Below are 144179 nucleotides of genomic sequence, written 5' to 3'. Positions count from 1 at the left end.
CCTTTGTGGCTACATCTCTTCTTCCCATCTGTTCAACTGGCTGTTCTTTTTCTATGAAGGATCCTCTGCAGTATTATTGTGCATAATTACATAAAGCAAATGAAAGACATTACGAAAATGGCAAAGAGGTGAACATTCTCTTGCCTAAAACAGAATTTTAGCATTTTCTAAATTCTTGTTTATTCTCTCTCTCTTTTTTTTTTTTTCTGCAGTAAAAATCATGGCACAGTAGTAGTGGTAATCTACATTTCTCCTCTTCTTTTAAATTTGAATTCACTTGATAATAAAGAATGGAAAGATTTTGTTATAAGTATAATATGTGCTACACCACGAGTTATGAATTATTTGGCTAACATAAAAAACTTAAAAGAAAAAGCTTTTATTACATTATTTAGATACTTGTTTCTGAAAGTGCAACAAAGAAAGTACTCTCTTAATATTGAGGGATTATAAGTAGTTCCAAAGAAATACTCTGTGGGCAACAAAAAGTTTTGTCATCATACATGTAAAATATGTACCTCATTAAGGTATGTGTTACTGTAGAGTAGTGTAAAGAATTATATGTGTCTATTTTAGAAAATGTGACAGTTATCATCCTACTATATATAACTGCCATTCTGGTCAAAATTAGGAATGTGAAAAAAAATGAAAACATTTCATGCTTCTAGTTATAAGGTAGAAAGTTATTGGTAGGACGTGCAACCACAATAGAATAGTCTACCACTATATTCTAAGAAATGTTAGGACTATGATATATACATTCTTTCAGATCTCTGACTATATTAGTAAGCTTTGCATGCATTCTTGACTGCTTTTACCACTTGAATACTACCTTATTCACCATTCTATTGAAAGTAAATTAATACTTCAGAACACACAAGTTTTTCTCCTCATTTTTAATAGGAATGCCTTGTTTGCTGCTTCTCACTCTGTATCTCGGAAGATTTTGACTCAGTATTTTTATATTCTACTCTTAGCTAGCTGAAAACAGTAAGTCTTGCTATCCTGTAGTCCTTTTCTCTTGAAACTAAAGAAGTCCATTTGTTTCTGTCAATTGTACATTGTGTGTTCTGGCTCCTTCTTTAGGTGGCATCTGCATTACGCTCTGATTACTTTGGTGGCCTTTGCCTGGTCTCGCTCTAGTATGTATCTTTTTTGTACTCGGCAGCCTAAAAACATACAGTGTTTGTGGTCACAACTGTAATCCCAAAAGTGCTGTATAGGCTGGAATAATCTATATCCTAGTTTGATACAACTCTTGTCACTCAGCAACAAAATCCAGAGAGAGGAAAGCAAAAATACTGTTCCATTGAAGATGCCATAAATTAGAAAAGTTTTATGTAACTATCATACTATGGCCTGAATAGGAGGTTACGCAAACATTAGAATATATGAAACTAAAAATTCATGGAGGGATGAAAAATAGGTTGGACTTATTATGCTAATGTACTATTTACTACACTCTTACCTCATATTTTTAGACCTTGTGATCCTTAAACACATGAATTCTGTTCAAGAGTTTTGCACATACAACTTAGATGCATAAATTAACTTAATATGCAATATTTAAAGTTTCATGCACCCATCTGAAACCGGTTGGATTTAGACAATGACTGCAATGCTATCTCAGATGTTTGGCATAACAACCCCTTTCAAAAAATAAATCTGAATCTACTTGAAGGTGAATTTCTTTGTTGGTTAGTGTTTACTGGCATGTAAAGGAAATCTGAAGCAGTATTGAATGACTCACCTTGTGAATTACTGAGTTGGCTGAGTTGTCCCACTGAGTAGTGGAAATCAAACAAGAATAGGAAATGTAAAAAAAAAGACTCAGGGAAGGGAGAGACAAGGCAATACTCAGCTTGACTTCCATTTTCATTTCAGATGAATTATGAAAGAGACAAGTAGCTGCAGCAGGTAAACGTCCTAAAAGCAGATCACAATTTGAAGACTTTTGAATAGGAATATGGAATGAAAAATAGCATTTGGAACTGCTAAGTTAGCGTCTGGGTATAATGAATAAGCTTTGCCATGAAGAATTATTCACAAACTTTAAAAACGTATCACGTGACTTTTATTGTGGCACTACAGAATCAGCTTGAAACAGCGCTTTAAACAATTACTGTGAAATTCCAACACAATATTTGGGCACAGAAGGAATACCTCTTTCCTAGCAGAAGACCCTTTGGTACCTTAGACTCTGACCATCTTCAACAAATATAAAGTTATTAGTGAAGTAGCACTACTGTTGCATGGGCTGTATTTTCACCATCTATACAACTGTATGAGTTATCACAACGATTCAGATATCATAGCTACATGCAGAATGAAAATCAATGGAATAGAAGTATAATCGCCAAAAGATAGGTGGCCTTTTATTTTTTGTACTTTCTATTTCATAGCTCAATCTGACCACTTTACTGCCTAATACAGCCAGAATAAAAACGATTTGATATCCAGAGTTTGTCTGTGACTAAGACTCTTCCTTTCACATAGGCTATGGAAAGTTGAATTATTTCACATTTGCCATAGACTAGAATGAGTTATCATAGAGAAGCTGACTTATGAGGATAAACTTAAACCGCAGTAGCCTGGTGGGTTTTATGAGACTTTGGAATATTCTAATATGGTCATCCAAGATTTATGGAGATGATTTGATGTCAGTGATGCCAGACTTTGTGTGAATTCACAGGTCTCCAAGGCAAAAAGAAGGAAGACTAGAAATTAATGCAAAGAAACCTTCTGTGCAATAAAGAGGCCAAATAATAAATCTTCAATTTATGGGCGGGGCAGCGTCAACTGCAGAGTAGTATGTGACCTTTCCACAGTTCTGCCTGCTTTTTCCTTTATAGATAAGTTCATAGTGAATCAGGGAATTCACTAAGTTCAGGGGCACACAAATTTCCTCCTGTGAGGTAAATTATGCTGTAGTCTACAAAAAAAAAGCAACTGTTTGCATTTAATACCTTGCAATTTCCCAGCACATTTTTGGGGCAGTAACTATGATGTATTACATACTTAGCAGTTTTTCACTATGTGTTATAACTAGCTGTCCAGACAAAGGTTAAAAATATATTTCATACAAATGTATTTTAATATTATATGATGCTATGTCTATTCCTTATAGGCCTCATTTTTTTTTTCCCGAGGAAGCTAATATGACCAAATAAATATATATGCGCACTATTGCACAGAATGAAGTAGAAAGAATATCAAGTTGTAATTAACTGATATGTTTGAAATATTAGCTGAAATGGCAGAACGTCAGTGTCAGGGCACAGCAGTATACTCCAGCTAATGAGTTATACACTTTAATTTTCTGTGGTAATATATTATTAATTAGCAATTTATAATGAATGTATATTATCAATTTTATATCAGCTAGCCATATAAATGTGTTTTCAAAGTATGCGTTTTTATGAGTTTGAGTTTTGTGGTTGTCTCTGTGTACTTGTCTGAATTGAATGAGGTAGTTTGATGCACAATACCTCGTGTGAGTTGTACTCCCCTGGTGGTAAGCTAGCTATTGTTTGCTTATCACAACATGGCACTCTGTTGGACTCTTTCCAGTATGTTCAGGTCTCCTACGGGGGAGCCCAGAAATGAACACAGCACTCCAGCTGTGGTCTCACCAGTGCTGAGTAGAAGGGAGGGATCCGCCTCTCTTGACCTGCTGGTAATTCCTTGCCTAATGCAGCCAAGAATACCATTAAACTTCTTGATGGCAAGGACATGTTATTGATTAATTTCAACTTGTTGTCCACTAGGGCCCTGAGGTCCTTTTCTGCTTCTCTCTTTTCAACTATGTGGTCCCCAGCATGTATTGATGCTTGGAGTTATTCCTCTCTAGGATTCTGTGGTTTTGCTTTTGAACTTCATGAGATTTTTGTCAGCTCATCTCTCCAGCCTGTCAAGGTCCTTCTGGGTGGCTCTGGTTTGCAAGCTACTGTTCCCAGTTTTGAGTCATCCATGAATTTACAAAGGGTGCACTCTATCCCATCATCCAGGTCATTAATGAAGATGTTAAACAACACTGGAGCCAGTACTGACTCCTGGGGTACTTCCTTCGTAACTGGTCTCCACTAGACTTTGCATGACTGACTATTAGCCTCTGGGTCCATCCATTTAGACAGTTTTTTATCTACCTCACTGTTTGCTCATCCAGTTCATACTCAACAGCTTCTCTATGAGAGTCTCACAGGGGACAGTGTCAAAAGCCTCACTGGAGTCCAGAATGTCATAGTTTGATCATTAAGAATAGAAATGTGAATTAGGTAAGTCTTCATACAGATTCACTTAATCAGTATACCAGGGTCCCAGAGATGATGTTAACTGACAGCACTTTCTGTCTTGCATCCACTGTAAATGCTGATTTCTGGTACAGGTCATATTCGGTACTTTAAGCTTTGGTTCCTCAATAAATGAGTGTGCCTCCCTTCCAAAAGAGGATCATCTAAATTTATGATCCATTGCTGTTAGCCCTGTTTCAATACTGGAATTTCCAGCCTAGATGAAACTGAAAAAGACAGGAGGGGAATTTGACTAGCTTTAGAGTCAGAGAGGAATTTGTAAGGTTAATTAAAAATACATATCACTTCTTCATAATACTAAGCCTAGTTCCAAAACACTGCGTGGACTGCGTGGACTCAAATCATTCCATCTACAAATTTGCTTTTGAAGCATGAGAGAACCATAGCACTTTTGCTGGTTATTCAATGTCTTATAGGTATGAAACTAGGAAATGATATGTGCATGGAATTCTTAGACAAGCAGATTTTCCATAAATTTTCTATTAAAGCGTTGTTAACATGAAAACTTAAAACATAGGCACAAGATATAAGAAAGTACATTCAACTAACTTTTTTCATTAAATCTGGAGTAATAACGAAGTACTGCAGAGTCTTCACTTGTAATTTTGCAGATGGAATCAGGGAAGACAAAATCATAATCAGGAACTTCTTCTGAAAACAAGTAAGTCATGTCTTGGCTAGGTGGTTCATTTATGTGTTGCAAGTATTTTTACTGAGAAAAATACTGATAGTGTGATTGTTATTGTGTATGCATGCATTCAAATGAGCGCTGGTGCTAACACTCTACCAAACTTCTAAAATAAAACATGTCAAGCATTGCTGTTTTCATTTAGATTTGAACTTTTGACACTGATATGCCCCTGGTGATGCTAAGATCTATCAGGCTTTTAAATTTTCAATGGAAAAATGACGTCACGATTTTGGAAAATTGTTTGCAATTATAGTCTCTTTCCATTTTCTTGCCAGCTTTCTTGAACTTACCATATGTGCTTTAAAAATATCTTTAAAGAATCATGGAAACCAAGACAAGAGGAAGAAAACTGATCTTTAGGAAGCTATAGGAGGCAGACAGGTGGAATATGAGAAGTTTGGGGGACGTTAGGGAGGCTTTGCTAATCAGAGAGTTTGGCAGTTTAATCAAGGTCAAGGAGAGACATGTATCTGTATCACAGGCTAAGATATTCTACAATGATGCACTAATGGCACATTTTTCCCCACTGCATTGTTGTTTTTGCATCTTTGTGCTCCCTCTTGGTGTTACAAGATCTTTTGATACATTTGGAGCAGTGTTATGTGACTTTTCCTGGTACACAGTGAATTAACTTTCTTGCTGGTTATATTTCACACAGTCCAAAGTGACTGAGCTATTTCAGAACAATGATACTAAAAGAAAAATAAAGGAGAGGAGAGGAGGGAAAAAAATAACTATAGGAGAACCCTGTATCTGCTATTGAAACAAGAGAATGAAGAACATTAAACTTAAGATCAGGTTGTCTACGAATTGCAAAGCATGTTTGCTCAGCCAGTAACTGTCTAACATCCCTCATTTCATTTTCCTTCCTTTATTTTGTGTGACATTTCCCATTTGTATGGAAATTATATCATAAATCCATGAAAAGGTTTACTAAACCTGTTCTTCACTGACTTGTACACAGACAAAGAATTTGTAAGAAGGTGTACAGGATCAGATTTTTTATAGAGCTCATCAGTTATTGACATATGCATGTAAGTGGAGAAAGTCATGCTGCATTTACTCCATACTTATCTCCCAGAGAACTGGGTTGGTTGGATCTTTCATCTGAGACATATGGCCATTCTTGAGCACTATATTCCCTATGTTTTCACAACAACTGTTTTTTTGTTTTTTTTTTTTTTTGGAATAATAAACTATGTTTTTTAAGGATTTTAAAGCCAAACATATCCATGGCAGCATTGAAAGAAGCATGGCCAGCAGGTTGAGTGAAGTGATCCTGCCCCTCTACTCTGTGCTGGTGAGATCTCATTGGAGTCTGCAGCATGGGAGAGACATAGACCTCTTGGAGCCTGTCCAGAGGAGGGCCACAGAGATGATCAAAGGGATGGAACTCCTATGCTGGGAAACAGCTGAATGGCTGAAAGGGCTGTAGCTGTTCAGCCTGGAGAAGAGAAAGCTCCAAGGTCACTTGATAGTGGCCTTTCAATATCGAAAGAGGAGCTACAGGAAAGAAGGGGGATATGGTGATAAAAAAAGGGGAAATGGTTTCAGGCTTACATAGGGTGTACATAGGGTTAGATATAAGGAAAAGTCTTTTTCACTGGAACAGATTGTCCAGAGATGTGGTGTATGCACCTTCCCTGAAGACTTTCAAGGTGAGACTCTACCAGGCTCTGGGCAACCTGATCTAGCTGTAGGTGTCCTTGTTTACTGTAGGGGAGTTGGACTAGATGACCTCAAAAGGATCCCTTCCAATTCTAAGAATTCCATGATCTATGATTCTGATGTGTCATTTGTGAGAGGAAGTACTGTAAAATACAAAGATATTATCTAAAATGATATAAACTGTATTCAGATATTCAGATCCAGAATCTGTCCTTTTGATCCATGTGAAGGGAGTTCAGTTTACTGTGGTAAACTCTTATATGGTTAAAAAATTAAAAAAAAAAAATAGCAATGCCTCTTTTCATTGATCTAAATGAAGGTTTTTTGCCATCCTCTGATTTGGTGTAAGGGAATACAAAAGAGCACATCTCTCTGCGAACTAGGCGTGGACTCATGTTACCTTTGGCAAAAAGCTGCATGTTTTCCACAGCTTATGTTTGATGAGGATTTTGTTACAGGATGTTTTTACTGTATAATCTGTTAAACTATATAATCAGGACTTCATTACATCTGGCATATTAAAGTGTTAGACCAAAAGCATGGCAAAACCACACAGCTGTTGTACAGGCAAGTCCTTAAAGGTAACAAGGTCTATTTTTGTATTTTTGTCCATTGTATAAGCTGGAGAACAAGCCATCACTATGAAGTGAAGCATAAGGATGCACCTCAAAAAAACATCTTCCTGCTTCCTCTGTGGCAAAGGCCACATAAAATACTGACTCTGAGTTTCTAATCTGCCTTTAGTCAAGCAAAATCCCACTGACTTCAATTGGAATTTTGCCAGACTAGAGACTGGTTAGTGGACCAAGTCCTATTCAATTATTACATAGCCTCATTCTCTCATTTGAAAACATGCCACTTTGAACCTGAAATAGACATTCAGAATAAAGAACTACAAAGAAAGGAATAAATTACAAGAGAAAAAGAGAGTGTCGGGAATAATCTATGCCTTTCCCACTAAATGAAAAGGCATACTATCAGCACTCTCTTTATTAAGACTTGTGTGTTTTCTGCTGGCGAAAGATAAGACATGGTGGAAGAGAGAGTAGAATTTTAAATTAGAATTGATATCAGATGCAACGATTAAATATTGATGGTTTTTCAGACTTTGGAATGGTTCCCATTTGCAACTGCAAGGCACTACAGCAGCTTTTGTATTTACGAGCACTCAGTGAGTACTCTGACAGGTTTATTATTTGTTGGCTTTCTCCAGCAATGCACAGTAAAAATTGTTTTCTAAGAGTATTCAAAAATGTAGCTGGCTGCCACTGTATCAAACCCAATCAATCCACCAATGTATTTCATGTTCTTGATTGATAACTGGCTCAGCAGTTTGACATTGCAGAGAAGAAGTAGAAGGAGAGCAGGTCTCAATGGTCATTAATCCTTTTTCCCTGAGCCTCCCTTGGGCAACTGCTTGTGCCATTATCCACATTTCTTACTGCTGATTTCCACAGTCCCATGACTGCTCAAAGCACCACAAATTCACCACTGTCCCTTTCACTTACCACAGACCTTTCATCATAGTGGACTCAGCAACCCTCCTGGGTTGATGGTAGTCGAGGGAACGTCTCTCTCTCCTTTGGTTAAAAAGTTGGACCATTAATATGGCTCACTGCTTCATTCTCCTTTCTTCCCTTCAAATTTACTTTGCTGCTTACTGAACAGGAACGTGAAAGTATGACTGTTCTTTAAAATTTGTTTGTATGAGTTGGGGTGAGAAATGTCTTATGGTAAATAAAGTAGAGATTCTATTTAGTCTTCATGTACTGATTGAACTGGATATTAGTGATGTTTTGTCTGATGTGATCTGTGTTACCATGAAGCTGAATAAACTATATTAGCTGTTGGAGGGATAGACTATTTCTTGACTAACTTACTTCTTGATTAGTTTAATTAAATGCTGCAAAATTGTGAGCAAGCCACAGTATGCTGACTGAAATGTCAGAAATAATTAAGCCAAACTGACAAAATAGTAATAAAAATTAAATTAAAAAAAAATCTGCTGTTATGAGTAGCTTATGTCCATAATTAATTGGGAGTTGGAACATTCAGGGAGAAAAGCAAAAGAGAAAGAGGCAAAAAACCTCACATTTTCACATTTTTCCTGTGATGGTTCACTTGCACCAGGGGTACTGAATGCTCCAGGTTGGTTTAAAAAATACAGATTTAAGCTCCCCACTGAGGATTCAGTTTAAACTCTATCGGTCATTTGCCAGCAATCTGATGCTAGGTGTATCTGTGCTGCTGGGAGCAATACATTTTGTGCATTTACTTTTATACTACCTACAAATGTCTCCTCTACCTGTCCTCTAAAGTGTAAAGTATCTTGTACAAATCTGTTCCCTATAATCTTTTTTTAAACTACCCTAACTTTGGGATCTGTGCTAGGAAGGAGTGAAATATCCACATGAAGGGAATTAAATGTGTGAGGAAAGGGAATTCAAGTGTTGAAGGCAGTGTAAAAACTTTACAGAAAAGGAAACAGAAACAAAGAGACAAAGAACGTTAGTGGGAAATTATGAAAGTGAATCAAATATTATAAGAGTTTAACATGTATAGGAATCCCCCAGTGTCTCTATACATTGCAAATCAAAACCCACCTCTGGAAACTTGTCCCCTGAAAGCTTTACTATGTCAAAGGCTCCGCTAAGCCTGCTAGAAAAATCCTCGCTTAATCAAATGTGAGTAATAGTTTACAGGTCTAAGACCAAGTACCTCAGGAGATCATTATTTTAGCTGACAAAAATGTTGCGCTTTATGAAGTGAAATTAATGAAGAGCAAGTGGATGAGCCATTACTGCTAATGCATATAGACAAAAAACATTTGAGATGGAATCTGGGAGCTTCATCAGCTTGCACAAGAAATTAAAGATGATTTACTATTATATAAGAGTGTCACTCTTAGTGAAATAACTTCTATTTTTGGTAAGAAAGAGCTCAATTTTCCATGATATCAAAACACCAGACTGCTTGATAAAGTGAGCAGGATTTACATGATCCTATTCTGGAACTGGAGTCCTGTCCCCAAAGTTGATTTTTGGTAAGAGATTACTGGGTTAGCAAGGGTCTGTGGTTTCTGAAGCAGTCTCTGCAACCAGTATTGCTGCAAAATTTGGGACAGCTTGAAAGAAAATGACAAGTTTATGGATTTGCTAAGTACACCAATTACTTTGTAAGCACTGAAAAGTTTGAATCTTGATTTGCTATGAATTTGTATCCAGATGGATCTACTGCATATATCATTTTGCATCTGAAAGGGATTAAGTAATTCTGTAGCCTGCCTGTCAGTGAAGACACTTCAAATTTTTTTGTCTCTATTCTATGCTACTACATTTCACCAAATTTATATAAATTTTAATGTATTTGAGATCCATGTCTCTCAAATGAAGTTAAGTTGGCAAAGAGGTACACAAATTGTTGGTGAAAAAAGAGCAAGGAAACTTGCAAAACTGGACTAAATGTGTAAATAATAATACTCAAACAGAATCTTATTGAGAAGATTACTGTTGTATTGGCTGATCTTTATCTTATGTCTCTCAGAGCCAGTTGCGCAGAATGAGATCTTTTTTACTTTTCTCCCCCTAGGGAAAAAATAACGCAAAATGAAACTTCATTTTTTATATTACCTTCCTGAACAGCCTTTCAGAATTCTGGCCAAGCTACTCAGATTCCCTTGTTAGAGAATTCTTATCATCTAGAATATTCCTTCTATCTGAATTCTTGCTTGCCATTAAGTTCTGGCCATAGGGAGTGATATTGAAGCCATTGCTATGGGATGGAATGGCTTATGAAAAAGAAAACAGTGCGCCATAACACTTGAACACACTGTAGGACTCCGAAAAAGGCTGGATTTAAATTAATCTGTGAACTGGAATAATGAGTTACATGAAAAATAGTCTTCTCATCACACATATGCATTATACTCCAAATCTTGTCGTCTGGGAATCAGGCTATTGCCTGGGCTGTGTGGTAGCAAATTTACTGAGGGAATTAAACATTTGCCTTGCCTGAGAGTATGCAATGGAAAGTCTTGTAGCTTCTGTGCATTTATTGCTAAAGCTTGAGCCTTTAGCAATGACTTCTGATTACCAGGATATGTCAGAATATTCATGGCTGATAAGTGGTAAGAATACTGACAGGTTCATCAAACTCATCTTAGAGCTAGGACAATTTATTAAATCTTTTTAACCCGAAGGAGTTTATATAATTGATATATTTGAGTTGCATTACAGATACAAAATAACCTTGAGAGAATTGGTTCTCACTGATGGAGTTGAATTTGATAAAGTTGAAGTGCCATTCACCTGAGGCTTCAACAAAACTGATAGCTCTAGGTTCTCTATGATCAATTTAAATTATTTGATTAAAATTACATTTTCTCTCTTAAATATAGGACATGCTGATTATGTTTGAGGGAAATGGGGTAGATAATGCAGCTTAAATAAAACGTCCTAAATCATCAAAGTCCCTTTCTTTAGGACTTTCTTCCCCTTCTTCTTGTATTTTTTTTTTTTTTTTTGAATGTTAAATGGTGGTGTTTCTATCACACAAATAGGATAACCTGGTGTCATAAAAGAAACTTAACATTTCTCCTATAGAGAGCACTTTATTCTCTGTAATGTCATACATTCAGGGAAGCTTCTAAGAGAGCTGTGTGCTAAAATACCATGAAGGTGCTGCACATTTTCTTTTAGGATTAAATAATGGTTTCCAAAGGGCAGAAGAGAAACAGAGATTGAATGACTTGACTAAGGTCAAGCAATAAGTCAGTGGCAGAGCTGTGACTAGGCTGTAGTTTGTGATGTCTTTGGCATGTGGTGTTGGGCTGTTTACTAAACCCTCTTCTTGGCAGGTATGAGTGTTTCTTCAGACCTTATTGTGCCTTTTTACACTTGGGCATGTGGTAGAGAGCAAATTCAGGAAGCAAACAATTAAAAAGAATAAAAATTTGAAAGCAAAACATAAGATTGTGGAAGTAAAATTTTCAGTTTTAGTGTTCAAGAGGAGTAAATAGATCACAGTGCTAAATCTGACATAAAAGCAGATTTCAGAACAATGTTAGAGTTTTTTTCTGGATTCTTTTAAATAAAGGCATCATTTCAAATTGGTTCAGGGAGTGGAGGTAGAGAGCAGTACAAGAGTGAGATTTGGGAGTTGATAAGGAGGTTGGAAGGCAAATTTGAGTGTCTTTTGCTTCTGAGGGGAAATTTAGGCAGCCAAAATATCATGATAAAAAAGAGGCCCCAAGGTAAATAAGAATTGAGACAGACTGTATGAAAGGCAGTTCTCTCAGTGAAATTAAAGGTTGGCTGGAAAAAGTTGCTGTTAAACAACTCTTTGTTTCACTAAATCATTAATGAAATATTTCCACATCCCTTTGTTGCTGCTCTTCACTCAGAATAAAACACTCATAGCACTCTTAACACAGAAGCTATCCGCAGTGAGTGGTATTTTCTTTCAACTCAGTTCCAGATACATAGGAGCCTTTTCTGCCTTTCCTGGTCCTTGTAATCTAAGTTATATTGAAAACAATTTGGAAACATCATGAACAGTACGAGAAGAACTGAATATTCTGAGTTATTCTTGCCCTTCCATAAAATACAGATTAAATTTTGAAAAGCTGATCCTTTCATAATGTTGTAGAAAAGATCTGAACGACCAGTGCAGCAGTCTGAAAATATGTATCTTATTCCATTTCTAACAATGAGGAGACAGATTTTCTAAATCAGGAAGTTTCTGTCCTTTTCTAAAGTATGTATCCTTTTATAAAGAATGTGTCCTGCATCCTTTAATTCAAAATGAAGAAACGCAACTGAAGGTTTGTGATATTAAAAGATAGAACTGCTCTTTGGGAATACCCCCTACTCTAAGAAACCTTAAACAGACAGTAGTCTAAATATGCACTCACCAGAGCTCCAAGAACATGAGCTGGAAAGTCAGTTCACTGTGAAATAATGTTCAAATTCAATTATTTCCAAAACTTCAGCACAGGAAAGAAGCTTCAAGGGCCTGTAGTGCCCTTGAGTATACATCTTAATGGATACTCATGCCCCATGCCCTGAGTATCCATCTTAATTAGGTGGGTGGCAGAATAGGCTCCTTTCAATATGTAACCCATCTTCTCTATGGTTGAAACAGTGGAAATATTTGACAAAAAATAAGATAGATGATTAGATCTGTTGAGTGATGTTACCCACTGGGACATGCTCTGTACATGTCTGAAATGAAGAGTAACAGGTGTGATACATGAACTATTTATTTGATGAACTCTGTATTCATGATACCCTACTGGTAAGTGCAAATGCAAACATTTTTACTTTTGGATGTATACTGCTTGGTGTTCAGTTCTATATAATTTTGCCTGGTGTTACTGCTAGCTGAAAGCCTTGTATGCAAAAAAATGGTGTGCCTTCTTGATCTGATCCTTATTATTGTAGAGGTACATTTTTTGATGGAGTGTAATAATACCCTGCTTTTCAACAACATATGTCCCCATACATATGTATATATATATATATATATATATTTTTTTTTTTTTTTTTTTTGGCAACACTTACAAGTCTATGTTACTATTCTAAGTACAGGTCTACTAAACTTGAGACACATACATAATACACTTATGTTTACATATATGTCTGTATACATGTGTGTCATTATTCAACTTAAATGATCATTTCTTTTCAAAACAACCTGATTACTTTTTTTTTTTCAAATTGTATTTTTCACTCTTTGAGAATTGTATCTCTAGTATCTAGTTAACTTTCACAGTCCTCATGTCTATCAAATTTATTCCATTGCTGTCACTATCTTAAGCATAAAGTAAATCCTTAGTGTCTGAGACAATAGTACAAATTATGGGCAGTCAACTGCACTGAGTGACAAGAAACAAGAAATGAGGATGCTTTTCTAGCACCTTCCAATTAGACACATGCTATTAGAATGCTTTGCATCTTACATTGCTTTCCTAAAAGAGCCACCTGCACTACCACTCTTGAAAATCTTGCTACTCTTGATGAAAATCTTTATGGCTAACCTGGCACTGGAGTGCTAGTTTTGCATTCTTGATTTGATAAAGTTGCAAAACACTTTCCTTCTTCTGTGGTCTTCATTTCACAGGAAAAAGTCTGCTCTGTTGTGTGACCTGCCTTTCAGAAGTCACGCGGATAACATAAAGAGAAGCATTTTTCATTCAAATCAGATTTTTGTGAAAACACAATTCAGCACAGGTTGTGTGAAACAGAGATTCTCTAATATACAAAGTGAAAACGTCTCAGACTGTTTCTGTTTTTATGACATTTTTCTTACTGTTACCTTTCACAGCTGTAGTAGACTTATCGGGATTTTTTTTTTTTAATCTTTGTTAATTATATCATCACAAAGAGCTTTCAGATTTTTATGAATAAACCTAGGTTTGAATTTAATATCATTGTAATTGCTGTAGTTTCTATTGCTATATTTTGTTACTGTTCTCTTCCTTTGCTTTGGAAAAATCTGTCTGGAATTTTCAAAATGAAAAGACAGATTAGACAGTTTGTAAAGTTCTGGTGAGGCTGTAATTCCCATATGGATAAATAGCTGAGTGCAGCATACCAGATCAGTTTTGCAAGATGTGTGATGAAATGATAAGCTTGATGTCCAAGCCAGGTTATATATGAGAGCTAAGTTTTACCCGTCAGTGTTCTCCTGTGGCTTCAATTCAGTATGCTATTTTCTGACAGTTAAGAGCAAGTCCAATAGCTTTTGACCTTTCCATGTCAATTGGATTTTTTTCTGTTGACGTATATGGTTCCTGAATCATGATATTTTTAAGAGTACCATTGCTTAATATTCTTAAGTGACACTGCTGTGAAACAGTAATTTTTTGTTGCTTAGCTTCCTCTCATTTCTGAATGTAGGAATACAAATATACAGAATAGACTCTTATTCACTTAAGTGGGCCTTGGATCTGGCCTATAAATGCAAACCTTTATCATACTTCTAAATGCATAGAATATGATGTCACAGAATCATAGAACGGCTTGGGTTGGAAGGGACCTTAAGGATCATCAGGTTCCAACCCTGCTGCCACAGGTATGCTTGCCAACAGCTAGATCAAGCACTATGAATGGATTCTGTGTCCAGAGCTACAGGAAATGAACTGAAGTTCTATTTTATACATTTAAAAGGTTAGTTGCATCCATATTTCCTTATCCTCTGCTATTTTCACTTGTGGATGAAGTTTGAGAGCAATGTAAATTACTTAATCATCATCTTGTGACTTACCATCCATGTTGTAGGTAGCATTTTTATTTCCTGGCTTCGGAATGAAATTATTTCTGGTTCCATCTATTACAACTTAGCCATGTGATCGTAGAAGAGGTCAAACCACATTTTAGCATTTTTCCTCCTTCAGCTCTTTTATTCAAATCTGTGGTACTGATATGTTCATTGTTTTCAGATAATGTATAGTCCTGTCAACAGAACAATGCACAGTGAATATGTTGTCTGATGCATCATTGAGCTTTTAGTTCTCTGAGTACAGAATTAAATATTCTGCTTTTTAGAAGTACTACTACTATGTTCCAAAGCCTGTATTTTAGTGGAATAATATGGCAGTTAATAATAGTATAATATAGTTAATATTATAATAATATAAAAATATCAGTAACAGTAGTTACTGTTATACTGCTGAGGAATTTTGTTTAACCACTGGGAAGAAAAAAATATTATTCTGAAAACCTGTGTGATAATATTGCCTGTGTACAACTGTACACAGAATCTGGAACAATATATTGACTTTTCTAGTTTTGTACTTCTGAGACTTCGTTAAGAATTTTGGCAAGTAAGCATTTACATGATGTGTACATATTAGGTTAAAGTTGCTGTTAAGACAGTGAAGTATGTGGTATTGAAGGTACTCTAACAGTTATAACATGGCTTATAAATGGGAATGCATATGTACCATGTGCCTTGCACTACATAAAGGAAGTGTGTTCATTTTAAAAGTAGAAGTAAACAAAGTTGGTGAACAAAGTACAGTTTAAGCTAACAAAGCATTAATACTTAGGTATATGTAGTGCAGTCTCATTAATGCTGTATCCTTATCTGATCAGTGAAAAAAATCTGTGGGCCCAGGTTGCCTGTTGCATTTGCATTGCAGCAACAGTGGTTCCAGGCCAGCTGAGTTGGAAATGGACCATTAATTTCCTCCTATCTTTTCTGAATACCTGAAGGAATTTCTGTTTACTCTACAGATTTTCGAAATATTCCTATGTGATACAGAACAAAGAAACAATATTTGCCAGTGTTAAGAAGTTATTCTTACTCTCTTTGGAGATATATTTTGTTAATCACTAGTATGTATCTATAGTAAAAGTTGCGCTGTGGTCTGTCATATGGCTTTAATTTTTACCTACACACTGTGGTTTTTTGTTAGCTACGTATTTGTCTCTTAGTTTCTTATCTTTCAAAAACAGTGGGAAAAAAATCTGAATCAGAAGATGCCAGAATATAGTGAAAAGGAAAACAAAGAAACCATGCTGATCATGTTACACTAAGATGGTTACCTTTCCTATATGCTCTTCAGTTATGTCAGTTCATTCATAGCATATATAGTAAATGAGAGCATAATACGTGTGCTGGCTTCTAGCTTGAGAAAGCTATTGACTGAATAGGCTGGGAAAAGGAAAAAAGGTAGCACAGAAGTATGTGCAAAGACTTTTTAGCATATTCTAACCATTGGAGAAGCAGTGGTCTGAAAAATAGTGCTCTGTCATGAATCTCAAAATGTCTGCTAGACTGTCTGGAGAAAAGAGAATGAACAAAGTGTGCTGTTGAGTGCTGAATAAAGAGGTATGTATGTAGAAGAGGGAAAGCAGATTTAACAAAGATCTCTCTTAACAGCCGATTTACAGTAGAACATATCTTTTCCTGAATTACTGGAAGACACAATTACTGAGCAGTGCGCTTCAGCTGATGTACTTTAAATCCGATTAAAAAAACACACACTACCTTTTGAGAAACAATTTGAGCAATGAACAGTAAATTTGACTTGACCTCTGCTGATTTAATGCAGAGAAAGATGAAAAAGATCATCTATACCAACTCTGCAGGAGCAGCTTTCAAGAGAAACATCCACAAAAGCAGCTGTGAAATCAGGAGTGCAGGCAGCCTTGATGTTTTAACAGAGCTGCTTGCCTCAATTCTTCCTGTTAATGAACTTGGTAGTCTATCTCTGTGGTAATATTGGACAGTTCAGCTTGACAGCTAGAAAAGTGCAGTAGAAAATAATATGGGAGCCTGAATCCATATGAAAAATGCAGGACATTTAAGGCATTGATTTGATCTCTAATTACTGCAGTCCATAAACAACAATTTTCTACAACTAAGATATTTCAGATAACTTCATACTTCATTCTTCCGATCCATCTCATCTTTTTCATTTAAATTCACATTGAAGACTACATGTTACCAATGAGATATCAAGTGGAAATCACTGGGGTAGGTCAGTTTAAAGTGATGAGTGCAGATAGGCTTCAGAAAATGGTTCTAGCAGAGTAGAGATGGTAGGGCAGCCAAGAAATCTGGAATGAATCTTAATCAGTCTTAGAAAATAATTACGGTCAGAATGTTAACATATGAAGTCTGGTGCTAATGTGGGCAGAATATTTTAGACAGTGTGATCTTGTCATACAGTGGAAGTGGCTAACATGAATATGCAGGCTAGTATGTGTATAATATTAGTCAGGCTAGTAATGATGGACAAGGAGAAGGCTAAGGTATTCAACAACTTTTTTGCCTCATTCTTCATTAGTGACTACACACAGCCCTGGAGCAGATGGTTCTGAAGGTGGGAACTCGGAGATCATTGCTCCTCCCACAATAAGTGAAGATCAGGTTCGTGACTGCCTGAGAAACCTGAACCACAAGACTATGGGTGCTGATGAGATGCACCCCAGTTAACTGACTGACATAATCACCAAACCACTCTCGATGATATTTGAAAAGTCCCTGGAAAATAGTCAGTGCCACACTCATTTTTAAGGAGGATAGAAAGGATAACCCAGGGAACTACTGTCAGCTTCTGTCTTTGCCGGAGAAGATTATGGAGCAGATCCTCATGGAAGCTATGCTAAGGCATATGGACAAGAGGGAGGTAATATGAGATAATGAGCATGGCTTCACTAAAAACAGGTCCTGCCTGACCAACCTTGCAACTTTTTGTGATGTTGTTAACTGTGTCAGTGGACAAGGAAAGAGCAAATGATGTCATCTATCTGAGTTTCGTTAGGGCCTTTGAAATGGTCCCCTATAACATCTTTCTCTCCAAATTGAAAGGATATGGATTTGATGGTGGACTGTTTGATGGATGAGGAACTGGTTGTGAGATCATGCCTAGAGAGGGGTGGTCAATGGTTCAATGTCCAGATGAATATCAGTGACAAGTGGTGTCCCTCAGGGATCTGTACTGGGAGCATGCTCTTTAACATCTTCATTGATGACATTGACAGTGGGATCGAGAACAGGATTGCATACACAGTAAAAAGCTGAAAGAAGGGAATATTCTGAGGATATATGAGATGTTGTTCACAGGACCTGTTTTCTGATTTATTGAAAGAGAACAAAGAACTGATCATTTCCAGTATGTGAATCCTAATGAGTATTTCAGGATGATACTTCCAAAATAACACTGTAATAGATACAACAGATGCAGGTGTCTACTTTTGGATGCATTTCAAGTTCCTGACTAATGTTGAACTAAAGGCAAAGCTATCAATTACATAATCTTTGTGCGAATATTTATAACATTTGATCTTGCTTAGTACTACTTTTCCCCCTGGGTTAGCACAAATCAGTTCTTCATAGTAGTGGTGGAATAGAATTGAGCATAACTTGGCATGATTCCCATACTTGGACTTTCAGAAAGTATTTTTAGTTGTTTCTCTGGTGTGTTCACTGGAGCTGTACAATTTTCAGAAAAGAAAGTAATTGCAAAGGGAAATAAGTTGCTTTAGGATGCATTTTTATTCATAATATAAGCATATGCAGAAACTTTCAATAGTACAGTGTGCTTTATGAGTGGTGTCTAAGTGTCTGAAGGAGTAATGAAATGATCTGTTATTCCAGTTATAAAAAGACTAAAGTTCTGTTCGTACGCCTGACATAGAGTAGGCGTAAATAAAATAGGTTTTCAGCATTGTTCTCTAAAATTAAGGAGGTTGCATAGATAAATTCATCTCTGTGCTCTGTCAGGAAGTTCATGCTTACTCTTTCATGCCTGCTGCGTGCAAGGATTGCAACACAGGCTGACAAAGGCCTAAGTCTTTGCAACTGTAAAAACGGTATTGTTCAACTCTTTTTTTTTCTTTTGGTGAGAAAATAGAGAAATATACCTTACAGAATTAGGCAGTTTGATCAATGACTTTAAAAGTGAACATAGTTCACATTCTGGGTCTCATACCTGCCAGTCATTCTTCTGAGACTTCACTGGGGCTTAAGCTGGCTGACTCTGGTTTTACACCAGTGTTAATCAGCTGGGAAGATGAGCCATGATGTCAAAATGCAGCAACAAATCATACCGCTTTCAGACCAGTGCTGGAACTGAAGCTGCTCCGGCTTATGATGTACAGGTGCTCCCTGAGCACCCTCTGCTCATTTGTCTGAATGGAGATGTTTACAGGCCAGACTAGGACCTCTTCTGCTCCTGTGTGTGGGGAATGGGAGTGCAGTCACTTTCTCAGGGAGCAATTATAGATGCCTGATGATTGCTGTATGTGGAGTTTGGGGATTGCAGCCCAGTGAAGAAAAAATCTATTTTATATCATGAACCAGCACAGTCTGTGGAGTGAACTCTCCTAAAAGACACCTTTCAGAGCTGTGGTAAAAGTAAGCCTTTATCACCTTGGCATCTTTGTGGAAACTGTAAGAACATTAAGCAGAACATTATGGATGAGGTATGCTATAGAGAAATTTATGTAGTCAAAACTGACAGATCTTAGCAGAATGGAGAATAAGAAAATACATTAACATAGCAAAACAGTCTGCAATTTTTTTATTTGGAAGGGTAGGATTACAAAAGCAGACTGAGTATGTATCAATAGTTTAGAAAGTCTTGTTAGAAAATTGGAATCACAAGCTGTGAACAAGCCTTTGTATGAAGACACAACAAATAACAATCTAGTCAACAAATGGGTAATTATTGAAATTACTGAGATGAACTGATACAAACATTTGGCTCCTAAAATGATGGATGATTTATTCATCATTGTTTGGAAAAGCATTAGAAAGAGATTGACAGCATTGCCTACTCTGAAATATTCTTTCACTGCACAGTATAGTAGTTCCCAAATCTTGTCAGATGATGCCAACAAAATGTAAATCTAAACGATAAATAAGATTTCCAGATGATAATACAGAGATACACGTAGCTTCTATATGGAGATACTCTATAGGAAATAAAAAAAGTGAAAGAAGTATTTTGTCCTGTTTGATAGAGTTTTGAATGGTTTATCAAGGATGTGTGGGACAAACTTAGCTGGCCTTTTGGCTTTTAGGCAGTTCATATTGTAGATGAATTATTACAGATTATAGTACTACTGTACTGGTGTATATCTCTGTATGTACAACTTTGAACACTTATGCCAGTGATTTTATAGAGCAGAAGACAAGTTTTTATTATTATTATTATTTTTAATGTGGAAAAAACAAGTATTGGGTTTGAGTTTGCTTAGTAACTTATGTGAAACATAAAATGTAAAAAAACAGATCACTTTCTCAGAGGAAACCTTCAAACCTTCAAGTATTTCTAGATGTTTTGTTAAAAATTGTCTCTGTGAAGCTGCAGGATCTGACAGTGCTATTCAGTTAAAAAGCATCAAGAAAAAAATCATTTCTGGTTCTTAGAAAGCCTGATGTCTGCAATGTGAAAAAAAAAGAAAATGAATTACAACAAATAGTGTTAATTGCATTTTATTAAAACATGTTAATTTGATTAGTGTACAGTTTTATTACATGAGATATGGGAGTACCACATATGAACCAACTTGTTCTTTTGGCAGTAATGCAGATTGTCAGTGATTTTGCATATTATTAATAACTATGTAATTGAAACAATACAGTACCAATCAGGAAATTATTACTAAGTAAAGTACAAGTCATTAAAAGGATTATGCCAATTAGCCCTTTTTGTTCCAGATTCTGAAGTGAGATTGTACCACACATTACAGAAAGCTTAAGTAACTGGAAATCTTTATTGATATGTTGCTTTTAATATTTGAAATATCTTCAGATTTGCCAGTGTTGAGGTTACCAATCTCATATCAAATCACTTCTTTGCAGTGCAGTGGATGAGAATGCCTGTCAGCAGCCTGAATTCCCACTATGCATCCTCTACATTTTCCTCTCTCTGTTTCCCTGTTCATCTCCATTGCTGCCTTTATACACCCCTTGTCATTTAAAGAATTTCCCATTTGCCTTTTTTTAGTTCCTTTACTCTTTTGTTTAAAAGCTTGATTGTCTATACTGTCATTTATTATAGATTAGTCACAACAAACGATTGGCACCACAGACAAGTTTGAGTGGACAGAGATTTTTAAACTTGCATAATGCCAATCAGCTGCACTGCCATTTAAAATAAACCTGGTGACACCGGAAGAGCTTCTTGTCGTTGTGCTGGGTAGGTTGTTTGAATTTCTTTTATAGAGCAAATTCATTGGAAGACATAAATTTTTAATGCAGGCTTGTAACTTCTGGCCCTGAGAAGCTACAGGGTTAATTATTTCTTAGTTTTGATGAAGTACTGAGGAGGAGTAAATGAAAATGAAAATGTTTAAAAATCAGGGCAAGTTGCAGTTGGCACCTCATGAGGTGGATACACTCTTTCCAAGATATATGACACAAATTATCTTATTGCTCTACCAAGCAGACATTTCTTAAGTACTTGCATGCACTTGTGGGACTCTTTTTCTGGATGATTGTAAGAGTATTAGGCTAATGCTCCTCATAACCTGCAGGCCAGAGTGAACAGCACTCAACACTCAGCAAGCAGTGAATGGATCTGTGCCAGGGTAAGCTGGTAGCATTACCAGTCCTACCAACTTGGTATGAAAGTGAACGCTGTTGTAGGATCAATTGCTCCATCAAATCCAGGCCAAACTAGGATTGTGACAAAGAAAGTGTTCAGATCGAATTTAAATGTTTATACAAAAGATGCTAAAATCTGCTAAACTTCTGGGGAATTCAGTTCTAAACTGGCACCTTATTTGGTCATGGATCCATCCCTTGGACCAGCAGTTTTGCCAGCTATTTCACATTTGAGATTTTTTTAAAATTTCACTGAGCAAAGATGCTCATCTGTATTATTTCGGTTAATCAGTCTTGATACGAATGTTAAACTACAAAGTCATCTTTTCCATTACTTGTGTTGCAAGATAGATGCTATTCTTATCACTAGGATTTTTAGTGGCTAATGCCAGGATGCAAGGAGTGGAGATAATGCCTGTTCCATCAAACCAACACAGGAGCAGGGCAGTCAGATCAGTGAAAAATTTAGGGCATAATCAGCCTCTTGACAAGACAAGGCTCTGGTGAGGAAGCTGGACCCAGGGCAGGTGCAGGACTTGCTGTGGCACAGCAGGATCTTTAAGTGAAAATAAGTAAATGAGTAAATAAATAAATCATATGAGAATGTTGTAACATGCTATCTAGTTTTTATTTAAACAGTTTTATTTTGGATTATGTGGATTATAAATGTGGATTATAAATTTGCCAATAGGAGAAATTTTGTCATTCCTGTATGTATTTCCACTTTAAAAACAAAACAAAACAAAGCAAAAGAAAACAAAACAAAACAAAACAATATTTTCACAAGTCTTGAGTACAAAGAGAGTAGTTATTACGTGAAAAAAACAAACAAACAAACAACAAAAACAAACCCTAGAAAGAAGATACCTGCTATTTTGGGAATCTCTGCTTTGCATAATGCATAGCCATGTAGACATGAAAGTAATGTCTTCTATTTTGTTATCCTGGCCCTTGATATCAGAGGCAGAAGTTGGTGGTATAGCAGAAGATTGAAACTCCCTGTCAGTATTCCATTACGTTTTCTTGCTGTGTGACAGATGGCAGCAGAGGAGCAGTCTGACAAAATGGCATCTGACTTAGAAGTGTGTATGAAGGAAAGGTGAGGAATTATTCCATGCATAAAAAAATCGCACCTGCTGACATTTATTGACACTTGCTGAATGTTTATGGAGAACAAACAGTGGCTTTGAGCACAGAGGTAGTGAATGGTGTGTTTCAGCATTGATGACAGAGACTGTGGGTCACTTCCACTGGTGCAGATTTTCATGAGTGCAACATGCAGCCTTTTGTTCGTTACTATCAAAAGTGCATAGCTACTAGTGTTGACTACATTGAAAACAAGTATTGTGTAGTCGAGAATTTGCTCTCTCAACTATTGTTATTGAACTCTTTTTATCTGTTGTAGTTGCCATGGAAATAAATAGGAGGCATTTCTTTCAGAGCATGTCTTTTATGAGCAACTCAATCCTGCCCCTGCAACAGATCCATAGCGCTGCCTCATTGGAATTAGAGCTGTCAGGCTTGTTTTCATTCATTTCATCATTTACAGATACCAGGGTGTTTACCAGCCACATTAAGGTCTGTACATTATGGAAAAATTAGCTGAAGAGCTAAATCCAACAGAAAACTGGAAATTACTGTTCCTTGAGGAGAACTGATATTCCAAAGTGAAACATTTAAATTTGATTGATAGGTATTTTAGCTGACATGACAGATTGTATTTCAATTTTACCCATTTCCTTTATCTCATTTAAAATATCATCTTGGGCTTTATTGAAAAATGCTTGCTTTTATATTTTAACTAGTTGTAACAAATCTAATGCTTACTTTTAAACAACGGACCTTCCCACATTTTAATATGATTAAAAGAGACGATAAATTTAGAAAAAAAAACCCTAAATATTTTAAATAAAATATAGTGAAAAAGCAGAATACTGCAAAAAGAATACCCATGCACATAAAGGCTATTTTTTAGTGCTATTTTAACAAGAACCCCTAAGCATGAAAACCTCTCCACTTAGCCAGACACAAACAGTGTATATCAATTAGGAGTCGTAGTCACAGGCATTTCTGAAAAAAGAGAGGCAATGCAGGCAATAGCAAACAAACCTACCTCTCTAGAAGGATGATAAGGAAGCCTGCAGGAATGCAGGAGTTTATTAGTTCATCTTTTAACTGAGATACCATTACAGCAACATAGATACTGCACATACATCAAAATAAAACCAGTTGCTTATTGCAGGGACTATGTTTAGACATAGGGTAGCTGTAGGACATTCTTCCCCTTATCATTTTCAGAAAAAGAAGTCTAATCTGTCCTATATATTGGAAAAATCCTGTGAAACAGTAGTTATTCCTGTCCTTTAGTGTTGGGAAAGCTAATCGTTTTTAGGTTCTGATTTGTTTTCATGCAATTTCCCTTTGAGAACATCACACTTCTGAGTGAGCTGACATCTATCACAACAAATCCTGTTGTCAATGTCATACCAGTTAAAATTTCAAATAGGTGATATTCTACTCCCTAATAGAATAGTTATCACATGATTGAGCAGATGCTGATATGGAGAGCACCTGACACTTTGTAAATGAATGCCATTCAAGCAAAGCATCAGCAGGGATAGATATTTTTATTAGTTAAACATCTACAGAAGTGATTTTCTTGCAAATCATTCAGAATAAAAACTTGTTAGTTGTCAGAGATCCTTGGCCTACACCTGATGACTCTGGGTCTAGACGTACTTGTAATTGTATGCTAGCTTCAGAGATGTGCTCTCAGAATTCCCTGAAGTTTAGCATAACACAACAGATCTAGTTGGAGCTCCAGCATCAAAACACACGTTAAGGAAATTTCAGCCTAGATATCTCTAATTACCCTGAGAATAGAGTGAAGTTTCCATGTTTATGCTAAGGTGCTCTTGTTAAGGTGAGGGGAAAGTGGTAATGCCTTCTCTATGTAGGACTGCTACAAGTCTTCCCAATGAATATAAATGTTTTTATGAAGCACATTTTATCTTATGGAAATGCTTAATCTGAATGTTGTATATGTGGGTTAGGATTCCTAGTTAAATTTTTCTACATCTCTCTCCAGCCCAACACAATAATTGCTAAGACATTATAGACATCTGGGGAACTTTCCCAACTCTTTCCCTGAGTGAGCTGCAGCAGTCCCCACATAATACAAGGGCTACTCTGAAGGTAATGCCTCCTATTTTGTTATGTTGGCCCACAACATCAGAAGCAGATGCTGGTGGCATGGGAGTAGAGGTTGAACCTTCCCGCCAATATTCTGTCAAATTTTGCTGCTGTGCAACAGATGGCAGCAAAGGGGCAAATGGCATTTGATGTGGAAGTGCATATGAAGGAAAGGTGTGGAATTTAATTTCTCCATGCGGAAAACTGGCACCCATTGACATTCTTTGACCCTGAATATTTATGAAGATCAAGCGGTGTATGTGAGCACAGTGAAGAGGTGAGTGGCACATTTCAGCAGTGGTGACAGTGACAGTGGATCACCTCTGCTGGTGCAGACTTTTATGTGCATAGTGTGCAGGCTTTTGCTCATTGCTGACAAAAATGCGTGGCTAATAGTGGTGAATATGTTAAAAAACAGTGTTTTGTAGCTTAGAATTTGTTCTGTTATATAGTGTCACTGTACTCTTTGTATATGTTACAGTTTCCATGGAAATAAATGGGAGGCATTACTTTTGGAGTGACATACATATATTCTTGCTCAGTGTAGGGAAAATAATGGCTACAGGCAGAAACCAGATCTGAAGCTTTCAGACAAGTGCTCTGGCACTGAGGTAAAACAGAAGGCATTGCAGATTTCTGTTTCTAATAACTACTGAATAAAAGTTGAAGAGAAACCAAATGCGAACTGGAATAATTGACCTGGGAAATTCTCACTGGGAAAATCATACACTGACTAATCTGCGAGCAAGCTTTATAAATGAAAGGCTCTAAAACTGCCTGAGGTTGACTATAAAGAGTGAGGCATTACTTTTTCACAGGAAACCAATTTACTGAGGGCTGCTTTGTGCAGTTGAATGGGTACTTCCTTTAGTAGCATCACAGATTAGAGTTGCCACTGGAGAAATAGAAGGTGTATTGATAGTAAGCAGGTGGCTTTTGTTCCAAGGAGATTTGTTTGGTACCATATTATGATTGAGCTGATGCTGTGACATGTTAAGTGGAGCTTGTCATTTTCCCATCTGGTCTACACAACTGCTGGAGGCAGAACCTATTTGGGAAGTTGCACATTTCTTGCAGCTGTTCTGAATGTTTCATAAATAACTAACAGAAACCACTGATTCATTTGGTTTTATTAAACCTTTCTAGGGGAATCATGTCATTGTTCATGGAGAAAATTGTATGCATTGCATGGCATTTAAGGAACTTGTTATCAAATTACAGTACTGTAAAGCCTTACTTGGGGCTAATGGGAAAATTGTAAAGTACGGATCAGGACTTATTTTGGCCTGATTATAATTTATCTGAATGACTGCACATGATAAAGAGTCCTTCATGCTAAGTAAAACGCTTTTCGCCTGTGGAACCCAGTGGTGGCTTATTTTTGTTCCCCTGTGGATACAGTTTATCCTTGGGTCTTATCTGGAAGAAGCAGTTGTGGCAGAATTCTGTGTTCACTTCATACATCATTTAAACTGGTTTTGTTATTGATGAACTGCTTTTGTAATTCAAAGATGAAAGTGAACATTATAAACAAGACATGCCCGTATTAGTTTTTCAATGCTTTGCCCAATGGGCAATTTAATGCGACATCAAACAAGATAGTAGCTGAATGACAAAAAGAACCTTTCCCATGATTGTTGGCTTCTAATAGCTTGATTTCATTTTTAATAGGCTGTTAATCTTCAGTTATTGTTTTGCTCTGAATCAAATGTTTCACTGCAGCAAGCTCAGTTGCCTGTCTACCTTGGGTTTGTGTTGCGTGCATTTAACACTCCCTTTGGAAGACATTAGGTGCACATAAGTTGCCTAAAGTTGACTTTGTGGTAGAAGATTTTGACTCCCCTCCACAAAACCTTTCTATCTGTCATGATGTGACAGGCTAATAAAACTATTCATGTGCTAAGTTATAATGATATCTAATATGTTGACAATAAAAGACTACTAGCTGTTGAATTCATAGCAAGTTGCACAGTACATAGAAAAAGGCGCTGTTGGGTATAAATGAGCTCTTAAAATGTGCTGTAGTGAAAAATAATAATTACAGTGAGTTGTTTCACTCGAAGGGAACAGACTTATTTCAGATAGAATTACTGTCCTAAAAGTCTATTGAGTCCACAGTGTATAAAGACAGTCTCAAAGCCTTTGTGAAACTTCCAAACAGAGCTTTGTGATGTTTATTCAGATTTTTTTTTTAGATGAACTGGGGAACCATGTCACTGACAGGCTTGTAGTATGTTAAAAGGCAGAAAGAAAATAGAGTTTGAATAAAATTCTATTCTGTGATGTCTCAGTATTTTCTTGATTGAAAAAGGACTGTTAAATCATATAAGGGGACAGAAATGTTTTCCAGAGATTTCTGTGCAACTCTGAGAGTGATCAGAGCATCTGGGAATCTTATCTGGTGAAAAACTGTTCAGGTGCCTATGGATAAGGTTCTTGAACAGCTGATGCTTTTCATAACTCCAAGGACTGCTTCAAGCTTTGGAAAGGTTTCTACATAGTACAGTGAAACAGCCTCACCTGAGTTTAGTCCCATGGAACAGTGTAACGGATAATCATAAGCTAAGCAGATCCTCATTGAAAATTGCATAGTTTGGGCAAAAAGTCAGCTACTACCAGGAATCTGCTCTAGAACATATTTTTGTCCCCACCTTCTCTGCTGGCCAATTTCTAGCAGCCTTCTTGGCTGCTGCTTACTCGAGTCCAGGAGATGGTTAATGTACCTCCTTGGTCATTCATTGTGAAATGTGTACAGGGATCCCCAGCCTGACAGTCAGCTGAACTGGGAAGTTCACCTGAGACTCAGGTTTGTCTTTATCTTTAGAGCTCAGATCTGGGATCAGTACCAGGTGAACTCATTTTACTGCTTTGAAACTGTTGGAAATATCCAAATAATTTTTGTCAGGACAGTCTCTCTGATAAAAGCAGATTTTATTTGTGATTGCAATGGTGGGCATCCTGCAAGCAGGAGCACCTATGGACACAACATGACAGTTTTTATACGCTGTTTCCTCCCCTTTTTGCTCCCCCCTCTCCTGTTTCCCCACTGGCTAGGTACTCCAGGTTCACAATCTTATTTTGTTAATTATTTGTTAATTTGTTTGTTATCTGGTGTCAGTCCTGTCCTCTTCAAGATATCTCAACACTCTTCTTGTTCATACTGATATGGTGATCTTCTTCAGAGTCTTTGTTAAACAAAGAGTACGGAGGGGAGGTGCCCGATCTTCCTCAATACCTTCTTCAGGCATGTAACAAATTGTCCTTTTAATTAGCGCAGGATACTCTTGCACTGTGTGTGGTGTATATTTTCAGTGCTGGCTATACATAAGTTGTTACTAGCTTATATATGTATGCTTTTAATTCTTTAACTTCTCATTTAATTCTGTATTACTCAGCTCCTGTCTATCCAGCACCAAAAGCTAGTAGTTTTCCAACATCAAGGGGTTTCTGATTTGTAAAGATATTTATTACATCTCGCTTGCCTTTAACTGAAGGCCCAGAAGTTTTCCAGATGGTCGGACAAGCAGGAGTTTCAGTCTTTGTGCTTATAATTTACTCCATTTACCTAATCTCTATGGATATATATATATATATATATATAACTTTACTTATATATCAAGTATGTGTTGTTGGGGAAGGTTTATCTAGGGGATTAGCAATGAAAATTTATCAGAAAATCCCAATAAAGTAGAAAGGCTCTCTGAAAAGAACTATTAGTTCCTATTAGTTCTAATAAAGGACTCAAATGGTAGCAGAAGCCATGAAATTAACAAAATTCTTATCTTGTTCTGATGCAGAAACAACATTCAATTCTCACAAAACCAGGCTGAAAGCATGCACTTAGGATATGGAAGTTTCTCCAACATATATCTGTATGAGTAACGTCTCTTGTAACAACACAGTTCCTAGCAGAATTTCTCTCTCTAATACCATTACAAAAAAATCTAATGCTAGAGGATCATAGAAAACTTCAAGTCCAGCTGTGGTGCAATCTTTCTTACTGTTCATTTTGAAGTTATTATAAGCTAAATCAATTCAGCTTGATGCATATTAGCTCCATCATTCCTTTTCAAGGGAAAATGAAACATTCAGAAGAAGGACCATAACTCTCTGATGCTTCATTCCTTACAGACATGCATGGCAGTGATAATTGCAATCCCATGGTATTTTTTTTTTTTTTTGTCTTTGTGTGTTTAGCTTTCTGTTATGCACCAGTAACATTTCCATTTTGTTTTTATTCTCCTTGCATAGCATAGAAAAATTTGTTTCTTTTTCTCAAACTTGTGACAAATTTCTCACCCAGATTAGATATAATACTTGATTCTGTTCTATTGCTTACTGGTAGCATAGTTTTCATTCCTTGCTGTTTACCTGCAATATATCTCTTTTTCATTCAAAATCTCTATATAAACCAGGTTACTCTCCTACTATATTTAAAACAGAAGAACGTGGATTACTTCCACCTTTTCTTTCCTTGGACTAAGAAAGTCTTATCTCACTATATTCCCATCTCAGCATGTCTCAACATGCAAGAAAAAAATAATTTCTTCAATTCTCATGAATTAGTATTCTCTTCTGAATGAATTTATACAGATGATATTTGATTGTCTTTCTGTTGTCTTCTAGGACTACTGATGTAAAAATCCTACTTTCCTGGATGCAAAGACTATTTTTACATATTCACACTGCAAAGATGCTACTAATTTTCTTGATTATGCCCCAAGGAACATTAAAACCTTTTCTTCTTATAAGTTAAGTAAAAAATAAAAAACAATTTATTGAAAAAGTGAAGCAGATACATACAAAAAATTAGTTTGAACAGGTTATCATAGGTGTCAGAAATAGAATCTATTTTTTCCTACTTCTTAGTTGGTATAATTCGATAGGCTCCAAAGTTTTGTGATGAACAGATAAAATGATAAAAGTGCAGGTATTTAGTTCACTTGGCATTGATTTAATTCCAGAATGCACGTCAGATTTCAAGATCTCACCTTACTTGAGACCATTTTAGAATTCATTTTAAATCATATATGGCATTTCAGTGGGTCATAAAGAGTAATCATTTTTCTTATCAAAGCATATTTCAAACAAATCTGAAAAAGATAGCAGGCTTTGAAACAGAAAAATTCAAATCTGATTTACAGATGCTTGAAAACACACTTATCAAAGGCAAAATGAAATCTGCAGTGCAAATAAATATCACTGATAATTTCTGCTTTATCATTTCAAGAGATTTCTTTAAGAATGTACAGATTAGATGTACGGATTCATTTGTTTCTTACGTGTGCCCTGACCAAGCATTTAATGGAAAGTACAGAGTTTTTTGAACTTGATCTGTGCAAGGGGCCACAGTTAAGAAAACAGGTTTCCCTAACAGCTTTCAGAAAAGCAGTCACATCTGGGGATGTATCCTTGCAAGTCATCTCATTTACAAAATTCTGTTTTTCTCCAGCAGCATTTCATGTTTCATTGTCTGTTTTGATATTTACTACATTTGGTCTTCAATCTACCATTCAATTATTGCACTATGTTCTTCTCTTACACTTCACTTGCTCCTTTTTTTTCTTTTTTTCCCCGATTGTTTTAATGGACAATAATTGTAAAAATGAGATTTTAATTCTGTTATCGATTTTGGATGCAAAACACATGGATAAATAATCCCATCTGGTGTATAAATACAGATTTTTCAAAAATTCCCATTTGATTGACATACAATTATATTTTTCTTATGGTTTTCTTAACTGCATTTGTCTTTCTCCTTCTTTCCACTATTTTACAATATACCAGCATACACAATATGCTTGAAGAATTCAATATGTGAAAAAAGAAGTGCAAAAAAGAAACATGTCCTTTCATGTTCCTTCCAAAAAAACACATCCTATCTAAATATCATCTAAATTGCTATATAAAGAGCTTGTGTTTTTTTATAAGGAAAACCATGCCATTTTATAGAATCAGCTGCTTCCTCCCAAAATACGCTAGAAACAGTTAAGACTTTCAAGTTAGACTGTGTTAAGTGAGGTAAGCAACTTCTGTTTGCAGTGCTAATTTTACAGCTGCAACAAATTTCAAGAACTATGATTCTTTCTGTTAGAACATTTTTACTTTGCCTGGGTTTCCAAAGGATGAAAAAAATTTAGTCTATTAGTAGAAGCAAGACAACCCAACTATAAGAGAATTAAATATAAACAAAACTGATGAATTTTCAAAAATTTTCTTTACTTTTCTTTTGAGAGTTGGAGATTGTCTGAGTGATGCTTTAAATATATTTCTGTAAGCACAGCAAATAGGAACATTTTATTAATAAAGATGGTTATTGCATTATCATGTTATCCACATGGTAAACCTCCAGAAACAATTGCCCAAAACTTAATCCTTAAAAAAAAACAAACAAACATAAATTTCATTTTAAAGGACATGTCTTCAGTAAGTACAAAAATAAGAGGGAAAGTAAACAGGTCAAAATGGACTTTGATGATCTTCTTCATAAATCAGCTATGCTGGTGCCAGGTAAATTTGTGTCAAAAGATTTCCCTTCCCAGAAAGCTGATACAATATATTTTGTGTTCAAAAAACATTATCTGTGCAAGTTTGATCCATTGCTGTTGTGGAAAGACCACATTGTCGGTGTGGAAAGAATTGCAAGTAAATGCTTTTTAATAAGCAGACTAATTTCTTCTGACTTAACATGAAATTTGTATAGACAAACTTTCATCTGAATACACTTTTTTTGTTTTGACTATTCAGTTAAGTTCTTCATCATCTCTCTGATGGATGAAAGCATTGCTAAAAAGAAGTGTTCTGGAAAGTACTGCAGTAGCCCAAAATGGAAATCACTCCTATGAGAAAATGATGGTTATTTGCTCCATTTGCTCCTGTCTTCTGTTTACTGTCTTTGACTATTCCTATATTTGTCAATACCTCACTGGTGCTGGCACACCTGCTTTTGCAGTATCACTTGTTGTGTAGCTATGGCTAATAATAGAAGTATATATGTGTTACTTTTGATCCCTACTAGATAAAGAGGCTAAGCATCAAAACTGGTGTAATTTCAGCAGAGTTGTCACATCTCTGCCTAGGACCAGGCCTCAAAGTGTAAGTAACTCTGGGTTGAAATGCACAGAATCACTGAGATTTCAAGTGTTGTGCAGAAAAAAAAGACATCCTACATACCTGAGAAAGGTGATGCTCTCACAGTGCTCTTTATCATTTCTCCAAGATCTGTACATTGAAAACAAAACCTGTTGAACTGTTGTAAATTTGTCATAGAAGATGCCATACTCAGTACTTCAGCATTGCTGAAAGCAAGTTGGATAGATGAAATCTCTGAGTATGTGCATCTTCAGCTCAGAGAGCTGGAGCAGAACAAATTGGCTATATATTTATACCTGATTGGAAATGTAGAGTTGTGAGTCAACCCCATTCGGAGTGAGGGATTCAATCTCCACCTCTACCCCTTCATATCAGACTGTGGCCATTGCTGTTTTACTGTCTTTGCAAGAAAAGACATTGAGGCTATTTTTATATCTCTGGTCCACTCACAGGAGTTTTGGATTTGTACAGATAGCTGGGCAGTAAATGTGAATTAGGATTTTCAAGATCCCCTGCTAACTTCAGTAGAATTGTTTCTGGTTTACACAGATGAGAGCACCATCAGCTTCAGGCTTTAGGCTTCTATGAATCCTTATGAAAAATAATTTTTTAGTTGCTAATGTGGTCAAGGCTTTCCTAAATATACAAAGTATACTAACCACAGAAGAAGTAATAAAATCTCCTGCACTGTGTTATTTAGAAGTCTTATGTGTATTGAACTTGGGAAAAACCATATCAAATCCAAAGTTAATTATCCAAGTCACTAATTCTTTCCTTCTTAATAATACTAGAAAGAGATTTTATGGAGGAGTTCAGAAAAGAAATGTAGACAGTAGTTTCAGACAGTAATTTTAGCTTTTTTCTACTCTTTGTACATCGCTGTCTGTGCAGGGTTAAGTGTCAAGGTAGAAAGCACAGTTTCATTTTTGTGATGAAGCCTGTAATATCAGAAAAAAAAATCAAATCAGTTTCCTTACTGTGTAATCCTAAAGGAAAAGCTCTCTTAAGTTATAAGACAGTTTCAGCTAAAGCAGAATTTCTTATCAGTGGCTCAGCTATGGACAAAATGCCCAATCTTGAATTAAAGACATTTCAAAAACTGAATTGAAGTAGTTCAGCTTGTTTTCCTCGAGCTACACGGATGAATACTTTGTGCTAGATTCTGATCTCAGTTGTGCCAGTGTAACTCTGAGCACTTTGTCAGTTTTTTAGGAGAGCTGTCTTGACATAGTTGCAATCAGATGCTGGCATCCTGGGATAAATCTCCAGCTGCTCTATTTCAGAAGACTTTTTGTTCAAGTAGGCTGCACTAGTATACGCTGATGGATATCTGTTGGTCTTAGTTTTGTTCCAAAGCAACTTTCTATGCTATTTTATATCCTATCTGATTACACTTCTTTCTGCACGAAACCACCTGCTTGTGTAATGTGCCTCAGGCTAACAACACTGGATTGTAGCTCCGAGTCAGCATGATCTACATCTCACAAAAACCTTTCACCTGCCCAAGGGTTGAGTGAGTACCTGTTGTTGTGCTGTGATGTTTTCAGCAGAGGAAGAGATGTTTTCTACTATTCACCATTCCTTCTTTCAAGATGCAGTTGTACTCCGGGTCTAGAATTTACAGTTGTTGCTAGAATACATGAAATAGAAACATTATGCTGTCTGCATAATATCCTGTCTTGGAATTGTTTTGGAAGTGTGAACTCTGATTCCTAAATCTCAGCACATTTAATTTTCACAATGGATTTATTGCTGTCGAAGTGGCGACATTATGACCTCCAAGTAAGTGTTAATGTGAAATCTTGCGTCTCTCTCCACACTGCATCAGTTTAGATCATTAAAGCCTGAAGTTTTCAATTTGCAACCCAAATTTAAAAGATCCCCGATTACAGAGTCTGAACCAAACTTTTGCCATCATGCTTGAATATATCAGTAGGTTACTAATGATCACTGAAATTGCTTGAGTATTTAAATTTCACAGAATGCATTGTCAGTCATTATAGGTTAGTGAAGGAACCATATTGTACATAGATCATTGGCCTGTGGCTTCTGCTGTCTTTTCTAGAGACTTTTATAGCTGTCATATTTCAAAGGAAAGTTTTATGGCACTTTTTTTTTATGAGATCTCATATGATTTAAGCAGTGCTAGCTGTGATGTTCTTGGTTTCCTTTCAGGCACAGCCAGGACTGTTTCTTCACAGGTGCTATATCCCAGATGGCTTTTTCTTTCTTGATTACATACCTCAATGTCTTCTCCCATGTGCTGCAAATGTCATTAATCACATCAAGCAATAGAATTACATTCACGTAAATGAATTAATTTCTAATAACTTGCAGTCTGGCTACAGATGATTCAAGCTATGAAAGGACATTTTTACAGTTCTAACTTCTGGCTTTTCCTTCTGGTGCTTGCCTCTTGCATGAGCTACTGTGTTAACCCCCATGTGGGAAATACTGGCTCTTCTAATACTTTGACCCATTCCTGGCACTGAGATATAGCTAGTCACTGTGCACAGCTGACTGCTTGAATATCTGTTCTGAATCTCACCTCTTGCGGGGACCAGATTTGCTTAGCCTTTCTTCAAAGCCTGACCTGTGCTGTATTTTCCAGACAAGTTTAAATATGGGAAATAGTAAACCTGATGCTTTTTATGTATGGTCTAGCAGCACTCAGTAGAGTCCAGTTGTTCAGTAATTAAGGTCCAAATCTATTCATCTGCAGTATGCTGGGGAGTTCATCTTCTAATTAATTATCAGTGTCTTTCATTCTTTTTCAGTTAATTACTTTATCCTTATGTTAAGCATGTTCTCAAATTCTTGTCATTAGCATGACCGTATGTTCACTTCCTTCAGCTTTAGTTTGTGTTTGGACGTTTCTGGGTGAATGTATCTTCATTGTGCAATGCTGCAACTGTTTTCTGTTGAATTTTGTTAATCCTTTTATGAACTACAGACTGCTCATTAGTCTGGTACTTGCACTTGACCATTCACACACTAGCAAGTTACCCATTACTTCAGCTGCATAGCTACAACTGTTTGTTTTTTGTTTTTCCTTTCTTCTTTTTCTTTTTTTTTTAGGCCTCAGTGTCAAGGTTCAAACAGTAGGAAGTCTGGAATGGAGTACTGTTTAGCAATTGAAGTTCATGAAAGTGAAGTGACTTGAAAGGACTGTAGTAGTCAGGCGCCTTTTTCTCACATTCGCTGTATGTTCCTTAGTTTGTGTCTGCTTAGATTTAGGATCTGTGTATTCCCCTCTCTTACCCAACTTTCTTTTACTTTTGTAGCTGCCTTTAGCTGTTTGGATCTTCAAGATCTCATCCTAGTAAATTATTTCTTTGTTCTGCTCTCACAAGCAGTTATTTTGTCATATTCTAACTCTGTGTGAAGGTAAAATAACGAAAGAAAAAGAAGACTGTTTTACAGGGCAAAGTCAGTCCAGATGCAATTTTGTTTTAGCAAATAGCTAACTTCCACCTACAGATAGCCATATTAATGTTTCCTCATAGTTTAACAAATACAATAAAGTATGACCGAGGACGTAATAAGAGAATAAGGCAAAGAAATAGGCTTTTGTAAAATTCCCAAGAATAAAAGACATTCTCCAAATCTTCCCAGAATTGCTTTGGGAATACATTTTCCAGTGATTCAAGGTTTCAAATTAATAACAGAATGCAATACATATTCTACTTTATGAATGAAAATATCATTACATTCTACGATATCTGAAATTGCAGCTTCATGAATCTGTCTCAGCTTTGTGATTTTCTACTTTTTTTCTACGTTGCTTGATGAGCTGTCCCTAAAACCAATTTCAAGTGGGTACTTGTTTGAACAAGGCTTAGGATCATTAATCACCATGTAGCAGGTGGAGAAAGATTATTTTCGCTCATCCTTAGGAACATTTGTTAGTCTACTTGCTCCAGTGTTTGCTAGAATGCAAGAGATGGACTACAGTGGTAAGAGAGATGCAGAGAAGTTGTGTATGAAGAGACGCAGATCCTCGTGTACAGCAGTGTCTTCAGTGCTCATCTGCAAAACCTTTATTCAAAACCTTAATTCAAAACTTTTAATCAGAATGAAAAGGGTCATCAGATGCCATCCTATCATGAGCATGTGACAAAAGTACTGCAGCTCTGAGCTGCTCAGAAGTTGTAAGCGTGAATTCTGACCTAAGTACACTATTTATTTCACTTTAAAAGTCTCATTTTGAATAAATTTTGTCCTTTGGAATTTTATGTTGAAAAATGTCCTATTGCATTTTTATTTGAAGACTGTATACAATAATGAGGCAATAGTTATGCCTTGTAATCATCTTTATACTTTATTTCATACTACAAATACTTGCAACAGCAGAAATAGCAGTGGAGTTTGGGGACTGTTCGACATATTCTCATAGGGAGTTATGAAGCATTTTCTACTTATTCTCATGGGAATTTAGGCTAGCTGATATGAATTTCAGAGAACAAAAATTTCATATGTGTGCAGTATGCATGAATACAGTAAATTCTTACTAATATGGGGTTAGTTTATGTATTCAATAGAAGGTTCTGATGTATATACAACAAAATACACATCTGAAATTTTTTCTAGATCTGCTTCTAAGAAATATTAAAAAAAAAAAAAAAAAAAAAGGAAAGAAGAAATCCATGCAAGAGAGGAATCTGATGTGTTCTTGAAGGTTCTTTTCTAATTCTAGATAGAACCTAATCACGTAGTGCACTGACTGGCTCAACCTAAACAGAGTTATTGAATTCTCATGTACTGTTTATGCAAATATGGTGTTTCTTAAAATATGCTAATGATACATTCATTTAGAGAACATCAATTCTATGCCAGGGAATAAACTAAAGGGAATTTCATGATAAAATATCTGACAGAAAGCTTTCCATTGCTGAATTTGACATGATTATGCAGTTCTGTGGTTACATACTCATGTTTCTAGTAAATGAGAAATGTATATATTTTTCATATATATGAAAATCTTAACTAGGGAATTGATTGCAGGTTCAATTATATTTCTTACTGCATTTCAAAAGGCCATGGGTTTAAGTACATTATTCTGCCATGGACTTGATTTAAGCTAGTGCAATACCTTATTCAATTTTCATCATGCTCTTTGCCATGAAAAAAAGATTTGTCAGGAGAACAGATTCACATCACGTCAGCTTTTGTCCCTCCTACCAATTGTAATAGGAATGAATGACCAAATTGTAACCACCCAGTAGATTATATGCAGTGTGCCAACTTGGTAAGCCATTTTAGTTTCTATCGTAGCTCATCATTGACAAGATATTTTATTGTCGTATACCTATTAATTACAGCTTGAGTGAAGATTAATGGAGGGGTTACTAAATCAGAAAGAAGCACACTGGAAAGGTTGTGCCATAAACCACAAAGTTTTATTAAATTGAATAGGAATATATTATCTTTTAGACATGGAGGGGATCAGGAAATGAGCAATCTCTTTCTAAAAAATAAGCGTGTTCAAAAATGATGCTGAGTGACAATTCATAGGAGGGATGAGTAGAAGATGACAGACTTCCCTCAAAATTAGGTACTCCCACTTAATTACCTGTGAATAACTGGAATGAAGAAATTATTATACTGTTAACATTCAGAATTAATATGTTATAGTCAAGCAGTTAGACACAGTGAGAAAGAATGTCTTAGCAAAATACAGAAGCGACTAGTAAGATGAGATAAACGGCCAGAGGTATAGGCAACGTGAGAAAGGTGGGCATTAGACCATGTAGGTGGGGTCCAGAGTAGAAGAGGGTGACCCTTATCTGTTGGCTTGCAGGGGTCAAAAATGAGGTTTTACCTGTTTTTCTGGAATATACATCCATTTTCTGTGTGACTTTCTTCACTGTCCAGATAAGTATCTAACCCTAGGCTGCCGTCTCTCCATTTGACAAATGACTCCTGTTACAAGTTGCAAAATGGTTCAGGTTTAACTGAGACAATGAAACATATTGTCCTTCAGGATATGTCAGAATATAGTAGCTACAACAGTCTCCTGGTTTATGCATGATGTAGCTTCATGAGTTGAGATATGAAGAGAATCTTCAATGGAAAAAATAGATATAAATTTACATGGAATTACTGTGCTAACTTACATTCAACTGATCTTAAACTTTGATGAGAAAATTTATTTGGAGGGCAGTGGCCTAATAGCTTGGGCAGTCAGAGAAAATGACATTAAGGTATTAGATGCTATTTAATGCAGTTGTGATGACTTTAAAGTTTTAGGCAGATTAAAAAGGGAGAAACAATTTTATTTCCTAGACCAATTACTGGTGACAAGTTAGGTGTTCTCCACCTTATTGATTCATGTTAGTCATTTGTTTTTACCTCAAGTATTTTTTATATCATAAATGTCTATAGGAGTGATTTAAGAGTCAAATTATTAATAAATAATTGTTATTCTAATATAGCATAAATTAAATTGATTTCTACTATACATCTATTTTAAGGTCTTCACTGACATAAATATATTTGAAAGAATTGGTTTTTTCTTCCACATTCCTAGTAGTTGTTCTATACGTAAAAGTTTTGTCAGTGTAAGTCTGAATTAGCCATATTACTAGCAGGTACCTTACTTGCTGACATGCTATTATAATCTCCTTTTTGGTTTCATGGTATGTAATTGTATTGAAAAATGAGTGAATACAACATGTACGTATATGTAGGATATATACGTATATATAGTGTATATACACACCTTGCTTTCTTGCTCTCATTGTCTCTACTGAATATTCTTGGAGTCCACGTTCAGAATCAAAGTAGGAACAAATGGCTATGCTTTATTTTCAGTGCCCTGTTTATTTGAAAAATATAAACTTCTTACTCAGTCGCATCTCCTAGCTAGTTACTATTCTCCAAAGGATTACACTCCCGTATATATTTTTTCTGCCTCTTTTCCATCACACTTGAAACTGATAGGATGTGCTGCCAGCCTCCCTTATTCCAAATTACCTGAGATCCATAGTCAGGGTTTTGGCAACTGAGATTTGACAGAAGAGCTCTTCAGTCTTGCATAGAATCATGGAGTGTGTTACAGGATGTAATTTCTGTCACATTATACGTTGCTCCTGAAATTGATCCTTTCTGTCTGGCACACTTCTTTCTCCCAAAGCCTCCCCCGGAAAAAATGTCTGTGATATGGCATAAATAAATGGATAACTAGGAGCCCACTTGCAGGTCTTGACATAAAACCATCTGCTTCTCAAATGCACTCAGTGTTTTTTAGTTTTTAGGTATGTATACCCAACTACTACCAAGTCAAATAGAGAAGTTAGTGAGACAGTTGTGACAGTTTTATTATTTCTTAGATATTTTGTGAAAGTCTGACTTTTAGGTTCAAATGAAATAAAATAAATATATGAATGCCTAACAAATAGTAGTTGCAGGAGTTAGGGGGAGTACTATAATCTAAATGGAAATATTGCATACGGCTATTAGTAATTACAATTTGTGAGGCAAAAAATAAACAAACAAAAAAAACCAAACAAATGCAATTACTTGACCTGCAAATCTTATTTTAGATCATCCTTTATCCTTATTATCCAATATCATTGAGACATCATGAAACCATGCAATTAAGCCAAAAAATCCTGATATGTTAGGGCATATCACGCAGAGAAGTAACTGAAAATGAGATGTAGCTTAACTCTGAGAAAAGGTAAATGTAGCTAATTAGAAAATTATATCATTTCCACCACTTATCAACTGGAATGGAGATGTAATAGGAAATATTGCTGCAAAAATGAAAATTGAATATTTAATAATTAGATTAAATACAAAATGTAGAAGACTAGTAAATTTACATTCAATTGGATATTTGCTCAGTGGATGAATAAACTCAGTTCCTGACCACTAAAGATGCATATTAGCTTGTTAAATGCCTTGCTAGGTAAGACATTTCAAAAAGCAACTGCTTTTCTGTAGATTTGAATGACTGATTTGTAATATCTGAACTCAGTAATTTACCTTAACATGCAAGAAACAGAAAAAAAAAAAAAAGGAAAAAAAAAAGATGTGATAACATTTAAATTGCATTCCTCCTTTGAGTGCAAGAGACTCAGTGCTATTCAGCCTCCTTGGTGAGAGCAGGAAGTTTTACAATAGTCTGGAGAATGTGCTTTCAACGTAACTCCCATTGGTGGTGTAAGTACTGTGTGCTCTGAATACATTCTCAGGTAATATTTTCACGGCTAGTATTCAGCTTTTCATTGTGTCCAAAAAAATATGTCATGTTTTATCTTCTAGACTTTGTGATCCCTGTCCTAAGAATTCAGTCCTGCTTTTCCTAACCGAATTGGTGAATATTTTGCAAAGCGAAAGGGCTTTACCAGAGGTAACACCACATCAGTATTAATTGTTTACAGAATTTAGGTATTACTTATTATTAAAAGGTTTATTAAATGGGCTGCTAATATTTACATCACAGTCTTTGGGAAGACTATATATTGTGTGGAAGTAAGTAGTTTTGAGGAATACTGTGTAACCAACAGAGTTAGCAACTGCAGTATCTTGGAAGGGAAGCAGTGGGGATTTATAAATCAGATTCAAGATCAGTCTCCATTGGCATATATACCCGTGAGACATGTGAAATAATCCTTTTAGTACGTACCTATCACATTCCAATTTATACATACTGAGAAAAAAAGAACAAGCCTAATTTAATTGGTTTTAGGTATGAACATAGAATATTTTAAAACTAAACAGCAGAGTAAAGTATATGCAGATAATCTTCCTGTTCACAGCTAAATGCATCCATGGTGGATCAGCACCTAACTCTATGGGCTAAAAAAATGGAATTACAACAGGAATTAATTTTGCAATATGCTTTTTGCTCTGTGCGCACCATTCTGGTCTATTCTATCAAAATGTGTAATTTCTAATATGCAGATGAATTCACTGTTAAAATTCCACAGAGCACAAAGGCCAAAAAGTAGGTGCAGACAGTTAGATGACTGATCCCAAAGAAGTTGAGCTGACAGTCGGGGCAACTGGCCTGGATTGTATTCACCTGTGGTCCTCTCAGCCAGTCTTTCACTGGTCATGGGTGCTGTACGTTCTCCTTTCTTGTTCCCCAAGCACAGGACTTCAAAAGAGCATGATGTAGAACATTAATGCAATTATCTCGTACGTCCTAACAAATCTCTGAAGCTGTACAGTGTATTCAATTGTGCAGTTTACCCCCACAACTTATGTGTAGTTCATCATAAAAAACTGCTTGCTTCTGTCTTTGATATTTTTTCAAAAATTACATAGCTATAGGAAAACATAGCCATAGATCAAGACTCACTTTAGAGAAATACTAGCTGTTGAAAACTGTAACATTCTTTTTGATATTAGAGTAGAAGATCAAGAGCAACTGTTTTGTCTGTGATAAACCTAGTGTGCTTGAAGTAGGAGGAGGCTACCTTTTGGGTCTTTGCTAACAACCACCTTTCAGAGCCTGAGACAGGAACTTTGTGAACAGCCGTGCTGGAGTCTTCAGTGTGCCAAAGTTGAGGACAATGTATCCCAGTGTACTGTAGACCTTATCTAGGAATTCCTGACCTGAGGAAATCAGAGAACAGAAATAACTCAAAATTTATACAGAAGCTGCTTGTCAGTTCTTGGGATATTTTCACTTATCCCTTGTTATCTTCACTTAATTGGCATCATCTTGTTTTGAATGTGCATAGATAGTTATATTTTTGCTCATTGTATATCCTTCCAATTTTCATTAAGTTTACACGTAGTTAAATATGCATAGTGAAGAAGATAACAGGAATCTGGAAGCAACTAAAGATAAGCAAGCTGTTATCAGCCCATTCAGCACTAAACATGTCTCCACATAAATGAACTGTCTGCAGGGAGAGTTCTCATTTTGTCATTCAAGTGAATCACATTGTCAAGGAATTAAATCACAGCATAACACATTAAAACACTTTTGCAATGATAAGAAAATTGCTATCAGTTCGTCTAGCAGCTTTTGTAGAACAAAAATAATGAGTAAAAGAATATTTCAATCAATCTCATTTTCCCTTAGTAATCAAGTCCAGAGTGTTCAAACAGAAAGATTGATATACTTGTGCAGTAAAGATGAGGGGTTTTTTTTTGTTTGTTTTTTGTTTTTACTATTGACAAAAGAGCAAATATTATGAATGTTTCAAGATTTGAAAGAAAGTCTCTCTGAAGGTGTACTCAATTTGAGTGAATGTCACTGACTCACAGTGTTATATTGTAAGGATAATGACCACATAATGTGATTTTCAGTGTGCAAAGTTCAAAGAAAAAAAGAAAGATGAAGTGGAAACTTAGCTAGAAATGGAATTTAAATCATTTTTACTTTTGAAGTGATTCTTGCTGGTATAAATTCTTTTGTTAGTCATAAAACATTTTGATTAAATATTTGTCATAAAGGAATTCTAAAAATTAATAACAATTGTGAGAATCATATTGTGCACAGCATCAGTGAACTATCCCTTCTGTATTTCTTTGAGGAGGGACAACTATATCAGGGAGGCAGATAATGGCTTTTTGACTTTGTTGCCTTATCCTTAATTTCTGGTAATGAGAGTACCGTGAAATGCCAGGTGGTACAGAGACTCAAGAACTGGTACTGTGAGGTATCACAGTTTGTTTCCCACTCTTGTGCTTTTAATTCTACCAACATCAGCCTTTTGTGGAGAGAGAGACTTTTGATGCAGAAAGTGCAGGAAAATGTGCTGAACTACAGATGGAGAAAGAAGGAGTTGACTGAGGAATTGAAAGTAACGTTGTATAAACACTGCATTTATATTGTATGATTTCATGAATACTGAAAAATTACTGAAAACTGTACTAAATACAGTTGTACTGAAACACTTTTCAAAAGTATAAGGATATTCTTCAATATTTGATAATGATGATCTTAAAATACTGGTATTTAATTATATCTGTGTCAGGTCATTCAAAAAGCAGTACATTATCTCAACAAATTACTAAAAGATGCCAATTCCCATTGCTAACGCTGCACTCTATTCCCTCTTCAAACATATCTACAAATACTGCATTATGCATAAAACGTAATGTGAAACAAACCTGAGCCAGGGTTAAGCTGCTGGCTCTAAATAGCATAAATACATAAAAATGTCAAAGTCATGGAAAATTTGATTTTTATTTTCCACCTCAGGCGAATATCAGCTAGACATATAGTTTACAAATTTTTCTCTTTCTCTGCAGGGAATATTATTTTAGTTGCTAAGGAACTACTAACTGAGAATATATGGCTCTGAAGAAGATTTAGCCATTTCTTATTACCTCATAAAAGCAATCATATTATTTTGATCATTTTGCTGCAGTGGTGATCTTGAAAAGTACTTTATTTTATTTAAGCAATTACATTGCCAGTTCCAGGAAATATATATGTATTTCTGCAAGCTGAAGGTAGAAGAGTAGAAGATAAGGACCCCAAGTTGATACATTTATGAAGCTTTGAAGCTGGTGAAAACCTAGAAAAGTGTTATGATACAGTTAAAAAAAAAAACAAAAACAAAAAACCAAACACTTGATTTTTAATATTCTACTCATTCAGTAAAGTTCTTACTTCAATAAATAAGTCTGGAGGACTTTTGGAAAGGGTTAGAAAAATACTAGCACTAGCACTGACCTGGCTAGAATTTGTGCATTAGGGCAAGAAGCTGTGCTGATCAATCAGAATGTAGCCTGCAAAATATGAAAAGCTGATGAGGGAAATTATTGAAATATAACAGAAAAACCCATTCAAATTTGTGTTATCATGCACAGGAAAAAAAAAATCAAAATAAGAGTAGCTAAGTTTTTAATACACTTTTATTTTTTTGTAAATGGAAACTTATACGAGATGATTTATTATTTTTTTCAAGGTTCACAAGCTAAAACTATGATTAGGTGAGTCCTGAAGATATAAATATAAGCTTGTGGAACCTTTTCCCCAGCTTTTCTTCAGTCAATGGAGGCATATGTTCAAACCCAGCAAGGGATGCAGCTACATCTCACCCTTCTGTAACTGCTTGCCAATTTTCCTTGAGTATAAAAGGGGACAAAAGTAATGATGTTGTGATCTTTAGCATGCAGTTATATCTAAGGTGAGGATGTAAATGGGACATGAGGTGTGTTGCAGGTTGGTCTGCAGTTTTTCTGCAGTTGTGTGTGTTTTGGGTGTTGTGGAGTTGTGTGTATTTTGGGTACACTAGATGTCTTGAAAGGGATAGTTGCCTTCCAAATCTATGGATATTACTATTTATGTTATATAATAAGCATTTTATTTCTAATACATAAGCTGTATAGACATCTGATGAAGTGGAAGGTATAACTTAGGGCAGTTAATTGCACCCAGTGAAATGCTATATTCCCAGCAGAATAACAATATACAGAGAGTCTGCCTGCCAAGTACAAGGAAAGAGTCAGCTGGGAAAATTGAGAACAGGCAGGTAGAGCTTAGTATAGAAATTAATGATTTGAATTTTCAGTGAAATATTGATGGAAAAGAAATTTATTTTGTCATCCAATTCCAGTCTTCTGCACATAACATAACAGAGAAAATGTTCAGGAATTAAGCACAGTTCTGTGTAGTATTTCAGAAAGATTTGTCATTTGGCATTGGGATCCTCAAAAGCCCTGTCCCACCTCTCCTCTGATTAAGTTAGAAACTGTCCTCAAGCTCTGCACTGTTCTGTGGCTCCTCTGTGCCCTGCGGGGCTCCCTCAGGCCAGCGAGGCAGCATGGAGGTGAGTGGCATGGGCTGTACTAATGGATTCATCTCACTTTGCTCAGGGAGTTTTACTAAGCCAGACCAGATGATTCAAAAAGCATATCATGGGAAAAAAGACAGTTCACCAGTTATGTTTTTATTGTAGATTCAGATCTCTTAAGCTACAGTCGGGACCATTAAATTAAATTTTTGTATTCAAGAGAAAGACTAAATCAGCAGGCATTTTGGAGTACAATGTGAGTAATATATTCCATAATGAAAATAATGATTCACAGTGATTTGCATGTTTATCCTGTAGCAGCGGCTAATGTGCAGTAAAATCAAATTTCAACAAAAATGAGTTAATTAAGTCCTATTTTAATGCTAAGAAATAGAAATAAGCTTCATGCATGGCTGTTATAAATATTAATTCCCTTCAAGATGACATGTAAAAGCATAATACTCTGTTATGATAATGAAGCAAAACCAAAAATAACAGACTACTGTTCACCACTTCATATGGCATTGTGTATACAGTGTGAGCATGTGGGAGAAATCTGCAGATCTTGTAAATAGGGTCTTATTAACTGGAAAAAAATCTTCTCTACTTCACAGTTCCAAAATACATCACAGCACTGAAAATGGCTTTTGTAATCCACTTTGTGTATTTGTGTGAAGTGAAGGAAAACAGTTTTTCAGTGTCTGTGGTTCAGTATACTGAACCACATACTTCTGGTCAGGTTTTTTTCTTTTTTTCCCCTTCTCTTTTTCTTTTTGATTATGGACTTCAAGAAAAATAAGAGAGTCCTGTAGAAAATACAGACATTAAATAGTTATTTGTTCCTTTCTATCAGACAAATCTTCCTGTGACATAGCCTCAAATGAGGTATACTATGCATTCATCCACTACTTGCTCTGTTATTAATTTTTGCTTTTATTCCGAACGCGTTTTGGCTATTTTTGATACTAATGGAAGCTGAAAGCATTGCAAACTCAGCTGCAGAGGTTCATTTCTTGTCTTTATCTGACACAAGTTGATATTGGTCTTTTGAAAATCATAGCATATCTTTGGACTTGGAGTGGTGCAGTGGTCTGCTCGTGTGCATGTTATCATAGGACAGTGGGCTAAACATAACCACATACAATCACAGAATCATAGAATCCTGGAATGGTTTGCATTGGAAGAGACCTCAAAGATCATCAAGTTCCAACCTCCCTGCCACAGGCAGGATTGCCAACTGCTTGATCAAGCACATGCTGATTCTCTGTAAGATATCAGAAAGGCTTTTTCTTGCATTGATCTATACACTCAGGAGAATATCTGGATCTGCTCCTCAGCTGATTCAAATTGAAATAGTCCTGTTGAAGTCAGCTTAATTAGTGGGACTGTGCCACCTCATACCTGCACAGTATGATATTCCTAAAATATTTACCAAATTATTACACTAGTTTTGATAGGAAAGCCATTCATCAAATATGGTACAGCAAATTCCTCTCAAAGTGTTTCTTCTCTTAAGGGTTTCAGCTTGAAGAGTGAAGCATGAATAAAATAATCGTGATTCAGCTCTTTAAGCACGGAGATAAATAAAAAAAAGTGCACAAATGCAAAGAAAAATCATATACATTTTTGACAGTTGTGATTCCTTGACTGATTTACATCTGCTGAATACCTATATGAATACCTGGATTCCTATATGCAAGTGAAAGTAGCATGTAGGTGATGAAACAGACTTTTACTGTTACTGTTACTAGACAAAAATAAGAATGCTGAATCCACATTCCTTACAGGGTGACTGATTCTATTTAAACCATTAGCTGTGTGTTTTACAGAATTCATTCTTCTGAAAGCATCACAATTACCCTGGCACCCTCTATGTAGTTTAATTTTAGCCACCTCTCTGCCCAGTGAATACAAATTATAGAATCTTAAACTGATCATAAAACCAGACTTACTGCTAAGGTTTACCTATGTATTTTTTCTTTAAAAAGTTTATCTGACCATCATCAATCCTGTAAAACAATATCACTATTTATAAACTCAGATAGAAGGAGAAAAAGTCCATTAGATTCTTTTGAAATAGAAATTGGATTCTAGTATTCAAGTGCACTCAGATCTTTCCTAGCAGGTAGCAATAGCATGCTAAGTACATACATGTTATCAGCCTCGTTCTTTTAAGTACTCTCTGGCTTCTTGTTCGTAAAATCATTCTACCTATTAGATTTATTGTTGGGCCTGGACTCCAGGCAGAAGTTGCTTTGGCTTTTTGATGATCCAGAGATAGCTCTGCTGCTTTAGAGTTCTTTGCCAGGAATGCTGATTTTATGGATACTTTGTGAGATTGTGACTTTTGCACATATTTAGGTGTATGTGAGACTCTTGTTGGCAGAGCAAGACATACACATGCAAAGTCTGCAATATGGACTAGAGTGATTAAACATATTGACTAAATACAAGTATGTATTTAGTCCAATATAGTTGGCATTAATGCAAGTATGTATTTAGTCCAATATAGTTGGCATTAAACGTCTGAATGAGAAACAAGTATATGGTGACAGTGATAGAAGTATAAAATGGGAGGTGGGTGAGAAAAATCTGGAAGTAAAGAGTTAAGTTTAAATTCACCAGTCTGTCAGAGTCTGCATTTTTTGTTCTCTTCTTAAATTCTAAGTACAGGCAGCCATATGACAAAGATAAAGAAACAGAAAGGCACATACATCCAATACCAAAATTTGTTAAGATAAGGAAAGAAGTATTATCTCTAAAGCCACCCTGTTTCTATTCTCAATTTGTTGTATAGCTTTTACTTAGCACCTTTTCCAACCAAGCCTGGTTTCTGGAGGCAGATGGAAAGCAGCAGCATACACATGCTAGCAAATTTAGCAGGCATGCCAAAATTTTGTTGAAAATAGCTAAGCTTTGAAGTTGAAGGCACTGGTGTTGGTGTGATTTTGCAGCTCTGACTCACAGCTAGTCTTCACTTTTTTGTACTTTTGAAGGCTACTAATGAGACAGAGAAGGTTTTTAGGAAAAGTAAATATAGTGCAGATACACTGTCTACTTGACCTATGGTCATGGATTTTTTTGAAAATAAATCTGTGATTTTCTTTCTTCCTTTCAGTTCATTTATTTTCTGATGGCAGCAAAAGAAAAAAATGCTGATGTGCAAATATTTTTTTGTGTGTGTGTATTCTTAGATTGGGTAAAAAGGCATTATCTGATACCAACCAGAGATTGCTTATATTCTGTTTCAAAGCTGAAGTGAGCATATAATCCTCTGACTAAAAATAAGCAAGGGAGTATCTTGGGACTAAAGGGGTCCTGGAGAATGGCAACCTCAGTTACTTCAGTTAGCAAGTATTAAAAATTCAGAATGAGGTACAGGAACAAGTTAAACTGTTCTCCCTTGCCTGTGATCAGTTGCAGTCTGTTGTACTTCCAGAGTTCCCTTTCTGAATGCTGATAAACTGCAGTGTGCTGTTGTCCACTGCATTGTCAGAGATGTACACCAACATACATATCTACATACATATCTAAGATATTCTTAAAGCAAGTGTACAGCTTCTTGATTTTTGGCTTTGCTACTCCAAGAAGCCAGGAAGAAGAAAGAAAACAAGGGAGGCTTGTCTGAATCAAAGTCCTTTGCTTTTAAAGTGGAAAAAAAAAACAAACCACAACAAAACTGTTTCAGATAGAAGAGAGTTTAACTTAGCGTGCTGTGAAGCATTTAATCTTCTGCATTTGTATAGAGAGCCAAATTAATGGTCAGAGTGTTCTTTCAGCGCTTCTCTCTTCACGCAGGAGACATTGGGAATGAGTGATCTGAGTCCTGGCACAGTGCCTGTACTGCAGCCTGAGAGCTGGATGATGGCAGAATCCTCCCTTACCCTCTCTTCTCTAGTTTGAGAATCTGACCACAGAGAAAAAAAGTCAGAGCCAAGATTTCCAATGAAGTTAGCAGAAAGTCATTATTTTTATTACTTAAGTCAGCTGAACGTACATTTTTGGGTACATTGGCATTCATCAAAAATGTTGCATCTGGCTCAAACTTTAGTGCAGCTGTCACAACTATTAGGAATGTTTTCCTGTAGAGGCATAGGATCCCTCACTTGTCCATTTCTGTGATTCCCACTTACAATGATAGTAGCAAATGGCAAGAACAGATCAAGACTTTAGGCATTATTAACATGTTCCCATTGCTGCTTCAGTGGAACAAAGGCAGATAAAAACAACAATATTCCAACACATCTTGAGAGGATAGTCATCTCCATTGGCTCAGTACTGTGTTTATTCCTGTCTCTGTGCTAGTGACCAGTTTCTGCTAAGACAGAAAAGAACTTCAAAGGTGGGCCCTTCTGCTCAGCCTCTCTCCAGTCTGATCAAATGAGGGTGGAGCAATCTCAATTTTCTCTTTCCCTGCAAATCTGCACCTGTATAATGGCATACCATAGTTTTAAGGGGCATATTACTTGGCCTGGTGGAAAACAAAGTAGAATTTACTTGACTTCAGGCTGTTAAGGTTGAATTTTGTGTAATGCTTTTCTGTGGTTATAAGTGCAGCTGGGATTTTCTACATGGAAAACTCTCTTTAAGAAATGTAGTGTTCAGATATGCTAATCTAATTCAGAATTTAATGCTCAACAACTGATAAGTTGATAATTATAGCTCTCATTGGTATGGATGTCCTTACTGATATGTGAGAGTCAGAGCACTCCCACAATTTAATTTCTAGCAGAAGAAGCTACACCTATGAATTCATACCATGAACACTCCAATGGTACTGAATATATATATATTTATGAGTTTAGTAGCAATCCAGACAACAGGTATTCATAGGCTTAGTCAGAAAATCAAGACAAATCAGAGAACTGTCAGTTCACCACATTTCCATTAGAATGGTGGTTTCTGCCTTTTTGGACTGACTATGCAGCAAAAGCCCCAGTTCTGCAGCCAGCTCAGGGGGGATGGTTGTGCTCATCCTCTGACTAATATGCTCAGCACATCATGAGTTTACTGATAAATGAATACTTTGATGCTGGAAAGTTGTTTTCAGACTTTTGACATATTTTTTTATATAAAAGGTTTTTAAATGTTCTTATCAAAAATTGCAGGTAAACACCTTCAAATTGTGTTCCTCTTTGCACATATCTGGGAGTGCCACATCTAGATAGACATGTACTAGAAATCTCAGTAACTGTCTCTTTATATCTTTAGTTGTGTACCTCGTTTTGTATATCTGGCCCCAAAATTGGGGGAGGGGGAGCATCAAACAAGCTAGGGAGCAATTATTTTTATCAGAACTCTCTTGAAAGAGTTTCCATTCTTAGCAGTGCCATGCCAGTGCAGTACTGTATGACTTTGCACTGCACTGCCCTCTTAGGAATGTCTGCCACATACAGTGGCTGACGTCTAGCTCAGGAATGATTGGACATGCCAATCCTCTGTGGCACAGATAGAATATTCTTGAGGCTGAGGAAACTGAAATGTAGTTTCTACAAGAGCCAACCTCTGCAGTCATACTTGTCTTGCTTTTTGCCATGGGCTGGGATACAGGCTATGCCCTTAGTCACGTACTACTACATCTATTTCTGCTGTATATTACTCCTGGGAACTGTGCCTGGTCTGTCTTGTTCTGACTGTTTCTTCAAGACACATTTTCCTTCCAGACTACATTATATGTTTCCAGGACTCAAAGAAGACATTGCAATATCCATTCCTTTTTCTCCTATTGTTTTATGAGTGCTTTTCACTCCTATTGGCATTATTTCCCTTCTAAGTGAAAAGGGAATTTTTACTTAATTTCCTTTCGCTTTTGGATGTTAATCAGATTTTTATGATTCACCCTATATAAATATGAGGGCTAACATTTAAATGGTAGTATTCCTTTATGCTAAAAGAGAAATGTTATGATGAGAACATTTGTTATTTAGTCAGCTGATAATGAGGTTTCTTTGTTAAATTAATTGCAGAATTTTATAAAAATAGTATAAACTGATTTATCACAACAGAGCAAAGTGGGATGGTTAATGGTAGTGAATGACATTATTCTTGGCTGAAGGCAAAACTCCTGCCTTCCTTAGAAGACCAGAGAACCTTCAACTGTCTGAAAACAGGAGCAGAAATGGAAGATTTTGCCAATTCCCATAAAATACCAATCAGGTGGCAAAGGACTTCAGCTGTTCCCTGGGTGATTGAGTTTAAAGCCAGCATACATTTAAAAGCTCATTTAGCTCTCAGCTTTCTCTGAAACTTTGAATTTTTGTCTTGTTCCTAAATATTTCTTAGCACATTTTCAAATTAGTGAAGAACCTTCACACAACACTAGATTGTTTCTCTGACCTATTCAGCATAATAAGATAAATTGTTGAGATAAATTTTGATCTTCTCTCATTCTTTCTATCCTCCACTGAATTTCACACTTCATAAATAAATGCATTCTAGTTCCTGGGTTTTAAAGACGCACTATACCTGCCAAATCAGGCCTCAGGGGAAGCAAAAATTAAGGTATATGATACAAAGACTCAGAAAAAAATAAGAGTGAAAAGAAAGTAAGTGGAATAAATCACACATATGTATACACACACATATATGTATACATATGTATACACATATGTATATGTATATGTAAGGATTAGATTCCATACCACAGTAATAGAATGGAAGAGCACTACAAGTGACACAAACGTAGGAACAAATTATCAGTGCCCCATGAAAAAGAAGTATTTTCTACAAACTAAAAGGGAAACAATGCAGCTTCAGAATAAAGGAAATTGTACCAGATTTCCTGAAACATGTTATTTTGCCTCTAATGCAGGAAAATACAGAGTACTTTTTCACCTTAAAGTCTGCCTCTGAAGTGACCATATGACACTGTTGGCATAAGGGCCCCTCTTCATTCACCTTTAATAACTTTCTTATCAAATTTTTGCAGTTCACAAGCCAGAGAATGGTTTTTGTTGTTGCATGCACTCACAACTATTCTTGGGATCTCGTAATTAAGCTGCTTTTTGTGTCTTTTTATATTGCCATCAGTAATAAGGAGCTGCAATTCCATATGAACAGCAGATACTCATTTCACTTCTTGGGAACTCTCTGCAGTACTTAGTAAAGGAAAATCTTGTGGTTATTTTTTTTCTTTAATCAGATAGAATTCAGGCTCAGAGGATACTGATACACAAGAAGGTGATACTTAAAAACTTGTTTTATAATTTTCCTTCTGTTTATAATTTCCTGTTGGCTTAAAAGTCTGTCTTCCTTGGAAAGGAAAAAATGATATAATCTTCGTCAATAAGCCTGCAGCTTCTGGATTCAGGAGGCTTTATAGTATCTGTCTTTACTGTCTACTGGCTCTTTTCACTAAATGCTTCTCTACTATTTAAAATCTGTTGCATTTTCATGCATGATCCCATGTCCTGGATTCAGGATGTGTATTTGTGTTTCAGTTTCTGAGAGGCAACTTGTGAAAAATTGTCATTTGAAATAAAGATTCTGTAAACATGCGTACAAATTAATTTATTTAAATATACACTTATTGGTTGCCCTTGGGAGAAAAATCACTGAACTGAATATGGAAACTACTTCCAATATAAGCCCCTGATTTTTCCTTGCCTGAGCATATGTTCAATTGCTAAGGATTTGAAATCAATATAGGAAATACATGGCTGGGAGTGCACACCACAGTTTGGCTGCGGGGGGTAAGGCACCTATGGACATCCCTTACAGATCTCACTAGGCACATAGATTTTAAGAAGTGTTCAGGGTGACTGATTCTCTCTGTCTTCTGATGGAATGGAAGGATGAAAGATTTCCACTCCAAGAGTGTAGCAGAATTTCCACAGTAAATATTATGACTGCAGTATTTTGGGGCAATTTTGCTGTATAAAATAATTTGTTTTGTCAGTCAGGATCTTCACAGGCTTTCTATGAGTTCTCATATAAAATAGCTCACCAAAATAGCTCACCAAAATCAGCAGCCCATAATTCCATGCTCCAGCACTGTGCATAGCACCTATTGCTGCTGTATACTTTAAGCAATGATAAAGTTTATCTCTGCTTCTGTTCCCAATCACATGAGGCCTGAAATGAAGTGTCATCAGAATGCCTGCAGAGAGACTTGACTTAAAAGCAAATAAATATATTTTGCAAACCAGGCTAATGAATTCAGCAGTTGAGAATGAAATGTTTCCTAACTTTCCTGTAACTTGTTTGATAAACAGAAGTAGGTAAAATGTCTCTCTGATTATCCAAGTCTTCCAGATAAATATACTAACATCATCATCATGTGCCACATGATGATGCAACAGTTTTGTGTGATTTTTTGGATAATATTTTCATGTCAGCATCTAGAAATCAATAACAAGGAGTAAATATTCTTTGTTTTTTAAATTTATTTCCTTCCTTATAAATTTCAGATAGATAAGTTTTTTATTTTCTGTGTTGTATACTTTTTCTGAAGTCTAAATGTAATGAAAAACACTTATCCACTTATTGATTTTGTTCAGTGACCTTCCTTATATTTTTATTTTTTTCATTTGATTTATTTTCCTTTTTGATTTGGTGTGTGCATTAGGACAAACATTACAGAACTTCATATAAAATTTCTGTTCCCTTCCAATATTAGAACTTTTCTCTGTCACTCCTTTGGAAAAAACAAAACAAAACCAAACCAAAAATTTGAACTTAACTTTGACAGAGATTATTTGTATTTAAACAGTTATATCTCAGAAATATCATTCAGTTTTTAAAAGTGTAGTAAGAAATTCTTTAAAACTTTCTTCATCAGTTATAACTGTAATTCCTAGTAGATTTCTTGATTCAGTTTTCATTCATGTTTTCTGCCAATAAACACTTCTATCATACACTCATGTAACTATTCTGCTGGTAAAGTTTGTTTTTCCTATTGAGAGGTTATGGCTTAAAAATGTGTTTCCTGTGTCAGAATCCATCACCAGAGAGAACATCAGTGTGTGAACCACAGGTATCTCATTCTGTTGAGTACTTGAGGAGTTGGAGAAAACAATGTCTCAGATATACATAACTCCTGTTATTTTGAGGGATGTAAATGTTCTTTAAAACCTGCAGTGTAGATTGAGAGTTTGCTTTATTCTCTGCTGAAGATTAGGAGTTGGAAGATAGTAAATATTTAACAATGCATGGCATTGGTACACAATATTCTAGGAACTAATGAATGCCTCTCCCTGCCACTCCAGTACAACAATCACTGCACAGCACATGGGTGTCCTGCTGGCTTAAAGCAATTTGAACAAGGCCACCTTTCAAAGAGCTATCTCTGTCTGGTTGTGCCTCCCACTGTTCCAGTTTTAATTTTGCAACGGTCTTGGAAGAACTGAGGATTAAGAAAACAAGACTAAGTTCTGAAATCTGATCTGTTCTGGTCCTGTCTGAGCAGTGCAAAGTATTGGAATATTCTGTCTCATTTTCACAGTTGTGCATTTGTCAGGAAAGCTCAAAGGGAGGTGGCTGCAAAGCATCCCCTAAGCTGCACACATGCCCAGTTGGATGACACAGTGGAGACGTGAGGCTGTTCATCTGTGCTGATCATCCCCTTGTCATTATTACACAAATGATCACAAGCTTTTGTGTTATGAGTTCTTATACATCTGTTGGAGCTTTGCTAAGCCACCCACCTAAACTGTGACCTTGAGTATACAAGGCTTTGTAACTCCTCTTAGACACTGCTGTTTACTTGTTATGTTTATGATAACCGGGTAGAAAATTGCTCCATTCTACTGCTGAAGTAAGAGCTGATCAGTTTCAAATTACTTTGAAAGGCAGCCAACAGAACAGCTAACACCATGAGGCCACATTTTTTAATGGCCTTCAGTCTGGCTTTCAAGTTTGTGTTCCCAGATCTGCACTCTCAATCAATTGTAGAAAAAGAAATAATTTCAGGCCCAATTAGTTGTGAACCTCCAGCTTCCAGGTTCAGAGAAAACTGAATAAATTTAATATTAAGAGGACAGCAGGAAGATGAGGCAGCACTTGAACTTTCCCTAGTGCAATAGATTTGTTTGTTCTTTTGTTTCACTCAGATTGTATATACTTTTATTTTTAGACTTCAGTAGTGTTATGGGATGTCTTTGACAGCACTCTTTTCTGCTTGTTTATGGGTGGGGATCATCAGTGCAGTATACTATAATGGAGTCAACTCTGACAGGGGTGAGCATAGTTCCCTTTAAACTCTCATGTACCAGAGACAAGATTTCAACTCCAAACACTGTAGAATGGGGGATGATGTAAGGCATGCCACACAGAATTTAGTATCAATTGTGATGACAATTGCTAGGTGACTCCAGGAGTAGGACCAGAGAACATGAATGTTCTGAGAGGGATGACTAGGTCCAGATTGTGACAAGTTTAGTTTCTCTGCAAATTTTACAGAATTTCATGATACTCTGAGAACAGAAAGATTAAATTTCTTGTCATTTTCTATGCATTTCAGGATCTTGAAGTGTGTCCAAGTAGAAGATGAAATGACTTAGTACATAAGAAATTGAGAGTGGCACGCTTTTCAGTACAGGTTGTCACCTAAAATTATTTCCCCTTGGAGATCAACAGAGTCCTGGTTACAGTCAGCATAAAGACATCTTGGTGAATCTCCTTTTGCAAAGACAGCTTTCCTCATGAGTTTTTCCATAGCTCTATTTTGTCATGGGAATCAATGCTATGTTTCTTACCTTCAAGGAAGAAAATTTCTTTAAACCTCACGCTTTCTGATAAAATGACTGTATGGATAAAACTATACTATTGTATGGTATACTATACGAATGAGCAAGCTGGACCTCTGATGTGGCAAAAAGTCCATTGGAAATATTTCATATGCACCTTTCCTATTTTCTTTCACTGGAAGATCATTGCTTAGAGTGAATAAAGGAGACAAGAAAGAAGTATTTTCTCAGCAACAGAAAAAGAGCAGTTAGAGTCTAAAATTTTACTCTCCACAGAAGCCCACATAAAAGTCATCCAAAAAAAGAATTAATTGCATTGTTAAAGAGCATTAAATTCTCTTTGAAACAGTTGAATTCAAGGCGTGCTGTCTTGATGGTTACTGTAAGGACGTGTCCCTGAAATCTTCCAGGTAGAAATCAAATGTCTGGCATTGTGTTTCTACCCTTCCTATGGAGAAAGGAGAAAGCACAACATTTTAAAATGAGTTGATCCTAGTAGCGAATGTCATCTACACCCCATCCTCCCCTTGAGGCTGCAGCCAGACGCTATTCTCAGGGAGGCTATTTTCTTAAAATCAGCTTAATTCTTTAATAATTGAACCCACTTTTGTTTTACATAAACAGTTTTAATTTGTAAGTAATGTTCTTACGTTTTGTTTTTCTTTTTGTCTTCCTTTGTAACTGACATTTTATTAGCTTTTATGATAGGCCAACAAGCACACAAAAACACAAAAGTTACAGATTTTTTCATTGCAGGAAGTGTAGCACTGGTTTATTGTAAAACAAGGCAAAAATATACAGGGAGGGAAGTTTACCATTGACAACAGTCTTTATTCTGATGTCCCATAAGTTTGTAAGCTCCATTTAATGCTTCCTTGAAGTACATAATGAGACATGTTTCTGCCTGTGATGTTTCTTCTGATGTTTCTGATGTTTATTCTGTGAGGAAGGCCTGTCAGTCTCTCACAGCTATGATCCTGTAAAGCACAAATCAATCTTCTTCATGAAGGCGTGAAGTTTTTTTACAGCACAATTATTGCCCTCACATTCCCAATGCAAAGCCTTAATTACCACCTCAGGGTACGCTACCAAATAGTCTATAAACACATGGTTCTGCAGCTAGAGCTTGGCAGGAGCTTTTCCAGCAGAGTCTGCCAGCAGCTTCACACTGGTCATCTCCTTCCCCAGCTGCTATCTGACAGATGTGCTGGAGGGAACAGCATCAGGCTGTTAGTGCAATTGAACCTCCCGATCTCCTTGGTAGGCTTTCAGCTACCAGATGTGTGATGGAACTCACAATCTCTTTAAATCAGGAGAGCCTAATAAATAAAGATGAAGCCCCTTCATTCTGTGATTAGTTTACTATACATAGGGAAGTAGAAAGCATGCACATTTTGTAGTGACATAGAAGGTGTGATAGAGCAGGCTGAAGTAAATACTAAGTAGGTAGAATGTTTGAGATTCTTGGAACTCTCACTGGGAAGAAAAGAAATAGCAGTTACGGATAATGCTATTTTAGCTTGCTTTCTGTTGGTCCTGCAGCCATAAAGGATTCTAATTCCCCATTTCCAAGATGGAGTTACCTCATGGCTTAGGAGCCTTCCAGCAACTAGGGCTGAGCCATGCCAGCACACATTATGGGTTAATGAGTTAACTCTAATTACCCGGACAAGTTTTGAACAGTGCTATAATTACATCTAGGGACAGGCAGGTTGGTCTTGAGTTCCCTGAATCAATTACAGTTGTAACTCTGACAAAGCTTAGCTCTCGAAGCAGGTTATAAAGCTAAAGGGACAGATTCACATTATGTGCTGAGCGTGAAAGTTTCTTTGAAGTGCATCCACTGTGCTCTAACTCAAAGTTCAATGGACATTGCATCAGTCTCTGCTGAATCCCATGTGAACTTCACATTGCTTAGTTTATTAGTGACATTCAAAATGCTTGATGTATTTTTCATTATTCAGTAAGTCTCATGATGCAATGTAAATCACACAGTCCCTTTCCTTAGAAGTGAGGCTTCTTTTCCCAACTTTGAGAACACCACAAGCTGCAAAATACTTCTGCCAGTGAAAACTAGACTTGCTTTTATAACAAATGAGTTCTGTTTTCCTGTTTACTTCTATACCTAGTAGTGATGAGTATTTAAATGAGGAATTAGTTTGCTTGACTTAAAGCCAAATCTTTTTAAGCTATGCCTGTTGAAGGGAGAGTATCTAAGACTAAAAGGTGGACTTGATCTGCCAGTGGAAAAAAATTCTCAGTTGCTCTTATCATAACAAAACAGTTGGCATCTGCTTTAGGGACATTTCTGTAAGTAGGCACATTTATGCTCAGTATTTTGCATTTGAGGGGAGCAGGTGCTGAATTTTCAACTTGTTAGGTTCTAATCTTCCCTAAAGGCCTTTTGTTTCCTTTTACCTTCATCATATGAGAAATCAGACTTTCCCTAGAACGGCCTCAGTTTTCTTTAGGTAAAATTTGGGCTGTATTGGAGTTAATGAGAGTTTTGCCATTTTCTTCAGATAGCATTTCACAGCTGTTACTCAGTAGCCTGATTATAATGCCCCATATTTTCTTGAAAAGCTTTATGGGGATTTTAAGCTCACTGGAATGATGAGCTTTTGATTGTACAGACTGGTCAATTTGTTAAAAATGTTAAATTTTTAAATAATAAATACTTGTGTAATTATTATACACAGTGGGAAGAAACAAAAAACGGGGGGACTGGAGACTATAAGGTACCCAGGTACTTGCCAATAAAAATCTTCTTACGTATGCTAAAAGCCTCATTGCAAAATGCTTCATTCTGGGTACTTTCTTTGATCCCACACTTTGATCACAGAATCACAGAATTGTAGGGGTTGGAAGGGACCTCCAGAGATCATCGAGTCCAACCCCCCTGCCAAAGCAGGTTCCCTACAGCAGGTTGCACAGGTAGGCAGCCTAGTCTAGCCTAGCCTGATAGTGAACCATGAGGCAAAATAGGCCACAGAAAAAAAGCAAACATGGTAAGAGCACATTGATGCATGTTTGGAATGAAAACTTTAGATGTACTGCATTCATGAATATGTCTGTAGCTTATCTAACTTATGCAATGTATTCACAATGATATAGCCAGCTTATGTATCAATTACAATGAAAATACAAACATTACGGATCTTCCAAAAACTCTAGATATGTGACCACTCATCTGCTTGTACAGGAACTGCAGAGTCATGGCCTGAAACTCTGACTGACCACCTGAGGCGAGCAATGAGTCAGCCCTGGGAGCACAGGTGAAGACAATTCACCTGCGCTACAGAAGGGGTTGAGCCTTGCTCTACCTCTCCTAGACCCCATTTAAGATCTGGCTACTATGGGGGAAGGGTCTCTTTTGGTGATTGCTTCTCTTGGAGTTTTCTCAGCAGGCTTGGGATAAGGGTGAGCTTTCCATCTGTTTTTCTTTAGTGTGATAACCTGTTTAGCCTTTCTTGTATATTTCTGTATTATAACATCCATATATTTGTTGATTTTACACCACTGTTGGAGCCATTGCACTCAGTTGATATCAAGTTAAGTTAGTTAAAGATAAATAGCACTTATGTGTACACTGCTTTATAGAGATAGCTAAACTAGCTTAGGCTAGTTAGCATGGGTACTGTAAACAGCCCTGGAAAGACATGTAGAGCTTAGGGTTGGCTAACATGAGGGGTAAGGGGGGAAAAAAAACAAAACACATCAGTTCAGAAAGTAGAAAGCAGTGGGGGAGAAAAGTTTAACTAGCACGACTTAAGTATTACAGAAAGAATTATGAAGGAAAATAAAAAGCCAAGAAGGCAGAAGGTAGGAATAGGAAGAATTGTGTATATGAAAAGCATTACTAGAAGCAATAAACTTTGAAGCTGTCTGAAGGGAACTAAAGGATTCTTACTAAAACATTGGACAGGGAAGAAAAATCAGAAAATGAGAAATATACAAAGCCTATATAGAATAAAAAAGGTAACCAGAAGAATCCCAGAACTTTGTGAAATTCACAGGAAAATACCTTAATTTTGTAACTCATTTTCAGCCTCTGTTGCTAGAGGAGCCAAAAATTAAAGGTGGGGAAAAAAGGGAAGCATTTCATTGAAATCACATCTAAATCTGGATGTGAACTTGCACATAGCCAACTGAACTTTGCTGATTTCAGTGCCATTGCCTCCACTTTATAGTGCTGCCTGTGGAACATGTGCTTTGACTGTTACAAGCACCTGAACTACTTAACGTACCTGCACAATAAAACATGAAGTAATCTTAAAATCACTCATTGACAGCCAGCTGAGAAGGCAGAATGAGGGACTGATGCTAAACAGAGGCCCTGCCTGATTTTTAGGGTAAGGGAAGAGAGCAGTTCTGTTAGGTACTGGTTTTTAAGCCAAGCTAACTTTAAAAGGTGGTTGTTTGAATCAGAAGAAATTCTGTCCTGGAAATAGGAATTAAAAAAATCATATACATATGCATACACATGTATATAATGTATAAAATATAAATCTAAATATTAATGTTTTCACAGAAATACCAGTTTTCTTCCGTATGTGCTTTATATGTATATGTATATAGTTAAGGGCACTTACATGAGTTTTTGTTGCTATGAATATATTGGGCATGGGTAAGCAAGAAGAAGATCGATTCTGCTTATAAAGAAAACACAAGAGGTGAAAAGAAGAAAATATTATCCTAATTTTACAGTGGAAAGAAATCTACACAATGTAGAAAAAGAGCCCAACTGCTGTGGGAATCTATCAATCCTTTTATGTTGACCTGTCATCTAGGTATCGTTCTACCTGCAGGGTATTTGCAGAACATCTACAAATCATCACCCTCCCCTCACCCTCTACCGTTTTCCCACTTCTACATATAGATGCACTCCTCCATCATAGCTGTCAAAATTCTCTCATGCAAGAATTGCCCCATCACCCCCATTTTTGAAGAAATATTGCAGGGTCCAGTGATAACTACAGAAATAAAAGAACAGGGGCTACCAGCAGTGAGACATTTTCCTGACCAACTGAACACATTGCAATGTGGATGTGGCCATTCATTCAGAACTTGAGACAATAACTGTGCAGCCTGGGAACCTACTTCGCTATTCTTTGTTATTTCAGAACTGATGGGAGGAAATGGGTAGACCAGATATCTGTAATCAGCCTCGATAGTAAATTCCACCCCCTCTGATGACTAATGAGAATGACCAGTCATAAATATGTCCACACCACTAGGAAGATGTTAGAATGAAAAACAAGTTCAAAGTCAAGACAACACTTATATACTAGTGACGTAACTTAAGCCTTCCCATGATTTTCATTCCTGTCACGCATTCTTGATCTTGCACTGTGCAGCTGATTGGTGCCACGGTCTAGACTCAAAATGATGTTCAGGACCAGTGGAAGCTAGCTCAGAGACACCAGATAAGTGATGCATCAGGAGAGAAGACTGGAGGATGGTCAGCTCTGTTACTTGTGCAAGAAATTAAGTACTGCAAGTACTAGCCCAACTGGTTGGGTACTCTTGGTATGTCTCACTAGATTTTTTTGTTCCCTTCATCTCTTAGAAGAATGGAGTGGCCATATAGTGAGAAGGATCATCTCCCTTATGAGGAAACACGGGGGGGATCTGGGTCTCTTCAGTTTAGAGAGGAGGAGACTAAGGGATAACCTCATTACTGTTTGTAAATATGTAAAGGGTAAGTGTCAGGAAGATTAAGCCAGGCTCTTTTCAGTGACATCCAATGATAGGACAAGGGGCAGTGGGTGCAAGCTGGAAGAGAGGGAGGTTCCACATAATTGTCAGAGAAAACTTCATGGTGAGGATAACAGAACACGGGAACAGGCTGCATAGAGAGGTTGTGGGGTCTCCTTCTCTGGAGATATTCAGAACCTGCCTGGATGCATTTCTGTGTGGCCTAATCTAGGTTCTCCTGCTCCAGGAGTGAGATTGGACTAGATGATCCTTCAAGGTCCCTTCCAATCCCTGACATACTGCGACTGGCAAGGAGGAGAGACCAGATATCATCTGTGTAGTCCAGACCAATTTGTTGGTTGGATGGAGGCCAAGAGAATATCTAGAGGATTTTTACCATAACTTGAGGCATACAGAGCTTTTTCATATTTAGTAAGGAATACATTCCAGAAAAAAAGTCTGTATGTTTGTGAAGATAAGCAAGCTGGAGTTGGTATGTTTTATCATGCAGCATCAGCTAGACTTATTTTCACATTATTTCCCATGGCTTGTTAGATGGCAAATGTCAATGTATACTGGTTTGCCTCATGAACCTGTCTCTCACTACTCCTGTGGGTAGAAATCCACAGTATTGTTATAGTCCCTCTTCTAGTTCTGCCCTCACTGAGCTGAGGAATTCCTGTTGTGTCCTAACTACTAAAACTATCCATAGTCTACCTGTCAGGTATAGCCTAATGTTTCACGTGCAGTTTCTGCTGATCATCCTTAACAGATATATCCCCTAACAGTGCACCCCTAACAGCCACTCCATGCTGATCTCTTCTGGAAAACATCCGGCATTTGTTAGTCGTGTCTTTCACTGTTTACTGATCTACAAGCCAAGACTGGCCCTTAAGGAATCAGTGTTTTCATCTGGAGTTCAAGCTTCTTTCTGCTTCAGGAATGTCAGATCTAATCTGCTAAAATGGAGTAATTATAATTCAGGTATGGAATTCATAGGCTACAACAGAGAAATGTAATGTCTTGGAAGTAGGTGAAATGTCATGATAGGCTTCAGACGCAAATCTGAGATGTCAAAGTTGACAGAAACTGTGCGCAGAGCATGTGTGAAGGGATACCTGAGAAATGTAAGAAGCTTTTGGCATCTAAACATAGATGTCAGTGTAATACAAATGCCAAATGACTGACAGGAATGTTTGAGTATGCAGGAAAGGAGAAAAGAAGAGGCAAACAACACTTACTTATCAGCACAGCTTTATGCTTAACAGGGCAGATGAATCTCAGCTTGAATTACGAAGTTATTTCTCCAAGTTAGCTGAAAAACCTGTAAAGCAGCCAAGAACTCACTCTGTCACCCGAATTCCAATTTCTCATCTTCTATAGATGCAGTCTAAGCCTACTTCAAAGTTATCCTGTAGAACATACAGCCTCTTAAGCAAGCTACTATGGCTGGCAACTTCAAACAAAACTAGTTTAAGGCTATTTACTTTTAAAACTGCTGCTTATATTATTTTTCCAGTGTTGTCTTTGGAAAAAGAAATTACTTCAATAGCAGAACATGTCTATACAGCAAGGTGTAGGCTGTTCAAATCTCTGACTCAAACAAGAATAACTTTAACTTGGAACTAGTTGTCTTGGCTGGCACTGTGCGTGAGTCTGTGGTGCTTTAAGGAGGTGGGATGAAGCAGCTCAAGTCTACAGCTGTAGAGCTGCAGAGCCTGAATTGGCTTGTCTGGTGAAGGGTAGGCAGCAGGTGTGTGTGGTTGACTGCACCTGGATAAATACTCAAGTGGCATTGATAAAAAGAAGCTGTAAGAGTTAAAAGGATAAGCCCTGTAGTTAGGCTTTACTCCTAATTTGAACATTAATCTAATTTCCTTAGTGGCTAAAATGAGTTCTTTGTCCAAAATACTCCAAATTGACAAAGTTGATTATAGTGGCTTCAGTTTATACCCCTTGCTCTAGGGATGCTTTGATGTAAAATCCAATAGAAAAACTTGAGGGCTTTTCCTTCTTAAACTCTGGTATCTATTATTCCTTCTAGTTACTGTAAGAAAGAGAAAAAAATGATAATAAGGGGGGGGGGGTGTAGTATCTTGAAAATGCTTTTTAGGTTTGCTAGAATAGAGAAAATCAATGCTTGATTACATCTTACAGGCACTGTGTACAGCAGGTTGTTCACTATTTCAGCTATATTGTGATTTTTCTGGCAATCAAAGAATTTAACAAGAAATACTGCCTGATTATACACTTTCCTGTTGAGATTGCTCATTGTACATAATGGCTGATCCAATGTCAGCAGTTTACTGACATCACTAGGAACTGTAGTATGGATCAAATTTTGGAACAACTAACAATGCTATAGCAGAAGAAAGAAAATGCACAAATCTCAGTAATGTTTGTGTGTACTTACACACCCAGGTAGGACAGACAGGCATAACACAGCTTTAAAAGGCAGCAAAGTGCAGTGTGGCTCATCTCAGAGGAGTGTGATTTGATGCAGGAATAGGCAGTTTAACTGTGATGTTTGCTTTAATTTTGAGCAAAATGAAGGTCATCCTGTCAGTTACAAGTGGGTAGGTGTAGAGCTCTTGTGAAGTATCAGTAGCTTTAAAGAAGTCTTGTAGAAAGATATATGTGAGAACTTAAATGCTTTGTTTGCATAAATGGCTTAGATCCGTGTGTACTGGGGCTAAACAAAGCTGTGTTTTCTTTGGGAAGGCTTACCCAAGCTAGCTCTGCAGAGGAGTCTTGTTGAGCTGTTACACCTTGTGAGAAAACAGAAGGACCAGATGTGTGTCTCCAGATTAAATCTACCCTGCTTAATATTTAGATTTGATGATTAGAATGTTCTGGTCTTACCTTCCTTTGTTAGGTAATGTACCCTGAGTGAGTTGAGGGAAATCTGAATAGAGTAGGAGTCTCCTTGCTAACTTTTGCTATCAATGTCTGTTAAAGAAGAGTGGGGCACAGGAATTTTGGGATGCTCTGCACAAGAAAGCTTGAGGATCATACCTGCTGTTCATATTCAAAGAAAAGGAGGTAGGGGCAGAATGTACTTCAGCTTCTGAGGTTGGAGGATCAAAGACAGAAACTGAAGTAAAATAAAAAATTGTGTATCATGGCTGCTTAATGAAAAAAGAAAGATCCTCTCCTTCTGCCCTCTAGACTTTGTTATCATTCATCTGTGACATAAAAGCAGAGGCTTACAGTTAAAAGAAGCATCTAGTAATAACAGGGGGATGCAAATAAAAGCATTTTATTTTATATAGGAGAAGAGAATTTAAACCAGTTCTTAGATATCCTGGAAATACATATTTCAATTAGTTATGACATTAGCACTACTAAGAAGGAAAACCTGAAAAATTAAGCAGAGATGAGTTTGAGATGTAATAATATGATACAGGACTACTGAGAGTATAACAATATCATGCTAGAATATTCTCAGCAGTATTGTTTTAGAGTAATTGCAACATTCACACTACCTTATAGTATAAATCAGTGTATCAATAGATGTATTTTACTAGGTATTTTAGTTTGTATTTGTGCTGTATACTTCCACTGTGTATTCCTATTGCATATTTTAATCAGATATATAATTCTGCCACAAGAAAAGCAGATGCAGTAAAGCTTGACTGATTGATGCTGCTTGTATATTTTAGACTGGCAGTGGGAATCAGCTTGAATTTGCAATTTGGGAGTCAATGAATATTGATATAGAAACTGTTCATGGAGCACAAGGCTTGTTACTCTGTATTCTGATAGTATTTTCATTACTTGTTTGGCTGGATTTGAAATACTTGTTAACTAATTTAATTGAGAGAATGAAAGTAAAAATGATTTTGTTTCTTAAAGTGCAAGGATGCAGTGACTCTGAAAATAGAATAAACACATTGAAAGCTATTCTTCGGAAGCTACTTTTTTCTTACTACTTCTGCTTTATGTCCTTTTAACACGATACCCGAGGTTAACTGCAAATTCTAACTGGTTATAGAAGTCAGAAAACTTCTTTTATATAAAAGCTTAATTCTCTTTTAGTCTCCATAAGAGTGAGTCTGTGGCTATCAATCAGGTGAGGAAAGAGAAAGATGTGGACCCTGAAACCCCCCCCTGGTTTTTACCCATAAATTTCTGTGTGTTGAGAGTGGCAGAGTTTCATTTGATGGAGATGTCTAGAGCTGTCTTTCCTTTTCTTCCATCAGGCATTGCTTATTAGGTAAAAAGGGAATAAAACTTTTTTTTTGTTCTCTAAATACTGGTGTTTGAAATGTGTATGGGTTAGAAGGGGCATAAGTCTTGTTAATAACAGCTGCCTCCATTGGAAATCTCTGCTCCCCTTACTTGACCATGTCAGACCTTTCAGCAATTGAGTGATGAATGAGCAAAATGACTAAAATGCTGTACAATGTACTAGATTTCAAGTAATTAGGAAAAAAGTAGACATGAGATTCAGATAGCACACTAATATCCTTCAAAATCATACTGGCTCACATACTAAAAGCGTCACTGCTAACACTGGTGTGCACCCAGTAAGTGGATTTAGTTCTAACTATACATCAAAATCATGATAACTGTATTGATGAACTGAATCAAATTGACTTTGCTTCCCCACCCTCCCCCCACTTAGAATTTCCTTAAGAAGTTTCAGAAAAAGCATTGTATTTAAAAAATGAACCAAACCAACAGTAAAAATAAAAATTACATGAGATAGGACTTGGATGGAGTGTACTGTAATATACCAGCAGTATCAAAGGCACATCTCGTCAGGTCCTCAGTACGTGCTACTGGGTCAACAAAACATGGCATGTTTCCCAGCTACATGTTTAAGCAGTTCTTTACCTACTAAACTTTCTGGAGAATTTTATCATGCTTTGTCCTTCTGAGCAGGACAAGTTAAAATTTTTCTCAAGAAATGAGAGGGGCAGCAAGAAAGATTCACTAGCCTTACTCAGATGCTTACTAAAAAGAGAGAAAGATGAAAGATCTGACAATTGATGAAACTGCAGTTCATTTGTGGCACTTGAGAAGGAAGGGCTGGGAAAGTGAATTCTAATGGTGATGGCCACAATGTGTCAGAAGGTGACAGATCTTGATTTGTCTCTGGTTGATAGGAGGAAGAAGCTCCTAAACCAAGTAAAAAAAAAATGAAGTTAAAATGAAAATTTCACATTTATTTCTTACAAATTCTTTTAAAATTATGTTAAATGGTGGAGATAATGGATGATCAGAAGTATTATGCTTGTGTGGTGCCTTGGTCAATTTTAACTTCTACTTTAAAAAAAAACCATCAAGGAAAATGCTTGTAAATTTCCCCGAAGTATGATATGGCATCAAATGCACACACCTAGTAAATTATTTTTATTGGAGCAGAACAATCATTGGTAACTTCATGAATTTTAATGGAACAATTGCACATTGATCAATAACATTACTTTTAATGATTTCTCTTTCACCAACACTTCAGAGTTGTCAGTTGACCTTTAATGGAGATTCAGTGATGCAAAACAGCTCTTTGTAGAATCCAGCCTAATAGGACTTGGTCTTCTAAAAGCTCAAATTACACCCTCAAGTTCAGCTAATGAAAAGTGATCTTAAATTCTCTAGCATTATGAAAATATCAGGAGAGAACTGTCTTTTCCTTCAGAAACCCTGGCTGTTGTCTCTCATTGGCAGATTCCAATCAGTACTGACTTTATCAATTATGCTCAGGTTTTCTTGCTGCTAATCTGAGTCAAGAAAACATTTGACACTTAACAATGCCCTTGTTTGTCATGGTGAAAATAATAGGACTGAAAGTTAGATGCTATCAAGATAGAGATTTACAAACTTGATTTTTTTACAGTGAAGTAAAGAAGTTAGTTTGAACGCTAATAAGTACAGGGGTGAGGATGTAGGTTGCACTGTAATGTTGTTTTTCTCATTTATTCTGCAAGCTTAATGTTACCCAGCCTAGTTCTTTGCCAAGGTACAGCAGCTTTATGTCACATTATAAGGTGCATTAAGTTGCAGGACTAATATCTTCAGGCCCTGTTTACCTGTATGCTGGAGTAGCCATCAGCTTACTCCTCAGTTCATTTTAACAGAGACTGAAACTATATTTTGGAGGTCAGTTTCTGTAACTGAGCTCAAAAATAGTTTGCTTTGCTTATAGTAACCCACCTCAGAATGGTCTGGAACTGTATGAACGCTATGGTAGTTTTTTATACTGTTGTTTCCTTCATCTTCATTTTTTTTTGGTTTAATGTTCAAGGTAAAACAGAGGCCAGAAATGCAAAGGACTGTTGCCCATTGACAGACAGTTCTTGCTATAAAATCTGAAGATGTCTGCAGGAATGGTTAGCGGCTTTTTAGAAATCTTCAGAAACTATCCCCAGAGTATATGCCAGGTTTCTAATATTGAAACTGAGTGACGGGTACAAGTCAGGCTGTAGTGTTTTGAACTGTATTTGAACTTCTAAATTGTCTTTTCTGTATTGCTTGGGATACTAGCAAAGGCTTTTGTACCTTGTAAAAAAAAAGAAAAAAAAATTTGATAAAGGTAAGAGGATATCCTCTTAGGTCAGAGCAAGAACTGAACTCTGAACTGGTACTTGTCTGGAACCGTGGACTGGGTGCCCTCAGCAGCAGCAGTCCTTCAGGCACTTTCCTTGGGCTCTTCTGGTTTAGCTTCATTGTGGAGGAATCCAGTTTGAGAGGATTTTTTGATGCTACAAATAAGACAAATTGGATATCGTTAAGAATCGCTTCAAAATTACTGATACAAACCAAAAAGCAAGTGTACACAATGTTCTAACATGGTCTTTCTCCCCTAAATCCAGTTCCTGTGTGCGTGTGTATGATTTGCAGAGGAGCAAGTAAGCCCTGTTATTTCCTTTTATAAATTCCTCTCTTAAATCTTCGCTATGTACAGATAATAGTTCCTTGCTGGTGGTAAAAAATGTGAAACATTTGAGTTTAGCACATTTTTGAAAGTTTAAGTCTGTATTTTACTGATGGATTTGAATTCACAACAAGCACTCATAAATATGCAAAGAGCTTAAAGAGATTTGAAATACTTCTAAGCACAGTATTAGATGCCAAGTTGAATTGTGCAGTTTTTGGCCCATTATCAATACAAAGCAAAGATGCCATAGTGAGCCTACAGAAAGGAAATCCCATCAATGACATGCATTTGTGTTCTGTAAAATGTGTAAATCTTTATCAATTCTCAGCATGCAGTAGAAACAGTGTGTATTAGTATTAATAATAACAATTTACCATCTACAGTAAGGCTTTCATAGTGCACTCACTACTTCAGGACAAGATTAGCATGCATCTGAGTTCATATAAAACCCAAATATGACTGCATGTACTCTAACTCAAACTGAAGCCAAAACACGTGGATGTTGACAATTAGTACAACATTGTTCTTTTTGACAAAATAAAATGTAGGAATTGTTGTTAACATAAGTGCAAGGACTCGAATGCAGTAATTTTGCAATGACATATATACTAGTTATGATTCTGCATGTCTTTTACTTGGCAACCAAATGTGCCAGTGATACCTGGGCTATTGAGGGAATGTGTACTAGTTCTCTTGAGTGTACACCCATTTTCTCATATATAATGAGGAAATATGCTGCAGCTCTGTTTTTTTTTTTTCTTAAAAGGAAATATCAATTAAGAAAAATAATCTTTCTTTCAAAATAAATCATACTCCGCAATTTAAAACCTCATTATTGTAATTATTATAATGTATTATGTTTCATTAACTGCTTTTGCTACAGCACACTAAGTGAAATAAAATATCTGTACTCAGTATTGTAATCAGTCATGGCAGTATTGAGATTATTAGATTCGTTCATACCTTGTGAATAAGTGGTGTTCTCTTTTAATGTTGCTCAGGTCACTATGACTATTAGTTTGTCTTCAGTCTAGAAATGTTTCATTCAGTAATGAAAAAATGAAGACAAAATCCCTCAGATTACATCTTGGTTGATGACTGTAGATGAACAGCAGTACTGGTGCTTTCTCTTACTTTAAATAATCACCCAAATTGCTAGTTATGTAATACCTTCCTGTAAAAAGAAGGTGGAATACCCTGTGTACCAGTTAAGTTGGCCAGTAGACAGCTGAGCATCCAGATCTGGAAAAAACACCACACATTTTATACTGTGGCTACCTGATGTAAAATCTTAATTGTATTTTCTCTGCTGTGCCAGCTGTAATACATGTGTCTGCTGAAAACTTTTGCAACAGTAAGGTTTCGGAATGATATTAATATGCGGGATGGCTTCCCACCATATTGAATTTGGTTATGGTGAAAAGGCACTGAATCTTAGGAACAAGATTCAATAATCTGAGAAAATGGAATAATGATAAAGAATAAGCTTTTCTATAAAAGAATACTTCAACTGACGCTTTTAAACAAATACTAAGCGTTTTTCTGCTAAAAATGCTTAGAGCTGAGTACTACTCTGAATTTACAGTGCCTTCTGATATCTTTACAGAATACTGTAAGTTGGGATAGACAGCTAGCAGCTATTTCATTTTTGTGTACTTAGGAAGCTTCTGGAAACTGATGCCATGCTTTCTAAAATTCTCTACAGAGAGTGATTTTGCTCAGAAACCACAGACTCTTACAATAATAGTTCTTCACTTGGTTCTGAAGGAAGAATTTTCTTTTAGCTGATCTATAGTTAGTGACTGAAACCAGCTTGGACAAACAGCACAGGTCTTAATAACTGCTAAACTTGACAAGATATTTAATATTGCCAAATACACCAAATTGCAGTTTACAGGGCTGGTGATGACATAAATACTTCGGTCAGTCAAACAGTTGTTAATGTAGTAAAAGGGAAAAGATACTGTAGAAATAATATTGCTCAACATATTTTCTTACAAGTGTCTACTTAGAAAAGAGTCCTGTAACTTGGCTTGGGAAAGAGTCATGGTCTGCAAACCTTTACTGAATCTGTGCATGTCAATACAATTGGTTTACATGGATTTATTCTTTCCTGGTGTTTCTAATGCTAACTCCCATCCTGCTAACATTGAGCTAGCTTTGATCCTTGGAGACACATTACCCAGTTATCTCAGAAGTTCCTCAAAGCTGTGGAGCTAATCCCTGCCAGAGAATAGTGGGTTATAATTGCTATTGTCCTTCAGGATGTATTACTGCCAGTGGTTCAGTTTTTGTTGTAATAATAAATAATAACAGAAAACCCACACATTTACAAACATACTGCTTACAAGTTCTGTGGCTTGGCTTGCCTTCCAAAGTGGTTTCTGACATTTCTGAATGCCAAGCGATGTGATTCCACTCGTGAAATCCTATCCTGTTGTATTTGTACTGATTTGTGAACTATGAGAATGCTGCTGATAGAAACAGCTTCTTTCTAGTTTGTTATTCATTTAGACACAGTTCAAATAAATAATTTAATCTTGGGCCCATGGTTATATGTTTCTTGGGTGACGTGGATTTTAAAACAAGTTTATCTAATTTATAATAAAATTAAATTCTTTCAGGATAAGTGCCCTTTCCACTTAATATAGTAAGAAAGAAAATTCACATATTGTTTAACAACAGTTTCTTTGCTGTAAACTCTCCCTCCTTGAAAAGCAAACACACATACACACAATACCAAAGCAACATAAAAATACCCCTAGAAACAATATGCTGAGTCACCCCAGTTATTCCCAGTCAGAAGATTATGTCTTTTAGTTTACCACTGCTGTGCAGGATAGAGAGACTTGATTACAATGACTATAGCAAATTAAGAGGGCAGCTGAATCTCTGCACTGAAAATCCTACCTGGGATTGTGTCAGAAAAGATGTTATAGACATTATAAAAACAAAATGGTGAGTTTAGGAGTAGGAAAGTAAGAAACAATTGGAAGGCATACTGAAGCGTGCTGAGGTCTAGATTTTCAACTGTAGTGTGTAGGGAGCTCTGCAGATTTTATTGTAATGTGTGGGATGGTAGTGGTTTTTTGTTTTGTTTTCCTGTTCTAGATGAAGATTTCGCTCTATTAAACAGACAACTCCTGCCAGGCAAGTGTCAATAAATAACCATTTACATAAATATGCAAGGCATAACTAAAAACTTGACAAGTCCTTTTCTTTCTACGTTATCCACTACAGTAATCAAGCTGCTAGAAACTGGGGCTAGAAAGTGCTGCTACTGTGTAAGAAATGTGTACTTAGTTTTCAGATATGGAGATTTTTACTTCAGGAAAAAGAACCTGCCAGTTCCCCACCCACAGTCATTTTCTTACTACCTGACTGATTCACTGTTCAGTCTTTTTCAGGAGGTCAAAAAGCCTCAGGGAGAGCAATGATGAAGAAACTATGTGCTAGTTAGATGACATTACTAAGAGATTAGTTCAAGCTACATATTTGTGGTGTTTTTTTCTTTTAATGAGACAGGTAGTTATCTTGGGGCTGAAGATTCACAGCTTAGTGAATTATTTATTCTAGCTCAGCATCAACTATTTCTACAGGCCTACGTCATCTCATTTTCTGTGGGATTCCTATAGTACCACAATGGATATATTTGAACCAGGTATGGGAATCTCAGAGTTCTTCTGAAATTGTATTTAATGTTTGTTTCTCTGAAAATAGCATGGGAGTTTATAATTTTATGGATGCAATAGCAATTCTTACTAAGTAGGTACTTACATCTTCCAAAGGACTTCCCAATTAGTTGGCCACTTAACATCTTAGTGTTGACACTTAACATCTTTACAGCTGTAAGAATCTGTGTTAGGTTTCCATATTTACTAGGTTTGAGTGAGAAAGAGAATGTACATGTCTATATTTCACAAATAATTGTATGGAATGGAAAACTTAATGTTCAGATTCCTATTCTGAAGGTTACATCTGTTTTCTATAGTTACTAGGTAAAGAAATAGTCCTTAAAGTAGGCTTGAGTTTCCTCCATATTTTTAAAGCATTGGGGTACGTATAGTCAATGAATATAAAGATATTATAATTATGAAATAAACAAGAGAGCTTGGCAAAGCAGATTATAATAACAAAAAGAGAATAGATAGAAAGCTTGAGAATAGATAGAAAGCTTGCTGTGAAACTCCAGAGGAGGAATTTCCAGAAGAGATCCTTCCCCACTGGCAGTCAGCTCTTAAATGGGTCTAAGAGAGGTGGAGCCAGGCTCCACCCCTTCCGGCAGCACAGGTGAATTGCCTTCAACTGTGCTTCTGTAGCAACTCATTTCTCGCCTCAGGTGATCAGTCAGATGCTCAGGCCGTGATTTAGCAGTTTCCACACACTGTAAAATTTACATCTTCTACTTCCAGCACTGTAGAGCAGAAATCTATTCAAAAAAGCCCCACTCTTAATAGGAATGAAGAATTGTTTACTGTGTTCTTTGTTTTCTAAATGTCTGTAGTTCTAGAAGCTAGATGACAGCCTGGTAATGCAGGGTTGAATCTAATTAGCTCAAGAAAACAATGTATCTATAGGTTTTTTTTTTGTCAAGAGGTGCTGTAAACAACGTCTGGTCTTTACTGTAACTTTCAGATGATTGTTCTAGTTTTCATGAACTCTTAATCTGAGGGTTGTGATTCAGGAAAACTTTCAATTTATCCTGTTACAAATTTTGGTGTCAACTTTTTGTTATGTATATCAAAACATAAGGACTTAAAGAATTAAAGAAGGAGATAATTTTCATGCCTTGTAAACAAATATATTTTAATCAGCATCAGTACAAAACTAGATGGTTTGTATGTGCATAGTTTGTATATCCTTGATTTTGATCTTTCTCAAATACTACATTATGAATTTTATGCCTTTGAGTGTAGGGTATAGGGAACAACTGTGTGTATGTTTATGAATAAAAGTTCAAACAAAAATCATACTCTACAGAAACCAAGATGGTGAAAATTTATGAAACATTCTGTCTGATGAGTGGATGATGGTGCACAGCAAAAGTTAGTAATTACTAAAGGTAGGAGTTAAAAAATACAGTTTGTTCACATATATAGATAGAAGTATGTAATGACATTACTAGAAATGGTACTTGTATTTGATTGAATAATTTTTGTTTTTGGAATATGTAATTCACATTCATTGTTTTGTTGTTTTTTTTTTCAGATCTGAAAAAAAGACATTTGAGTCTTCAAAATGTATGGTAAGTAGTACAAACTATTTATCACCCTTTTCTAAAGACATTGTTTTGCAGTAACTAGTAACAAAAATAAGTTCTATGCTTTTTGGTTTTGAAAAGCGTGAGGTTAAAGTTCTAATTTTTACTGTGGGAATGTTTTACCTTCATGTTAATTTCACTGGTTTGACAATTTATCCTACTGATAATTGGTATTGTTATGGTAATAATACTTATCAGAGTGCTGCCAAACCCAAGGCTGTGAAAGCATTTCCTAGCAAATGATACAAGAGAGGCTTTTAGTTGGATTTTGGTCTGTAAAACTCATAAGACTCATAAATCAGAAGTGCAGTGTTATTTTCATACTATCACTGAAGCAGTAGTGTCTTAATGAAATTCAAGAATCTCTCCAAGGGGAACAGTTGCCCTTTTAATTTCTTAGACATGCTAATTCATGCTTGGAAAAAAAAAAAAGCTCACATGTTTTTAATTGAAATACAAACAAGAAAGAGAATGGCTTCCTAACTCATATTGACATTCAAAGATTGCACAAACCAAACACAGTTCATTTTTGGAACATGTACCAGTTCCTGTAAAATCACAAGGGATATGGACAGCCCTTGAATTGTCGTTAAGCTGTTTCCTTGGTCCTATTAATGAATTATAATGATACTTCATTCAGTAGCAGAAAGCATTAGTCAGAGTTACCATCCAGATTTGTGTCTGAAGTCCTTCTGTGTGAACTGGAGGATTATCACATCTTTAATGCAAACAATCAGGCATAGTAGACTACATGATGTCCCAAAAATTGGCCTGCTGGCACTCTAAATTATATAATATTAAAAAGTTTTCCTGAAGTTGAAAAGACAGAACTTCTCTAATTATCATATAATTATGTTTCTGTGATAATTGACAATGTATATTACTACAACTTGAGGCACTAAGACAACATACCTTACTTGTTTCCACATCTTTTAAAACACTTTTGTATTTTTGACAAACATGTTTGTGGTTTTTAAGTGAAACATTAGTAAATATATATGGACAGCTACTTTAATTCTACTTAAGAATTACTTATTAAATTAAAAAAAAATATTTTGAAAGCAACACCATTTGGTTGTAGTATTCTTAGCCCAGTAACCCGAGCCAAGGTACTCTAGAGGACTTTGTAAAAAGTTATGTGAACAATAAGGCTCTGGGATTTTTTTCTAGTGTAGACATACATGTATATGGTTGAATAAATGTGTGCATACATTAATATATGTATAAAAAACAATATCAAGAAAATCTGTAGATTTGTATAATGAATATTCCCTACATCTGAGTTTAGGTTTGAAATAACTTTCTCTTTAAGATACATACCAGGATACTCAGTCCTTTGATACCCTCATGATATGCTTCTATCCATTTCTGAATGTAAAACACTCAGGAACTATTTGTGAGACTACAATTCTGTGATTCTGTGAATTGTAGCAATGAATGTGCTTTTCTTTTAATTTTTTGGGGGGGAAAAAAAAAGGGAATGTTTTATTATTCAATCAACAATTAGTTTCCATAATTGTGCTGAGTTTATTTCAGACCTGGTATGGATGTGCAATAGAAATGGATTGCTTTACTTTCACTGAAAAAATATCGTACCTATACACATTTTCACCCTGAACACTGTTATCCTGTCTTGCAATTTTTATTCTACAAAGCTGTCAAAATTCTAAAAATTGGTTTTGAGCATCTGATTATTTTTAAGGAGCTATGAACGTAATTTTTGGAAAGGATCCATGCTATACTTCCCTTCAGGTTCCTGATGTTTGTGCTGAGGACATTATAACAGTCTGAGTATTTGTCTGTACTAAGAACAATGCATCTGCAGTTTTATTTTTGGATTAGTAACAGACTCCTCAATGGATAAACAGAGAAAGGAATACAAAGATTAGCTGTGTAGCTAATGTGTCAGAACATCTACCTAGGGGCTTGGGCCTAATAACAAATCAAGTAGAGTAGGTCTTAAAAGGGTCTCTTACCTACGTGCGAATGCCTTCCTAATTAGAATCTTACAAATAAGATGTTTCTAACTCTACTTTTATTTTGGACTGAAGAAAAGGGTGTTAAGGTCTGGGAAGCTAATCCTTGGAGAGAGCTCAAGCTTAATACTATGAACAGATTTAATTACCTTGTTATGTCTGCATGACTGAGTCACTTTGGAATCATTTCTTCCCAAGGTGGTTTGCAACTCAGCTTTTTGAATGCTTTAAATATTGCTTGTGGTTGCCAGATTTCCTAGATATTTAAAAATTGAACATGGCAGCACTGCTTTCTCTTCATGGATTTATCCCTATCCACTCCTAAAAGGTGGTTTCTTTAAACATTAATTAAAATTCAGTTAGAAAAGTAATTAAAATAAATATTTGAATTGTGCCTTTTTTTCTGCCTCTTTTCTTTCAACTGTACATTTATTTTTTTAATGAATTCCAGTTTTGTCTATATATTTTCAGGATTTAATTCAAATTTACCACTGTCCCAGATAAATGCATGTCTCGAAATCATATATTAAGCAAGAAATCAGTATGTTAATGACTGACTTTGCAATTTGAACTTTTCAGTTTCTGAACAATTTCTGTCGCTATCTCATATCTACAACTGGATTTTAACTGATCTGGCTTGGAACTTTTCATTTAAAGTCTTACTACTTCATTGCAGGGGTGGCAGGTGGGGCAGGGGGGCAAGTTATATTGATGCTTTTTCCTGGAATTGTACTATCTCCAGAAATTAAGGAATTCTAATTTATTTGCACTTTCAGCCATTTCTTTCCTTGTCTGCTAGATACTTTCTGACTGATAAAGAGACTCTTGTCAACTATCTAATTCAATATAAAAGTCTAGAGAAATTCAAGGCTATCTAAAATGTTCTCTGATCAACTGAGAAACATGGAGGTGGAAGGACTGACTGAGGAAAAAGAAAAAACACTATATCTGTAAATAGTTATTATATAGTTTTGAGTTGCTTGCAGTGAGAAGAAATATGAGCCGTGGGATTACAACTGTTCAGATTTTGTTTTTATTCTTTGATTACTCTTTTGAATGTTTAATATGTTTAATAGTCTGGTGTGCTCTACTTACAGCTGAGGCCAGATTTCTGTGTCAGAAGTAACATACCTTAGTACACTTTTCTCATAGAGGGTCTTTTGGTTTAGTGCTTTTTGTTAATATAGTGCATGAGTTTTGTATATGACAAAGTGGATGTCTTCAAACAGAAGCTTCCCTAGCTGCAGCATATTTGTTTGGAATAAAGATTCCATCTATCATCTCAATCAGAATGAAGTACAGTTTAAAAACTTACAACTGTATTTTATTACTGCTAACGCTCCTTTATTTTTCTACAATTAAGAAGGTTTTCAGGGCATGGGGAGGTCTGCCGTTTCCAAATAGGAAATCTGAAATAGTATATGTCTTATTGTGGCCTTCTGTATGGGATAAGCATGTGTTAAGTAGTGGTGAGCAGTTTCTTGATGTACCTGGACTGAAATGTCTATGTGGCAACACATTTTGTTGGATTAATCAGGCAATTACTGATTCATTGTAATCTCTGACATGGATATTTTTTGTGAAATCAGTATTAAGCTTTTCCTTTCTTGTTCACACTATGTCTGGTTTATTGTCTGTCTTTACTGTCTCTGTTTTTCTTTCTCACCTAAACTGATTCTAACCATTTCCATAACATGATAAGAAGCTGGGCTTATTATTTTCTTGATATTATCCTCTGCTGTAAAGATTGCAGGACAGCAGGAAGAAGCTCAACAGTACAGATAGCAATCCTAAAATCTATACTGTGATCCTTCATTTTCTTGGAAGGAGGCACAGAACCTATTAGGCCATCTTGCTAAATTGATGAGAAAACCAAAGGTTAAAGATGAAAGAAAAATTGTGAAAGGTATTAAAAAGATACAGCCTTCTGAAACAGAAAGAAACAAGAAATCGCTGAAGTAGAAAATAGAACTTCTTAAAAGGAAAGGAAAATGAACACCAGAGGGACGTATAACCGAGAGTTATAATTCTAGGGAGTTATAATTCTAGGGAAGATGCCAATAATGCATATAACCTCATGAGAAGAGTAAGCAATTCCATAGAACATAGTGATTCCCTGGAATAAGTGACAAGTAAATTAGGAAAAAGCGTAATGCTTCTAAGTCTAGGAACAGATGTGAGATAGCCAGGAAACCTGAAGAAAACTGCATGTCTGACAGAATCATTCATATTTAAATGGCACAGAATCTGGGGGAGGTTGGAACAAGCGATGGACAGACTGCCTTAGTGCTCAAAGTATCCCTGAGCACTTAGGGGAAGATTCAAACTGTCAGACTGGATTATTTTCTTATCAGGAAAAACATGAATTGAGTGAGCATTATTTTTATAGCTCTCCATTTAGTATGAATTCCAACTTCTGGCCTTGCAGTGTTCTCTGGATCTTATATCCATATGGTGTTGCTACCTGGGAAATGGACCGGTTGATTTAATTCAGCTGTGGTGTTGGTGGCTAACTTAACACCAAGAACACTTTGTGAAGGCTTTTTATCTAGGAATAGTTACAAAGCCATCAGTAGCTACAAATACTGAATCCTAAATTCTTCAGATAATGCTGGACCATGTTGTTATCATTTATCCTGTGTAAATCTCAATTATTTTAATTGTGCAGGTCCAGAAGAGGTCATAAATATAGTCAGAGGTCTGGATTACTTCTCCTATGAAGAAAAGTTGAGGGAATTGGGCTTGTTCAGCCTGGAGAAGGCTCCAGGGAGACCTCATTATGACCCTTCAGTAGAGGGAGGTTCTAAACAGGAGGGAGACTGACTTTTTACGTGTGCAGATAGTGATAGGTCAATGAGCAAAGGCTTTAAAATAAAAGAAAGGAGATTTAGATTAGGAGAAAAATTTTCACACAGAGGATGGTGAGGCCTTGGAACAGATTGTCCAGAGAAGTTGTGGATTCTCAGTCCCTGGCAACATTCAAGTTCAGGCTGGATAGCACCCTGGGCAGCTTGATCTGTTGAGTGTTAAGCCTGCCCATGGCAGGGAGATGGGAACTTGAAGGTCTTTAAGGTACCTTCCTTTTTATTAGAAAGCCATTCTGTGTTTCTAATAAAATGCCCAGCTTATAATCTTTGTACATTCTGTGCCTCCCACCCTCCCACTCTTTACCCCATTGTGCTTAAAATGAACCTATTTTAGAGGAAGAGTTAAAAGATATCCAAAACTGAATATGTGCCTTGTATTTTTTGTTGATGGACTTCATCTTATTATAATAACTAAAAGGAGGTTTCCTACTGAGTGAAAATTGTTTGAGAAAATGTACCTTGCTGAAACCTTGCTCACTCAAATTACAACTGAAATGAATGGAAGCATAAACTTTCCAGCACTTTACAAAGTAATGTCTTATTGTCCTGTTGCTATCTAATTGTTTATCAAATTTGATGGCACTGGATGTTTAGCTTTTCACATGGTGACTGGATGTTTGTTCTGTGGATTTAGATAAACAGTGTAAGAATTCTTTGGACCAACAAAGTATTTAACAATTTTTGTTTAATTAACCATGTATAGATCCATAAAACAAGCAATAAATAACATGCCTTTAACTTTCCTAAACACAGATCTTTAAAACAAAACAAAAAAGATAACAAAAATCTGAACAACTTTCTCTTATGGTGGCAGTGTAACCTGCCAGCACTTTATGTCACAGATAGTCACACAGCATGGAAAAGTGAATAACAGAGTAGTATCTCTGATGATTAGCCATATCATCATGATGAAGAGATTTTTCAATTGTCTGAAATTAGTCTGAATTAAATATACTCTAAAATTTGCATCAGATTGTCACAGGGAAACTTAGAGATGTGAATAAAAGAATAAAACTGTACAAATAGAGTTCAGAACAACCGAAGGCAATAAAAGAAGCTCATTCCACCAGAGTAATGAATTCATGGGCTGCTGTGTTTTTTGCAACGCTTCTGTATTATCCAATATTAAAAAAGCAGAGACTAGAAGCAAAACAAATAATTTCAGGACATATTAAAAGCATTAGGGAATATTCTTATGTTTAAAAGAGAGACAGTGCATTTCAACAATATTGACTTGTGTTCAAATTATTGTAATGTTGTCACAATTGATTCTTATCTAATGTCACTTGCATTTCAAAATTGATTGTTTTTAAACTGTCTACTCCCTTCTGCCTGGAGATAATTCACAATTACTTCTGCACACATCCTGCATATAGAAAACAATGAGCACTGTTCCATTTCCATGTCTTTTTTTTTTTTTTTTTTCCCTGATTCTCATAGCAAGTTATTCCACAGTCCCTGAAAATTGTTCATAAAAATACTGGAATTTTTCAGTTAATGCCACAGTTTTTAATCAGACTTTAATGAAAATAAGAGTTTAAAGAAGTCTTCTTTGTGAATCCTGAAATATAACACTTTATAAAATATAATAGAGTATCAGTTCTAGTAGAGTATAAGATAATAGAATATCTTGTTGCAACCTTCAGAGAAGCCCTCTGGAAACAGGATATTTATCAACTGCAACTAAGAAATCTTGACTAAAACTTTCATACTTAAGTCATTAATTAAAATTTTAGTCTGCCTTTCTTTTACTTTATCGTTCTTGAATTTTTACCTTTCAGAATTGTAGATCTAGACTCCCTGGCAGATTTATGGGGCTGATTTTATAAGATTATGAATAAAATCTGTCTTATAGAAGAACTGTAAAAAAGCAATAATAAAGCATTTCTTTATGGCAATAGTTAAATCCCAAGAATTATAAAGAAGTTAAATATAAATAATAAAGACTACATGATGAAGGCCAATCAACGATGCACCCAGACAAAAGGAACACTGATCAAAAAATAGTATATTACAAATACAAAGCCTTGACTATATTTAAAAATTTTACCTGGAAATATTTGAAGCACTTATTTTAGACTTGGTAGTTTCTCCAGCCAGAAATTGCATGAAACATCTGTTGTCTTCAATGGAAACTGTAGGCATGAATATCAGAACAAACATTTTCCCTTGTCAGAAGCGAGTGTATTAATCTTTTTGAAATATAATACTTCTGTTGAGAAGCAGAGTACTAATCTATTATGTTCCCTGTGATTTATATCTACAAACATCTCATACGTTAAAGGTTCTTTTTGGAACATCATCCTAAGATATATTCCCTTCCCCTAGTCTGTCCTTAAAGCAAATTGCCATAATTTCACTGCCATGACCCAGCTTTTTAAATTATCTAGTTAGAGAAAACTTCCTTAGGTCACTATTTCCAAAGAAGCTTAAAAAAAAAAAAAAAAAAGTCATTGAATGTTATGTTTGAAACTCCTTTTTCTTTTCAAGCTCTGGTTACTTCTAACATAGGTTTCCCAAAATGACAGTTCTTTGAGATATTGTAAGTGACTGAGTAGCAGCTCGAGTAGGATTTCTGGCACTTTTAATGCATTTAAGAAGAAAAAGGTGCTTCTGTTGGAATTGTCTTTCTAGCACAATGTTAAGCATCTAGAAGTCATCATAAAAAGAGAAGCATTCGTGCTTACCTCTGCCTGCCTCAATTTTCTTCCTAAAATTTCTCTGCCTTCAATATCTTTCCTTTCAGTGGATTTTTTGAGTACTCCATAGTATTATGTGCCTGGTATTCCCTAGAATCCATCTATTTTCTTCTAGTATAATATAAGATCATTAAAAGCAAGGTGGACTGTGTTGTAGTAGATGTTAGGTGACCCCCAAATTGGAATGGCAACTAAGTGTATCCAGCTGGTATCTGCTATCCTGAAAGGTTCTGTGATCCCAGTAGCAAAATTTACTCAGACTTATTATTCACTTATAAAAAAGTTTATTAACACTGTCTTGAGTTCCTGAGAGTTAGTAAGTAATTAAACTCTATTTAAAGCCTCTTTCTCTCTGTGCTTGTTTGCAAAGTCTTATTGCTGCAAATACTAAGTGAAGAATATTTGTCATTTGAACAGCTTTTAAACAGCTCTTCAGTGCACAGTGTTACACTGATTTGTTTCCAAATGCACCTCTCCAGCACATGAGTCTTAGAATGATGAAATAACCATTGCCTTCTAAAGGAGGAAATATCTCTTGCAAGGTAAAGGAATATGACTTCTGTGACTGGTTACCTGGGAGGACTACAGAGAAGTTGTTCAAGCAGGCAGGGATCAGAGTAGAAAAGCTAAAACCTACATAGAATTAAATCAAAATCAAACCAGGGACATAAAGGGGAACAAGAAGAAATTTTACAGGTGTATCAGTGAAAAGAGGAGGGTTAGGGAAGACATGGACCCTATCTGGAAGGAATCTAGAGAACTAGTCAGAAGAGTTATAGAGAAAGCTGAGGTGCTCACTGACTTACTTGCCTCAATTGATACCTGCAAGTGCTCTACCCTTACTACCCAAGTTGCAGAAAAGCAAAGGTAAAAACTGGGAGAAGCACAATCTACTCACTGTAAGTGAAGGTTTGAGACCATCTAAAGAACCAGAAGGTATACAAGTCAATGGGATCCAATGAGATCCATCCGTGGGTTCTTAGAGAATTGGTGGATGATGTTGCCAAGCCACTATCCATCATATTTGAAAGTTCATGGCAGTGTGCTGAAGTTACCACAGACTGGAAAAAGGGAAACATAACCCCATTTTCAAGAGGGGGGAAAAAAAGAAGATCCAGGGAACTACAGGCCAGTCAGTTTCATCTCTGAGTCTGGCTAGATCATGGAGCAGATTTTCCTGAAGGCCGTACTAAGGCATGTGGAAAACAAAGATGAGGTGGTTAGTGGGAACTAACATGGCTTCACTGAGGGCAAATTGTGCCTGACAAACGTTCTATCTTTTAGGATAGAATTACAGTGTTAGTGGATAAAGGAAGAGCAACTGACATCATCTACCTGGACTCGTGCAAGAAGTTTGACACTTCTGCATGACATCCTAGTTGCCAAAATGCAGAAGAATAGATTTGATGAATGGACCACTTGCTGGATAAGGAATTGTCTGGATGGTAACACTCAGAGAATTATGGTAAATGGCTCAATGTCCAAATGGAGATGGGTGATGAATGGCATTCATTGGGGATCAGTGCTGGAACAGGTGTTATTTAACATCTTTGTAGGTGACATAGACAGAAGGAATGAGTGCACCCTCAGCAAGTTTGTAGATAAAACCAGATTGAGTGATGGAGATGAAACACTAGAGGGAAGTGATGGCCTCCAGAAGAACAGGCTTGAGAGGTAGGCCTGTACCAACCTCATAATGTTCAACACGGTCAAGTGCAAGGTCCTGCACCGGGGTTGGGGCAATTCCAAGCTCAAATACAGGCTGCGTAGAGAATGGCTTGAAAGCAATCCTGAGGGGAAGGATTTCAGGAAGTTGATGAGAGACTCAACATGAGCTGGCAGTGTGTGCTTGCAGCCCAGAAGTCCAACCATGTCCTGAGTTGCATCAAGAGAAGTGTGACCTGCAGGGCAAGAGTGATGATTCTGTTCCTCTGTTTTGCTCTTGTGAGATCCCACCTGGAGCACTGTGTCCAGTTCTTGGGCCCCAACACAAGAAGGCTGAGCTGTTGACGTGTGTCCAAAGGAGGAGACTATGAAGAGGATCAGAGTGCTGGAACTCTCCTCTACAGGGACAGGCTGAGAGCGTTAGAGCTTTTCAGTCTGGAGAAGAGAGTGAGGGTGGTGAGACACTGGAACAGGTTGCCCAGAGAGGTTGTGGATGTCCCCTCCGTGGAAGTATTCAAGGCTGGATAGGGCTTTGGACAGCCTGGTCTAGTGAGAGGTGTCCCTGGCTATAACAGGGGGATTGGAACTATGATCTTACCCAACCTAAACTATTCCATGACTTCTCCTTACCCCAGTTTTCTTTCTAGTTGTATACTGCATCATCTAACAAATTCCATATTAATATATTTTTCTAATATGTATTGAAAACCCTCAATCAGAGGCAGAATAACTATGATGTATGAGGGCAAAGGAGACCTGAGGTCCTTGAATTATTCAGAAAGTGCAGCTGGAGACTTAATGACGTGAACAGGTGTTTTGTCTTGTATTTAAAGGAGTTGATGATGAGACAACATTTTTGCAACTATAGCAGGTGCAATAGTTCTTATTCAAACAGGAAAAACAGAAAATTATTTTTCACTCTGGAAAAAATATTTGACTCATTAGCAGAGGTACACCATACTGACATAAAAAAAACCAGCCTGATATTTCTATGGAAAAACAAACTGAAGGTTGTTTGGTTTTCCTCTGAACAGACTGTATAGGATTTTTCATTACTTTCATGTCTGAAAAAGAAAATAGATATGTCTGAGGTATATTAAAAAAAACACAGAAAACAAAACAAAGAAATGGGTTCCTTTTATATTTATAATACTGTGCTACAGAGTGCTTATTGTCTGTTTTTTGAGAATCAAGATCTATTATGTATCAGTCCAGGGACACAAATTATTTTCTAGGCTTACACTATTAAATCCTAAAAGCACAGTTTTACAGAATTCAGCCAGAAGAAATACTTTATAATCAAATGAGTGAATTTTGAAAGAAATTTTCAATGCCTTAGGCACAGATGCCAAGTATCCAGAAGACTGCCAATCACATTAGCAAATATGTATACGGTACGTTGTGCTCTTATGATCTCTTGAAATTTTGCTTGACCACATAAGATCTTCACAAAATTGTTTAATGGAAGGGCTTTTTATTTCATAAAGAAATTAGAATAAATATGTCATATTTTCAAAATGCTAATAACTGCTTTAACACTGACCTTATTGCATAATGTTTTGTGCTTGCATTTACTTATGGATGCAGATAATTTCAAGTGGTTGGAGCATTGCCTGTTCTTCATCTAAAAAGACATAAAAACATTGCAGATCAACTGTGAAAACTATCATAGTATCTGGGGGTTAGAATCTACCTCAATTATTATTACCCTTGTCCTAGGGCAAGATCTTCTGTGCCTATATTGTTCTTGTCAAATGCCTTATTTATGCCATGATTTAACTTAATATTCATGAAATCACATTCTTGCACTCATTTGCTTTTCAGCACCAGGGAAAAATTTGTAATTGCTACTCTGTTTCTCATTCCACAATGGGAAAAGTGATTACCTTTGATGATTAGAGATCTACAGCTTTTTAAAGAGTTTGTGTATCTATTTAATTAGAGAATGTTACCAGCACCTTATTTTACAGTGGAGAGATATTTGGCTGTGGGGCTTGGTGCCAGCTCCATGCTGGCATAGATGTGAATGGCCAAAGGCTCCTGGGCACCCTGCGGAGGTTTTAAAGGAAGAGCTGTACCCTACATCTGCCATTAATGGAATTACTTGGAATCACAGAACCACAGTGGTTGGGAGGGACCTCTGGGGATCATCTGGTCCAACTCTCTTGCTAGAGCAGGTTCAAAGCAGTAACTTCTACAAACCTTGTTACATGCAAAGACAATCTGCTGGAATTGTGCTTACTGGAGAAGTTTTGTTTCAAGATTGAGTTTCTCTCTTCCACTTTCCCCTTTATAGTAACAGAAAATGAAGTAGGCTAACAATTGTCTAACTCAACTTTCAGAACAAAATGAACCAAACTTAATGGAAGAATTAAAATCCAAAGGAATCATATTTGTAGAATCTAGGAGGGCATGCAGGAAGGGATTATGCTGCAAATTGAATTCTGGCATGCAAAAGCTACTCTGGTGGGAGGAGTAGAAATATCTATAAATTATGAACATGTTCATTAAAAAATAAAAAGCTTGACTAACACTCCTGCTTCCAAACCTTAACATAATTAAAACTTTCATCAAAAGAATTTCTAACTTCATGTATCATTCTAAAGGAGGACATCAGATTGAGAGCAAATGTAACATAGGAAAGGAAAAATAAAATGGCCAGCTACCTTATAACAGATAAAATAAACTTTGGTCAGTCATACCTCTAAGTAACTCTACCTGCCAAATAAGTTCCTGGTGTTAGAAGCATTTTTAACGTATAACATAAAATTAAAGCTTGTTCAGCTTAGACTTAGCTCACTTTCAAAATATGCTATTCTCCCTCTGTGACAAAATTCCCATGGCAAACTTTGTTGTATAGAAAATGCAAATGTGCTCAGGATGAGTAAATATTATATGTATAGCTCTGTAGTAATGCTTGGCTTGAATACCAAACTTCACACTTTCGAGTAGGCTTGGTCAGCATAACCAAATAATCACCTCTCTTAGAGTTAAGTATCAACTCTCTCTGATTTAAATACTACTTCTACTACGAAGAGAAAGTAATTGCACAGATGGAATAAATGTTTGGTTCAAAGCTTGCAGTGTGGTGGCTGGACAGGTAGATATTTATGACTTTTGCCTTAGATGTAACTCATTTCTTCTAGTATGCCCAGTTTGTCTAATTTTGTCTTCACAAAACATTGTTTAAGGACATGGATTTTAATTTTTACTTCTTTTCTGATAGTGTATCATTCAAACACCACGTAGAAAAATTGGAGAGCAGGGTTTAAAATCAGATCCTGATAATAACAAATGAAATGAACATTTGTATGCTGCAAGATTGATGACAGTTTGTGAGTTTCATTCATCTGCAATAATTGATTTACATTGGTTGTTTAGAGCTTTAGGAAATTGCTATTTCAAATCAATTTAATTCAGTTATAAAGTACAAGACAGTTTAGCTTATTTTATCTTTGCTCTGTTGAGATGGATGCGAAGATATTCAAAAATCTTTCGATCGTAAATTCACTACATTGTGAGAGTTTAGATATCCCAAGTATGTTTTACAGATTTTGCAACTGCATCCGACAACAATCAGCAGAATGTGAAAGGTCACTTAAGCAACTGAACCATTTGTTTCTGATTGAGAGCAATTATAAACTGAGTATCTATCTAAAAATGTAAAGAATTACGAGACCTGCAGAGTTTTTGGTCAAAAAAATGGAGCCTGTTAAGAGTGTATAATTTCTTAAATCCTACCCTCTTAAAATTAGATGGTATTCTACTTTTAAGAGGGTAGGATTTAAGAAATTATTTTCTGTTACTTCATTTATTTTTTCTTATTCATCCACTTCTGTTCAAAGAGAAGATACAAAGTAAAGATGGAAATGCATAAAGCACATTTTCTCCAGCGGAATCTTTTTATTTCTTTAACTGAATGCTGTGCTGCACTAGAGATCCTTGAGCATGTTTTTCTTCATTCTTTTGTGCTCAGATTGTTTCCAGGTAGAATGAATGTTGGCAATAAATAATTTGAGGGAAATTCCTGGCAACCCATAAAACAATATTTGTCCTATTATGTGAAACAGAAGGTCGAAGTTTGAAGTAAGATTTAAAAGGGGAGGTCAAAAGTGACTTCCCCACTCTCCTTTGTTAAAATCCCCAAAGCCTCAGAGTTTGCCTGCACTGCAGCACTACAGCAGTAATAGTTAATAAGTAGATCTCTGAATGAACTCTCCCTTTGAGAGTCTCAGGGCTTTAGCTAGTTTAACCTAATCTCGTACCTGTCGGGTAAGTAAGTGCTACTAACCCTTTTTAACATATAGCAAAATGTAGTCTCCAAGAGACGAGCACAAAGGTTATGCAGGAAGTGTACAGCGGAAGAAGAAATAAAAAGCTTGATTTCTTTATTCTCATGAGCCTTACTTACTATGTGTTTCTTGCAGCCAGCACCACCAGTTTTCATGTGTTGTCTTTTGGAGGCTGCAGTCATCATTTGTTTCTGCATACATAGTGCAGTAAAGCCTCTCTGAACTAAAGCATTTGCAGTACAGTGACCGTAGGTCTGTTGGTGAGCTGGAGAAATCTCTGCTATTATGAAGGAATGAGATTAATCTCTATGAAGATTTATTATTTAGATGTAGCTTTTGAATCCTATTCCATCACAGTTATTCATATATGTATGGATGCATTTGTACATTTGTGGAGACAGGAAAGGCATAAAACTGGTTTGGTTTTAATGAGATTAGACTAGAAGATAACCCGTTCCCCTCTGCTCCTTTTCTTTCTTCAGAGGGTAGAGGAACCAAGCTGCTGCCAACACTTAAACTAGCTTGATTAATGAGTTCTGCTCTGCCAGCCTTCCTGTAATCTCTTCTGAAGTTTTAGGTTTGGTTTAATGCAGTTTAGTTTGGGGTGAGAAGTAGGGCTGGTTTTAATTTTATCTGGATCATTAAACCGGAATCTAATTGGCATTTATAACTAAGGGGGAAGTCTTTATCCCCTTTGAACTGACTCAGATAACAGCCAACCACAATTAAGTAGATGCACAAGAAAGGGAGCAGACAGCGGTGTATTCTCTTTTATTCAGATGTGTGTGAGATTTGCATTTAGAAACAGCCAAATTCAGAATTCAGAACTCATCTTCTTAGTGACTTGTTGAGGCCGTGCTTGTGATCAATAAGTATAAGCAGATAAATAAGTTTGAATGTTTTTTTTTTTACTCTTGTCACCTACTTCTCATTACAGAGTAATTGTTCTAACAAGAAGGTGTGAAGCTTAAAATTTGATGTGCTTTCTTGCTTTCCTTCAAACTGAGCTATGCTCTGCTCTAATCCCTGTCTGTAGGTGGCACTGATCCTTCACTGTAACAGTGGCAAGGAAATTAGTAATGCAGTGGATTGCAAAAAAATTTTCTTTTAGATCTGAGCTTTAAAAACAAAAATAAAATGTATGTTTGTGAATCTGATAGTTACATGAAGCATGTGTGAGCCTACAGAACAGTGTGAGAATGAAGGGTGCTTTTTCCTGTCTTTAATTTAACCTATAGAGAGTGCCACTACATAATGTTATTCTGTATGTCTTGGCATGTTTTCTTTCAGTTTTCACAAGAGCATTAGAACTCGAAGTAAACAGGAACTGAAAATCTTGACCATTACCTTATGCATGCTTGATTTACTTGGAGTCAAAAAGTGATTCTGCTGCTTTTTTAGTTGAATAATTCCTAAGTTGATGTAATTCTGCCAGGAATGGTGCAGGACTGTAGACAGCACATGACAAGCAGACTGAAAATCCAGCCTAATCCTATTTTTGTATTCTTATGTTTTTGAAATGAGGAGCCAAATGTCTAATTAACAATATCCATTCTAATAAAAAAAATAGGACTAAATTCAGAAAAGGGTGTAGGCATCGTAATGTTGGAAAAGTTAATAAGTGTACTAGAGCACCTTTAGTTGCAATGAGATTTTCTCATCAACTAGTGTGGAAAAAATAAGTTGCAAGAAAATACAGAAATTAGCAAGCTGAATGACATAAACTAGTCAGGAATAAACACTGAACAGAGTAACAGGGCCTATAGCCATTTACCCAAAGTTAGGTAATGAATTGCATAAGAGAAACAGCTGTGAAGTCTGGTCTCTCCTAGTACTGTCCTAGTACTAGGACATCATTTTTTCATGCCATCACACACTAATGCAGCAAGAATTAAAGGTTACACTGGTTTCCTGTCAAAGGCAAGACTAGGAGGTCTGTCCTAACAAAGAGAGTACTCTGTTTCAAAAACGCCCAGAGATTCCAATAGGTTCCAATTGTGTAAGTTACTAAATATTCCGGGAGAAGAGATTAAACTGGACTTTCTCACAAGAGCACCTGAACTCTGCATCAGTCTGTCACTTTCCTTTCTCCTATTCTGAATTTAGTCCAGTGAATATTCAGTTATTTGTGAACTGCAAGATATATCTAAGTTTTTCATCTGAAAGAATGATCTTTGGCCTGATTGTTGGGTCCCTCAGCTCAGGGGGTGTCCCAGGTTGAAGTTTAACACTCAGAATTTGTTGGGGGAGTATGCTGCCTTCATTCCTGGGATGTTGATCTCAAAAAGCATACTTTTGTAAGATATCTATGAAACTGGTAAATAAAATGTGAATCTGTGGAATAAACTGGTAAATAAAATGTGAAGGGGAACACCAATCATGACTCTAAGAGGGAGTTTTATATAAAACATCTTGGAAACATAACATCTTGGAAACATTACCCCTTGGGCAATTATACTAAATATTCTTTATTAGAATGTTACATTTTTCTAGATTTTACCAGTAGGAGCTTAAAGATTTTACTGCTCTGAATAGTTTGTGAAGATTTTGGGTGCCTGATGTCTAGTCCTTGCATGATGAAATGTGTTGCTCTGAAGCTGCTTCTAGGCCATCTGTTTCCAATCAACGGGCAAACTTTGCTTCCAAAGCAGGGCAGCAAGGCTCATTGCAGTGGAACCAAGATGGTTCCTCAAGCCTGTGTGCTGTGCCTAAAGATTTCCCTCAAATTTTAACTATAGCAGAATTTATTTCAGCATGTACACATTTCTCTGATTGAGGATTTGGCAATTAACATTTGGACTGAATTTTGTTACAGGATTCTTTTCCTATGCCAAGATTAATACCTTCTTTCAAAAGGAAGCAACTGCAAACTGTAACAAAGTGGGAGGGGAAAAAATGGTTTTAGTTTATTTCTATTCTCCAGTTTCTTGATTCAGAAATATCTGGGATAGATTTTAATACTTTGGGACTTTATTGTCCCAACTTTCTAGAAGACCAACTTTCTAGAAGATACATCTAGTTCTGCTTGGGTAGGAAGTTAAGTCTTGGATGCAGTGCTCAGAATTCTTGCTTCTGGGAAAAGATATTAAGTGGCCCTGCAAGTAACAGCTGTGTCACTAGTGGAAGGAGGAGACCTGAAGCTGACAGTGAGTTTCTCACAGTCCTTAGATGGTCTTTAGAGCTTTTGCAGTAGAGATAGTTTTTCTCTGCAGATCAGAATTTGCTCCAACTCCTTTTTTTTTTTTCCCCTTATTTCTTTTACCAACACTAACTTCTTTCATTAACTTGTATGACTTTTTGGCAGAATCTGCCAGTAACACTTCATGTCTTATGCGCAAGGTGCTCTTCTAGTATGGATGAAAGAATGATCACTATGTAAGGTTCACTAGGGAGAAGAAACAGTTATATACAGTCAGATGAGGTGCCAGTTCTGGTTAGCAGATGATTTTTTTGTTGTTGTCAGGACTACGTAGGTTCCATAGACAAAATTCCACAAGGAGTATTTGAAGGACAAAGATAAAGGGTTTCTTCTGTGCTGCTTGGAAAATTTTTCAAGTGGAAGGCTGCAAGCAATGTTTGAGACACTACAGGCAGGTGAGGAGTGCTGGCAGAGAGGGGGCAGTAGCTGATGGCTTGATAAAAGACATTAAAGAGATAGCTGCACACTATGCCTTGGCAAATATGAAAGTGAGAAATAATTATGTTTATTTTACAAATATGTATTTGCAGGGCAATGTGAATTTTAATGTAATAATGTGTCATGTTCTGAGATTTTGTTTTTCCGGTTGTGAGTGGAGGCCAGGACATAACTGGATCACATCTGTTTGGTTTTTTTTTGTTGTTGTTGTTGGCTTTTTTTCTCAAGGTAGTGGTGAAGACTTTTATTTGTTTACTTTAATTTCTGCAGTTTGCATCAGAGCATGTCTCACCTTGTGTGACTACTAGCTGGATTAGAGTCACTGAGATACTGGATATCTAAGAGAGCTTGGTCTCAGCACGTTTGCGTGCATGCTTAGAAAAAACAGGGCCAGATTAATAAAAGAAGCTTAAAATAAAAAACTTTTAGTGGAAGAATCTTTCCCACTGTCTTGGAATGGCAAATACAAGGTCTGACAGAAAAGAAGATATTTTATCTGTGAAATCCAGATATAGGTGAGTCTTAAATAGCAGATCAAGACTGACAAACTTTTCATTAGCATAAGCATCGTCTTATTGCTTTAGTTATCTGCCCCCAGGACCTGATAATAACACAGAGGTCAGTCTCATGTCCTCTGCTGCAGTCTTCTGCTGAAATGTTCTTTTTAGCCCTTCATGTTTTCATTTGATACGAAAAACTCTCAAAGGACTTCTTTTTCTTTTTCCCGAAGGATTGTCTTTTACCAGTTGGTTATGGCTGTTATACTAACAGCCATATAATTTGCAACTAATTTATTTTTCCCTGCAGCAGCAGCAACAAAGTCCTTTCACAGTTGAGAAGTGAGCAGCTGAATTGTGCCTTATGTTTGCACATCAGGCAAGGTCATATGGAGAAACACTGAAGCATATTTTTATTCACAGTCAAGAATGACTGTGAAAGCATAGCCTTTCAGAGACAGACCTTTTAGAAATGACACAAATGTATAATGAATGAAGACTGCTTATCTACATAAACTGCATATACTTACAGATAAGTCCTGAATGCAGAGAGCCTTGTCTTATTCCTGCCTTCATTTTATTTAGCTTGAAAACATGACTTGTTAATATCACTCTTAGATTTAGTCAGTGTTTAAAGTATTAAATTTAAGAGTAAAAATCTGCTGTCAAGTTTAAAGGTAAAATTAATTTCCTCTTACATAATTTTTTTCTTCAATTTTCATTACCACTCTAAGATACTAGACATCAAATACCTGAAGATTTCAGTAATTTTTGCAGATAGCTAAACACATTATTTATTTGTTGAGTTAAATGGCAGAAAATATTATTACAATATATTAACTTGCTAAGCAAATATTAGTAAATAATATTTATATCTTTTAGATGTGTCTCAGTTCTACACAGCACTATGGGACCTACCTGCTGTTCCGCTACTTAGATTTCTCTTATTTTTGCCATGTCTTTTAAATGACAGCAAATTAAAAGTGGGCATCTATTTCCCTGCATGCATCTTAGAGATTTTGTTGAACGAAGGAGGTCTGATTTTCTTGTAACATTGTCTTCTGCAATTTTGCAACTTAAAAACCTAGTTTCCTTTCTTTGCTTGGATTGCAGGAGACTAGTAGTGAATCACATGTATTGCTAAATTTTTCGTTCTAGAAAGCATACCACAGAGGATCACCTTATTATGACTACTCTAGTGAATGTTCAGTTACGTTCAAATGTATACCATACATATGTATGTAGACTGGATACAGGAAAGAGAAACATCAAATGTTCTGATTGTAGAACCCTGGTTCTTTCACTGAACTGAAAGTGGTCTGTGAGCTAGAGAACAGTGAGCAAATGCAACAGAACCAGTTAGCACTTGTTTGGTATTATTTTGAGTAATGTGAGTTAATGCTATCCACAAGCAAATCTGTCCTCTGGCAATTCCCTTGTTTACTTAGGATTCTTGAGATCAGAGGACGGAGAGAACTACTGTGTTGAGGTGGCACGTGGCTTCCTGTTATAGGTGCATAGATAGCAAAGATTTGTACGTTGTTTAATCTCAATGAATGTAACTTGTACTACTTGAACAATAGGAAGGGATAAAGCATTATGTTCAGAATGGTAGAGGTTAGGAGATATATCAAGGAAATGGCAGTGTTGCCAACATTCTGGTCACATGCTAGCAGAACCTTTAATTGGAAATGTAGATACAGTCCTCGCAAGAAAAAATACTGAAATAGAGTGTTATGTTTGATTCTCTTATTTTAGTTCCATTCATAATAATAATTCTTCTTTGAATGCTTTATCCCCAGGAAAAAAAAAAAAAGAAAAAAAAAAATTTGCAGTCCTCACCACTTAAAAAGAAATTAGAGAAAAAGAGAAGTGGAGGAAACTTTTGCTATAACATTGAGAAGACATGAATTATGGTGTTGTTTTTTTTTTGTTGTTTTTTTTTTTTTTTTTACTGAAGCTGTTAATGGTGTAAGAGCAGTAGGTATCTAACATTAGGGAAATCTGCCATCAACTTGTGATACAGCACCATGTGGAGAACATACTACATTATGTAGATAGAATGGTGATATATGCATTAGGAAAGTGTAGATGTAGTTTAGTGTTTTCTCTCCAGGGTTCCCTCTCTTTAGCGATGGGTCTGTGAATACACTATTAGAACTCCAGGAAAACTGGCTAAAAACTTGCTGGAGTGCTAGCAAAAGACAAGAAAACTCAGAAGAAAAGGAAAAAAAATTCTCTAAATGTTGAAATTTATGTCTATGCAAGAGTCAGTGTAAGATTTAAACACTCTTTGGATTATATTTATCTGAATTTGCTGAATTTAGCAAAGCTTTTTTTTTTCTTAAATAAGCAAATGTCTGTATAGTATGTATTATAAATCTTTTCAAAATGTGCATTGCTATTTTTATTATTAGTTCCAATCTTAACCTAGGAGTTATTTATTTTATTGTATTTTATGGTTTTATTCTGGGAAGAACTGTGAAAAAAGTTCTGACTTACTATCAAATGACAAGTCTGTGTCACCTGGGCACGTATATGCCCATGTTCTTTTTTTTGATGCTTTTAGCAAAGAGTAGGAATTCAAGAGTTCATTGAATTAGTTTAGGTGTAAGTATGTCTGCAGAAAGTAAATAGAAAGGGGAATGGATTTCGGAATATGTTTGTCCAACTCTGGAGCCTCTATAACACTCCTTAAATCTCATCTCTTCCTTAGACCACATTGTGGGATAAAAGCACTTTATGCATTCAGTACCTCAGAAGATGTCCTCTTTGCTAATCAGTGGTTGTTTGGGGTTTTGTTTGATATTTTGCCTTGTGATTTCTCTGTGGAAATTGGCTGAAGTGTTACAGAATGATATTTCCAGAATTCTCTATTTCTTCCTGATTTTTTTTTTCTCTGCAGTTTTTTCTGAGCAAGAGAAAGTATTCATGGTTGTTGCAGCATATATAATATTTAGGTGTATCAGTTGAGAGTGTGATGAAATGTTATTGAAATAAATAATTCCTTAATTTTCACTTAAAAACATTTGTACACCTGTAAGAACAAAAAGATACGTGTCTGTTCAAAATGGAAGCATGAATGTCAGTCTCTTATTACAAAGATAGTTATATATTTCTTTATTTTAATGTATCTGCTAGTTACTTACCTTGCAAACTTCTATTATTTCAAAAATTTGCTTCCCCTTTTTTTTTTTTCTTGTGACTGTGCTGAGTTTTAATGCTTTATTAGAAGAACGTCCTTTGGCAAAATTGCAAATTTGTTATTAGCCATTTCTTCTTAATAGTTGGGCTCTAGTCACCTAGAATATAAACTTGAAATTTATTAATAGTTTCTTATTTAATTATGTATTAGCTGGTCAGCATTCATCAGCCTTTGTTTTCCTATGCTTATTAGAGCTAGTTGAATTTCTTTTTGTTAATTTTTTTTTTTTTTTTTCTGTGGCTTTACAGGCATTTTTCATTCTAATTTCTGTGTTTCTGATAACAGGCTGTAATGAGTCTCACGCAAGTGGGGTAAAATTGCTAGTTCTGACAAGCACTTCATTTGATGATGAAATCTGTAGCATAAACTATACAAGTCACTTTTGTGAAAGTTCGGTGTTGGAAAGAGATTGTGCAACCCTAAATCCCTAGTCACTGAATTCTCGAAGCTTAAATGAAGCATATGAAATAGGAATTTCTTTGCTTGGTAGGCTGCCTGTATAGTTAGTGAAGCAATGTGTTCTGTTGGGATCACCCATAAATTACTTTATTGCTCTTTCTGCTTACTAGGAGTACTAACTTCATTCCCAGCATGGACGCTGGTACATGCCAGAAAGTTGTGAATTTGAATCTGGATCTAAGTGCAAAATAGTGCAAGTGGTCTTTAGAAGATTTTGAAGAATGAGTTTAAATCTCATTTTCTGTGATGTGCAGTTCATAATTCATGGAGGTTCACATCCATAAAATTATTGTGGAATATGTTATCTGAATTTCTAACAAAATGCTATTTAACCTGCCTTTTATGTGGCAGATTGCTACTGAAGAATTTTTCTGAGGTGAAGGAAAGAGATCAAGGCAGAGGGGATACTGAGGTTTTTCCCAGTGTAATGAGATTTAAACTCATGTTTCATGACTATCAGTAAAAAATGGCAACATTCAGGCTATAGAGTAGTCTGTGCTTGGAATAAACTGCGTCTCTCGTTTAATAGAAAATTGTATTATTTCAGAGAATCAGAGTTAATCTTTGAGAGACTGTATTCAATAGAATAACCAGTGGTAGAAAATATATGGCCTCATTTTTCTGGTTAGAAAAATATTTTGTGCATTTAATAAGAGTGTAGGTGGCTTGAGCAGAAAGAATAAATTTGGTTATTTTCCCTTTTCATTCAGCTTGCGTCTACAGAATTATTATCTCAGCATTTGAGTGAGACCTGCTTGTCAGTGGTGTAAGTAATTAATGGGTTCAGTGGTTAAATATTGCTACAAGTGCTTCAAAAAAATTTTAAAGTTATTTTTAAAGACACTGGAAGATAAGCAAATGAAACTATGTGGATACAGGCATAGATCTGCATCTGGAAAAAATAACTGCTGACAACTCGCTTCTTTCTATCACTTTTCTTCATATATATATAAAAAAGGTCATTTGAAGAAATTGTGGATAAAATGGAGATAATATAAAGGAATGAAGCATTAATGGTAGTTTCAGTTTTGAAATCCAGTAGTGGTCCCTACAGCAAAGGAAAATCAATGTAAACATTGCACTTGCAGCAGGAGCCTGTGGCAACTCTTTCATTTGTCAAGTCTTACACTACAGAGATGAAATATTTAAAGGAGTCAAGCTAATCTCCCTGAAATTGTCCATTTATACAAAACATGAAGCTTAAAATAATCTACCTAGAGGTATCAGTTGATTTTGTGCTTACTGTCTTAACCTTTTCTGTCTAGCTTCCCCATGTTTCCAGCTGTTGACTTTTGGTTTTGTTTTTTTTACTATTATTTAATATTTTTAAATTAAATTTATTAGTTATATTTGAAATTAATAGACACCTTCCCACTGTGTAATCAGTTACAGCCATCTCTAACCAATGTGTAAATACGCAACACAGAATTAAAATTTTCCTCTGTCTACATGTTTACCTTGAATGTTAGCAAATGTGCTAGCTGTGGATGTTTCTGAAGCTTTTCAGGGAAATGACCATTACACATTGCTGTAGTCAGTGGTGTAGATGAAAAATGACAATTTAATGACTAAAACATTCATGCTGTATTTCATTCTTCCTGTCCTGCTTGTTGGTGAATTTCCAACCAGGAACACAAAGAGGCATAGAGGTGGAGAACACTTTAGAAAGTGCTCTAATGACAATGCAAAATCAGAGATTAAGGTGTTTAAGATTGTAACTGTGTAGTTTTATTTATATATATAAATACCTTAATATATTAGGTATATATCTTATACCTAATATACCTTATATATGTGTGTATATATGTGTATATATATACTCAATATATATAATAAACTCAAATGTGTGCGTGTATATATATATACACACACACACATTTGAGTTTGACTTGGAAAAACTGTTGAATCTTAAAATCTGGCATCACTGGCAAGGTGGTTTCTAGCACAATTCTTCAGTATGAGTAGCAAAACCATTAATAATAATAAGCAGTTTCTGGATTTAGTGTGTGGAACAGAGCGTGTTTAATTATCTTTACTAATTAAACAATAATGGGATTGTTATTAGATCCAGAATTACTCAACAGAGTTCATATTAAGCCTTCTACTTTTGTCCTTCTGAATTATTGTATGGGAACTTTCAATGACACTTTTTCGGCTGAAAGGCAAATCACAAAAAATCTTAGGGCTGCATCAAAAGAAGTGTAGCCAGCTGGCTGAGGGATTTGATACTGCCTCTCTACTCCGCATTGGCATGGTCTCACCTAGAGCACTGAGTCCTGATGTGGAGTCCTCAGTACAGGAGAGGTGTAGACCTCTTGAAGCATGTCCAGAAAAGGGTCACAAAAAAGATCCATGGAATGGAACACCTGTCCTATGAGGAGATGCTGAGAGAGCTGAGGCTCTTCAGCTTGGAGAAGAGAAAGGCTGTGAGGTGACCTGATAGTGGCTTTTCAGTATCTAAAGGACAGCCACATGAAAGAAGACAGACTCTTTAGCACAGTCTGTGGTGATAGAACAAAGGGAAATTGTTTCAAGCTTAAAGACGGTAGATTTAGATTGAATATAAGGAAACAGGCTTTTACAGTGAGGGTGGTGAGGCATTGGAACAGGTTCCCAAAGATGTGATGGATGTCCCTGGATACTTTCAAGGCAAGGCTGGGTAAGGTCCTGGGCTACCTGATCTAGCTGTGGTGTCCCTGTTCATTGCAGGGGAGCTGGAATAGATGACCTTTAAAGGTCCCTTCCAACTCTAAGGATTCCATGATTCTGTGATCTATACATCACGGGTCTCCATTTATGTTGAAATGACTTCTGTAGGATATTACATATCTTCACGGAGCACTATCTGTATCTGTAAATTATTCATTTAGTGTAACTATCTTCATATTTTCTTCTGTGTACAGTGACTTTTATATCCTATTAGGCAGGATATAGAGATACAGTGGATTGTAACTTGTAGATGCTGAGTATATTCAGCATCTCTCTGGATAAACTAAAATAAACTAGCCTGAATTGACATGTCAAAAAGAAAATAGTCCTACGATATGATATTGTGCTTGGGAAAGATCAGGTACTTATCTACTACTTATCTTTCCATTCAACCTACCACTTCTTATAAAAATGGTAGCAAAAATTAGTATTTTAATGTTGGCATTTTAAATGTAGTTTTGTTGTACATTATTTATGTATCCTCAGTTATCTTCTCAGTTGCCACCAACCTAGAATAATGCAATAGCTAAATAAGCATCATTCAGTTTGGAGCAATAGGGAGAATTCCCTGCTCCCTGTTGGTTTGCAGTATGAATCGCAATAGTTGCATGATTTAATTTGTAGATCTATAAAGTGTATTTCCTTAGAGAAGTAACAATATGTCATTAACCATAGCTGGCTTAATTCACCTCTGCATTAAAGTGTGAAAAAGTAGTTTAAAAATCCTTTAAAGATCACTGTGTAATTGCTCGCCTACTCAAATTTTTTTCTCAATCCTAAATCTTGCTCTTTGTTAGTAAAATCTTTCAGAAAGACCCTTCAGGCAAAAATTTCAGTTGAGACTTACATGCTGTCAGCTCCTATAGTGTGTTTCTGAGTATAAGCTTTTTACCTCCAGCTCACAGTAGTTTCACTAGACCCTTTTAATGTCATGTTTTCTTCTTTTCTTTCTTCATCTTCCCTTGACTTCCATCTGCACCAGAACGTTTTAGTAGAGATCTGGGTAAAAATATCTTTTTTTTCTTCATTTTTTTCAGTGTTAGAATTAGAAGCACTTTATAATATTTATTTGTTTGTTTGTTCATTTAAAAGGTTGCTTGAGTAATAATACCAGAGTAGTTGCAGTACTTTCAGTAGAATAAAGAGAAATGTTTAAACTACTTCCTTATTTCAAATCTCTTTCTGAAGAAAGAGCTGAAAAGCTCTTCTGCGTAGTGTTCTACAGCTTATGATAAATTCAGAAGTAGCAGCAGAAAATAGTAGAGGTGTCAGTGGCCCTTTTTCTTGCAATAATATTACTCTTGCTCTAAACAGCGGCTGGGAATTTGGCCTTGCTTGAGCAAGGGGATGGAACAGATGATCTCCTGAGGTCTTCCAATCTCAACCATTTTGTGGTTCTGTGAATTGATATTGCTGGCTGGAAAAATGAAATCTTTAGCTAGAAGAGCTGTTAGTAACAAGATGTGCCAATGACTTGTGCTCTCTAGGCATCCAACTAGCACTTGTTACAAAGAGAATTTTTATTTTTTTCTTACATTCTCTTGTGACCTTCTCTTGCCTGCCTTTCTTCTCCCACAGATGCGTAGGTTTCATGGAGCAATGATTCCCTTTTAAGCAAAAGGGCAGTTTAATTATATAAATACAATTTCAGCCAATACTTTATTTTCATAATTATACTAAATATATATAATTTTTTCTTGGGTTTAATCTCTATTAAATTGCATAAAGTATCATACTTGATCGAATCATAGAATGGCTTAGGTTGGGAGGAACCTCAAAGATCATCTAGTTCCAACCCACATGCTATAGGCAGGGTTGTCATCTAGAAGATCAGGGTGCACAGATCCCCATCCAACATGGCCTTGAATACCTCCTGGAATGGAGCATCCACAGCTTTTCTGTGCAGCCTTTTCCAGTGCCTCACCACCTTCTGTGTGGAAAAAATATGCTCCTAATATCCAATCTAAATCTTTCCTCTATTATATTTAAACCATTCCCCCTTATCCTATCAGTGTCTGCCCATGTAGGAAGTCAGTCTCCCTTTAACTAGTGGAAGACTGCAATGATGTCTCCCAAGAGCCTTCTCTTCTCCAGGCTGAACAACAGGTTTTGGCAACCACATCAGCTAGCTCCTTCAGGACTTTGGGTTGCATGTCACCTGGCCCTATATATTTGTACACATTCAGTATCATGAGGTGATCCCAGACTCCCAGTAGGAGGGATTTTGCTCCCTTAATCCCCACCTAGATGTTTAGGGGCATGAGAGATGTGGAAAGCCTGACTGCCAGTGAAAACTGAGGTAAATAACTCTAGTACCTCAGCCTTCTCCATGTCCTCCCTTCTCATTTATCAGAAGAAGTGTATAGTCCTCTTTGTCTGTCTCCTTTGATCACTGTATCTATAGAATCCCTTCTTGTTAATTTTTGCATTCCTTGCCAACTTCAGTTCCATCTTCACCTTGGCTTTCCTAATCTCAACTCTGCATGCCCAGATGAAATCCCTGTATTCTTTCCAGGCAACTCATCTGTGATTCTACTGCATGTTAATGTAAAAATTAGCTTGTGTGAGGTAATACATTAAAAACATTTTATTGGGTAAAACAAATACATTGAAATACTGCATTCACAAGGGACTTTGTAATTTGAGTACATACAAGCCCTTAGGGCAGTGGAATAGCTTGTCAGTATTTCATATATACTCACCTGAGCCTTTCAAGACAGGTATCTGCTAGGAAAATATCTACTTGCAGTTATTATTCAGTAGCTGTTATAGAGCAATGGATTCTGCATGTTATCTTGGCTGAATTCAAAAGAAAGCTTGTAGTGGGATCTTCTTCCCTGCCCTGCAAATTATATACTGAAGCAAGATTTTAAGTGCTAGAGCAAAAACTTAGAGTAATTAACTTATAGTCACCAAGAGTTAAGTTTCCTCTAATTTACTTTTCCCTGTTTAAAAGAAAAGAAGTGAGGAGTTTTCATTATTAAACAAACAAACAAGAAATTAAAAAAGACAAATGTCAGAGTTTTTACATCTAGCAGAAACTCTGCATGCGTGGGTGCTCCTAACTGTTAGCAATAAATGCAAATCTATAGAAACTTCAGCTCAAGTTGTATTTTCAGTTGTAGGATGTCAGAATGCTGGAGTAGTAACGTAGGTGTTCCAGATGAACTTTCCTTCATAAATTCTTTAAGAATTCATGTGAATTCACTGTTTTCAAATTGAGAAGACAAAAGTATGGCCTTAAATTATTTATTGTGTCTTACTTCTACTGTTAGTATCCAAACAAGAAGGCAAAATAAAACAATCTTAGTGTGTTAAGTTAGTTCAAATTTTGTACGGTACTAACTTTTTATTTTTATTTTTACTTTCTTCTTACGGATGTCAAACAGTAAACAAAAATTGAGTTCTGAGTCAGAATCCATAGTTTGTGGAGATAAGTTATCTGCAGAGATGATCCTTGCTTAGATCAGTACAGTGCCTGTAAGCTTTGGAACTTGTGTTTCTGGGTGAGAAAACTGTACTGGATCTGGCTGGAATAAAGCCAACCTTCTCTACATAGCAGTCCATACGCTGTTGTGTGTTGGTTGTGTGGCTAAAGCAGTGTTAATGATGCACCAAAGTTTGGGCCATTGTTGAACAGTGTTTGCATAGCATCAAGGCTTTCTCCTTTTTCTCTCTCTGTACTCCTAAGTAGACTGGGGGGGCGTAGGAAAGATTCTGCAGGGGTGGGAAATAGGGCAGCTGATTGAAATTGGCCACAGGGATGCTTTATACCCTATAATGTCATGCTGAACAATAAAGACAAGGGTGGAGGAGAGATTTGTTTTCAAGTGAGCTGTTTCTCAGTGACTGTATGGGCATTGATCTCTTTGTGGATGTTGGTGAGTAATTTCCTTTGCATATTATTTCTTTTTTTTTTTTCCTTTTTTTTTTTTTTTTTTTTTTTCCCCCCACCTATTAAACTGTCTGTATCTTAATGCATGAATTTCCTTGCGTTTTTTTTTTTTCTTCCTATTCTCTCCTCTGTTCTGAAAGCAATGCTGTGGGTGCTTGGATGATGACTAGAGTCAAGTCACTCTGCTGGTAAACTACCTGGAAGTCAGTGTTACATCATTGATGCACTCTGAGGTGATACGGTATAAGTCAGCTCATATCCAAGAAATGTCAGTATCCACGTTGTGAGAAAGGATTAGCTCTGACAGCTTGTGTAGGAAAACTTACTTCAACACTGGGCAAAATCTTCCTCAAAACCTCCCAAATGCACGAAGCAGCTGAAGAAAGTGCAAAACTTTGAATTTATTATGATTGCATTACAATGGCTATTCTAGACACAAGGATGCTTCAGCATGTTGTGACGTGCATTTATATAAGATGATTTTGATGTCTCATTAGTATAATGTGCTATTAAATATACAAATTGGCATTTTGTTGCTGTAGCACCTCCTTGAAGTCCTTTAGGAATTACTACCGAGTTTCATTTTTCACTTAGCTAGCGACATGATACACATTTATTAACAAAATGGAACTTTGGTAGAACTGCAGTGAACTGTGTTTGCTCTTCAGGCGAACAAGCCCCTCAAAGCTCAAGCATTTTAGCTCACAAGCTGTCTCCTTGTCTTGCAAGTTTGCTGCTTTCTGTGCCTAAAAGCACTCAGCAGGCTGATGCAGGAAGGCATTGCCTAAAGGAAATGTGAATATTTCAACAGCGAACCACTGGGAAGCCTCCACAGTTGAAGAAACGCATCAACAAAATCCTTTCAGTTGTGTCTTGGTAGGAAATCACAAATCATGACATTTAGATTATTTTTAGAAGAGGAAGTGTGAATGAAGATGAGGTATAGATTAGTGGCTGGGTCAAAGGCACTATGAAAGAATGTGTGCTGAATACAAAGGACAGGATCTGAAAACCATCATCCACATCATCAGAGAGACTGAGTTGGAGGAAAAGCTGCAATGCAGAAACACACTTTCAAGCTGCCCTAGTCATTATATACTTGAGCAAAACTTTGTTTAAAAAAAAAAAAAAGTAAAAAAATCTCAGAGATACCAAGAATCTATTTTTTGTAGATGCTGGAAGAAAACAGTAAAGATTTAGTTAACACTAAGTAAACAGATTCAGAACAAGATGGGATGGAATTTTCAATTACAGAAGAATGCTCATTCTGGGAGTTGAGAATTCTGATGCATAACTCATTTTGGCAATAAAACCATATTTTTAAGGAATGTTCAATGGATATAATGTGTTCTAGTCTTGGCTGTCTAGATTTAAATGTTAGTCATTTTATATACCATCAAGTCTGCACCAGCCAGCTGTGATTATCCAAACTGTGTCAGAAACTGTAGAAAGCTTTAGCTGGCTTTTGCCAGTCAGATGGTAACTTCTTTCTCGTAAAAACCAGTAGGCTCAGGATCAGACCTAAAGAACTCACAAGCAAACTACAAAAGCAGCATTAGCTGATGTAGGAGGACAGGCAGAATCTATATGCAAACAGTGGTTTGAGAAATATTCTGCTGCAATTGCATCACATGTTATATCAGGAGGAGAAACTCTGAGTCTCCTTCCCTACGTGCCCCCCTGCAAGAACCAGAACGACTTGATAAAAGACTTATCAGAAAATAAGGGGAGGAGGAGGGACCAAGATTTTTGTTGGAACACACAGAGGGGTAAAATTAAGAGATGTTTCAGTTTCTTGTTATTTTTGTAGTAACCTCGTGCTAGCCACAAACAAGTACATTAAATTTTAACATGCACCACAGTGATTTAAAAAGCTGATATTATTGCATTCCCAATGATAGTAAGGAAAGATCAGAGATGGCGGATTAAATCTAAGGCATGTCAATCTGTGTGTCTCATTGCCTTTTTGTAATTTTCCTGTTAACGTATTTTTCCAAGATTTCTTTTATGTAGGAAACAGAAGTATGGGCACTGAAGTTGATATTTCTGCCTTGGGTTCTATGTTATCCACAGTGCTCCATGAAACACTTTATTAGATGCCATATTAAATAGATTTGGCCAATAAATTATACTGGTATCACAGACAAGCTGCAAGAGTTATGTCATGTTTGCTCACAAATCATCAGCTTGGCATGATCACTACAAAAGCCAAAAGCTGTTTTTTTGAATTACTGCAGTTTGTGTCCTGCTGTGTAAGCAGTCTTCTTCCCTAAAATTATAATAACTTCCTTCATAGAAGTCATTGTCTTCGAAGTATTTGTTTCGTCTATACTGTAATTTTCAGAGTGGGGATAATAAAACATTTTTCCTGATTTTTATTTCTTACAGCAATTAGCTATAATGAAATTTAAGGCAGTTACACGTTCAGCTACTATCAGCTAACTAGGCCTCCTGTTCAAATCTTAGTGATGTCATTCTCAAACCCCTTTTAAATAGGTATAGGTACACAGATAATTGTCTCCAGTGATTCTGTTTAACTTAGGAAGATCTACTTTGTGGCACTTATTTTATATTTGGTCTGATAAATGCAGTGTTTGTGCTAGAATTGTGTTTTCATTTGTCACTTCTGCTTTCATTTTCAATAGTTAAATGACAAAACTATTACTTAGCCATAGATGTAATTTCAGAACCTACTTCATGTTTCAGCTATGTTAAGTAGTTATAGCTAGGCACTATAGTTAAGGAGTAGAGCTGTTGGATAGGCTTCACCTTGTGATACTTGATTATGTACTATATGATGATACGGGTTTCCATTACTGTATTACTGATAATACTGATTTCTATTAGAAGATTACATTTCACCTACCTTCTTGATGCTGATTTGTTCTGCTGTGGCTTTTACATGACAAATATTTGTATGTCTTCAAAGGTATTGCAGCACTGAAAATGTCTTGCATTTTGGTTATTTGCTATACCCCAGAAGAACATGAGAAGAGTGCTTCTTGCTTAAGAGGATATCTCTAACTGATGGTTTAAGAGAGGAAAATCGTGTTTCGTCTGACTAACATCTCACATTAAATGAGAACAGTCAGACAACTGACCATTCTGGTTCTTGTTCAGCCATTTCTGTTGACTTTTCTCTACTTTGTAAGAACATTGAATGTCACTGGAACAAAGTGAAACATGAATACATATCCTACACAAATGTTGAGTTGAGAATATGGAAAAAAGAAGTATTGGATCTCCAAATTCAATATCATTCTTAGATTAATTCTTAGAAGCAGCTGGATAAAGCTTTAGGAGAAGCAATACTGCTTCGAATTCTGTAATGGTTGACTTGTTTAAAAAAGAAAATGAACACCCCTGAGACTGAGTGGGAGTCACTTCTAGGCTATATAATTCTTAGAACTCTGGCGTGAATTGTCTGAAGGCATAAAAATTAGCATAAAAATGGGAAATCTAAATGTTTTATAGCATAGAAATATTTTCTAGAACTAGTTGTGCCACTCAAATGAATAGGAAATGACTTTCTTGCTTTATAGGAGCAAAATAAGTAATGACAGTGACATACTCTTTTAGTGCAAAATCTTCCATCGTAGAAGATTAAAAGTCTGACAAGAGAGTAGAACAGTGAGTTCTCTGCTCTGAGGACTTATCATACAATACTAGGACTACAACTAGAACAGAAACCACAACATCCTCTAACTGTGACTCTTTCACCTTGACCATCTAATTGAAACCTTCTGCATCTATAAATAAATCATAAATAATCTTCTCTACATATTATGAGATTCTTGAGTCTTCCAAAACTAATTGGCCCTCCGTTGAGAAACATATGAAAATAAGAATGCTAAGTTTTTCCAGCAGTATTTTGGTCAGCCTGTGTTGGCTTTGAGAGGTAGTGTAATCTCCTATTATGCATTACTCAGGAGATTTGTAAGCAGAAACTACATGGCTTAGAAAGCAATACTATTTGACTGGAGAAAATGTTATGGGAATATTGCCAAAGTAGGGATTCAATTACACAAAAAGAAAGGGGATAAGGGAGAGGAAAGTAACAGAAGAAAGTGTAACTGGAATATGATATTATTTTTGAGAGAAGAAAAAACTCAAACTGTTAAATCTTAATTTAAACTTTCTGGAAAAGTAGCCAGATTTTTTGGCATGCATAATCTTTGGCTTTCCCAAGCCAAGAATCATTCTAGTCATTAAAAGTAAAAACTTGTTTTCTTTCTCCAAATAGTAGGAAATCAAGTTTCTGTTTTAATAGTACAAATGTTTACAGTGGATATGTTGCTGTTACTTCAATGGAAGTTATTGCAAAGCTCATCACTTAAAAGTCCAATTGTAAGTCTCCATGGAAACTGGTTGCAAATTTGCTTATTCCTAAGGAGATGTAGCATCAGTAATATTGTATTGCTTAAAAAAGGACTATTATTCAGAGTTATACCTCTCACATGTTTTTGTATTAAACAGAAATGTTGGAATATTTACTGAGGGTCAGCCTTTGACACTACTGAGATTTAAAAAGGAATGTGCTCATGAAAATGTAGATAACAGTGTAGCTAAGTCTTCTGTGTATCTATTCCACTTCAGATATAGAAAGAAAAGGAAGTTGGGTATTTTTCTCCACACTTGAGATTGACTTTATATTTTACAGATTTTGTATTGTGCCACTGCTAAACACAGCTCAATGCTACAACACATTCCCAGATATTTTTGCTTAAAAATACTTATTTTGGTCAGGATGAAAACTCTACTGACTCTTCAGAGCTGTATAGTAGTTATACAGTATTTGAAAAATGCTCATGTGCATGACACTGATTCTTTTGGGGGTAACTATCCTGAAATTTTCTCAAATGGTGTACAAGCAACTTGAGAGTTTTTTGTATCTTGTCAAGATGAATGGGTGCAAATTAATACATTTCTTCATCTTGATACTGGGGAAAAATTCATCTTAAAAACACTGCAACATGTAAAGGGGTTGCCCAGAGAACTTGTGGACTTTCTCTTCTCACAGAATAGTGAGAGAAGCTTGATGCTAGCCAGCAGTGCATGGTTGCAGCCCGAAAGACCAACTGCATCGAAAGAGGGGTGGCCAGCAAGGAGAGGGAGGTGATTGTCTCCCTGTACTGTGCTCTTGCCAGGCTTCATTTGAAGAACTTCATGCAGGCCTGGCTCTCGCAGCACAAGAAAGACTCTACAATTTTGAGTAGGTCCAGAGGAGGATCATGAGTTTGATCAGAGAGGCTGGAGCACCTCATCTTTGACGAAAGGTTGAGGGATTCCTTTTGTACACTGTCTGTCCTTGTGAGCAGAATCCCTGTACCTCTGGATTTAATTCAGGGTTTGCCTCTTTATGTTTCTTCCTAAGTTAACAGCAAGCTATGCTCAATTGCTCATAAATGATTCTTGACATCTATTCAGCTAATTAACAAAGCAAAGCTGGTATAATAATTATATTTTGGTATACTTTGGGCAAGTTATATTTTAACTCTATATCTTCACACATTATATTTATTTCATCATTTCTAGAGTTTTGAAGCAAGAAAATATTAAAAAAAGTCCTCAGAGATGTCTTGCTCACTGACCCCTGAATTTATACACATTACTTCTCATAAGCATCCTTTGTCTGAAGTCCATTTGAAATCTTGTTTCACATGGTAGTGCTCCTTGAGTTAATGTAATATTTTGCTTAGAAACCTTTTGTAAACCTACTTAAGATTTTGACATAGTTTGTCTACTGTTCCCCCTCAAGCTATTACATTTTCTCTTGTAACATCAAAAGGCAGTAATGTTTCTGTGTCATGATTATTTGTTTTTGTACATTTCTTCAGCCTTTAGATTTTTTTATTCTCCAAATGTTTGCCTATTTTTAACTCACAGTGCTGATTCTGGTTTCTATAAGGGGTACGAATAGGGGTACCGTATTGCTTAAGATCAGCAGCACAGCATCTCTAAGTTGTTTTCCTTTCTTCCTCTCACTACATCTTGTCTTCTTGTAGGTATTCAGGATACCTCCTCAGAGGTATTCATTGCTCTTCAAGCATATTGACAGTGGTTTAGTAAGTTTGTTAAACACCCTCCTTGAATCTGAGATACATACATCAGCTGGTCTGCTGATAGCTTTTGCTTCCTTCCCTTCTCTGTCTGAAGTCATCCTTTCTTAACATTTTAACAATTCTTTTCTCACCTGTGTTGTTTTGAGCTATTATTTTTCCTGCTGTTGCTGACTTTGACAAAGTCTCTATAATATCAGTACTGACAGCAACGTTTCACCATCTTATTTTTTCTGTTGTCCTTCTCCCTCTCCCTAAAGCCCCTGACCCTTCCTGTAACAAGCACAAAAATTGATGAAGTTTTGAAGATTTTAAAATGAGTACAGTGACTGCCTTGATCTGGTAGAATAGCTTTCTCTAAGCAGCTTCATAGATTCTCCTGGTATGTAAAGCATGGTTTAAGCAAAAATACCTCTGGAAACAGACCTCAGAGATAAAAATGCCTTTTCTACAATCACAATCAAAACAAGCTGAAGTCCTCTTGATCTAGAACTATTTCTCACAGCTCAGCTGCATCGTTGCTCTCCAAGGAATCTAATCAAGGCTCATAGAAACTGAATTTTACCTGAAGCCTCTTACCTCTATTCCTTTAAATACAGTGCTCCAATTGTCCACCATATCCTCCCTTTGAGCCTGACCAGTGAGCAATGAAAAATAACTTCCTTTCAATAATGTGACCCTGCTTTGCTGACTCCAGTTATGCACTGGCTTGCAATCATTCTCTTCCTGTTTTTAGTTTGAAATTTTATAGTAAGTCCATCATAACAAGGCGATGTTCAACAGCAGCTTCAGCTCTTCTGTGTACTCTTAGCTTGTCTAATGTTGTTTAACATAGTTTCATCCAGAGAGAGGTATTATTTCAGCCTTCACAGTATCTGGAAAAACATGGATGTTTAATTTATGTGATAATGATCAGTACTAATTTATATGTTGGTAACTGAAATCAAGACAATCTGAGTATCTGATGAAAAAAGTCATGAGTTGTGTTGCACTGTGATTTCAGTCTGAATTTGAACTTTTCTATCACATTTGATATAGCTTTTATCGTAGCAGAGAAAACTTTAAATAATGAACACTTCAAAATACACATGACTACACAGGAAAACAGTAAAAAATATAGTCAAGGATACATGAAAAAGTGTTGCTTCAAGGGCAGGAAATAATTTGAAAAAGCTGTCGGTAGTTTTAGAAGTCATTAAGCTGAAAGAGGTGTTACCTGATAGAGCTCAGTAAAATCATTAGCAAATTTACTCCTAGCATTTTGAAAACAGACTATCATTCATTGTAGAGATACATGCCATGCAAGTCATTATTTGCTTTCAACCAACAATGAAAACATAGAAAAAATAATTCTAGCCACAATGACATTAAAAATATTCTGTATAATGCAATATTCATTGTCTCCATAATTACAAAATACTAAAATGGTGCTTTTCATGAAGCAAAATCAAGAAGTCAGAGAGATAGTGTGCTGTGAAGACTGGTAACATACCATGGGCAGAAGATCTTATCCTCAGGGTTGTTTCACTGACTGATGTTTTCTGAGGAATGTGGAAGGGAGAGATATTTTTCAGAAAATACATGCTTTCCAGAGGTCTTCACTAAGGATTACATTTTTGTAGCTTGCAGCCTCTGTGAGCCTCTGAGGAAACATGCTTATGCTCTGCTCCATAGAGATGCATTTATTGATCTTGTGCAAACTGCTCATGGAAGTCATTACTATAAGCAGAGAAGAGTGTTGTTTCCTGTCCTCTGTGCACTGGTGTTAGTCTGCTTATATCCCAAATCATTATCAGATTCTATGTCTCTTCATCTGCATAAAGAGAAAGAATTCCATTGCAGACATGCAGTATTTATGGCTTATTGCATAGCAATAAATAATTACTAAGGATATATTAGTTAATACATGCATCTTGTCTTGAGCAATCTCTTTATCAAATCAGAATATATGTGACTCAGTGCTGACTCTTAGTAAACAAGTCACAACAAGACACTAAATCCTGGGGCATATTAATTTGTTTTATTTCATTTACCTTTATCAGATAATTATAAATCTATGTGTAGATTTAGAACTGCAAGGAGGGTGGCAAGGGTATTTTAAAAACCTTCAGCAGGTTTAGAATGGCTGAGGCCTTCATGAAAAACCTAAACCATTCCAAATCTTTTATTTAACAAGGAAAATCTGAAATATTTTAAGGGATGTTTAGTCTGTATTTGTCTCTGAGAAGGAATAATCAATGAATCTTCTAGCCTATAATGTTACTTCTGGAAATCGAAGGATTTAGTTGGAGGAAAGGAGACAAATTATATGTTTGTGCTTTAATCTTTGTAGGTTTGTTAGGATTAATATTATAAGATCCTGGATAAAAATAAAGCTACAGCAGTAGGGTCTTATGATCTGGATCTGGCTCTCATTCATTAAGCAAGTTTCTCTAACTTCAGCTATAAACTAAATTTAGGCATTGTGTCTGCTCTGTTGGAATCTAAGCCTTCCAGCTCAAAAACTGCTGTGAACATTAATGAAGACCAGCAGATACAGAAAAAACGGTGTACTCTGATTGCAATCAGAATCATGAATTAGAAATTGATGTACTGTAGAATATAAAAGTAGGTATTCAGTAGTAAATCAGATGAGAGGAAGTTTATGATGGCAGTAATGATTAGCTCATTTTTTTTGCTTTTTTTTTCTGCTGACTCTTTCCCAATAAATCACTGTATTTTACCATCCAGATATATTTTCCAAGATGTAACTCATATTTGGCTAAATTTAGAATAGTAAGGAAGCTCGCTTCATATTTTTGGAGGTGGTTTGCTCTTGTGTATGAAATTTTTCTAGCTTTGAATAAACATTAAGCAAGAGAAAGAGAAATCTAAATTTACTTGTTAAAAAAAAAAAAAAAAGGAATAAGTTTCTGAGTAATTCTGTTACTTATAAAGAAATACAATCATACACTGAAATTTCCAAATTGGGAAGTATTATTGATTTGGAAAAGGAAATATACATAGTATGTACTTGTGAATATCACACATTTGATTAGAAATCTAAATATAGATGGTAAAATTCAGTTCATTATCCTGTTTTAAACAGTCATTTTAAAAGTATCTACCTACTGGGAGAGAATAAAGTGCAGAGAAGCAAGACACTGCTGTGTGGTCATACAAAAGACTTCACATGGCATTAGCACCATCTGATCACATCTGTGCTTTTTGTAACTGGTTCCATGGTGCTATTAGAAGTGCACTTATTGCGGCCATTTCAGTACATACATGAATGCAAGTCTTAGTCATTTTTGATTAAAATTAATATGCCAGGGGAACTACAATAGCTAAAGATCTTACATGAACTCATTTCAAGACATATTATCTAGAAATGAGTAAAGCAAGTTCCTGAATAGCCATGGCATTATTATTTTGCATGAGAGGCATGCGCCTTCAGTGCCTCAGAGAATTTACTTTAAGTGCCTCATGAGTGCACCAACTCATAGTAGTGCAGTGCTCAAGGAATACACAGATTTTCAAAGACAGGAGGTATGATTCACTTACGTAATCAAAATAATGTCTATTTACCTTACAGTCCTATTGTCACCTTTCCTCTGTTCTTTCAATCTACAGGAAGACTAGCAATTTATTTTCTTGTTCTGAAAAGTGAGTAATGAGTGCGCACTCACGAAAATATTGAACTGTTCTATTTCTGGGGATGTCTAATCAGGACAGTCATTTTCCTTGGTCATCTCCACCTTGCAATGATCACACTGATTTAGTAAAAAATCTTTCACGTTCTCTTGTATCAGTTTTCAAATACAAAATCTTTTCTGCTAGAAAAAAATTAATTGCTGGACAGACAATGGTTTGCATAAGGTCTTATTTCCACACTGTATAATTAAAGGGAAATTTGGAATGAAATAGCTATTTGAATCAGCTCGAAATAGTTCATATAGCCAATTTCTCCCTTGTAGAAGGACTGTTAAAAAAGAGTGAATAAGTATATTTTAAATCTAGTTCTTATTATTCTATCCTAGTTATATTTGCATTTTGCCAGTGTATATTTGAGAAAGCTTCTGATGTGATAGACGTATCAACCTAGTGGGGTTATCAAGTATTATAAAACAAAAACAATTTGAAAATGAAGAATGAATTACACATTATGTTAGTTTTGGTTTGCTGAACTGTGACACAATTACGCTACATCCAGAAATCAGTTTTAAAACATCATGACACAACACAGTAAGAGATTTACTCAAGAAATTTGGGTGCACAAATGTTTCATAATGGCTAATATTGAAGTGGACCTGTTAGCTTAAGCAAGTACATCTGTGTTCAATAAAAAGCACTGTTCTTTCGATGTGTCAACTTAAAACTGATTTCAGCATACTCAATAAAAAAGGCTTTGTACCCTTGCAGCCCCTCCGCCCTGCTCCAAATCGTTAATTTTTTGCTTATGTTTGTTGAAACATACAACTGAAACATGCTGCACTATGGAAACCCGAGTCAAAACTAGAGACGCTTTATTTTTTTTAAAAAAAGCACTGCCTGCAGAAAATAATTCCAACAACAAAACAAAAAGATTACATTTTAATTGGAATTAGATTTAAAAGTACAGGGAGAATTCTGAAGATGAAAGATACTTATTTTCCATTTTTTTTTTTTTAAGCAAAAAGAATAATTTCAGAAATTCCAGGTGATTAGACTTTTTCAAAATGAGAGTTTTCATTTCAGAATTGTATTTTTACATTACAAGATCTTGCCTATCTCAGATTTATGAATTTAGGAGAAGTCTTGGGGTTTGCAGAAGAATCTAAACCAAATGTCATTCCAATTAACTACCATCATTTTAGTTTCCTAACCATATTAAATCCATAGATATTTTTACTTCAGAAGAATAGCATGGTTAAGAAGAACCAACTCTTACCATTAGTTTTATATCAAGTAAAAACAGTACATTTCTTTCCACAAATCATTACAACTTTTTAATTTTGTGGTATGTATACTCACAAAATCTGTAAATCTATAATTTTCCCAAATAAGGAATGTATAAAATCACACTGATGACACAGTCACAAATGTTTTGGCTTTTCTGCAAATCTCAGATTGCAGGCAGAATTACAGATAGAATGGAGTATCCTGGAAAAATCCTAATCATCTACAAAGATATAGGAAAAACCACTTATACTGAACATATAATAATTTATAACAGAACCTACTCTACCTTCTGCTGTTAACATTGTAATTAAATATGAAAATACTGTCAGAAATATCTATCTCTATATACAGATTTCTTTGGGAATATTTGTCCAGCTTACTTGATTGGATAATGTTTCAAGTGCATACATTAAATAGAAACAAGGAGTTGATGTTTATATTGTTTTATGTAAGGCATTATGCTGTTTTGAGTAAAATAGCATTTTCTACTCCCAAATTCCCATTCCAGTTAATAATACTTGCATTAGCTGCATTGAAACTACTTTGCAAAGCCTATGCAGCGGTTTGTTTTTTTTTTTTTTAATTAGAAAACTAACCCTGAAGTGAAAGGATTCATTAATCAATAAATAACAAAGTTTTTTTTTTGTTGTTTTTTTTTTAATTTGTAATGACATCCAAGATAAAAAGTGGCTGTTGTGTTTTCTGACTCCTGGAGCATTCTGAGTAAGGCCAAATAGAAAAAACTCACATTAAACATCAATTTTCGCTTCACTAAGGTGGACTGAGGGAAGGCAAAAATTAAGTGCTGAAACTTAGATCCTGCAGATACACTGGTTTATTGCCCAGATGTGTGGAAGAAACTTTACAAATTTGGGTTGTTCCTCTAATCACAATTTGCCTGTGAAAACTCATGGTCATTTAAGGATCTCAGGGGGATACAAATCCACTCCATGCTTTTACCTTTCTTTCTGTCATGCTCATTTCTGACAATGTAGGAATATTCCTTGAATGATTGATTAGTTTTTGACTGTAGAATAATTTTAAATGAGTGCCAGATCCGATGATAAATCATCCAGTCTTTCCTTATGCGGTTATCATCTCTTATTGTTCATTAGGCCAATCAGGACTCATAATTTCTCATTAACTACAGGATTGACTTATTCTCAACCAAATGAAACAGCCATTCTATTGTAGTGAACAAAGATATCTTCAATATTTTTATTGATGACCTGAATGAGGGCTTTTAGTGCACCCTTATTAAGTTTGCAGATGTCACCAAGTTGGCTGGAAGTGTTGATCTGCCTGGGGGTAGCGAGGCCCTACAGAGGGATCTGTACAGGCTGGGCTGAAGCCAACGGGATGAGTTTCAACAAGACCAAATGCCAGGTCTTGCACTTTGGCCACAACAACCCCAGGCAACGCTACAGGCTTGATGTAGAGTGGCTGGAAGACTGTGTAGAGGAAATGGACCTGGGGGTATTGATTGATGCTTGGCTGAATATGAGCCAACAGTGTGCTCAGGTGGCCGAGAAGGCCAGTGGCATCCTGGCCTGCGTCAGAAACGGTGTTGTCAGTGGGAACAGGGAAGTGATTGTCCCCCTGTACTCAGCGCTGGTGAGGCTGCACCTTGGGTACTGTGTCCAATTTTGGGCCCCTCACTGCAAGAAAGACATTGAGGCCCTGGAGCAGGTTCAAAGAAGGGTGACAAAGCTGATGGGGTCTGGAGCACACTTATGAGGAGCAGCTGAGGGAGCTGGGATTGTTCATTCTGGAGAAGAGGAGGCTCAGGGGAAACCTTCTTACTCTCTGTAACTACCTGAAGGTAGTTACAGAGCTGGGGGTTGGCCTCTTCACTCGTGTAACTACCAATAGTTACTAGACGGAATGGCTTCAACCTGTGCCAGGGGAGATTTAGGCTGGAAGTTAGGAAATAGTACTTCTCTGAAAGAATGTCAGGCACTGGAATGGGCTGCCCAGGGAGGTTGGTGGATTCACCAACCTTGGAGGTGATCAAGGAACATTTGGACATTGTGTTGAGGGACATGGTTTAGTGAGAACTATTGGTGATAGGTGGATGGTTGGACTGGATGATCTTGTAGGTCTTTTCCAACCTTGGTGTTTCTGTGATTTCTGTGATTCTGTGAAAGCTACCTATTATAAAGTTCAGTAACACTGTGATTAGTAATAGTGTTATTACTTATCTCACCTGAGGTAGGCAATTAGAAATAAAATAGTCAAACAAGATGAGCCCAGGGTGCAACACCTGATGTCTATGTTGCTTCCAGAAATGTTGCCTGTATTTCTTGATTTCCTGTAATTCAGTTTCAAAGCCCATTTTAAAATCAAATGAGTTATTAATTTTCCTCATATTTGGTACATTTTTTTTAATATGGGGCAAAAATTTAAAAATGGAATTAATTATATGGTACCTATTTGTTCTTCCGTATTGCCTTCCACAACTCCATCTAAGTTTCACTTAAATTTAAATGACCATGGTTGGTCATGTGTCACCACTGTAAAAACAGAAAAGTGCTGAGGTTCTACAGAGTGTAGGATCCACATCCATATGACAGGAAAGTGCCACCTTTTATAACTTTTTTATTCATTAGTCAGCCACCTTTCTTCTCTGGTAGCCTCATCTTGGAGGCACCACAGCTCTAGCATTGAAATATTTCTATCACTGAGTAATACAACTGAACAGAAAGTTACTATCAACCCAAGCCTCACCACTACAGTAGTTATATTGACTTTACTGTGACAGTGCTTCATTGTTATTGATTAAACCTGTGATGAATTTGACATGTCCAGCTTAAATGTGATGTTAGAGTGCAGTTTTGAAAACTCAAGTACGTGGTTTGTATTTTGAGATCGTTATTTCAGATATCTTTGGGCAGCAGGTGATAAACAAAACCAATTTCCACCTGTCAGGAAACACACTGTATGTCCTGTCTGAACTGGCCTATTTTGCTCACTCTGAGAGATATTTTAGATCCAAGTGATACATCCAGGCTTTTGTTTTTCTGCCATAACCTGAGTTTCTCCTATGTGAACCAGAAGACTCTGCTCAACTACTTTCTTTCTCTTATATTACTTTCAAGAAGAGAAAGAACCTTTTCAAATACTTTGGTGATAGTCAAAAGAAATAAACTGAGATGCAAACAGAACTGTTCACTGGACTTGCTTTGAAGAGCCACTCTTACCTCCGTCTTAGTGGATTATTGCTAAATTCAGGAGAATAAATGTGGGGTAAGTCACTGACTGATAAATAGTAAGAAATTTGAATTTATTATGATAGATAATGGTGCTTACAGAAAAAAAAATATAAATAATGTTAACAATGCCTTTAATATTTGAATCCAGTAGAGAATAGCTACTTAACCTCCTGGTGGAGGCTGACCGCTCCATGTCTGGGTGCTTCCTTATCTGGTTTCTGGGTCCGAGACCACTGAATCCATGGATAGCAAATCCCCCCTTTGTTTTGTGAGATAATTATTCCTTTCTTCAGGTTATTTGGAGAGCACTTAGGCATAGACTTCCTTTTACATTGTAGAAATGACACATTGGGTCCCAATGCCCATTAACTATGACCACATTTGTCCTTTACAGCAGTTCCTAGAATCAACTTACCCTTCCTTGGCACAAAACCTTTGTGAGCTATCCATACCAGGTTTCTCTGAATCCAGTCAGCATTTGGCAGCTGGCAGATGCAGACGGAGTTTGCATGGGATTCTGAAATATTCTTTCTCTTGATAGGGTGAAAACAGATCAGAATATATACTAAAACTGAGAATCCTTGTAATGTTTCTTTGTGTTTCCTTTTTGCTTTTGAACTTTTGAGAACAGATCTCTGGGATTGATCTTCTGCAGTTCATGTTTTGACTCCTGATTCACATGTTCTTTCTTTGTATCTTGTGAAGTTGGGCATGAGCTGATCTGCCAAGCAAGCTCTCATGCTGCAGTTGTGCTTCTCCCTTTCTGTACATACGTACAGAAAATTAAGATGACAAAGCAAGAGAGAAAAATGTATGTATATGTGAGAATCCTTCTTAGTTTTTTTGGCTCAAAGCTTGCTTCCTGAGGTTTTTCTTGTGATAAGACTCTGAGTGACTTGTCAAGGAGGCAACTGATGGGTGCTAACTGTGTGACAATCGATATCGCTTTGGGAACATTTGCAAGCCCCTTCCCCCAGAGCTGCTTGCTCTGTAGAAGAGCGGAAGAGAGTGGTCAGCAGTGTTCACTGGCGGAAGATCTGGCCTGTGGCCAAACCGCTCCAGCTAAGTATGGAAGGTTGGGGGATGATACCATTGTATCTTGCGAAGGCAAGATGCAAGTTGGTGCCTCCCTGCTTCCTCTTATCTACTGGCAAGGCCAGGAAGATAAGAACAAAGGAGTTTCCTGCTGAGGCCCCAGAGCCAGAAGCTGCCACTCAAAGGAGAGCTGACTCAACCACTTTGGATTTGAGCTGTCACTCCAAAGATAGCTGACTTCACCACTTTGAAACCATTGAAAAGGGGCCGTCATCGCCATGGTCGTCGTTGTCCTTCTCACCGTCGTCATTGGCAACAGGACAACTCTGCCTGACGACCCACCGCTACTGAAGATGAAAGACTGAACTACGAACCTTGCTGGATCCATGGTGGTGACTATCTCCCTCTTGCTGCCTATAAAGACTCCTTGCTTCTTCTTTTCTATCTTTTCTATCGCCCTCCTTCCCTTCCCCCATTACCCTAATTCATAATAGTGTCCGTCCTCCCCTTCCCCATTTCCCTGATTAAGATTTGTAATAAACTGGTCGGACCAACATTTGAACCGTTGCTTCTTAATCTCACGCCGGGTATATAGATAATAAAAGAACCTCCTCTCCCTCCTATAAATTGGAGCGAGACAGTATAAATTTAAATACACATACATAAAGCTGTAAGTTCCTTTGTAATTGAGTTCTAAACAGAATTTGCCAAATATAAAGATAGATATGTATGTAGTTTGTAATTTAAACTGAGAGGCTTTCTGTCTTTTATGGCATCATGAATTCTCTGAACTTTCTGATGCTTGATTTTGACTGTCATGTGTAATCCTGGCTGGGACAGATAAAAGGAATTTTTCTTTCAATGACACAGTATTTCCTTTTTCAAACACATATAAAGGAAAACATTGTAAATTGCCATAGCTACATAATATTTGGGGCCAGAATATTAGATAGTATAAATCAACATGAGTCTTATGATAGCAGTGGAGCTGCACTGATTTATACAATCTAAGGAGCTTGTCCCATACCTTCAAATGATAAAATACATTTGCACTATGCAATATGACATGCATTTCAATTTTATGAAGTAAATGTGGAGATTACTCTGCATGGATGTCTCTGAATGCTATTTTTCTCTAGTTGTCTTTGTAAGGTATTTAATTTAGAACTTCAGATAAATTTCTCATCCTCTTTCAGCATAGCCCACACACTTGAGTAAATGATGGAAGTTTTACATCTGATTAAATGGAAAAACTTCCATGAGTTTCATAGAAGAAAAATCAGTTCCTAATTCTTTTGATATGCTGCTGGAGTTTTGAAAATTTTAATATATTGGAGCTGTGGTACATACACATACAGAACTGTGGACTGGTGGTTTAAAAAAATCAATGCAAACAATATTTGATTAATATTTTTTTCTTAGAGTGCTCCTACATGTTTCAGAATCTTCAGAAGTATTGATAATGAATGTCAATATTACAAAACATGCCATTTTTGGGAATGCTAACAGTGATTTAAAGAAACATGAAATGAAATTTTCACTCCATTAAAATGAATGATAAAACTACACTAAGTAGCAATACTAACTACACCTTGATCAGGGATGACATTTGATTAAGTGACATTTGGTTATTAGTTTTTTTGAAGTATCCAAAGTAAAAATAAGACTAGTACTCATTGTTTATTGTTTGGAGCATATAAAATATCAGTATGAAAGACATTCAACATGTTCTCAGTAGTACATAGTCCAAAATTGTGAATGTAAGCCTTCTGTTTCAAATTTGCCTCTGAGCTGTACTGGGCATCAATCTGCGGCCTCACTCCGTGTACTTTTGAGGCACAGATGTCTTTGTGGAGAAAATATAACCAGTACAAATCCTTCATTTTGGTTCTGTACTTTCTTAGGGAAAGCTTCACTGAAGTATTTATAGATTGTATGATTGAATTGGAGCTAATTTACTTATCGATCATATCTTATACTGGACTCTTCCATCTCTGCTTCAGAGGAATGGAAGTGAAGAAACAGATTCTGTATTTTTGATCATTTTAAATAGGAAGTACCTATCTTAGTGACGAAATCAAAATAATTAACTAAAAGTAATTTCAAATTTGAAAATAATTTTAATAAGTATTTGACTTCATAAAAACGTGTTTCAAATCAAACATAGAATTGGAATCCTATAACTGGACAATGTGTATGAATCTTTGAGTTGTTCACTAAGTGCATTGCCCTCTGTCTGAATGTATGAATAAATTTGTAAGATTTTATTTCTGTCCTTGAGTCAGATGCAGACATTCATACTTAGATAAAACCATTTACCTATTTATCCCTTCATATTTCCGTATAGATTCTAACATTTAATCAGATAACTGTCAGTTTTCTCACATATTCTTAACTAAAAAGAAGACAAATATAGACATCGTAAGTTAAAATTTGCTCTTAAATTGATACAACTACTGAAATTAAGGAAAGGTTTTATGCCTATGGGTGTTTTTATCATTTTAATCAGGTAGGAATTTTATCATTTTAAAACTGCACTTAATTATAGCCTAATTATAGCCAGGCTGGATGAGGAGGCCTATTTCAATTATAGAGACTATCCAAAGTCATAGGCAAGAATTACACTGGGAAATATATGAGGCCTAGCTAGAACTGTAACTGACCTGGTGGTTAAGAAATTGTTTGCTAATCAGTGCATGTGAGAGCTAGAAAACTTTTTTTTTTTTTTTTTTTTTTTTTATCCTGAAGGGATCCTAGAGTATGACTTTATTTATGATCCCGGTAAGAAAACTGCACTGTAGCATAGAGGAAACAACTTCAGCACGATGATGTCCTTCTGACACAAGAGGAGGTTCTGGCTCAGCAAAGACTGGAGTGCTAACTGCTTGGGCTGAAGGAGTGTAGCTCTTCAAAAGCAGGTTTTCCCCTGCATGGGAGAGAAAACTCTTCATATTCAAGAGGGTCTTTCAGAGTCTGATCTTTGCCAAGCATCAAGTTTAATGCCTCTCTAATTCATTTTTGCATAAAGGAGTTTATAGTTTGCTGCATTTGTCCTAAAAATATGTGCAGTTAATATTGGAGCTCATGCAAAAAGACAATTCACTAAAAGATATCAGTGCTGAATAAGAATCCAGGTCCTGGATTCTGTCTCTTTCAAATTCAGCAGCTGCCTAATAAGCAGCCTGCCATCCTTGCAACAGAAAGTCCTAAAGAGAGAAAAGGTCACTGTCATTCCCTAGTAAGGTGGCCTTGTTTGTGAGCTAAGATCTTCTAACTGGGGCATATGCTTCTGTGTTTTGTTAAGCAAATTAATAGCTTCATTGATGTTACTGTTCTGAATTGGACTAAATATTTTCAGATCCCAGTTTTATTAAATGTGTTTAAATATACAGTGAACTTCCACATATTAAAATCACGTAGGCCTTCACCACACTCATTTTAGATAATAAAACATGGAAAATACTACAAAAGCTTATGTGCAATATTTTTCGAGACATTGAATTCCTGAAGATATGGTTTCCATGATACCCTTCTCCTTCCCTCCCCAACGTCTTTTTTTTCCTGTATTTTTACATTTTAAAACAAGTCCTTATTGAAATTACCTATATATCTTTGTCTATCACATGGAATAACCATCTCTATTAAAACTGCTGCTCTTCTTTGTGCTTTTTTCTCCTTGTTTTTTTTTTTATTGCTGTCACAATATATCAGCAAAACACTGAAGTATTTTAATATTTTTCACAACATTAGCATCATGAATGTTTAAGTGTATGATCTGGCTGGATCTTCCTAACCTATGTGTGCAAATGTGCTCTTCAGTTTACAAACTCAATGCGGTCTGGTAAAATAATAGCAGAAAAATTCAACAGGCTTTGTGAAGAAGTTTTACTAAAAGGACGAGCAGAAACATCTATGTTTAAAGAATTAAATAGGCTAAAAAATTGAGAGTACTTAACATGTCAAGTGTATGAATGCTGTGTTGTGAATAATACGTTGAAGGTCACGTACTTTACCTCGCCAGTATTTTATACTTGAGGTGTTTCAACCACAAACAGCAGTCACAGCTTATATAATAAATAAATAAACAGGGACTTCAGTGACTTTAGTTAGAATAGTTGATTTCACAGGCTATTGTAGAAGCCCCTGTTAGAGCTGTTGTAGTCACAGCATTTCCATTTCCGAAGGTTTATAACCACACTCTAAAAATGCGCTCTAGGCTAAAACTTGCCAGATGAAGTCTCAACTCAAAACAAATTGTTTTAAAAGAACACATTTCCGTAGCTGTATTTTCTCCACTCTATTTAAGTGGTATATTTTAGTTGAGTTGCAATAATGAGCTCCACATTTGATATTTTGCTAACAAAAATAGTTCTGAGCCTTGTCCTCAATGTGTCAGCAGGAGCACATCATGATAAAAAAGGGCAGAAGTTTTTGCAGAATTTCCTAGGGAGGAACACACCAAATAGAGCATATTTTTCTCTTTTTTTTTCTGAGCCTTTGGAGTCTGAAGAACCCCAGATTTAACTCAGAAGACACAGTGGAAATTTCAGATGTAACCATATTGGAGCAACTAAGCTGCATCTTATTAGTCACAGGACTCACTATCTCAGCTGAGGCATTTTGTGACCAAATCTATGCTGGTCTTGAATTTGTTGATTGGTGTGTGCTTTTCTGGTTTATTAATTTATTTAATCATATCAATCTGGCTTTAGTCATCTCAAACTTATTGCAAAAAATACCCTGCTCTCTTATATTCTTTGCCAGGTTCTACAGAGATTTTTCCTAAAGAAACAGTTGTTTTCTTCATTTGTTTTCTCCCCATCTGCAGGCATGCAAGCTATTGAACAAGAGGTCTCCCTGTATACAAACATACATTAGATTACTATTGCAAGAATTCATTTTACAATATTTTTGAGTATTTTCAGTGTATTTTTGAGAACATGACAATTTCTTCATTTAAAAAGATATTAATTCAATGTCTAGAGTAGAATAAAATAGGGTGTAATACTGTAGAACAAGTTCATTGGAAGGAACTGATAAAGATCATTAAGTCCAACTGCCTGACCAGTTCAGGGCTAAGCGAAAGTTGAAGTGTGTTCTTGACAGCACTGTTCAACTTTCCCTCGAACACTGGAAGGCATGGGGCATCAACCATGTTTCTGGGAAGCCTGTTCCAATGTTTGGCCACTTTCGTGCTGAAGAAATATTTTCTTGTATCCAATCTGACCAATCTAAGCTGTTCCCATTCTATCATCAGTTCCCAGGGAGCAGAGACTAACACCTCCCTCTGGTTCCACAGGGAGCTGCAGACAGTCTCCTGGCCTTCTCCAGACAACCCAACCCAAGTGTCCTCAGCCTCTCCACACAGGACGTGCCTTCCTGCCCTGTTAGCAGCGTCTGTGCCCTCTTTAGAACACATTCAAACATCTTTCTATACAGTGGACACTAGCAACAGCTAACATATTAAAAATCTGCTATTTATGGATATCTGTATATATTCCTGTGAAGTTGTCTCTGGACAGTATTATGAAAATCTTGCTATATTTTTCGCTGCTGCACTTTGCATGAAATAGAATAGTCTAATAAATCAATGTGAAAGAACTACAAAATATATGGTGGAATGGATAGCTATTATATTCTATCTTATAAATAGTATGCATTTTTAGAATTATCTAGATATGGAATCATGTAATGAACTGAATATGTCATTATGTTGAACTGGAAAAAAACACTGAGAGGGATGTTACTTTCAGTTCCTTTATATGAATGGAAACAAAAAAATGTTTTTGGAATTGCTTCACACATTTACATCTACTGCGTATCTACCTGATGAGTTAGTTTGTCAAGCATATCATACAAATTGCCCATCTGTGCCTTAACAGGGTTATTTTTAATGTTACATCCAGAGCTTTATGATAGTAAATCACTGTAATGTATCTAAAAGTCTTGTCAGAAGGAGGCATGACTAACAGTTCATCAAAATGTTTATTCAATAGTACATACTAAGAGGTCACTCAGACAATGGCTTCTAAAGCATTAATCAAATAGATCCTTGTTAATCTTGTTAATGATTTTACTCTTCTACAGCAGGTGGCTGGCTATTTTTCATATGGCCCTGAAGAGCCAAGTAGTCCATCTTTAATTGCATAGCGTTATTCTTTTGCATGTTGAAGATGAGGATTAGATATGGTGGATTTAAGTTGTCTTTCCATAAGTGGCTGCTAAAAGTTCTGCAGGGAATTGAACACTCATTTCATGCCACGTGTTTCTGAAATGCACAGATAAAATGTTTTGTGTATACAAACAGTACACATATATTCCTATATATAAGAATTTTCTACTCTAGCACTCACGTTAGTAACTGCAAAATAAATTAATTTTTTGTTCACTTCCCCTGTATTTATGAGAAATATCAATGTACGTTTGTACACATCGCAGATATATAAGGCTGTTTTTGAATGATTAAAGCATATTGCATTGTCTGAGACAAAAATGATGCCAAATGGTTCAAAACAAAGGGTGAAAACCAAAGCTGGCATACAGGAGTTGTGCTGTGTTGTAATGGTAATTATCCTTTTTACTTATAATATCATAATGCTTTTAAAGTATAGGGAATTGTAATTTGGTATCCCTTCCCACTGAGTTTTAACCAAAGCAGATCTAACAACTCCTTAAATGAAGCAACACGTTCTTTGCTTCATAGAGTTGCTTCTGAGTGCTGAAACGATCTCAGTACAGCTTGCAAGCAGGCTGAGAATCTTGGGTATCTTTGTATTTTTCCATCCTGTTTTGGTTTTCTGGGTTGCATGCAGAGCTCAATCAGAATTCACAGTCTAACTTTTGATATGTGACACACTTGAAGAGTTTCTGCTAATAACCCCTGAAAGTAATGAAACATTTGGTAGTGCGTGCCATAGGGTCTGATATGCTTGTAAGACCTCTCAGATGTTCCGGGCCAGAGAGCAGAGTGGCTGATAAAAATCAATATTTTCAATTGCTAGAGAGTTAGTATTAAATGTTAATGACAAAATATAGCTATTTCATGTAATGTATATAATGCAGAATGACTTTATGTAGATACTACTGCTGTGAAGATGAACAACTAGGAAAAATGTACTGATACTAAAAAAGCTGAAATGTCACTAAATATTTTCATCTAATAAGAGATATAATTTCTATAAAAAGGCTATTTATTTTCTATCGTGAGTGCCTTACTTTTGAGTTTATATTTCTTAGAGGATTATATGATACAGTAAAAATGTGATAATGTAGTAAATAGTGTGTGGAATAGCAGCTAATAGATTGTGTTGATGAACATAATTCACTGAAGATGTCAGAGCTCAGAGAACAGTGAGAATGTGAGGCTATGAAAAGCGTATATATTCATGAAACAAACAAATTAATAATGTTCTTTTTTGCACATAACTATAATAGTTTGCTTTTGAAAAATCAGAAATATATGAGCATGTATGTATATTAGAGCAACAGCTATCTGCTATAGTACTGATTTTTTAAGCGACTCACACTGCTGAAAGGCAATTGAACTGGAAGTCTTGGATCATAAAATGTTACACATCAAGTTTCTGGATGGTACTGTAGTTTTATCCTTTGCTGCCTATGCTCTGTGAAGTGTAGGGCACATGGTTGCTACTTTGCAGCTGTGAATAATGGGTGCAATGATGTTAGATGTATCACTTAAAAAACAGTTTCTGCTCTTATACTCAAGCAGAACTTCTTTTTTTTCTCACTTCTTTTGAAAGCTGAACTACAAGGATAACTTAACCCACAAATGCAAGTCAAAAAGCTTGTGATAAAAACTTTTAATGCAGCATCAATGAAGTCCTCTGACCATCAGGGTATAGATGTCTAACCTCATCTAATTGTCTAAACTTCATACTAATTGAGCAAATGACTTTCTGTACCTGTACTAGAAATCTAGTAAACAGAGGCTCACAAGTAGCCTGACTGCAGGTTACTCTAGCAGAAAACTTATTTTATATTTCTGAAACACTAATGCTAAGATTTGTTTTAGGCTTTGCCTGTGTTTTGGCCATTATCTTTTCCTGCAAGGACTCAAAATGATTTCTATGTTAAATAGGATTTTACAATTCTGTCTTTTTTTGGAAGAAAGTCATAGAAATCACGTGATATAGCAAGGAACTTCTTCAGGCACAGCACATAGGTCAGATTGCAGAAGCATACATCCTACAGCATTATTGCACATGTTCAGTGGTGGCTAATCTCAACAAGGATTCAGTATGCTTGATCATGTTCTATATAGAATTCCATCTGGATGAATGAGTTGGTGAAGGGTGAGTTGGTATTTTATAGCTAGATACACAGAGAACTGTGAAAGCCTTCTTTATCTATATTTGTAGTATAGATATATCAAAGGTCCAAGGATATTTTGTATGCAGCATTCTCTTCAGAATTTGGAAGCCAGCAAGCAATAGAAAAGCAGAACAAAGGTTAATAGTGTGCTATGAATACATGAGAAGAATTGGAGGTATGGCAGCTCAGCAGTTGAACTCTACCCTCATGGCCTTTGCAAAAGGTGAAAGTTTTCCTGGGACAGAGTGGTCCCAGATAGACAGTGATCTTTTTACGACAGTACCAGAATTCCTTCTGTTATACAAAAGTAAAGAATACAGATAGTGTATCCAATTCAACACCAAAGGTGAGAATCAATTTAAATCATTTTGTCACAACTAGTCTCATAACTTTGATATTTCTCCTGCATATGTCTGAGAGAAAGAATAAAAAAATGGAAATATGTCTCTTAAGATATATTTCTTAACAGACCAACTTTGGTCATCAAAGGCTTTGTCATAGTCCTGCGTTGTCAACCTATTCTAAACATTTTGGAAGTAAGTCTTTTTTTCCTTTATACATCCTTTTTTCTTTGTAATGTAAAGATCATGGCAGCATATACATTCCCTATGGACACATAATTAACCTATTAATTCTTTTGCACCTTTGAAGTGCCAATAAAATCTTGAAGAACTTGCTGAAAAAACAAGCTCATTATGACTACCTTAAGTTTCTTTCTGTTTAGGTAAGAAATCTCAGTGCCTGCATCTGACAATCTCTCCTCCTGCACTTTGTCTTGTTCTGCATTCCTCTTTTTATGTGGATACATTATCAGGAAGATAGATGAGTTAAAGTACTGCTGCACCACTAATGATATTTTCTGCCTTACCTGGCTTTAACGGGCTTGTCTTCTCAATTAGAGGTTTCATAAGCAGAGAATTACATTAGGCAACATTCATTGGTTCCTTGTTTGTTTTTGTATTCTCTGAGTTTATACTAGAGACTCTCACTTTTGCAACAAATGTAAATAGGCAGCTAGTGGATATTTCAGCTCATATATAAGCAAATCTACATTTTTTGGTCTAGGTTACATTTGATAAATGTTTTGCACAAAAGCAGATTTAGCAAGGTAGCTTTTAAGTTTCTGAGTTGAATGAAAATTAATATTTATTTCAATTCAGATTAGCAAAATTCACATGTATTGTTCTGGTTGTGCCTTTTCAAGTCTGAACAGTCCCGATTTTCTTTTGCTTTTTGCATAGAGTTCTTTCCCTACATCAAATTATCCTTGCTTTTTTCCATTTTTTTTTTCCTGTTTTATTCTTGAGCAGCATACAGTGTTTAAGGGGTAAATGCACAATTGCACTGCAGTTAGTTTTCTATTGCTTTCCTAATGATATCTGGCATTCTATTTCCTTTATCAGCTGCTTTTGCCTAATGTTGTCATAGACTCGCCTGTTACAACCCAAAGGTCTCATTTCTCTGCAGGTCTTATCACAGCACTGTGTATTTACAGCTGAGGCTATTTTAACCTGTGTGCATTACTTTATGTTTCTCTATACTATGTTTCATCAGACATTTTGTTAGCTAATCAGTCAGTATTTCTGATTCCTTCTCTATAAATTCCTGTGCTTCTTCTAAATTTCTCAGAATAACGTAGCTCCATCTTTCTTTTCTAAACTTCCTCAACCAGATCCAACAATTGTGCCAGGAAGCTGCTTGCCTAATTAAGAAGATGTTTAAGAATATCAGCTCTACTATGAAATACAAAAGATTATAAGACACACATAGGTTTTGAAAGGAAAAAGCTATTTCTAGACTGCAGGTAGAATTTAGAAAAAAAAAAAAAAAAAAAAAAGATCCATTTTGAATGGCAATACTTCAGCACAAGTTCTGGAAATGCTATTAGCTTACCACTTCTTAAAATCTTTGGAATTCTTTTACAACAGTGGTTCGTTCTCTGTGTTCTATATAGTTGCAAGATAAAAAGTAATATTAAATGTTATTATTAAATACTGAATATTGGAAATGTCAATATTTTTGCAAAGATAAACAGAATTTTAGAAGCCTTGGGGTAGCTGCAAGATTCCATCTGGGATTTGATATAATTGAGTTGAAATCTGTATACGAACTCAAATTATTATCTTTTTCCTGTCATGTGGAAAAAAAGTCATCATTTCCTGTCATAAAGGAAAAAAAGTCATCATTAGGCTTTGCTCATAATAGAATGAAAAGATTTCCATTGATTTTTGTGGAAAATGAATGAGGCAACCAGTTAGCACATGTTGTTCAGTTATTCTTTGGGCTTCTTGTGTTTATTCTTAGGATACATGTTGAGTTGTTAAATCATTCAATTGACATTTATCAGAACAGTGTGGACAAGAGCATCCTTAAACGCAGTAGATTTCTGATAAAGAATCAGAATCACTAATAAGTGATTTCATATTTTAGCAAAAATTTAGTTAAGTTTGTGAGCTGTATGACAGCTGTATGAAGGGTTAGAGTTAATCATCACTGTTGTCAAGTTTGTATGAAATCAGAATGGTATAAATCACCAAATTATCAAATCATTGAACAGCCCAGATTGGAAGAGAACTCAGAAGATCTTCAGGATCAAACTCTGTAAAAAATTTCTTCTATCAAGATGAAATCTGTCCTGGTGTAACTTGTACCCATTGCCCTTTGTCTTGTCTGTGTGGCTCCTTGTGAGGTGAGAGAGTCTGTCTTCTTTGTAGTCATCCTTTCAGTAACTTTACCCTCTTTCCTTACAGGGCAGTTTCTCCAGCCCTTTGTGACCTTTCTTTGGATCCACTCCAGTCTGTTTGTACGTTATTTGCATTTGGGGATGAGAACTGCATACAGTGTTCTGAGTGTGACCTGACAAGCACTGAATAGAGTAGGATGATCACGTTTCTATCTTTGCTAGTAATACCTGTGCAGATGCAGCTGAGGATCTGATTTACTATCATTGCTTCAGCGATGAACTCTGTCTCATATTTAGCTGGTTGTTCACCATAACCCTTCAGATCCTTTTCACCAAGGGTGCTCCTTAGCTGTGCACATCCTAGCCTGTACTGGGCTCTCAGGACCTTACACCTGCCTTTGTTAAACTTCAAATGGTTCTTGGTTGCCCAATTTTCAAGCCTACTCAGTCACTGTACTATGGCTTTAAATTTTGACATTTTCACCTCGCAGCCCAATTGAGTGTCATCAGCAAACAAGACTTCTAATACGTGGCATATCAGCCTGATTTGCTTAACCTAAACAGGTCTTCAAAGTTGAATGTGTGCATACTGATTTTTACCAAGGTGCTGAATCCCAATGTTCATACATTTACACCTGTCTACTCCATCACCTCAATAAAAATGCCTATTGACAATAAAAGTTGGGTTAACTCACATAGCGGTGCAGACTTAAAAAATCAGTTAATGCTTTTTTAAACACACGCTATTTAGAAGGCTTTTTTAAAATACCAGTTCTATGTGACTATTTTAATTTGGAAAACTGTTTAATAAAAGAAAGACCAAGTCTTAATGCTAACAGGGAATTATACGTAGGAAAGAAAATGTCTAAACAGAATGACAGATGCATGTTTTCACATATGAATACATGCATCTGTATATATATGTATTTATTTCTGTCTTTGTAAAAGACAAAGTGTATAAGTGCCTTAGGTATTTACAAAAAGCTGTTTTTCTGGATAGACATGTTACTAGTATGCAGATCCAAAGTTCTGTAATTCATATATGTATATCATAGATTTGCCAGCAGGCATTTCCTAGTTTCTGGTTGTTGCCCTGTAGTTTTCAATTTTTACTCACAGCCACAATTTTCTGTTGATGAATCTCATATTTTAAGAGCATGATTGCCTTCTCAGAAATTCTTCCATGGGACTTATTAGTAGGCACAGCTTTAAAACTACTTATTCAGTGAGTAAATGTTTTGTGTTCTCTCAAGGGATGATTTTTTCTATATGATCAGACCAGTTCTAAAATGACACTAGTATACTTCAGTTTTCCTATAACATTGTGGTGATATTATAACCTTTCAAAAATAACTCTGCTTTCAGTGTATATATATGCTATGCAGAGAACAGTGTGTAAGTTAAGCCCACCAAAGACCATTAAAAGGACTGGCAAGTGTTGAAAGAGTAACAGTGAGCCGAAAGGGTTGATTTAGATGACTAAATTAAACAATGCAAGTTTCAATGGCACGGTGCAAGCAGGGTGATATGAAATACAGAGTCAGGAAGCCTGGACCTATGGTTTGTTCAGGTGTGCGTGAGCTGAAGCGGCTCTGGGTGCAGAGTAATATGGTGATTTGTGGTCGTTATTTAAAATTTAGCATTTGTTTGTAAATTACTGTATTTTTTACAATTACAATTTACAATTTACAATTACTGTAAAGTACTGCAGTGTGTGTGCTAACAATTTAGTACTGAAAATTGTGAAGAGGAGAGTTGCTAACTTACAGACTTGATTTATTTGTATAGTGAAGCCAGGTATGCGGATGTAATAGTTCTTATAAAATAATTCTTTGTTTGAAGAACAGGTATGGATTTTTTTCTCTCTCTCTCTTTTTTTTTTTTTTTCTCCTGCTATATAAACATTGAAATGTTCTCTGAAGGTTTTTCCTCTGCACAAAGTGATTTAAATCCAGTAGAATATTGTGGGAGAAAGGATTTTTTTCCAGTAACACATAATAAAGATTTTACCCTTAAAAGTTTTGTACATTTACATTAAAATAAAAGTTCCTCAATTAAATGGAAAAAGAGAGATGACCAGTATTATCCATTTATCTTTTGAAAACAAATGTCACCTCTTTGTCTTCCAAAGACCGCTGTTATCTCTGTCTTTGAAAAACTTCACGTATTTGACTGCAGAAATTTCAGCTGCAACACAAGACCTATTTCTATCAACATGGTATCTGTTTGGTATATTTATTAATGTTGTATCTAGATAATGTGAAGAAATGCAACAACACTGAGTTGGTTCCTACATCCTATACATGTTTTTTTCCTACTCAGGAGGCTCAGTGTCACAGTTCCTGTAACTCAGCAATGTTTTATTTGTATAGATTCTTTGAAGGTGACTGTTACCAGCTGAGGCATAACTATTCAGTAAAAAGTTTATGTCTTGTTAGCTAATTCATCGATGATAATGCTTATTCACTTTCTATACATCATGCTGACATTTATATTAGAGATGCAGTGCAGTTCCTTAGTTCCAGACAGTCAAACTAGGGACAGAAGAGAACATGTTATAGTCTGTTGTGCATCCTCTACTGCTGGGGAAAGATGCATTGCTGTCCCACAGAAGAATATGAGCTGGGACTGCAGCCTCCAACTTTCATTGTTTTGGGATGTGCTACAATGAGCTGAAGCCATATAATTTCTCAAAGAAGTAGGAGTTCTGGGAAAGATTGTCCTTTGATCTTTCTTTCCTCAATTTCATGTGCCACTTAGAAAAGTGATGAGGAAATAAATTGGGTGCCTTTCTTTGAAAACTTTCTTTGAAAATCACGAGGCAAAAGGATGTTAATACCCAATTTTATGAGGTACAGGCAATTACATGATCACATGTTGTGTATAGCAAAATTTGTATTACACTCTGCCTTCTTATGTCTTGTTCTTTTAGTGTAATTGTGGAGAAAGGATACAGTTTTCCTATAGCATTCAATCCTAAGAATTCTTTGGGATTTCAGCCCCTACTCTCGGGCAAGAGAAAACCATACCCATAGATAATGTAGACAGATCTTTACCTTTCATTTGGCAGTTTAGCATGTGTGGGAAAAATTATTGCTTTCATAATAATTTTTACCTTTTGAGGGGTGCATGGAGGACATGTAGGAGCCCCTTATTTATAGGATGTTCAGGTCCATAGGCCTTTCATACTGCTTTCAATATATTGAAAATAAAAATCATATGTGTAAATTATTGTGCTTCATAATTTATGAGTCTTGATTGCCTTAAATGAAGTTGGCCTGTATGGAAAACCGGGATTCCTTTGACTGACCTCTTATGTAGATTCCTCTACAGACCTCTTATGCTTAAATGGCATATTATCTTAGAAAGAGGAGTGGAGACTGGGAAGTAATTCAGCAATAAGGGGAAGAAGATAAAAGCATTTGAACACAGAGCACTGAAACTATGTTAAAATTCAGAGCTCACATAAAAATAGGTTCTCATGGGCCTGTGGGAGAGTCAACTTTATCCACAATACAGAAGTTTTCATTTTTTCTCCCAAGGCACAAAAAGAAATACCACAAACAATATGAACTTGCAGTCTTGCCTCAAAATGCTAGTAGTTCAATCAGCTGCTTCAGAAACCTCTGTAATGTTTTGACTTCCTGTAGCATTACTTTTGTCTAGCTGAATAAGACCTGAAAGGAGTGGATACATTTCCACAATTTGTTTCAGTAATGCAATTTTACAAAAAATAGATACTTTTCACTTACCATAGAAAAGCATTGATAAACAGAAAAATTTGTGTCTAAGACTTGTAGGATAAGCTTTCAGACAAACAGTATCACACATTTTTCTTTCACCAAAGTAATCTCTTTCTGTTGATGTACTATTTTCCTTGGGCTTTTGCTCAGTTTAACACTTGACAGAGCATATGTTTAGGTCATCTATATATTCTCTTATCAGTTAGATTTTGTCATTCAAACAATCCACAAAATAGCCAAGAGATCATCCTGACTGCACCATTTCCAATAAGACTACCTTGCTTAGAAGTTTGAGAATATGATTAAAGATAGCATGTGTGTAATCAAGGAAAAATCATTTGTGCACAAACAACTCCCTGAGTGTTTAATTATAAGACAGCTGGAAAAGGAAATTATGTTGTTTCTTTAACTGACAAACTAGTAGCCTATAACTACTGAGTAGAATATGGCAAAATAAATAAACAAACAAAACAAAAAGCTGCAACAAAAAACCCCACAATCCTCTAAAACCAAACCAAGCTCAAAAACCCCAACCCCTCCAAAAGGAAATCCCAAACCAATTTTTGGATTGAGTACAATGCACAGATAGGTGGAGAACATCTTGTCCAAGCAAAATTACTCGTGTCTTTAAATGGTTTCTGATAAGTCCACCCAGAAGCCCTTGTGCATTTATTTCCCTCTTAAAAATGCATTTTAACACATGGTTGCCAGTTCAATCTTTCACAAGAAATTTGTTTTATGATATTGCCAAAGCTGTGCAAGCATAGGTAATTAACTTCTGAGGAAAATGTTTCTAGAGAAAATAAAGGAAATTTGATACTAAGCACTTCTAGGGACTGCATCTTTTGTTTTTGAATTCTGATGTAGTGATACTCAGTAGTGATGCCACTAAAGCACTGTAAAATTAAAGAGAGTTTCAAGACTGATTTTCTTCTACACAAATTAATGGAAGTGGTGCAGATAGCTTCTGAAATCTTTTTAAAAATAGTGTAATTGCCTTAGAAAATCAATAATTTATGGCTAATGGTTCGAATAGTACTGACAATACCTCAGAAGATACCGATACCGAACCACTCATCTTTCAGAAGAAACACATTTTGTTAATCTCTTGATCTTCTTCTATAAAACCTGATTTCAGAACCTTCCAATTTACAAGCTGCATTTCTAATTTTTACTGTATTTCTGACCATTTTGTTGGCCCTGCTCTGTACCCCCTTCAAGAACTCTGCATTCTTCTTGTACTGAAGGATGCAGATGGGGTCTCACAAGAGCTGAGTAGAGGGGAACATTCACCTCCGCCTCCTTGCTGGTCACCCCTTCTTAATGCAGCTCAGGATATAGTTGGCCTTCCCTGCTACAGGTGCACACTGCTGGTGCATGTCCAGCTACTCATACACCTTTTTGTGACCGGCCTCCACCCAGACATAGAACCATTGAGCATAGTGCTTTTGCTGTGACCAGCCAACCAGTACTTAATCCATCAGTCCATCTTTCAAATCCATACCTCTCCAATTTAAAGGGAAGGGTGTGGTGAGGGACTAAAATTTTACTGTTGAATTCAAAATACGCATGCTAAATGCACAAAATAAAGTAATTGCTTTCTGAATGATGGTCAGTCAGATTATACAGCAGTTAGAAGATGCTCAGTTTCCCTGAGTTTGGGTTGTAACTTAATGGATTCAGCCTCTCACTTACATGGACTTTAAGATCTATATCGTGTCTCAACAGAGTAAAAAATTATGCTTATTTTTTACTAATAGTTCTCATTATTTTCTCTCTGACAGAATTTAACAACATCTTCATTTAAATGCTAATTTTTTTCAGTTTGCTGCAGAAATAACATTCTTGAAGACAAATAGAACATTTCAAGTTTTGCTATGAGAAACAGTAGCAAATTCATGCATTCATTCAAATCAGCCTGTAATTTTCCACGATAGCATCAGGAGAAACATATTAAAAGTGAATAGAAGAGAAATGTAGCTGCTGAATTACTGCAGACAGACTGAAGCTTTTTTATTATTATTTTTAAATGGTAGCAGATCAAGGGAAATAAACTGAGTATAAACACATCAGCTTGGTGTCCTCACAACATACCTATGTTGTTTTTTTTTCTTCTCAACTTCAGCTGCAAATGCTTTTAACAGTTATGATTTATTCAGATGTCCTAGAGTTAATGGACCATGATCCTTCTATTCTTTGTCTGGGGCTGTTTACATGACATTTAGAAAGAGATTCTTATTCAACAGTGTCATCAAAACAGCTGCTTTCTGTGCTTAGGCATGTCTCTTGGTTATAACCAAGTCAGTCAAAAGATACGTTTCCTTTTAGCAGTCTTCATGAGACCCCTAAATAAACTGTCTGGTCTAGAACTTGCTAGCATGGACTTCAGATTTAATAGCACAAAATCTGTGAAAGACCTAAGGATAAAAAGCTGTACTAAAAGTTACAAAAATGAGATTCACCTATAATTCACTGCAGTTTCCACTCTTCCTGGGAAAAATTCTTCAGGAAGGCTGTAAGACCTTATCTTGCAAACAGGTTGCCATTCACCCTCCCAAGCTCCAAGACAAAGAGAAGGTACTGTGAAATAATATGTTGAAACAGATTAACTGAGTTTTAATCTACATTCATTAAAAAAGCCATCAGCGACATTATGGGATTGATATTTTCACCAGAAAATATGAGACATTTTAAATAAATTTGTATCACTGGTGTGGTTCATTACTGTCCTAGGGTGTTAATCTTCCATTAGGCACGATTAAAACAAAATTAAAATTTGTCCCAGGCCTCCTGTGGGTTTTGCCTAAGATGGCATCTGTGAGTATTACTTTATACTAGACAACACTTAAAGTATCGTATGTTTGAATAAGGCTTTGGAAAATATTTAATACACAGTTTGTCATAAATATCAGGTAATAGTTTCTTTTGTAATGGAATACATAGGTAATGGTCTCTTTGGATTTGTCAGAGTAATAAAAAAGTAAAGCCCATGAAGCCGTAGCCACTTTTTTTATCCTTTGTGTTATTAGGTGTATTAGTTTGGGAACCAGCATATCTTATTGGAAAATTAAGGAGCATAATGTCTAAAAAAGTATGTAGACTTGCAGTTTCAGTGACATTTGTGCCAAAATGGACATCTTATTGCTTTTCAAAGGCTCCTGTCTTTTATTAATAGCAGAAAGGAGTTTGGAGGTGCTTGAAGTGAGCTACTGTTTGGGCAGGTCCTTTTCACTTATTTTAACTGCTATAAATCTAAAAATGAAATGAGATGAAATGAGATGAAGTAAAAGAGAGAGAAATTTGAGGTGCTAAACAGGAGCCATTCTGAAATCCAAGTAATAAAAAAAAAAATTGTCAAGAAAAAGTCAGGGAATTTTAAACCATTTTTTAAGTTTCATGACAAAATATTATTTCTCCCATTTTAAAATAAAGTCACTGTTTCTAAACCAAATGTGGGTAGTGTCAAATCAGCACAGCAGTGAATTTAACTGTAAAAAAATTTAGTTCATTAAACTACCAAAATATTTTAGAATGTGATCAGGATAGCTGGATGATTTTTCCTCCTGGTAGCTTTTGCTTTTCACACTCAACCTACTTTCTGTTGACTGATTCAGATTGGCAAGCACATTCACTTGTTTCAGACAATAGTCCCTTGATGCAGAATGAAGATAATCCAGCAGTGGCTATGGAAGTATGGAAGTATGTCTGTTTTTCTAGTATTTTGGATGTTTCAACAGAAAATATATTTCTTTAAATTCTTAATCGCTTGATTGTGCCACTCAGCTATCAGTTTTAGGCTGCTCATTTCTGTTTCCTGTGCTGTATCTATAATAGTCATATAGACAGAGTAGGTGTCCAGTGGAAGTGACGGATCACAAGGGAAGTTTTCAAAGTATCCTTGTTCCTCAATTTAGGAGAAAAAGTACATGCCATTACATAGTTGATAATTCATTGTTTTTTCTGGGGAAATCTTTTGAATGTGGTCTTAAATGACTGAGATCCGACTCCTTTTCAAAGAAGTTTGTTTCCTTAAATAGTTAAGTCCTCTGATAAATTATAAAGCTCTAATATATATTTGATTACTTCTTTTTCAGATAAGCATATTTGAATTCTAAGAATAGTAGACCAACTTTAACCTTGGTATTAGGAAAGAAATACAAGCTCCTTTTTCTGTTATCTTAAAATCCAGGAAAGGGAAACAAGGAAGAGCCATTCAAACAGATGTGAAACATTAGGTAACATTACTGCATTATTTACAGGATTTGATTACATGTATTGTTTTGAAGTACACATTTTCTAGGTATACTTGGAGCTAAGGGAATTTCAAATTTCTGCAAGTGTTCTGGTGAGCTGGATCATAGGCTGCTTTTCATGGGAATATCATGGCTAGGATTGTAAACTAGTAATATAGGAAGGAGAGCGAGTCAGCTCTCTTAGCAGCTGTAGAGAATCAGTGGGAGAGGAAAACAAGTACTTTCACTAAATAGAGGAAGAATATCATGGAGGGCTAAGAAATTAGTGCAGATTCACATCCTGATACTGCATTGTGATTTTTACCTTATGAGGCAACTTCAGTGCATGTTTGTACTTTGAGTGTTGTGACAACATTGTGACGCTGCATCATAATGCCCCTCCAGTGCATCAATTCAAATTTAATACTCTCCATTCCCATTGAAGAAAAGTATTTTTCATCTCTTGCTTACAGAGAGTCAGTGACCTACAGCATACATATTTGAGCAGAACTTTTTTGTGGGGAAGATGAGAAGTCAAAATTCAGAATTACATACAACAAAGCTTCTTTAATTTACTGAGAAAAACTTAAGAGAAGCAGTTTGAATTCACACATCAAACAAAGACCTTCAAATGCGATTGAGTATTCAGTAGAAAACAGTTGTCTTGCACAGCAGAAAAATTTTAGATGAGAGCTAATTGATACAGATTTGATGGTAGAAGAATGAAGTCATGAATTCTGCATTACCAACAGTGTGGTGATGTGGTGATACTGAATACAAGTAGATACATAATATCTCTACATAATTAACTGGAAGCTAATTTGAAGGTATACTTTTTACAATCAATAGTCTTTACTCCTGATTTTCCTTCTGAGTATCACTAATACATTGGAAGACTAATTAATCAGATACTGCTACAAATATTATTAGCTAATTTAACAAGCAAATTGTTTTTGAACTCTAGTATGAAGCTGCCTGTGGCTATGTCATATTATACCACATAAATTATGTACCAAATTGTATTTTGACTGGTAGAATACTTTATTGAAGTTCAAAACTCTATAAATGCTTGTGTACTGCTGATAATATAACTAGAAAAGCTGACACATTTCTTATCCAAAATACTCATTCTTTTTCATGCAAGAAGAAACTTTTGAAATACAAAATACAAGATATTTCCTGTCATATCATCTTGAGTTACCTTTCATATTTTAGTTTCACAGAATCAGAATTCTTTTAAAAATAAGAGCTGTTAACTAGGAAGTTGGCCAAAAGAATGGGCAAATTAGTATGTTTAAATATCAAGGTTCAAATGCAGTTTTTGAATATCTGTAGAAAGCAGGTAAAAATCTAATGCCAGTTTAGCAGTAAAGAACATTTTAAAAAATTGCTTATAAAGGATATTCATTACAGTTCCTGAATAATATGTAGTAGCTCTGAACAGTTAGAAAACAATGATGAGTTAAATATATGAGGTATCCTGGAATCACTGCCTTATGCATTTCATAATCAGTGCATGAAGATACAGTTGTAAAACAAGATGATGACATTAGAATAGATTAGAGATTAAATAGATGGTAGTCCCTAAACAGAATCTATATCCCTTGTTTTCATATTTGGAGGCATATTCAGGTAAGACTTTCTGTATCATGAATAATATTTGAGGGGGATTCTTCATCAATCATAGAGTCTAAATTATCTTATATTGAAAGTATTTCCACTAGAAGTGGAGCCAAGTCTTCCAGCACTGCTGTAGGTATTTCCAGAGCTCCATAGTTCACAGGTGCTAAATGTAGCAATCAGATTTCACATAGGCTTGTCCATGATTTAATGGTTTTATACTTCAGTACGCCATAAATTTTAATGATAGTGTTTGTGTTTAATGCCAGAAACATATTTATATACTTTTCTGGACCAAGACTATTAACACCATCACTGAAATATCTGAACAGTGTAAGTGAGGCAGTAATTAGAATAACACTTTTTTAAAGCAGGTTAGTATTTCTATTACCTTTCTGTTGGATTAAAGACAAGCAGAGAGGAGAGTGAAAGTCAGATTTCTGCCACATTCGCAAAGAGGTATGATGCTTTACTCAACAAGTAATTCTAATCAAGACATGTCAGAACGTGTTCTAACTCACTATTATTAAACTAAGTATCATAGTTTGGTTTGAAACAGCTTTCAGAAAAATCACACAGGAAGTTTGTGTTGGATCCTAAATACTCATTATCTGACTCTTGGCCAATTATTTAACCACAACATCATGTGAACTCTCTTAGTTTCCAGTCTCCTGCTCCAGAATGTTACTGTTGTTTTTCCTTCTCTCATGGGGCGATTTTCAGTTATTATATTGAGAAGCTATAAGCAGGGAGATTAAAATACAAATACATTATTTCCAGTGTAGTAAAGGCAGGAGTAGTGATGGAGTAATTTAGGAGATTTTGTTTGTTTGTTTGTTTTTAATAAAGTTCCAGCCCTTAATATCTGCGCATTCTTTCTCTTATTAGAAGTGAAACTATAGAAGAGGATGTTTTGTGACTTAATTAGTGATCCTAATGCCAGGATCATATTGGAGCATCTGAATCACAAGAGGTTACTTCAACCATTTCTCACCAGTAGTAAATATGCTAGCTAGATGGGAAGCAGTTGGCTACTCATCTGTGCTGATAGCTACTCAATATAGCCAGTTACTACCACTACCCATCCCAATGACATATTGCAGGTTGACAACTTGATTAAATCCACTCACCAATCAAGCAGTAGAGCAGAACTGAAAAATTTTCTTCTCAGGGTCTGAGTCACAGTTATGAGAGTATCTGAAGCTGATCAAGGATCTAGCTATGCTACTGATTTAGCTGCTCAAATATTCAATAACTTTTCAAAATTCCATCAAATAAGATCCCAAAATCTGCTTACCATCCATGAAAAAATCCGTTCAATAATCATTAAAATACAGGGAACTATCACAGTTTACTGTGTAGTGAGATAAGTTAGGACTGAGAGTAAGGAACTGCACAATAATTGAAAGGCAGCATATAACTTTCTGAATCACAATTTGAGCATGATAGGCATACAACCCACACAAACCATTGGCAGACTTTCTAATGTGTAGCATAGGGAGTGCAAAGGTCTGCTTGTGCTTCCTTGATGCCAGCTCATCTGGCACTGCTGTAAATGGAGCAGCTCAGTTTGACTGAGCTTTAACTTTAACTTTGTTTGAATGGAAAGTGGTGTAATGGAGTAACATGCTGCCAGCTAACAACTCATGTTTTCCTGTGCTTTTCCTTGTACAGTGACTCTTGGCTGAATTGAGCCAAAATGATTGTTACGAACATGATCTACATTGCTTCCTCTAACTATGAAAAACTTGCCTTTCCAGGATGAGTTCGCCTGTGTATCTTTCTCCAAACTTGGAAATATCTGTCTGGTCGTACATCAGCTGCAACAGGGGCTCAGCATATCAGAAGGCTTGAGATTTACTTTCCATTTGAGAGTAGAAAGACTTTTTAGCCATTTTTTATTTTATGGGTAATCTTTTCATGATTCCTCAAAGCTATTTCCCAAAAGAAATGAAATACTGAAGAAAAACTGTGGAAGAGAAGCAAATATGCATTCTTTTAAGTTTTTGAGCCATTTTGTTCAGATAAACCATCTGCTTAAGTGCCTACTTGTTATATCATTATCTTTTTTTTTCTTTTTTTTTCTCTTTCTGAATGTTATCTGTCAAAAGGCAGAATTCTAAACTTGGTAGTACACCATGAGTGCTCTCACTTGTATCAAATGTACTAAGCTACCAAAGCCAGTCGTAACAAGACATTATTTCTGGTAATAAAGGTGGTTTACATCTGTAGCAAAATAAGATTTTCTAACTGGTGATGATGGCATAACTGTTGTAAGCCTTGATTGTAACAGCAGAATCATTATTTTATATTGATTTTTTGATTTTGTTATTTTATCTTGTTTCTCTGTATTGTTCATTTAATAAGCCCCCTCTCATTTGAGAAAAGCCTCTTTTATACTTAGTCAGGAGGATGTGTTAGCAAGCTATCTTTCAACTGGCAGAATCAAATACTAGTGCATGTCATAAAATGACAGTCAAGTATCATCTAAGAGAGAAGCATACTTATTTCCTTTCTTACCCAGAAAACCAAAAGAATAACCATTGCTTTGTGTATTAAAATATATATATATATATATATATATACATATATATATATATATATATATATATATATACATATATATATATATATATATATATATATATATATATATATATAAAATTCCTTCTGTGAGTTGTCTCAAGGGACCATCTCAGATTTTTTGAAGCACTATCATGCCGTAATCTTAAACATGGCAAACTGCAGTTGCTCTATCGTAACTATTCCTAGTCAGGAATGTGATATAATCTCCTATAATCTCCTCCTTAAAATTGATGTTCTCAGGCTTTCAAATGTTCAAAACAAGGGCTATTCCATGTGAGTTAGACATTTATTTAGTTCAAGTGTTTCAAAGACATAAAGCAAAGCCTTCACAGTGGGCTCAATGAATAAATCAGAAAATTAGGAATTAGGTGCATTTTCTTGATCTTCTTTCCACATACATTTTCTCTTGAAGTTCTTCTGATGCTGCTCTTTCTTCCAGATTTTACTTCATTTAACATATTATTGATAATTTATACTACATCCTCTCAGGTTCCATATATAAGCCTAGAAACAAGTCAGTTATGCATGTCAAGATGGGTACTAAATGACTTTTTGTAGGAAGGAAATCTAAGAGGCTGAAAAGAGTGTTCATTTACTTTCAGGACATACCAGAGTAAGAGTTTTATCTGACAAGTATTCTCTGGCTGAACATTGAAGAGTACATCAGTGTATCCAATCAGTTATCCATTCATAATTTTTAAATGAAGTTGCCATATTATTAGCCACAAACCAAAAGATCTGTTGTTTATTTGTCTCATCACAATTTGCTAATTCTACAGATTAGATCTTGGAAAGTTCTGTGAGGACCTAAACCCCTCTTAGAGAAATCAAAAATCTTATGAGAATCTTCACCTTTTTCGCCACCCCGTATTTATATATAGAATGCAAGCAAATGAGATAAGAGCAAAGGGAAAGCAAGAATGACAGAAAGCATGTAATCCAACATTTCCTCTTCAGCAAAGCAAACATACAGTTTTCATTTCTATTCCCCAGTGCCAATTCACTATTATGAGGGTAACCCATATTCATTTTCATCCATAAAATCAGGAAAAGGAAATGACAGAGTAGAAAAGGTTACAGCAATAGTTAGCACTGTTACCAGCAAGCATCATGCCCATGCTATCAAGAGTCTGCATGCAATAAGAAAAACCCGAAGGTGCTCTCTAGTTGTCACAGGTTAATTCAGTAATTAATTTAGTAATTTTTGTTTTTAAGTTGATACATACCAAAGGTTTTCAAGTTCATGTAAAATATAAGGAAAAAAAAGACATTGAAGAAATACAGAAGCTGTAGGTTTCATTAGCGACTTGTTACATATGTAAGAACACCAGGCTGCTTAGGGCACTACTTCATGACAGCTTCATGGGTCACAGAGTCTTGAGAACAGTGTAAGGGATGAAGTACTTGGCTAAGCTGAGTTTTCATTAAATTGAATTGAAAATGACAAAATGATGACAGGAAAGGGCAGCACACACAAAAGTAAGAGAAGGAACAATAGTCTTGTCTTCCAAATCCTCTCTAAATTACATTTGAAGCCAGCAGATGAATATTTCCTTTTCTCTCCTACTCAGATTCTAATTCCATTCCTGATCTAAAGAAGTTAAAATGACCAACGGTATTCAGCAATAACAGAAACGTGACTGATACAGCCTTGTTCATATTAGCTCTGATAGGACTGTGAGGCTAATTGATGGTAGCTGTTTGCAGATGACATCTTTTTATTTCCTGTATTAAGTTCCTGCCTGAATGTAGATACAAGCAGTCATGAATGTTTTGCTAGGAACAACATAGGTCTGTTATCGTTCCCAGAATGAAAAGAAACCAGTCATAAGTTTGCATTTATTTCCATGCTAGCTTGTGATTTTATCAGAACCTTGAAAACATACAGCATCTTTTAACACCTTTAACATAAACCATCTTCATCAGCACCTAAATGAGTTTCATAAAAACATTTTTTGAAATAAATAGAGCGAGTCTTATTTATTTACTTACTACCAGAACAAAAAATATTAGATAGAAATGGTTTGGAACATTAATTGACATGTAGCCTAGTAAGGGTTATATGAGAAGAGTAAGGAATATCTAGGAAATGCTTAAAAAAGCAAAAACTCAAAAAAGCAGCTGGAGTAAAACAGTGGTTATGCACCTGCTTAGCCCGGAACATGAAGACATTGAGATCTGTTTTAAATTATTAAGGAATTGGAATAATAAGGAGGATGAAATTCCATTTCAGTTCCCAGGATAAAAAGAGCTTTACACCTGTAGAAATAATTGTTCTTTTCAGCCTACAAGAATGGTGCATAGATTTGCAGAAATTTCCTTCAGGCAGAGAATAAAATAACTGTTTGGAGACTTGAGAATTAATTTCCTAGGACTATATATCTTCCATTTTCTATTCTTACCAAATAATTACAGATAGTAATTTTTATTATTGCCAAGTGGTTACTAGTAGTTGCAGTAAGCCCCTTTCTTGAGACAATTAAAGCACTGAGTTTCTTTAGAAATGAGCAACTTTTGTTTCAGTCTATCATTTGAAAGTGTCATTTGATTCAAATTGCACTCCCTATGTAAGCTTGTGTGAATTGAGACTTCACAGTTTGTGACTACATAGATATAATTAGATATACCTAAGAATAATGACCTTTCAAATTCTCACACAATATAAAGTAAAAAATAAATCTGATGTGTCGCCTAAAGTCTACACTGGCGCTGTCTAAAAGAAGTTACTTGTGAGTAAATGAGATTATTAAGAAATACCAGTAATTCCCTCTCTCAAGTATAGAATAGCATTGGTTATAAGAATAATCGTAAATCTTATTTCCAATTAGCTTAAGCCCTGTAATCATTCACTGAAGACCCTGCTAAATCTGCTTAAATCCAGAGATAGTATACCATTTGCCAGCTAGTAGTTCCTGTGTGGAGATTTAGCAGTAGATATCTGTGGGATGGGAAAAAGCTGATTTGAGGTGAGTAATGAAGAGAGACCAACTTCCCAGTAATCAAGTCTGAACACAGAGTCTAACAGATGACTTTATGTGATATTTAATAGTGCCTAGTTAGGCAACGAGCAGTAAGCAATAGATTCTGCTGCATACAAATGACAGTGCAGAAGTATATCCTACCTGCTTTAGGCTTCCAGTGGGCATGGCTACATTTTATAACAAACAAAACCCCTTATACTTATCAAACTGATGAACAGATTTTTGACACATGAGGTTATATTAAAGAATGATAGTCTGGATTTTGATACAACAAGTGTTTATTTTGTTTCACAAACAGCAATAAAAAAAGGTTACCCTCCAGAAACAATGAAGGAAAGTTTTAAAGAATATGATCACACTGAAACAATGCGTTTCAAAGAGGTGAATATTTATATTTCCTGTCATATTCACTACTATGTCTATGAAGAAAGTTACTGAGTGAGTTATCTGACAGAATCTTTTTTTCTTTTCCCTGTAGTTGAGAATAAATTTAAAAACAGTAAACAAAAAATTGTAGTTGATAGGAATCCTTTAACTATGGTGAACCTTGTGACAGCTGTGTTCTGTTTTTTCTATAGAAAATACCTCTACCCATTCTCTCAGGCAAAAAAGTTCCCTAGATATCAAAAAGCATCAACTGTCCTTTGAGATCAGTCTCCTCTTCGACACATGCACACTGGGAAGATGAGTAATAAGCTTACAGTTCAGACTCACACCATTCAGTTTATCATGTCTTGCTAAGTACACAGACTTCTCTGCTCAGCAGCCTTTTTAAAAACATTAAAGTCACATTTATTTTTCTGTTTCACAAATCTGTGGGTATCATTTATATAACTGTGCATTTTCAAAGCAGAATTTTATATAGCTGCGTAAAAATATAGCTTTTATTCTTCTCTGGATTACATAAAGAATGAAGAGGTTTACTGTTATACTCTGTTGGATTTCATATCCCTAAGATAAATAACAAAAAGAAGAATTATATTGTTTTCTTATTCTTCCACCTAGATAGTTTTTGTGTAGTGGCCAATTTTGAATCACGAGTCTACAGTTCTGCTGTGGTGTTCTGCTGGCATCATAAACAATAAAACCAAAGCTCAAGTGGTTTATGTTGTCATTTGAATCCCAAGATAAAGTTGTGTAAAACTACATAATTCTTGGCATGCTCATTTATTTTATATAATAATACACAGTCTGAGTCACCAACTCAGTTGCTTCTTATTCCCATTGAGGCCTTCCTTTCTTTTCCCAAAAATTGCTGTTTGACAGCACAATTGAAGCAACAATTTGTTATAAAATAAAGGATATTTTTGTAATTGGCATATTTCTTTACTGAAAGAAAAGAATGATAATTTCTTGGGAGGGAGATGAAAATATGAATATGTCAGTGGAAATAAAGGTCAATTCAGGGCTGAAACACTTTTATCAAAATTAGATTAACACAGGAGAGAACTTAACAGCTGGGAAGGAGCAAGGATCTTAGATGAAAGTATAGAACAAGATGACTGCTGGTCTGAACAGTATCCCTCTTAGGATATTTAAACTATTTCAAGAAAGTCAATGTATTTTCTTATTTAAGAAAATCTGGAAAAAAAAAAAAAAAAACATCAAAATTTGGGTGCTTGTAAGTA

The sequence above is a fragment of the Lagopus muta genome, chromosome 4 (assembly GCF_023343835.1).
Source record: "Lagopus muta isolate bLagMut1 chromosome 4, bLagMut1 primary, whole genome shotgun sequence".
In the NCBI taxonomy this organism is placed as follows: Eukaryota; Metazoa; Chordata; class Aves; order Galliformes; family Phasianidae; genus Lagopus; species Lagopus muta.
Note: the sequence above shows the minus strand (reverse complement) of the source record.